General features: G+C 41.3%; 4 protein-coding genes and 1 non-coding gene across 27 annotated transcripts in view; 3 read left to right on the top strand and 2 right to left on the bottom strand.

Annotated features, from left to right (window-relative positions):
* The window catches only part of DNAAF4 (dynein axonemal assembly factor 4), a 79,734-nt gene extending 57,142 nt beyond the window's left edge, over positions 1–22,592 (top strand). Inside the window, exons 7-11 of the mRNA XM_036302205.1 lie at positions 8,904–9,049; positions 13,019–13,128; positions 18,611–18,764; positions 19,794–19,899; positions 22,170–22,592. Coding sequence (XP_036158098.1) covers positions 8,904–9,049; positions 13,019–13,128; positions 18,611–18,764; positions 19,794–19,899; positions 22,170–22,279 — 626 coding nt within the window. The 3' untranslated portion in view covers positions 22,280–22,592. The remainder of the gene's footprint in view (positions 1–8,903; positions 9,050–13,018; positions 13,129–18,610; positions 18,765–19,793; positions 19,900–22,169) is intronic.
* A 4,455-nt stretch (positions 22,593–27,047) lies between these two features.
* Positions 27,048–33,478, bottom strand: CUNH15orf65 (chromosome unknown C15orf65 homolog). Its single transcript, XM_036302190.1, has 3 exons — positions 33,340–33,478; positions 33,128–33,233; positions 27,048–27,540 (listed from the first exon to the last, which is right to left on the bottom strand). The coding sequence occupies exons 2-3, from the start codon at positions 33,140–33,142 to the stop codon at positions 27,193–27,195; spliced, it is 363 nt and encodes a 120-aa protein (XP_036158083.1). The 5' UTR covers positions 33,143–33,233; positions 33,340–33,478; the 3' UTR covers positions 27,048–27,192.
* A 43-nt stretch (positions 33,479–33,521) lies between these two features.
* CCPG1 (cell cycle progression 1) lies at positions 33,522–116,846 on the top strand. Of its 22 annotated transcripts, XR_004966559.1 has the most exons (12): positions 33,522–33,658; positions 49,610–49,678; positions 54,973–55,093; positions 57,882–57,958; positions 59,908–60,112; positions 62,290–62,385; positions 64,103–64,354; positions 69,994–70,115; positions 76,713–78,121; positions 80,483–80,580; positions 81,122–81,248; positions 116,477–116,598. XR_004966559.1 is itself a non-coding variant. In XM_036302170.1 (11 exons), exons 2-11 carry the CDS (start codon positions 49,619–49,621, stop codon positions 116,713–116,715), a joined length of 2,679 nt encoding a protein of 892 aa, XP_036158063.1. In that variant the 5' UTR covers positions 33,522–33,658; positions 49,610–49,618; the 3' UTR covers positions 116,716–116,846. The 22 variants fall into 22 exon arrangements, 21 of the variants coding, with proteins under 21 accessions (XP_036158063.1, XP_036158056.1, XP_036158066.1 ...); XM_036302170.1 differs by lacking the exon at positions 81,122–81,248 and having other exon boundaries at positions 116,477–116,846; XM_036302163.1 differs by lacking the exons at positions 81,122–81,248; positions 116,477–116,598 and adding an exon at positions 86,384–86,897.
* Positions 69,358–69,464, top strand: LOC118661225. The gene has a single exon (XR_004969214.1). It is a non-coding gene; the product is annotated as a U6 spliceosomal RNA (small nuclear RNA).
* On the bottom strand, positions 81,234–113,814 carry PIGB (phosphatidylinositol glycan anchor biosynthesis class B). Of its 2 annotated transcripts, none has more exons than XM_036302185.1 (12): positions 113,246–113,814; positions 111,418–111,553; positions 110,637–110,754; positions 105,673–105,777; positions 97,749–97,879; positions 94,773–94,913; positions 93,214–93,265; positions 91,700–91,911; positions 91,073–91,137; positions 83,693–83,909; positions 81,925–82,105; positions 81,234–81,608 (listed from the first exon to the last, which is right to left on the bottom strand). In XM_036302185.1, the coding sequence occupies exons 1-12, from the start codon at positions 113,787–113,789 to the stop codon at positions 81,471–81,473; spliced, it is 2,040 nt and encodes a 679-aa protein (XP_036158078.1). In that variant the 5' UTR covers positions 113,790–113,814; the 3' UTR covers positions 81,234–81,470. The 2 variants fall into 2 exon arrangements, with proteins under 2 accessions (XP_036158078.1, XP_036158079.1); XM_036302186.1 differs by having other exon boundaries at positions 91,700–91,866.
* Positions 116,847–127,465: the final 10,619 nt, after the last annotated feature.

Genomic DNA, 127,465 nt, shown 5'->3' with positions numbered 1-127,465 from the left:
TGGGGAGCTCCCCCCTGTCACTCACAGAGTAGGGCCGATAGGGGAGTTGGGGCACCGCCCCCAGTCACACACAGAGCAGGGCCCGTGGAGGGGGGGTTGGAGTGCCACCCTCTATCACCCACAGAGCAGGACCGATCAGGGGGTTAGGGCGCCGCCACTGTCACACTCAGGGCAGGGCCGATGGGGAGGTTATGGCTCTACCCCGTCACACACAGAGCAGGGCCCGTGGTGGGGGGTTGGGGTGCTGCACCCTGTCACACACAGAGCCGCAGGGCGATCAGGGGGTTGTGGACCTCCCCCCTATCAGGCACAGAGTAGGGCTGATCAGGGGGTTGGGGCGCCTTCCCCTGTCACAAACAGAGCAGGGTGGATAGGGAGGTTGTGGCCCCGCCCCCGTCACACACAGAGCCACAGGGCGATTAGGGGGTTTGGGCGCTGCACCCTGTCAGGCTGATCCCGGTGCTAGGAGGCATATTACCCTTTTACTATATAGGATAGAGGCCTGGTGCACGGGTGGGGGCTGGCTGGTTTGCCTTGAAGGGTGTCCTGGATCAGGGTGGGGGTCCCCACTGGGGTGCCTGGCCAGCCTGGGTGAGGGGCTGATGGCTGTTTGCAGCTGGTCACACACCTTCAGGGTGGGGGTCCCCACTGGGGTGCCTGGCCAGTCTGGGTGAGGGGCTCAGGGCTGTTTTCAGGCTGTCGGGTGACTGAAGCTCCCAACCTCTCCTTTTTTTCTTTTTTTTTCTTTTTTTATTCTGCGCCAGCTTTAGCTCTAAGGCTTGGCTCCAGCTATGAGACCTCCGCTGCTGAAAGCAGGTATCTGGTTTGTTTGGGTTCTATAATTGAAACACTGTTTCAACTCCAGCTCTGAGATCCGGGCTGTCTGAAAGCAGGTTTCTGGGGTTTTGTTTAGCTTTTATATTTGTAACAATGTTTCAAACTGCAAGCTCAGAGGCCGGCAAGGCAGGTGGGGAACGTTGCAAGCCTCCGTCACTGAAGCAAGCAGGCTTCATGTTCGCTTCAAGCTGCCTGGCTGCCGGCCGCCATCTTGGCTGGCAGTTAATTTGCATATCGCCCTGATTAGCCAATGGGAAGGGTAGCGGACGTATGGCTAATTACCATGTTTCTCTTTTATTAGATAGGATATATATATATATATTTAAAAGTATTGGAGTGGACTGTCAGTGCCAGAGACATTCATTTATTCCTTTAGAGATAATAAACTAGGAATTTTGTTAAAAGACTTTTTCCTCACATGACTCAGGAAGATGAATACTAGTAAGCAAACTTAATATCAAGCAAACAAGGGTTCTTCTGGACTTGGATCCTGATGTGTTCAAAAATAGTTAAAAGTACATATTTCTTTATTGAAAGCTAAGAGTTTGATTTTATCTCAGAATATTAAACTTTGTTTTGTGAATATTTAGCAAATGGAGAATTTTGTAGTAAAATTACTTATGTGATTATCCTATATAATAAAAGCCTAATATGCAAATTATCCCCTAGCGTGGTTGTTTGACTGGGAGACCGGGAGTTTGACCACTCGCTATGACGTGCACTGACCACCAGGGGGCGGCATGCTGCAACCTCTCATTGGCTACCTGGGGGCAGGGGTGATGGGGACGGAGGTGCAGTGAGAATGTGGGGTGTCCAACAAGCTCTCTCTCACTCCCCTTGCTATCCTCCCCCGGAACACCGGGGCTTATGTGCGGGGGAAACCCCTGTGTTCAGGTGCTGGGCACCCATGAGGAGCCTGCCCTGCACCCACATAGCCTCTTCTGGGTAAGCCGGGCTGCAGCTGCTGGAACCACAGGGGCCAGTCAGGCTCCCCGTGGGTTCGCGCAAGAGCCACTATGTGAGGCCGGCCGCGAGGGAGTGCGCTGCCCACCTGGCTTCCATGGGGTGCTGCTGGGCAACCCAGAGGCCCAAGCTGCGGTGTCTGGCTGCACTCATCGCATCTCTGTGTGGTGACTTGAGCACTGTGACTCAGGTGGAGGGGGGCATGCAAGGGCCTAGGGGCCCAGATGCTCCCCAGAGTCCAGACGTCAGCTGGGACCTGCCCATCCACACCAGATGCTTGTACTTTGATTGCTGGCCAGGCCTAGGGATCATACCTGAGCATGAATTTCTTGCACCGGGCCTCGAGTATTAATTAACATTCATTGGTGATCACACTATGCCACGTGTCTTTATTGGATGTATCACTCAGTCTTCACAACAATACTTTGTGATAAGTGCTGCTATTCTTATTTTAGAGGAAATGTTCAGAAAGGATAAACAAATACCCAATAAGTAAGCCTGTGGGATTTGAACCCAGATCTGTCTGCATCTGAAACCTGTGTTCTTTCTACTTAGTTACATGTCATTTCTACTTCAACAGTGAGGTCTAGCATATTGAAAAGTTGTTTGGAGTATTAAGCAATAATCATTATTGAATTTATATTTTACTAGAGGCCCGGTGCACAAAAATTTGTGCACTCATGGGGGTCCCTCAGCCCAGCCTGTGCCCTCTTGTAGTCTGGGGCCCCTTGGGGGATGTCCACCTGCTGGCTTAGACCCACTCCCCAGGGGATTGGGCCTAAGCTGGCAGTCAGACATCCCTTTGGCAGCCCGGGAGCCCTCGGGGGATGTCCACTTGCCAGTGGGGAGCAGGCCTAAGCTGCAGTTGGACATCCTTAGCGCTGCTGAGGAGGCAGAAGAGGCTCCCGCCACCACCGCTGTGCTGGCAGCCAATAGCCTGGCTTGTGGCTGAGCAGAGCTCCCCCTATGGGAGCGCACTGACCACCAGGGGGCAGCTCCTGCATTGAGCATCTGCCTCCTGGTGGTCAGTGTGTGTCATAGTGACCAGTCATTCCCGGTCTTTCTGCTGTTAGTGTCAATTTGCATATTACCCTTTTGTTATATGGGATACAGGCCTGGTGCACGGGTGTGGCCAGCCTGAATGAAGGGCTGAGGGCTGTTTTCAGGCTGGCCACACCCCTGGTGACCCAAGCTCCCAGCCTCTCCTTTTTTTCTTTTTCTTTTTTTTTCTGGGATTTATTTATCTTCTATAATTGAAACTTTGTAGTCTTGAGCAGAGCCGAGGGCTGGCCAGGGCAGGTAGGAAGCTTGGCTTTCTCCATCGCCAGGTGCAACCCAAGCCTCCTGCTCGCTCCAGCTCTGTGGCTGCTGCCATCTTAGTTGGGTTAATTTGCATACTCATCCCTGATTGGCTTGTGGGTGTGGCTTGTGGACATGGCTTGAGTGTAGCAGAGGGATGGTTAATTTACATGTTTCTCTTTTATTATATAGGATTGTGGTTTAATATTTACATGCAAGTTAACTTCTAAAATATCTCCTTCTTTAATAACATTTCAACAAACTATACCAACTAGAGTATATGAAAACATTTTCTTTCATATTTTAAATACTGCCAAACAAACTGGATGTTTTCAAGTATTATTGAAACCCACACCAGCCAATTTGGCTCATTGGATAGAGCGTTGGCCTGCAGACCGAAGGGTCCCAGGTTCGATTCTGGTCAAGGGCACATATCTTGGTTGCAGGCTCCTTCCCTGCTCGGCCCTGGTTGGGGCACATGCAGGAGGGAACCAATCGATGTGTTTCTCTCACATCTGATATTTCTCTCTGTCTTTCCCTCTCTAAAAATCAATGGAAAAATATCCTTGGATGAGTATTAAAAAAAAAAAAAGAAACTAATCAAGTACTATTGGAACCCAAACACACTTTTATAGATAAGAAGTATTTTCAACATTTGATCATGCTGATATTTATACAGTTTAATTCAATTTATGAATATTTTATAAATGATTTTATCTTTATCTTCATATTGAGATTCACTTACATTTTTTTATTTTTTTTAAATTAAATCTTTATTGTTCAGATTATTACAGTTGTTCCTCTTTTTCCCCCCATAACTCCCCTCCACCCGGTTCCCACCCCACCATCTGCCCTTACCCACCCCCCACTGTCCTTATCCATAGGTGTACAGTTTTTGTCCAGTCTCTTCCCACACCCCCCAAACCCCATTCCCCCCTGAGAATAGTCAGTCTACTCCCGTTCTATGCCCCTGATTCTATTATTATCACCAGTTTATTCTGTTCATCAGATTATTTATTCACTTGATTTTTAGATTCACTTGTTGATAGATATGTATTTGTTGTTCATAATTTTTTTTTTGTTCATAATTTTTATCTTTACCTTTTTCTTCTTCCTCTTCTTAAAGAATACCTTTCAGCATTTCATATAATACTGGTTTGGTGGTGATGAACTCCTTTAGCTTTTCCTTATCTGTGAAGCTCTTTATCTGACCTTCAATTCTGAATGATAGCTTTGCTGGGTAAAGTAATCTTGGTTGTAGGTTCTTGGCATTCATCACTTTGAATATTTCTTGCCACTCCCTTCTGGCCTGCATAGTTTCTGTTGAGAAATCAGCTGACAGTCGTATGGGTACTCCCTTGTAGGTAACTGACTGTTTTCCTCTTGCTGCTTTTAAGATTGTCCCCTTGTCTTTTGCTCTTGGCATTTTAATTATGATGTGTCTTGGTGTGGTCCTCTTTGGATTCCTTTTGTTTGGGGTTCTCTGTGCTTCCTGGACTTGTAAGTCTATTTCTTTCACCAGGTAGGGGAAGTTTTTTGTCATGATTTCTTCAAATAGGTTTTCAATATCTTGCTCTCTCTCTTCTTCTGGCACCCCTATAATTTGGATGTTGGTACGCTTGAAGTTGTCCCAGAGGCTCCTTACACTATCTTCATATTTTTGGATTCTTTTTTCTTTTTGTTTTTCCGGTTGGGTGTTTTTTGCTTCTTCATATTTCAAATCTTTGACTTGATTCTTGCGATCCTCTAGTCTGCTGTTGGAACTCTATATAATACTAGAGGCCTGGTGCACAAAAATTTGTGCACTGGCCACCTGCTGACTTAGGCCTGCTCCCCGGGGGATTGGGCCTAAGCTGGCAATCTGACATCCCTCTGGCAGCCCAGCAGCCCTCGGGGGATGTCCACTTGCCAGCGGGGCGCAGACCTAAGCTGCAGTCGGACATCCTTAGTGCTACTGAGGAGGCAGGAGAGGCTCCCACCAGCACTGCTGTACTGGCAGCCATCAGCCTGGCTTGTAGCTGAGCAGAGCTCCCCCTATGGGAGCGCACTGACCACCAGAGGGCAGCTCCTGCATTGAGCATCTGCCCCTGGTGGTCAGTGTGTGTCATAGTGACCAGTCATTCCCAGTCTTTCTGCTGTTAGGGTCAGTTTGCATATTACCCTTTTACTATATAGGATAGAGGCCTAGTGCACGGGTGGGGGCCGGCTGGTTTGCCCTGAAGGGTGTCCCAGATCAGGGTGGGGTTCCCACTTGAGTGCCAGGCAAGCCTGGATGAGGGGCTGATGGCTGTTTTCAGGCTGGCCACACTCCGTTTAGGGTGGGGGTCCTCACTGGGATGCCTGGCCAGTCCGGGTGAGGGGCTGAGGGCTGTTTTCAGGCTGGCTTGCGACTAAAGCTCCCAGCATCTTCTTTTTTTCTTTTTTTTAATTCTGGGATTTATTTACCCTCTATAATTGAAACTTTTTTGATGTCACTGGAGCTGAGAGCCGGTTCTTGCTCGCTCCAGCTCTGAGGCCACGGCCTGCTGAAAGCAGGTATATGGGGTTTGTTTAGCTTCTATAATTGAAACTTTGTTGCTTTTGGAGCTCAGAGCCGGGTCACGGCTGGCAGGGAACCTTGGCTTCCTCCATTACTGGACCAAGCAAGCCTCCTGCTCGCTTCAGCTGCATGGCTGCCGGCCGCCATCTTGGTTGGGTTAATTTGCATATCGTGCTGATTAGCCAGTGGGAGGCATAGTGAAGGTACAGTCAATTACCATGTTTGTCTATTATTAGATAGGATTCTTTATTTCAGTCAGTGTTTGCTTAATTTCTAGTTGGTCCTTTTTCATAACCTCGAGGGTCTCACTAGATTTCTTGAGGGTCTCACTAAATTTATCAGCAGTTTCTAGAAAATTCTTGAAAAACCTTATAAACGTGGCCTTGAACTCTATATCCAGTCGTTTGCTTTCCTCCATTTCTGTCATTTGTGACCTGTTTCTTTGTCTCCACATTTTTTATGCTTCCCTGTGTTGATAGAGTGGCTTTATGTGCTAGGTGTCCTATAGGGCCCAGTGACTCAGCCTCCCCAGTTACCTAAGCTGGACACTCTTTGTGCACCCCTTTGTGGGCTTTGTGCACAGTCTTGTTGTAGTTAAGCCTTGATTGTTGTAGGTATCACTAGGAGGAATTGACCTCCCGGCCAATTGGCTGTGAGGATCAGCTGTGTCTGCAGTGGGAGAACTTCTGTGCTGGAGACACCCTTCTGGGGCAAGACTTGTTTCAGTGGGGCTTTGGTGCTCACTGAGTCTGCCCCCTGAGTGTGTCCCTTATGGATCTGAGGAGTTGTAATCTGGATGGTCCCACTCTGACCACTGGGTACACTGGCTCTTGGATCTCTAAGGAGGTGCTAATTTAGCCTCTGCCTGAAGCTACCCAGCAGGAGCTATGGAGAGATCTACAGATTCCTCTTCTTTTTTGGGGGTGTTGGAGGTGCCCAGATGAGGCCCAGCTGTGAAGCAGTGCAAGCTGCTGTGGGTCCTTGGGGCTTCTTTTGGAAGTTCTGGGTCTCTCTGACCCAGCTGCAGTTTGTTAGGTAATTTTCAGATTGCAAAGGGCCAGGCCTTTCATATGCAAAAGCCTCTGTGCACAGCTTGGGTGGGGTGGGGTCTCAGGTGATCAACAGGGCAGAGCAAGCAGCTATGGCTGCTCCTCAGTCCTACCCTAAGAGGCCCCGCTTCTCAGTGTCCCAGTAATCACTGCAGGCGCCTCTGAGAGAAAGCCGCCCTCGAGTTCCGACTGATGCCAGACAGTCCAGTTTCTCCCCGTATGAGTCTGGGTCCCCAGAGACTCACCCGGAACTGGAGTTCAGAGCATTCGGGAGCTTGAGACCCCTTCCCGATTGGAAAAGACAACCGTGTCCTCAGTTGCCAGCCCTTTCCACGTGCGCCTCCGTACCTCTGCACTTTACTTCTGCATCTCCTCTGAGTCTCAGTGTGCTTTTCTCTTTCCTTCTAATTGTAGAATTTCCACTCAGCCAGCCTTCCTGTGGTTCTGGATGATGTCCATTTTGTCTTTTAGTTGTATTTTTGAAGTGGTTGTGCGAGGCAGCAATTTCTAGTGTTTACTTATGCTGCCATTTTGGTTTCTCAAGATTCACTTACATTTTAAAATTGTTTACTTATTGCCTGGTCAGCATGGCTCAGTATTTGAGCATCAACCTATGAACCAGGAAGTCATGATTCAATTCTCAGTCAAGGCACATGCCATGGTTGCAGGCTCTATCCCCGGTGGGGGGCATGCAGGAGGTGGCTGTTCAATGATTCTCTCTCATCATTAATGATTCTATTTCTTTCTCCTTCTCCCTTCTTTCTGAAATCAATAAAAACTCATTTTTTAAATGTTTACTTACTGATTTTTAGAGAGAAATAGGAATGGAGAAGGAGAGAGAGAAACAGGAATTTGTTGTTGCACTTACTTATGCATTCATTGGTTGCTTCTTATATGTGGCCTGACCAGGGATTGGACCCGCAACCTTGGTGTATCAGGATGATGCTCTACCAGTGCTTGGCAAACTGCGGCTCTCAAGCCACATGCGGCTCTTTGATCCCTTGAGTGTGGCTCTTCCACAAAATACCACGTGCGGGCGTGCACATACAGTGTGATTGAAACTTCGTGGCCCATGCTCAGAAGTTGGTATTTTGTGGAAGAGCCACACTCAAGGGGTCAAAGAGGAGCATGTGGCTTGCGAGCTGCAGTTTGCCGATGACTGCTAACCAATTGAAGTACCGCGCCAGGGCAGATTCACTTATATTTTTTTGTTTCTCATACTGTCTTTGTTCAGATTTGATAGCAAGTTACCCTCTAAATTATGGAACTTTTTTCTTTTTGTATTCCTTGAAACAATTTGGTTACATGTGAAATATATGTTGCTTGAAGGTTTAGTAAAACTATTTCTAACACTGTCTAGGTATGGATTATTTATGGAAGTACATTTAGTTTCTTTATAGTTACCAGTTATTTAGATTTTCTGTGTTGTTTTTTTTCAAGTCAATTTTGGTAATTTGTTTTTTAGGAAATTATGCATATTATGTTTTCAAATTTATTGGCATAAAGTTTCTCTTATTTGCTTATCTCTATTCTGTCTATACGGATATCATTTCTTTATTTCTAATACTATTTTTTTTCCTTGATCAACTATTGCAACATTTTGCAAATTTTTGTAGTCTGTTAAAAAAAATTGTAATTTTTGGTTTTGTTGATCCTTTCTGTTGTTTCTTTTTTTTTTTTTTATTTTATATTAATTCCTGTGTTTGTTTTTATTTTGTCTTTTTTTTTTTTTTTTGCTTTTATTTTGATTCTTCTTTTGGGGTTTTCTGTGTTCTTTGTCCAACTTGTTTTAATTATGTTTTTTAATCTTTTAATACATGCATTTGAAATTATTTTTTCTTTTTATTAAATATATTTTAATAACAGAAGGGAGAGGAAGAGAAAGAGAAAAACATCAGTGATGAAAGAGAATCATTGATAGGCTGCCACCTACATGAGCCCCACTGGGGATCAAGTCCGCAACCCGGGCATGTGCCCCGACCAGGAATTGAACTGTGACCTCCTGGTTCCTAGGTTGAAACAACCACAGACCTACGCTGGCCAGGCTAGCTGCCATACTTTCAATGGTGGATTTTACATTCCTTCTTGTAGGAAGTTTCTTTGGTTTATTTGTATAGGATTTTAGAAGTACCTTTGATGGGTAATTTATTTAAAAATCAGTTTGACTATTAACTAGAAAATGAGAACTAAATAACTAACTAATACTGTTTTTGAAGGGAGAAACTCAGAAAACATATTTTCTGAGAAGTTAAAGGAAGACCGTATTCCTGCTCCTCGCTCTGTAGGCAGTATTCAAGTTAACTTCACCCCTCGAGTATTCCCAACTGCTCTCCGGGAATCACGAGTAGCAGAAGAAGAGGAGGTAGGTGTACTTGCTTTTAGTACAATGACCACAGTGAAAATTCTTTATTTTTTATTTCATGTGTTCGAAACAACTAGTGTGTCTGAAATTCTTAAGTACTTATTAAACTGAAGACATTACTTCATGAATATATTTTAGTATTTCCTTATGAGAAAAATATATTTTACAGGATTATTTTTTGGCTCCAGAATGCTGATGAGAAAACACTGATTTAATATACAGCAGTCTTGCTTATTCCAGGAGATAAACTGTTGCATGTGCCATTTATTTTATCAAATACACCATTTTCTAGAATAGATTTGTAAAGTTTAGATCAGTATATGTTGTGGTAAGAATAGATTTGGAAATTTATTATTAATCCTATCTAATAATAGACAAACATGGTAATTAACCGTAGCTCCGACACGCTTCCATTGGCTAATCAGGGCAATATGCAAATTAACTGCCAACCAAGATGGCGGCCGGCAGCCAGGCAGCTGAAGCGAACAGGAGGCTTGCTTGCTCCAGTGAAGGAGGAAGCCAAGGTTCCCCACTGCTGGCCTCTGAGCTGCAACTCTAAGCAACTATGTTGCAATTATAGAACCTAAACAAACTCCAGAAACCTGCTTTCAGCCAGCCGGGCTTCAGCCAGCAGGATCGCAACAGTGTTACAATTATAGAACCCAAACAAACCCAGTACCTGCTTTCAGCAGCTTGAGGTCTCAGAGCTGCAGCCGGGTCTCAGAGCTAAAGCCGGTTCTCAGCTCCAGTGATAGCCATAAAAGGTAAATAAATCCCAGAATAAAAAAAAAAAGAAAAAAAGGAGAGGTTGGGAGCTTCAGTCGCCCGCCAGCCTGAAAACGGCCCTCAGCCCCTCACCCAGACTGGCCAGGCACCCCAGTGGGGACCCCCACCCTGAAGGGGGTGTGACCAGCTGCAAACAGCCATCATCCCCTCATCCAGGCTGGCCAGGCACCCCAGTGGGGACCCCTACCCTGAAGCAACAAGATGGCGGCTAATTTGCATATTGAAGGCGAGTGGCAGTGGGCAAGGCTGTCTGCGGTCCGGGACCCGATCTGTGACTCTGCCGGGCGGGGGGCAGTGCTTGAGGCTGTCCGTGGGACCAAGAGACGGATCTTTGACCCTGCTCGGCGGGGGGCAGTGCTTGAGGCTGTCCGCGGGACCAAGACACGGATCTGTGACCCTGCCAGGTGGGGGGCAGTGCTTGAGGCTGTCTGCAGTCCCGGGACCTGCATCCGTGACCCTTCCTGGTGGGGCGGCAGCTCACACAGGGGCGGATTGGCCGGGGTTGGGCAGGGCAGGAGCCTGGCTTCCACCCAGCCCCAGTCACTCTGGGCAGGTGAGCAGCACAGAGAGCCTCTGGACAGGGGAGGCAGGCCAGTGGAGGGCGGCCTGTACTCCCCACATGGCGGTGGTGACAGCTGTGAGTGCGCCAAATGGAGCCTGCAGGTTGAGCTGAAGTAGCGCCTGCAGGCCATCAGCGCCCAGGAGTGGCTGCGCAAGATCCGACTCCTGGCCCAGAAGGTGCAGGATCACAGGGACAGCCACTGTGGCAGGCCAGACTGACGTCCTCCTGGCCGCACCACGGGGGTTTTCGGATCTGCAAAGCCAGAGGCCTCCCGTGTGCACATCGCCCCCTGGTGTGCGAACATCCCCCAGCACACTGTCACCCTCCCGCGCCTGCAACAGTTGCAAACCAAGGCGTGCACAAGTCCCCCTCCCCCCCCCCCCCCCCCCGACTCTCCACCGCACTTCCATCAACCCAGCATGCCTAACACCCCCACAGGATGTGCACACATCCCCTCTGATGCGCTCACGTCCTTTGGAGAGTGTCTGGGTGTTCTGGGTGCTGAGGGTGGGCGCCTGTGAGATGACAGTGAGAGGGCGGAGTGGTGATGCCCTGTTCCCACGGAGGCCAGTGCAGCTACGAGATCACCTCTAGGGGGTTAATGCAGGTGCTGAGGCAGGAGCAGATGCAGACAGACACACCTGGTGGGCGAGGGCAGCCCTCGCTGAGGTGCCTTCAGTCAGCGTTCAAAATCAAGAACCCAGAGGTGGAGAGGAATTCCGTCCTCTCAGTGAAACAGTGGGATAGTCGGGGCGACTGTAGAGGAGGAATGTGCACTTTGGGTGCCAGCACCCATGAGCGAAGGCTGACCTGACGAGCCTCGCTTGCTTGGGGCCTAGCGCACTCCTGCCAGGCAGCGGGTGAGAGGACGTGCTTTTCCAAATTAATGAGAGAAAATGTTGATTCTCCTGCTGCCCATGAAGGTGGAAAGTGAAGTGGGGAGACATGGGGGGAATGAGCGAGGTTCCCTGTCTGGGGGTTCCAAATCTGCTGTTGGTTTCTTTCACCGCTGACTAGAGATATACAGGGTGTCGCCCCAAAATGTATACACACTTTGAATACCTACTAATTCCAATGGTTTTAAGCATAAGAAAGAAACAACAATGGAGCTGTTATCTGTTAAAAGTGTGGGCACAAACAGGTAGTTGGACATTCCCTGAGGGGTCTCAGATTGGAGAGGATGAAGGCCAGACTGAGGGGCCCTTCCCCCAACCCCGTCAACCCCAGTGCACGAATTTCGTGCACCGAGCTACTAGTATATTATATTACAATTAATTATTAATGTCAGGTATTCTAATGTTTGATGCTTTGGAGTTAATATCTTTCATCATTTATAAGTTCCTGAGCTTTAAGATTTTAAATATTGTATCTTTAGTTATATAAGCACTAACAACTGCATTTCTTTATGGTAAGGTGTGAACTGATACTTCTCTCAATTGAAAAGTTGTGGAAATAGTTCTGTCTAGGTGGCTCAGTTAGTTGGAGCATCATCCCGCACACCAAAAGTATGTGGTTTGATTTTGGTCAGGGCACATACCTAGGTTGTGTGTTTGATCCTTGGTGGAGCACATAAGGAAGGCAGCCGCTTGATGTTTCTCTCTCACATCAGTGTTTCCCTCTCTCCCTCTCTCTCTCTCTCTCTCTCTCTCTCTCTCTCTCTTCTAGAACTAAAATCAATAGACATGTCATCAGGTGAGGAGGAAGGGGAAAAAAAAGTTGTGCAAGTAATTGAAGATATTTAAGGCATAATAACAATTTATAAATATTAACATTTTTTATTAAACAATATTACTTTTATATTTGCTATTTTATTTTATGTTATTATAAAATATTATTATAATTATAAAGTTTTTTCAATATAGAAAAATAAGAACAAGAAGAGTGAAATAACACATAAACTCCCAGATTTGGATGAAATTTGGACTAGAAAATTTTATACATTTAATCTTAACCAGCTAGTTAACATTTTTTAATGCATAAAAATTAAAATCACCTTCAAGTACTCTATCAGTCTGCTCCGGCTGCTATAACAAAATACCATAGAATAGGTGTGGCTTAAACAACAGACATTCATTTCATAGTTCTGGAGGCTGGGAAGTCCAAGATCAAGGTGCAGGGGTTGGGTGGTGGAGAGGAAGAACATGAACTCTGGTCTCTTCCTCTTGTATAAGAACATTAATCCTATCATTTGGGCCCTACTCTCATTACTCCCCAATGGCTCCATCTCCAGATATCATCACATTGGTGATTATGACTTGAACATATGAGTTTGGGGGGCACACAAATATTCACTCCATAAAAGGTAGTATTTCTGTTTCTGCTTTTTCTTTCTTTTTTTAAATCCTCACCCGAGGATATTTTTTTTTCCATTGGTTTTTAGAGAGAGTGGAAGAGAGAGGGAAAGACAGAGAGAAATATCTATGTGAGAGAAATACATCCATTGGTTGTCTCCTGCACAAGCCCAGGCCGGCAAGAAGCCTGCAACTGAGGTACGTGCCCTTGACCGGAATTGAACATAGGACCCTTCGGACGCTCTATCCACTGAGCCAAACTGCCTAGGGCTACTATTTCTGTTTTATGTAGGAAGATGGAAAAGCTAAAAGATTTCATTCTCATTTCAGTGGCTACACAAACAAGCAGAGGCACAAAGAGCAATGAATACTGATATTCCTGAACTTAGTGATTTAAAAGAAGAAGAAAAGAACCCAGAATGGTTGAAGGATAAAGGAAAGTAAGTTTGGACTCTGGCCATGAGATTTAAAATAAATTTATGTAGCCATTCATTTTTCTCACATTTCCCAGCTATCTTGACATATATGCTTCTGTGTGTGGCTGTTGGGAAGAGATGACGCAAATAAACAAATTAGGTAGGCAGGGCCCTTCATATGAAAAGGTCAAATCAGCCTGGCTGGTTGAGCATTGACCTATGAAGCAGGAGGTCACGGTTAGATTTCTGGTCAGGACACATTCCTAGTCAGATTCCTGCCCAGGTTGTGGGCTCGATCAATGATTCTCTCTCATCATTGATGTTTCTATCTCTCTCCCTTCCTCTCTGAAATCAATATAAAAAGATATTTAAAAAAAAGTCAGATCATATAATAAGTAAGGCTCTTATTTTTATTTTTTAAATATTTAAATGTTATAGAAATGAAAAATATCACATCTTTTGGATGGCTTATTAAAATCTCTTTTTCATTCACTTACATTTTATATAAGTTCTACCTAATACCTCACTTAAAAACTTGAGCTTCTTTGATTATTCATATCCATATTTTAAAAGGTTAGCAAATTATCTTATAAATTATAATTTTATATTCAGGTAATTTTTCCCCATTTACATATATATGACTACATGTGAATATTTTTATACAATTATCAAAAACAGTGAGTTCTGGTACATTCTGAGTGGCAATTTGAATTCATATTTTAAAGTAATAATAGATATTGTTTAATATATCATATATACTTTCGTATTTCCTATTGCTGCCATAATAAACTTAGTGTCTGAAAACAATACTAATTTATTATCTTAACAGGTTTTTTTAAAGTTCCTTTTTAAAAAAATTTTTGTTGTTTATTGATTTGAGAGAGAGAGAGAGTGGGGGGGGGGGGAGAAACATTTCTTTGTCATTCCATTTATTTATTCACTCATTGGTTGATTCTTATATGTGCCCTGACTGAGGCAGCCATGACTGGTAGATTGTAATTACTTCAGTGTTTTTATGTTTTTGTACTATTTTGCCTTACAGTCTTCAATTATGTAGAACAAGAAAGAGATGCAAAATAAGAGGACAAGAAGAGAGTTAAAAATGAGGAGAGATGGAAGAAAACTTAGTAACTAATGACGTTCAGAGAAACAGAGCAAAGTACTATTAATCATAATGCCAAGTGCAAACAGATAAAAGGAAATGTAAGAATTGTTAGAAGTGTATCCTCTCCAGCAATGTAATGCAGTACAGAAGATAGAAACAGTCATAGTAGAACTGATTCAGAAGCAATGTGTTGAATTTAAGCCAAAGGATGAAATGCTTTCATCTCCAGAGGCTGTGTTTTATGGTAGCCTTCTATATTTACACGGGCAAAAATAGCCCAGCTGTCCTTACAGTGCTACCCTTTCAGAAAAGGGTACAGGTGGGCACGCCTTTCAAAAGAGCAATAGCTTGGGGAAGCTCTTTAGGACAGCGGTCGCCAACTGATGGTCTGTGGACCACCGGTTATCCGTGAGGTCCTAGAGGTTGGCGACCGCTGCTTTAGGGGATTATATGTACTCAAAAATAATCTTGTAGAGAAAGCCACAGAGTGTCTTCATTTTCTTTACCTAGCCTTCCGTTGCTGTGTCTTAGTTTTAAATGTCGAATCTACCTTTCAGGAAAATATATAATCTTAATTTTATTTGCTCATGTAAGCATTTTACCTCTTCCAATTAACAGTATGTGCAAGAAGCTTTTTACTTAGAACATCTCACATAAAACAGAGTCTAGGTGCTCCTATTTAGATATGATGCTGTTTAACAGCCTTACGTGACTTAGAGTCTAAATAACTTTAATTGCTACCCTTCCAGACACTTGTAATCATACAAGGTAGATGGACCATTGTTCTGTCCCACTGATATTACTCTGTGCGTGATTTTTATTGGAGGTGTTTTTTTGTTGTTGTTGTTGTTTTTTTAACTAACTCTGTCTTAATCTCAGACTTCAAGTCTCTTTTCCCCCACAGTAGAATCCCATCTGCATAACTCAGCAAATTCCAATGTTAGATAGGAGGGAATCAAGGATATAGAATCAATGAATACTTCTATAATTTAGCATCCAGCATCGTGGTACTATTGCTACATAAGGTCGCCTACTCTAGTTTTAGTGTCTGAATTTTCTTTGTATTCTCTTGGCCATGTGCCAGATTTTGTATCCTCGCTGATGCTTTTTAGAGTGAGGCTCTGCTTTGCTTTTGTTTTCTTTCTTGCCACTCAGGTTAATTCTGCTTCTGAACCCCAACTTTGTATGTAGCAGCCTGCTATTTCCTGACAGACTAAACTAGTACCAACTTGTCTGAATTTCTGTATGACTGCAGTTTCTGAATATGGATTTTTACCTTCCTGTCTTGATGTCCTTTTATTTTATGTTGGACTTTTAAGAAATTAAACTTATTGAGGTATCATTGGTTAATAATATTATATCATTTTCAGGTGCACAACATTATAATTTGACATCTGTATACTCTATTGTGTGCTCACCACCCAAAGTCTAGTTTCCCTCATGTTGAACTTTTTGATGCTGATTGTCTGCCACCTGTTACTATCTTCTCCCAACACAGCTTTCGGTTCTACTTGCCAAATTGAATTTCTTTGTAATACTTTGGTTTGGGTCCATGCCTTAGCAAGACAGTAACAAGTTAGCTACCACAGTTTAGTGGATGCTGGCGGAAGACAGGAGACTCGTGTGTCAAAGACAAAGACTTCATTATTCAAGGCATGGCAAGCAGTGTGAGCTTCATTGACGTTGGTTCCTTTTGTCCCTCAAGTCTCACAAGGCCAATGCAGAGGTGGGGCTGGGTGAATGCTATACACACAGTAGGTTAGCACCACAGCGGAGAAGGCTAAGCTTAGGGAGTACAGTTTTCTATAAGATTGTGAGCAAACCTGTCCAACCTTTGCCTTGCAGGGAGTTATTGTCTATATCTTACTGAGCAACAACAAATCTGCTCTTTGCCCCAGAAAGAGACACTATTTTTGTCTTTCAAGGTTGTCTGCTATACAGACATCTTTTGTATGTCCCATACAAAATCTGTCAGTGGATCTGACAAGACATGCGGGAGACTCACGGAGAACTGCCTCCCAACAGCTCCTCGTACCTGCCTACGTTTAGTACAGAGCGGCCAAATATGTCTTGCTTTGCTGCATTTTAAAGCTCTGTTTGTTTATGATAGTTATTTATGCTGCTACCTTTTGCCTGACTGAAAGATGTTTAGATTTCATATTCTAAGATGACTTCTTTGATGTAATTATAATTCTGTTCAGTTGCTTGTTTATATGAGTTTTACAGCCCATAATATTGTGTTGCAGTGCACCTATTATGGCCTGACTTGTCATTTTGTTTTTATGTCCTATCCTTTTCCTCCTTCTACCCTGAGTGCTAAATTGCAGTGGTTGACGTGCCTAAGGCACACATATCAATTTCAGAAGCTCTTGAGATGCCCACGTATATTTTAGACCCAGACAAGATGTTGAAGGAGACCAGGCCTGTCAAAGTCCTTTGGGGGACACGTGGGTACTATTGCCCACAAACAAAGCCATTCTGTCTTCCATTGGAACGTGTTGCTCCCTACCCCTATTCCAGTTTCTAAGCCCCACTACTTCTGATTTCTCTCTTTTTTCCTTTCATTACTTCCCTCCACTTTGCTTCTTTCTTAACACTCCTGCTTTTGTTGCTTCTCCCACACTCAGCTGTTGTACAGAATGTTTGACACTTTTGGCCATTGCCAGTTAAAATGTTTCTTTCTAAAAATTAGAGGAGTTTGCAATTGTCCGTGTCTCTTGAATACAATAAGCGTTCAATATGTATTAAATGAGTGCTTTTGCATAATTCTTTTCATTAGCATTGCCTTATTTGGGGCATCTGGGTAGACTTGATGGTTATTAGCTACTCTGTTTATGTATTTATTATTTTATTTTTTTAAATATATTTTTTATTGATTTTAGAAAGGAAGAGAGAGAGAGAGAAGGAGATAGAAACATCAATGATGAGAGAGAATCATTGATTGGCTGGCTCCTGCATGCCACCTACTGGGAATCAAGTCCACAACCTGGGTATGTGCCCTGATCGAGAATCGAACTGTGACCTCCTGGTTCATAGATTGACACTCAACCACTGAGCCATGCTGACTGGGCATTAGCTTCTCTGTTTAAATTTTGTGTTCAAAGATTATTTTTTAGACAGAGGTTTATTTTTTTTTCTCTTGAAACTTGACTATTTCTAAGTTCAGACTGTTTTTGGTTATTTAAAGTAGTATTGAACTTTAAAAAATGTAGCCCTGCCTGGCTTGTGTGCCTCAGTGGTTGAACATTGACCTATGAACCAGGAGGTCACAGTTCGATTCCTGGTCAGGGCACATGCCCTGGTTGCAGGTTCAATCTCCAGTAGGAGGTGTGCAGGAGGCAGCAGATCAATGATTCTCTCTCATCATTGATGTTTCTCTCTCTCCCTCTTCCTATCTGAAATAAATTTAAAAAATGCAAAAATAAATTAAAATAAAAATGAACAACAAAAAAAGAAATGTGTAAACATGCAAAAAAAAATGAACCAGTGTTTTGTTTTGTTTGTTTTGTTTTGTTTTTAATAAAAGAATGTAGCCCTGGCTGGTGTGGCTCAGTTAGTTGAAGGTCATCCTGTGCACCAAAAGGTTGCTGGTTTGATTCCGGATCAGAGAACATGCCCTGGTTTTAGGCTAGATTCCCATTCGGGTGTGTGCAGGAGGCAGCCAATTGATGTTTCTCTCTCATTGGTGTTTCTGTCTTTCTATCTCTCCCTTCCTCTCTCTAAAATCAATAAAAAATATATATTTTTAAAAAGCTCAGCCACGGTTTGGGCTGTGTGCTTTCTTCATTTGCACCCAGCAGGGGGAGTTTATCCAATTTTGCATGCTCTAACTTTGAAAACAAAGTCACAGGCTTCATTCTCTTTTCTTTTTTAAAAAAAATATATTTTTATTGATTTCAGAGAAGAAAAAAGAGGAAGAGAGAGAGAGAAACATCAATGATGAGAGGGAATCATTTATTGGATGCCTCCTGCATGCCCCACACTGGGGATTGAGCCCGCAACCCAGGCATGTGCCCTTGACCGGAATCAAATCTGGGACCCTTCTGTCTGTCTGCAGGCCGATGCTATCCACTGAGCCAAACCGGCTAGGGCGACAGGCTTCATTCTGAATAGACCAAGTTAGGTTATAACACCATCCCTGAGTCAATCATTGTAGCAAGGAGGATGGAAATGTGTGTATGAACTTAGACTACTTATGTCTACCCTTGGAGGTAGGGGTGAGGTCATGCTGATTACATCCTGATGTATGTGGAGTCAGTATAGCCTATAACCTCCATTATACAGGGAGGTTATAGAAAAGGAGGTAAGCCATTCCCTTTGCCAAATATCATTAGATATTATTTCTGTGTTTCTGTTTCAATATTAATATTGTTTATTTTTGTTTTGTTTTTGTCTCATTAGCAAATTGTTTGCAACAGAAAACTATTTGGCAGCTATTAATGCATACAACTTAGCCATAAGACTAAATACTAAGATTCCACTATTGTATCTGAATCGGGCTGCTTGCCACCTAAAATTAAAAAACTTACACAAGGCCATCGAAGATTCTTCTAAGGTATATATATTTATCTACATATGATACTTTAAAATTGTTATACTCCTATTTATTGGTGTAAATGATGACCTTACCTTTTATGTGTCAAACTTAAATAATTGAGAATTATTTAAATAATAAAGGATTTTAACAATCATCGTGTTTATTACATTTTTTTTCTGGAAAAAAAATTTATTTATTTATTTTTGCATGGACAAGTTTCTTGAGCCTTTAAGTTAGATTAGAAATCCCCTATCAATTGCTACTAAATTGCTTTGGTCTGTCAGTTGAAATTCACATGGAAATGAGCAAATTGCTGTCAGTTTGTGCTCACCCTTTTTCTTATTAAAATTTTGGACACATAATAAAAGGTGGAAGGAAAAATACTTGGTATCACTGCCGCTTGCACAGTAAAAGCCTATCTCAATAATTGTTTTCACATTTTCAGAGTAACTTAGTATATCCTAATTTTCATTATTGATATGTCATTATCTTACACTGCTAGTTTTTTTTTTCATATCAAAGTAACTTGTTTTAAGGGAAAATCAATGCAAAAATCTCTTATGTGGGTTCTTGAAATTGAGGATATGGAAGAAACGACTAAGTCTTCATACTCTGCTCTCATTAAGCTACTGACCATCTGACAATATTTTTTAATCTAGTTTTCCCTTTACCAGAACAATTTTGTACATAAACAAATACTTACTGAATAAACAAATAAACTGAATCATCTAATTTGAATATAAAGAGCCAAAAATGCTACTTAATCATTCTTGCTAGTAAAGATAAAGCTTTAGAGATTTCAGATGATGAACCAAATTAAAACTTTGGAGAAGAGGGGTATGAGTCTCATATAGGAACAACTGAACAATTCCTTAAATTGCTCAACATAAATATATGTATTTAATAAATTCCTATAGTAGCTAAGCCAAAAGTTTAGGTGGGTGAGAGCTTGAGGCTTGTTTTAAAGTTAAAGTTTTTACCATATTTTTGTTTAGATTTGAATTAGAAAGTTATGTTTTCCCCTTATTATTATTATTATTTTGTAAGGCACTAGAATTATTGACACCACCTGTTGCAGACAATGCTAATGCGAGAATGAAGGCATATGTACGACGTGGAACAGCATTCTGTCAACTAGAATTGTATGTAGAAGGTAAGAAAATGAAAGAGATGTTTCAAGTTTCAAATTATACTCTGGAAAAAAATGTTATTAGGCTTATTTAAGATCATGACTGTTTAGAACTCCATTATTTTATATTTTTATGACTTTATTTAATCTTTGTAACTTATCTGACAAAAATTTTTTGAAATATTTTAAAAATTGATTCTTATATAAGGGAGTTAGAACAAGATGTGAACAAGTGTAGATCTAGGAAATGCTGTGATATCAACTTTTCCATGAAAAGATGTGTGACATAGGATATAAATGACTCACTTATGATATAATGGAAATTTTAAAATGAGCTTCTTTGGTCACACACATGTATGTGCTCAGAAATAACTGATCTACCACAATGTATTATTATTACATATGTTTGTGTGTTTTTTTGTTTTTGTTTTTAAATATGGAACATGCTAATCTCTGTATGTTCCAGTTTTAGTATGTGTGCTGCCGAAGCAAGCACTTGTTATGTATATATGTGTAACACTGTACTAAGGTTTGTAACTAAGCCCTATGTGTATTGAAGCCATCTCACTTATTTAATTGTTATTATTTTACATTTTTAATGTATTTAGGGCGTATTTACAGTTAGCTACTCACGTTGTTCCAAAGGCAAAATATTGTAGTAGCGAGGTTTCATCTTCAGTTCTCCTTTTCCCATACCTCCTTCCCAGATGGTTTTTTAGCTTCCCTTCATTCAAGGCCTAATGGACTCTAGCCTTTAAAAGTTTTATTATTTCTGAGTTCATTTTTAAACTTATTACTGCCATTTTTAGAAGATTTTTCTAACCAAAGCATTTATATTATGTATATATGCTAATATAGTATCTTACCTAGCTTCATGAGGATAAAAAAATACCAACACAGGAATGAAACATTATAAAACTATCTTTTCAAATTATAGTAGCATCAGGCTTTTTTGAGCTAAAGATGAGAAAATGAAGGGTTGGAAAAGTTAAGTGATTTGTCTGAAGTAGCATGGCAAATCAATACAGCACTTAGAACTCAAGTTTCCTTCCTCCCAAAGAAATTCTTCCTACTGTTTTATTGGTAATGATTTACCAACCCATCCACAATGCTTTCTTTCTTAACCAATTTTCCTCAAAGGAATTCTGTAGCTATAACTACAGAAAAAAAACCACCATAAACTACAGTTTATGAATTATATAAAGTATGAATTGTCTACCAAAATTATTTTTAGAAATTTAGAATTTCTAAATATGATGCCATTTATTACTTTTTTTAAAAAAAATCTTCAACCTGTGGATATTTTTAAATTGATTTTAGAGAGAGGAAGGGAGAGAGAGAGAGAGAAGCATCAATGTGAGAGAATCATTGATCAGATGCCTCCTTACAAGCCCCAACCAGGAATCGAATCCATAACCTCTGGGTGCATGGGAGGAAGCTCCAACCAACTAAGCCAACCAGGCCAGGGCTCTTTTTTTTTTTTTTTTTTTCGTTTGTTTTAATTGATTTTTGAAATAGAGAGGAAGGGAGAGAAAGAGAAAGAAGGAAGAAAGGGAGGGAGGGAGGGGAGAGAAAGTGAGAGAGAGAGAGATTTGTTGTCCCACTTATTTATGCATTCATTGGTTAATTCTTTTATGTGCCCTGATGGGATCAAACCTGAAATCTTGGCTTATTGGGATGACACTCTAACCAACTGAGCTACCTGGCCAGGGCCCATTTATTACTTTTTCATTGAGGCGATAAAAATGTCCTTTCATTATATGACTTTTATTGATTGTGTTCATGCTTTAATGAATTTAAGCTTTTAGCTTATTTGTTCTTGAATTTGAAATAACTGCTTCTTACTGAATCCTGAATGAACTCATTATAATTATTCGCAAAATCACGGAAAAATTTCTGCAGTCTGTTAGAGCTACTGCCATGTGTGTGAAGATGTGACTCTGATTTAAAGCCTGGTACTGGTCCTGAGCCATATCCTTAGTGGTTATTTGTATTTTTAAAAAATATTGTCTAAGTCCTGGCCGGTGTGGCTCAGTTGGTTGAGCATCATCCCATGCACCAAGAGAGTTTGCCTATTGGATTCCTGATCAGGGCACATGGCCAGGCTTCAGGCATCAGCCCCACTAGGCAGTGGGTAGGAGACAGCCAATTGAGGTTTCTCTCTCATCCATGTTTCTCTCTCCCCCCTTCCTTCCTCTCTCTCTAAAAACATATTTAAAAATATATATTGTCTAGATAATACAAGTAAGTATTTATGAAATATTTTCTTGATCATTATTGCTATATAAATATAGGCCTACAGGATTATGAAGCTGCACTTAAGATTGATCCGTCCAACAAAATTGTACAAAATGATGCTGAGAAGATTCGGAACATAATTCAAGGAACAGAAGTAAAATCTTAATGACTCCTGGAAGCAACTAGGTATTGTAATGAGTTTTGTTTAGAGTTTTTTCAAAATAACTGGAGGCATTGGGAATCTTTGTACATGTTATGGGTAATTGTGCAGAATCACTTTATTTTAGTGTTCTAGTGCTGTTGGAAGGAAAAATATTACAAATTTATGTTTGAGATGCATGGTCCCTGATTAAGTAAATCAAAATAATCTATTTCAATTCTTTATCTCTTTATATTAATATATAATTTAGTTACATATTTTTGTTACTGAATTCAGCTTGCCCTTATAACCAATAAAATATTTGTTGGTGTGATGATTACCAAGACACTTACTGATTCATTTTTAATAAGGCAAAATTTTAAAATTAGAGATTGTGTTTAAAAAGTATTTTGTCTGTATTAAATATTCTATTTAATTGTCTGAATGGTTGACTTTGGTATAATCAGTACTGATGTTTTCACATAGTTTCCAAGTGCACAGGACCTGTTTTATTTATTTTTCTTATACTCACCTGAGGATATTTTTTCTATTTTAGAGAGTGGAAGGGAGAGGGAGAGACAGAGAGAAACATTGATGTGACAGACACACATTGATTAGTTGTCTCCCGCATGCCCCTGACCAGGGCCAGGAGCCTGCAATCAAGGTACGTGCCCTTGACCAGAACTGAACCAAGGACCATTTAGTCCGCAGTCTGACACGTTATCCACTGAGCCAGACCAGCTAGGGCTTTTTTTTTTTTTTTTTCCTTTAATGTCTCTACCACCTGTTGTTTGAGGTTGGATCAGTCCAACCTAGTAAAATAGCTATTTGGAATATCTTATTTTCACATTCAAACACTGTCTGGTAAAGATACATTTTCTAGTACTTTCAAGTACCCCAGGAAAAAAAAGAAGAAAAGGTAAAATGTTAAGTTAGAATGTTATGTTATTGGCAGATGTATGTGGCAAATCAAATCATAAAGTTGCTTGGCAAACATGGAATGGGAACAAAGGAGAATTAGTTTGATGAGTGGAATGTTTCATGGCATCATGCATCCAATTCTACGCAACAGGCTTCTTTCCAATAAAGGGCCTCCACCAACTTGAAATACTTAGGCTTATCACAATTGGATGCAAGAAAATAAAGATGGGCTTGGCACTTGTCTAAGACTTTGACAACTTCGGGAATTCCAAGTGCTAGGTGCTTATGTAGGGGCGGAGAAACTTTTCTCTAGCCTCATGGTTCTTTTGGCTGGTCTAAAAATCAAATAGACACGAGAAAAGGAGGCCTTGGGGACAGGTTCACGGAATTTGTCTGGGACGAATTGCTGCAGCCTATTGCCCTCCTGGTCCCTTCGAGTTTAGGAGAAAAGTAGGAGGGGAGGCATGGGTATGCTCCTGGGAGGGAGAGCATGCTGGACCTTCGTTTTGAAGGGTTTTAAAGGCTGAGCATTTAGGGGAGGTGTTATGGGAGGATCTCAATAAAAAATTCATCAGAATGACGTTTATTCTCGTAACTTCATTTGTCCTTGGGTGTGGTTGGCAAAATGACACTAATTGGATTTCAGCTGTCTTCCTGAGTGGGGTGATTTAAGCTATTCACCCTCTGGTTGGGGAGAAGTGCAAACCATTTACTCTTAAGTGTCCCTGGTTTAAGGACGATAGGATTTACTGGATGGCTACAAACTGCTTGGCATCGAGATTTTGTAGATGGCTGCAAACTGCTGTTTAACTATCTCAGTTTCCTTATTCTGCTTGTCCTGGCTTACTAGCCTGTTCCATCAGTTTGGTTTTTGTGGTGGCAGGCAGCTGAACCTTGGTTTTGGTTACAGCAACAGCTGATTTTCTTCACATAGTCCCTTCACTTCCTTCAGGGCTGTGATCAAACCTTATCAGAGACCTTCCTTGACTGACTACCTAAAATAACTTCTTGCCCGAGCACTCCCTCTCTCCTAACCCTATTTATTTTTTTCCATAACACTTATCACCTGGCATGTTTCATACATATAGTCATATATACAGATATTTACATGTAAAATATATGTATAAAATATATAAAATAAATGCATGCATTACACATAACTATATATATAAAAGGCTAAGCCACTGTCCACCCGGCCGATAGGTATGATGCACACTGACCACCAGGGGGCAGACGCTCAGCACAGGAGCTGCTGAGCTGCAGTGACTTGGCAGCTGTGGTTCTCGGGTGATGCACCCCAAAACCAGAGAAGAGGAAGCCCAATTCCTCCTGGGGCTGCGTGATTCCACCTTCAGCCGTGGGTTATGTTGGTTCTGGGCACTGTCAGCTCTGAATCTGGTTTACTGCTCACTTGTGTTTGCGTTCCACACCCTGTACGACAGCAACTTTGCAGAGTGCCCTCTTGCACTCCAGGACCCCTTGGGGGATGTCACAGAGCTGGTTTCGGCCCCATCCCCGCAGGCCAGGCTGAGGGACCCCACCTGCTGGAGGGACCCTGCTCCACAGACGCCCTTCCAGCCATGCTCCACCCCAGGTGTGGCCGGCCGGGGAGGGGCTACAGGAGGTTGGCTCCAGGGCGTGTCCGGCCCTTCTCGCCCAGTCCCACCCCATCGGCCACCTTCTAATTAATTTCCTTTCAATGTGCACGAATCTGTGCCCTGGGCCATTAGTATAGATATATTTACATGTAAATATACATGCATAATTTATAAAATATTTGTCTATATGTATGTAAATACATGTTTAACATGTATGTGTTACATATACAGGATGTCCACAAAAATGTATACACACTTTAACAGCTGATAGCTCAATTTTGAAAATGTTTTAATAAACATTGCCTTCATAATTATTCAAAGTGTGAGATACATTTTTGGGGACACCCCATATAAATAAATATTTTAAAATATTTACATTATATATGTATACATGTTTATACATGTTTTTAAATCTGTTTTCCCCTATTAGGACTTACTAGAATCTAAACTTCATGAGGGCAGGCTCTTAGTGCCTAGTAGTCCCTAGACTTTAATAGGCACTGAATGACTACATAATGGCATTCCAGATAATATGCTCGATTTGGAGATATTCATATGAGAATTTTAGCAATAACAACAAAACAAAAGGCCTAACCACCTGCCATAGTAAAGAACATTAGGCTAATAACTATATATTATATATTAAAAAGTTGACTCCACTTGTTACATCTACAGAGGAGAAAATGGTTTGTATAGTTTAAGTAGAGAAAAGACTAGTACATTCAAATTCTGTTGCATTATTTGTCTGAAAATCTTGTGCAGAGCCTCAATTTAGAGGAAGTGAACAGAACCAATTTCTCTTGCTTGTGCCATTACCGAATAACAAATTTGGGGGTATCTGAAAGAATTTCGTGAAGCTGCAGAGTGAATGGGCTCTTTCCTCACATCAAGCCATTTTTGTAAATAGGTGGCCAAGCTTTTCTGATCCCCTAGTGACTCACAAGATTATTCATCCTAATTGATGTTAATATCCTGAGCCTAAAACAAAGAGAAAAATAGAAACAGTGACAGGAACAGTTTTTGGTAAAAACAAAAATCCTCTTTGGATTTCTTTCAGTTGGCGAAAACGGGTACTAATGTAGGTCATCTGCAAAAATGAATTGGTATAACGCAAACTTTCAGAAAGTATTTTAAATAAACATTGCCTTATAATTATTCAAAGCGTGTTTATATATATTTTGGGATACCCCGTATAAACAAATATTTTAGAATATTTTATTCCCCAATGCCCCCTTTCTCTGACTTCCCAGTAAGCCAAAGCAGGCCAGTCTAGGTCAATTCCCCACCTAGTCCCTCTCCCGTTGCTTCTTCTATCCTAGGCCCTTCCTTGTTTCACTGACCCAGCTTTAATAAATGTCCTCTAAAAACCATCTGGACTCATACTATGAAATCTTTCCTGCATGAAGTCAAGAACCCACACACTACCAGTGGCCCTAGGTAGACCTGATCAAGGCCAGGCCCTTTTCTGGTAACAAAACAACAAAAGTAACATACATAAATGTCTTTTTTTTAATAGTATGTATATTTACATAGTATAGTGTCTACCATAAGTAGGGGTTCAATAACTACTTGCTGGCTTGGCCAGTGTGGCTCAGTGGTTGAGCACTGACCTATGAACCAGGAGGTCACAATTTGATTCCCAGTCAGGGCACTTGCCTGGGTTGCAGCTTGATCCCCAGTGCGGGGTGTAGGAGGCAGCCCATCAATGAGTCTCTCTCATCATTGATGTTTCTCTCTCTCCCTTCCAATCTAAAATCAATTTAAAAATAATTACTTGGTGAATGAATGAATGAATAACAAGTCCTCTCACCCTATCTGGGTAGCTCAGTTGGTTAGATTGTCATCCTGATCCACCAAGGTTGTGGGTTCAATCTCCAGTCAGGGCCCATACAAGAAGCAACCAATGAATATATAAATAAGTGAAACAACAAATTGATGTTTCTCTCTCTAATCAATTTTAAAAAATGGGGAAAAAATGTCCTCTCTTCCATGAGCCTAGCAGAGGGAATTAACATTTCCCCAGGTTCTAAGACATTACTTGAAATAACACACAAGTGGGAAATTACTGGTCAGAGTCTTCCTTAATGCAATCTTTTTCTTAGAGCTCCTATGTTCTTTTGTCTTGATAAATATATCCAGTAGACAAATGAGATCATGAAAGTTTTTTTTAAGATTGTGGAATACATGAACTAAATAAAGCTAGGATGTACAAAAATGCTTCTACCTTTTATTCTGCTATTCTAACACATTTTTAAGAAGTCAATGCCACTCAGTTATCAGTTGAAATACTTTATTTCTTTAAAATATTTTTTAAAATTAAAATCTTTCCATATTCCCAATTAGGTATTCTAGCCTTAGACTTAAAACTCATTTTTTTTTTCCTGAGTATATTTTCTGTTAAACATACAAAGGAATATATTTTCATAGAGGATGTTGAAAATTACGAAAATTATAGGTTCTGGTTTTGTCAGATGCAGTATTTAGAGTGTTATTTTGATAAAATCCCGTAGCTCTGAGATGCCTTGAAAATTCTTGCTCTTTTGGAGTATAAATGCAGGGAAAAAACTGTGGTGTAGGTAAACATTCACCATAAGTACTTGAATTGGTTTTATACATAATCATCTTAGGCTCTGATAGTGAGGTAGCTGTAAGGAGTGTTTTTGGATCCAACATACATGAAAACACAGGATTGCCAGGGTTCACACAAGTAGGCAGTTGTTGAGGTTTCATTTCTGTGTCTGAAGTTGAAGCTAAAGTACTTCTCTTATCCTAAAATATAAACACATCAAATCATTCTCAATTATAAAGTTGTTGGTGGGGGGAAACCCCAAAACTATTAAACTTAGCCCCAGCCCTAATTTTAATACCACTCACAAAAATTAACTCAAAGAAATTTACTCAAAATGAAGACTTAAATGTAAGGCCTGAAACTGCAAAACTCTAGGGAAAAAACACGAAAAAAACTCATTAGTCTTCACAACAGTTTTTTGGATGTGACACCAAAAGCACAAGTAACACATGCAGAAATAAACAAGTGGGACTATATCACACCAAAAAGTCTGTACACAGCATAGGAAACCATGAACAGAATGAGACAACAACTTAAAGAATGGGAGAAAATGTCTGCAAACTATATATCCGATAAGAGGTTATTAAAAAATGTATACAAGGAACTCATATAATTCAAAAGCAAAAAACCCACACCAAACAACGGTCCGATTAAAAAATGGACAGAGAGATCCAAAATGGCAGCAGAGTAAGTGGAAGCTACACTGACACTCTCCCAGGACCAAACTGGAAATACAACTAAAATACAGAAAAACCACCCCAAAAAATCAACTGAAGACTAGCTGGAGAGAACCTTGATAACCACGGAGGAAAAGTGGAGACTGCATAGAGACTGGTAGGAAGTGCGGAGGCATGAAAGGGCTGGCCGGGCTCCCAGGGACAGTAACTGAAGTGCAGGAAGGATATCTCAACTGGGGGGCGGGGGGTTCCCACTGAGAACTCTGGGGGTCTAAACCCCAAGCTTGGCTCCCCAGCCCAGAGCACCAGAACTGAGAAAGGTGCCCACATAATATCTGGCTGTGAAAAGCAGCAGCTTTGCTGCCTGCCAGGGAGAGATGGCTTGAAATTCACACACCCTCTTAAAGGGCCAATGCACAAAATTTTATGTGCAGCCACTCACCTTGGGCCCGGCAGGGAGAGGGCAGAGTGGACTGGAGGTGTGTGAGTAGAGTCCAGGGTTGGGGGCTCTGGGTTTGGAGCTTAGAGGGCAGCCAACTTGGTTTCCTGTGCTGAGTCATTCACTCATGCTGCTGAGGACATCTTTCTCTGGCAGTACTTTCCTGTCCAAGTGGTTTTTGCCTAGGGGAAGGCAGTTGCCCCACCCTGTTGGAAGACTTCTCACCCAACCCTGTGGTCAATAGCCTGAGGTTAATCAGTGTCAATCCCAGTGCAGGTAGAGGTGGATCTCTGGAGGCTTTGAGTCTTTGCCTGGTCTCCTTCTGGGCCTGGGGCTAGATAAAGACCCTGCTGCACATCTTGGACTTTCAAAAGGCACCTAGCCCCAGCAGAGGAAGACACAAGTTGTGGATTGCTGAGAGCTCCTAACAGGGTACTTAGGGCCAGTCACAAACAGCTTCTGACATTGTCCTGCACTAGAGATTTGGAGTTGTAGCAGATCTACCTAATACACAGACACAAACCCAAACAGGCAGCCAAAGTGGTGAGACAAAAAAAGCCCTAAATGCAAGAGAATTCTCCAGAAGAGCTAAATGAAATGGAAATAAGAAACTGATCAGATATAGAGTTCAGAATAATGATGGCAAGTATGCTCAACAGCATGAGAAAAGACATAGTAATTATGAAAAAAGACCAGTCTGAAATGAAGAATGACATAACGCTAATAAAGAACACATTGGAAGGAATACACAGCCGATTAGGGGAAGCCAAGGATTGAATCAGTGAATTAGAAGAGAACTCCATAAGAGAACCAAAAAGAAAAAACAATTAAAAAACAGGACAGCTTAAGGAAGCTGTGAGACAACATAAAACATAACAATATTCGCATCATAGGAGTGCCAGAAGGGGAATAAAGTGAGCAAAGGATAGAGAACTTGTTAGAAGTAATAATGGCAGAACTCTTCCCTAACCTGGTGAAGGAAAAAGTCATACAAGTTCAGGAGGCACAGAGAGTCTCAAGCAAGAAGAATTCAAACAGGCCCATGCCCAGACATATAATAAAAATGCCAAAAATTAAAGAAACCATCAACAAAATGAAAATGGAGCCAACTGTATGGGAGAACATACTTGGCAATGATACATCTGATAAAGGATCAATATCCAAAATATTTAAGGAACTCACTACAGCAGATTGTGATTCATGAAACTGAGACCCTTTAAGACTTCTAAATCCTTAAAATTAGCAAGCATATAATCTGCTTCTTCAACTCTAAAAGGAGATAAAAATGTTTATAGAGCTGTTCTGTCAAACTAATGTGAGGACAAAGCCTTTTCTGAGTTGCATACTTGGATCAGATTAGTTAGGTTCCTCTTAGTGTATCCCAACTTACCCTGAATTCCTGGGTTATCTATAATAATAAAAGTGTAATATGCTAATTAGACCGGATGTCCTTCTGGACGAAGCTGCGGCAGCAGGGGCCCCCAGTCACGGCGGTGGTGGGGGCCAAGCCCCTTGCACGAATTTTGTGCATTGGGCCTCTAGTTCTATATAATGTCTCAGCAAAGTTAAATTTACTAATGTTCAGAACCTATTAGTTGTAAAAGCTTGAGTTCAAATCTGCAAATGTGAAGTATTTAGTATACTTTCTCTTTCTTTTCCTTTGTTCAGATTTAAATGATCAACCTATGATCCAACCCTTCATCATTATCATTTCCCTTTTGTATATCATATGTAAAATTGGTTTTAAAAAGCTGCCTTAGTCTGTGTTTATGAAGATATATATACTGAAAGAAAATTGGATGTTGCCGAAACCGGTTTGGCTCAGTGGATAGAGCGTCGGCCTGTGGACTGAAAGGTCCCAGGTTCGATTCCGGTCAAGGGCATGTACCTGGGTTGCGGGCATATCCCCAGTGGGAGATGTGCAGAAGGCAGCTGATCGATGTTTCTCTCTCATCGATGTTTCTAACTCTCTGTCTCTCTCCCTTCCTCTCCGTAAAAAATAAATAAAATATATTTAAAAAAAGAAAAGAAAAAAGAAAATTGGATGTAAAGATAAATTGCTATGTAAAATGGAATCATTTTTTATCGTTTTCTTTTTTGCACGTTTACCTCAATGCTTTTGTATGCTCTTCCAGAATTCAGTTCTGAAATTTACAGGTTAACAACACTACATTAGTATACTACAATCTATATATATAAAAGGCTAATATGCAAAGTGTCCCCTTGGGAGTTTGGCCAGGAGACTGGGAGTTCGATCGATCGCTATGATGTGTGCTGACCACCAGAGGGTGGCGTAGAATGAAGGCAGGCACTGGCCAGCAGCCAGAAGCCGAGGAAGGGAGGCCCCAGCTGGCAGCCAGCAGGCCCCGATCGTCCCTGATCACCAGCCAGGCCTAGGGACCCTACCCATGCAAAAATTCATGCACCGGACCTCTAGTTTACTAATATTCAGTTAGTACTCATATATCTTATAGGAAGCTGGCAAAATTAGAAATAGAACTCATCAGATTTTGCTATTTATTCTTTTTGATGCTGCCTATTAATTTTTTAAAAATATCAAGAGCACAGACATTATATGATAATAAACTCCCAGCATCCTATGGTGTATCAACAGGACAGCTTTTCTCAAAATGTCTAGGTTACCTCTGCACAGGGAAAGCTTCTTAGGTGGAAGGTGACTGCCCTGTGATTTGTGGGGAAAAGTACCAACTCTAATTTATGGACACCCAGTCAGGTTGCCCAGGAGAACGTCTTTCACAGAGGACTCTCATCAAATCACCCTCTACTTCTGGTTCTAAATTCTGATCAGCTTTGGTGCAAAATGTAATACAGAAAACCAAATCTAGTTAAAATGGAGGATAAGTTAGCTGATAAACTTTGTTGGTATAATTTATATCACACAATCTGGAAATTAGTGTCTACCTAAATCTTTTAGACCTCCAGGATAATTCACAAATGTTTTATAGACTTAGAAACAAAATACACAATACTTTTACTTTTTTGTCATAGGCCCTCACTGCAGCTTTCTTATTTGGGTTCACCCTCCTCAAATCTCATATTCTTAAATGTGGAGTTCAAACTGTATACAGTTTAAAATAAAACTAAACAGCCGAAACCGGTTTGGCTCAGTGGATAGAGCGTTGGCCTGCGGACTGAAGGGTCCCAGGTTCGATTCCGGTCAAGGGCATGTACCTGGGTTGCGGGCACATCCCCAGTAGGAGATGTGCAGGAGGCAGCTGATCAATGTTTCTCTCTCATTGATGTTTCTAACTATCTCTCTCCCTTCCTCTCTGTAAAAAATCAATAAAATATAAAAATATATATATAACAAAATAAAACTAAACAAAATAGTCTAATACAGTGATGGCGAACCTGTGACACATTTTTTTTTGGTTGATTTTTCTTTGTTAAATGGCATTTAAATATATAAAATAAATATCAAAAATATAAGTCTTTGTTTTACTATGGTTGCAAATATCAAAAAATTTCTATATGTGACACGCCACCAGAGTTAAGTTAGGGTTTTTCAAAATGCTGACATGCCGAGCTCAAAAGGTTCGCCATCACTGGTCTAATACAAAGAATAATAAAATGATTATTTTAAGTTCTCTGTCAGTTATGCATGGGGTCAGCAACTGTTTTTTACTTAAGGATAAAAAGGTAAATTAAAATTGTAAATGATTATTTTAAAATTGACTATGTTGTAGAATTGGCTTGGGAAAGAATACAATCCTACAAATAGATGATAGTAGCTTTCTTACTAATTTAATTTGTAAGGCTTTCCTAGAATTAGAAAAAGGCTAGCCACTTTAATTTTTCAAAGTCCTTCAGTATAAACACATATTAAAAAATATAGAAGCCATTGAAATAATAAAAATATTTCTTAGCCCTAGCTGGTTTTGCTCAGTGGATAGAGCAATGTCAGGGTCCCGGTTTGATTAGGGTCAAGGACACATGCCCCGGCTGCAGGCCTATCCCCAGAAGGGGGCGTGCAGGAGGCGGCCTATCAATGATTCTCTCTCATCATTGATGTTTCTCCCTCTCCCTTCCTCTCTCTTAAATCAATAAAAGTATATTTTTAAAAAATATTTCTTAGAGAAGCTGTAATTATAAAATTGTGTTTTTTCTTTTTTGGTGTCACAGTTGATGTTAACTATAGTAACGTCCAAAGCAAAAAAACACACAAAAGTGTAAGTTTGAGACACCTTTTGTTTCTGTCGAGGCCCACCATCTTTCTTGTTAATGTTTTTGTTAACTTTTTTATTCCTTCCACAATTGGGGGACAGTTAAAGCTTAGCTTTCTAGTTTCCATCAACAGTATGAGTGCACCTACCTTTTGTAGCTCGTATTTGAGCAAGGTACAATGTAAATAAATGAAAAATGAACAAGGCACATTTTTTGTTGTTGTTCAAAGCCATCACCTCATGGTTCGCCATACGGTACGAGTTGCATACCATCCCCAATCATCTTTATACCTTTAGAGCAATTCTGGCTTAATTCAACATTGCACATTTGCTTCTGTGTAGCTCAGTGGCTGCCTAGAAAAGTATTGTTTGTTGTTATTGTTTTTTTTGTTTTTGTTTTTTTTTAGGGTGGATGCCCCAAATTTAAAGTAAAGTAGATGAACATTCAAAAACATCTAGCCCTCTGTCCAAACCCACTCAGCCATACCCGGTCATTCTCCATATCTTTCTTTTTTCGTCAAAGGCAGTCTTTTTCTTCAGCGGATGACGAGGCGGCCAAAGGATGCGGCTTTTTATGTACACCCAATTAAAGCCTGAAAGAGAAGGGAAAACATGGGCTGGATCAAAATCCCGGGCAGTCCTCAGGGTTGAAACCATGAATCCTTTGGAGCGATTGTAGCAGCCCGTCTCCATAGCAACCTTCCGCGGCGCCTCTCCGCCTTTAGAGCGCCCGGGCCCGGATGTTATGAGACTCGTGGCTTCCTGCCGTCTCCCGGCGGCGGGCTGCGCTGTTCTTCGGGAGTCGTAGTTCTTCCCTCCGCTGCCCCCCGACGCAAGGCGGGGGGCGAGACTACGAGTCCCAGCATGCGCTGCGGCGCTCCGCCGGCCGCCTCCTCTCGGGAGCGGACGCCTGCGAGCAGGTTGTTGTTTTTATTAGAGGCGTCACTGGGCTCGGAGCTGTGACCAACGCCACCGCAACAGCTGGCACTTTGGGGCGGAGGTGGCGCTGCCCCTTCAGGTAGGGCCCGGGGTGGGTTTGGGCCCCAGGAGAGGAGGCGCGGCCACCTGTCAGGGCCCTGGCTGGCACCCGCGGCTCATACGCCTGGCGGAGGCATTCGCGCGGTCTCCTCTGAGGCTGAGCTTGGAGTTCGACTCCTGCCGCCTGCTGCGTGTGGCCGCACCGGTGGCCTCGGAACCGGAGTCTGCAAAGAGCCGGTGTCGGTTCCTGGGGCGTCGGGTCTGGTGGTCCTGCAGCCTCCGACTGCCACGTGCAGACCCCAGCGCTGCGCTCGCTCAAGGTGCGGGGGAAGCGTGCGGCTCGGGGACCCTCCTTCCCTCGGCTGGCTCGGGTGAGAATCCATATGGTGAGATGTTACGTGCGTCACCCTGCCGGGTTTTCAGCCGGCCCATCTTTTTTTGGTGACGTTTGAGCCCCGTGATGCCAGGAATAGAAAAATTAAATATTAAATAGTGCAGGTGAGATTTCTGCTCGTACACCAGGCGCTCCATATCCGTGTCCTCCTCCAGCGGCCCCCGTTGCGTCGGCCTTCTACTCGAGAAATCTGCTGGATTAGCTCTCCATAGAGTGCCTTGCAAACCTTACATGTTTCCCTTGTTTGATGAATCCAACTCTGCCAGTGGGAGTGCCAGTTTTAACCAACTCAGTCCATTAAGGTACTTTGTTGCGGGGATGAAATTTACACTGCTTCACTCTAGCTTTATTGAAAAAACGGAACGGAGTTTTCTTGTAGCTAGAACGGGTATTACGAATTTTAGGAGACTTGCATTTTCCAGTAAGGTCGCATCCTTTGGATAGTGCTTGAAATGTCACTATTAGCCCATCATATCCTTTGGCTTAAGGTTTTAATATTATTAGGCCCCAAATTTTCGGTGATATTTATCACACCATCCTAGTGTGAATGGTTTATTATTATTTCCTGAGCTCTGAGCCTAAAAGGGAAGGGAAAGAGGAAGTATGTGTGTGTGTTGCAGGGGAGGGGGGGGGGAGTATTTTTTATTTTTAAATTAATTAACTAATTACCTATTATTACGAAGTTATCAGAATTCTAATTCTTTTTTAAAAAAAATAGGTTTTTATTGAAACATCAGTGATGAGAAAGAATCATTGATCCGCTATCTCCTGCACACCCCCTACTGGGGATCGAGCCTGCAACCCTGCCAGTGTGCACAGATTGGCATCTAACCATGACCTCCTGGTTCATGGGGCCATGCTCAACCAGTGAGCCACATTGGCCCGGAAGGGGAGGGGGGTATTCTTTTAAAACATAAATTTAACCCTTACCTAAGGATGGGATTCGAATTAAAGAAGCTGTTAAAATCATTTACAATGTTTAAAATCATTCTTAAATGTGCGAAATAGTAATTTTTAAGTAAAACAGGTTAGAGAATAGTGTGATTCTAATTTTGTAAACTACATAGAATGTAGAGCAATTGTATGCCTTTGAAATGTCAGTGTAAGAAACGTTTAAACCTGTAGAGTTTTTATGTGTTTGAGCCAAATTGAGACAGTTGCTGGGAAGCAAAATCTCAGCGGATTGAGAAAATGCTCCAGAGAATGGCAGCTTTGCACCTTACTTTATACATTCTAATCAAAGGAGGAGGAATAAGGATTACATGAAATCCATTGATAATAGAGTATTAGTAAAGTGGGAGAAAGCAAAGCAGGGAAATCTCTGGGATTGGATAAAGAGTAAAATAAATAGACACATACTTTTACATTTGTGGATATAGGATAATTAGCAGTTAACAACACGGTAACAATAACAATGGGGTTTTGTGGTCTCTGCTCTGATGCAGTGAGGGGTCTGGTAAAAGGAAATTAGCCAGAAATTGCAAAGGTATGTTATGACCAAAGACCTCCCCTGAACTTGTCAGGTTTAATATGTGGTCCCTTTTTGGTCCTCAGAAATAAGACTGAAAGGATAGTTTTAATTATAAAAGTGAAATTACAAATTTTTTATTTTTATTTTAAAATATATTTCTATTGATTTCAGAGAGGAAGGATTGATTTTATTGATTTCAGAGAGAGAGAGAAACATCAATGATGAGAGAGAATCATTGATCAGCTGCCTCCTGCACGCCCCACAATAGAGATCGAGACTGCAACCCCGGCATGTGCCCTGACCAGGAGGAATTAAACCATGACCCTGGTTCATAGATCAGTGCTCAACTACTGAGCCATGCTGGTCTGGCACAAATAATTTTTTCTTTATACTTTCTGGTATTTCCCAAATTTTCTATAGAAAAAAAACTTAATTTAAAAATGGAGATAGGTGCAGCAATTCTAATTATAAAGACTTTTTAAACATTACTTAAAAAAGCAAATAAGTAACAACAAAAAATGTAACTCTTGAAAGGGACAAGAGTTCATTAGTTGGACTGGAAAGGTAAAAAAAAACCAACCATGACAATAATTCTTAGTATTTGTACATCTCATCTGACTTTGCTCTGTTTTCTTTTCACTTAATACAGTAAAATCAAAGAAAAATGTGCTAAGCCTTTCTTCAATTAAGGCAGTAAAATCTTGATTATTTTAATAAATCCATCAGGTATGGACATATTAATCTGAAAATATATCCAGATCTGGATATAACAAATCTGTCATTTGTTATTTTGTAAGCACTTGACAGTGGAAATGTTAAGCAATTATTATAAAATGGGAATTTTAAATTTGTTTTCATTGAATCACTTTGAGTACTGTTTGATATTTTGAATTTATGTTAATTTTTGTTTCCTATTATGGGTATGTTAGATATGGTAGGTAAGTAGCATGTTATTAAGCCTACATTTTGTTGTGTGTTTTTTTTTACATACAGGAAGGGCCATATTGTTCTATAGGAACAGTTGATGTATTTTTGTTAATTATCAGCCTTGAAAAATTGGGGTTTACCTTTTTGCCATTTTACTGTGTTGGCTCAATATCTTAATAGATACATGGGTCCATTTACAGGACATAAGAAGCATGTATAGTTAACATGTTTGATTTATGAACTGTTTCACAAGTATTGTGGTTCAGGTTGTATATTGTATTCTTATCCAAGTTAAATAAGATTTCTAAAAATTAAGTGAACTGCTAAGATCATAGAAGTAGCAGTTTCTGAGCATGTTAAGAATGTGGACACAACAGCAAGGCCTGTATGCCCAGGGTGTTTTAAAACAGAAAATGCAGACTCATCTAACACTGCGGAACTACTAGAGGCTGGATTGTTTTTGTGTTGGTGTGTGGTTAAGGTGAGGAAGTTGCCAATTGTGATAATTTACATTTTCAAGAATTGTCTTCCTGGCAGTTAAGCAATTTTGACTAGATTAAAACAGCTAAAAAAATACAAGTCAGCTTCAAAGATCATGTCCAATAAACTTGAAAAAAATATCTCAAATTGAGTTCTAAAATGAAATTTAGCTCTGTAATATGGGGAGGATTACAGCTAACTGATGAATTTTGGGATTTTTATTTTAAGGGCATTTAATGTGTGGAAACCTGTTTAAAGGTCTGTAGAGTTTTCTGAAGGAAGTATTAGAAAATGAGTTAAGGAAGTAAAAGAATTTTCTCTGTCATCCTGGGAAGTCAAAATCTAATTTTTCATTAGTACTTGTCTATAAATTACTATCCTGAAACCTTACTTCTGGTTCATATTGCCAGTGCAATGGAATGTAAAAAAAAAAAAAAAAAATTTGGATTGGGAGTCAGATGTTTAATTATGTTTTGCAAGTACTACAATGTTATGGGTCCCTGTTGTTTCTATTTGTGTTGTAAATAACAGCCAATTGCTTTACTTCATGGGGTATTGGTGAAGATCAATCAGATATGAAAATGCTACCACTTTGTAAGAGGGACTCCTGCGAAGTATTATTGGCCTGCTAGCATTTACATAAAACATACGTATTTGAAGTGTAATGACTCAGTGTAATATATACTTTTTTGACTGGGAAGTTTGGAGAAAAGTCAAAGGTGATCTTCATTTGATATTTCTGGTAGAGCTGTTTGGCTTTTTTTTTTTTTTTTTTGGATTGAAGGAAACCTGGCTCCTCTCCTGATTGTGACTTTGCATTCTGCTGCCTTAAAGGTCTTGTAACTGAAGTGTGCTTTTATGGTTGTGCTTTTAATTTTGGTTTTGATTTGTTTTAATCGCACATCTAAAGTATAAGGAAGATAAGTCTAACTTAACAGTAGAAAGTAGATGTTGTTTTTAATATTTTAAAATAGCACTTTAAGTTGAACTGGTCCTCTGAGAGAGATAAATTGTATGTGTAAGCACTGGTCTTTCAGTGCAAGAAATAGTTTAGGCCCTAGCCGGTTTGGCCCAGTGGATAGAGGGTGGGCCCAGAGGACTAAAGGGTCTCAGGTCCCATTCTAGTCAAGGGCACATGTACCTTGGTTGCAGACTCTGGTGGAGGGCGCGTCTGGGAGGCAACCAGTTAACGTCTCTCTCTTACATCCATGTTTCTCCCTCTGTGTCTCTCCCCTTCCATTCCACTCTCTAAAACTCAATGGAAAAATATCTTTAGGTGAGGATTAAAAAATAAAATAAATAGTTTAGAACTTAGATGTCTCCTTCTGGGGAAGTCATCTTTGCCTCTTACAGCAAGGTTCACATATTGTATACAAGCATAAGGTCTTTTAGAAACTTGTCAATAAATTCTGAGGACTTATGAGAATAAATATAAGTAAATAGAGTAAAAGCAAAAAAATAGGTTGTTTATTATGGGTTGGTAAAACTGCTTGATTTGTTAATAATGCAAATAACATCTTTACTAACATTTTTATCTAACGTTACTACTAGAAAGTAACAATGAATATATATTTAATTATTCTGTAATAAGGTGTGCAAACTTTGAAGAAATTGAAACAATACAAATTTATAAAATTCCTTTGTTTTCCATCTTTTCATCTTTTTTCTCAAATGAAAAAGCTGAAGACAATTGTAAAAAAAAAATTAGGACAGGTAATCCTTTTGTGAAAAGTTTGTTTAAAATAAACAAAAATATAGCTTATGTGGCACTCTCCCTCTGGAGAGCAGGCCCGTGCCTTTCCCTTTCCCTTCCCCTTTCCCCTCCCCTTCTCTGCAAAAAATAAAAATAAAGAAAAAGATTAGGTGATGAATATATATATTTTAACAAGTGAAAACAGATTACTTTTTAAGAAATTGAGACTAGAAGAAAACAAAGAGCCAGGACCCAAAAGTCTTACTTATCCCTAATAGGGAAAAAGGGCCCCCACCAGGGGCTCTGGTGTCCAAATAAGGGCAGTATGGACCTGACTCAGTTTATATATTTGTTGGCTCTTTCAGGTTTGTCCAAAATTAAGATATAACAATCCCGGAAAGTCAGGATTTTTCTCAGAAAGAATACCTTGTGAAAGGAATATTTCCATACTAACAGGTATCTTAATTTTCCCATAGCCTTTTGGATTCGTATTGTTTATTCACTTTATTTCGAACTTTTTATCAAAGGTGTGGCTTCTTTTAGATTGAGGCAAAAGGGGATACTTTTATCTTCAAATATGGCAATATTTGCTTTTGTTTCCCAATTTGAGGGATGTTGCATCATAGAAGGAAACTTGTGAAGAAATTGTATTTTGACTCACTTCTTGCAGAGTTTATTTTCTAGATCAAAAGGTTTATCTGTTGTATGTAACAGTATCCTGGGCATGAATAAAATGAAATTACTGCTCCTGTTTTAAGATTTTTTTCCAGATGCCTATCTTTTGCGATAGATTTCAGTGTTTTAAATGGTATTCCACTCCATTAGAAGTAGGAGAGCCTGGTTACTACAGATAGGTTATCTTTGCACCCACTTACATGACGACTATAACCAGGAGGCAGGATAACCATAGGACCCACATTTTGATGCCATAAGTACTGAACTGTGGACTTATCTAAGCCCAAAGTCTTTTCTCTACTGTCAGGTCTCCATTGATACCTAAGATGATGGTAAATCCTATATAATAAAAGTCTAGGTGGCATCACGCGTGACGTCATTACAAGATGGCCCCCACAAGATGGCTGGCAGGAGAAGGCTGTTGGGGGCGACCAGGCCAGCAGGGGAGGGCAGTTGGGGGCAAGATCAGGCCGGCAGGGGAGGGCAGTTGGGGGCAACCTGGCAGGCAGGGGAAAGCAGTTGGGGGCGACCAGGCCTGTAGGGGAGGGCACTTGGGTGTGACCAGGCCTGCAGAGGAGGGCAGTTGGGGGTGATTGGGTTGGCAGGGGAGGGCAGTTGGTGGCGACTGGGCCAACGCGCGGGCAGTTGGGTGCGACCAGGCCTGCAGAGGAGGGCAGTTGGTGGCGATCAGGCTGGCAGGGGAGCCGTTAGGCATCAATCAGGCTGGCAGGGGAGTGGTTAGGGGGTGATCAGGCTGGCAGGCAGAAGTGGTTAGGGGCATTCAGGCAGGCAGGCAAGCGGTTAGGAGCCAACAGTCCTGGATTGTGAGAGGGATGTCCGACGTTGGTGTAGGCCTGATCCTACAGGCCTAAACCAGCAGTCGGACATCCCCCAAGGGGTCCCAGATTGGAGAGGGTGCAGGCTGGGCTGAGGGATGCCCCCCACTCCATGCACGAATTTCGTGTACCGGGCCTCTAGTGTTTTAATATGATTCTCTTGAAGAAACTGATCACCTGGAAGATGATTGGATTTGTATCATTCACTGTACTTAAAATTGGGTTTGTCTTTTCATTTTTAAAAATGTTTATAAAAAACTTATTTTTTAAAAAAGTTTATTTTTGCCCTGACAGTATAGTTCAGTTGGTTATGGCATCATCCGCATATGCCAAGGGGGTTTGATTCCCCTGTCAGGGCACATGAAAGACTCAACCAATGAATGCATAAATAAGTGGAACAACAAAGCGATGTTTCTCTCTCTAAAAAAATCAATAAATAGCCCTAGCTGGTTTGGCTCAGTGGATAGTGTGTCAGCCCTTGAACTAGAGGGTCTCGGGTTTGATTCTGGTCAAGGGCACCTACTGGCCAGGCAGAAAAGACATTTAAAGTTTTTCATTAGTTGGGATATTGAATCTTCTTCCTTTTCTCAAATGAAGTCCAGTTTAGAGTAGACATTTTCATATCCTTTTGGGGAGGTAAAAGTTTCAGAACCTTTGAAAACCATTATAGAAATAGGTTCTTGAAAGCTATCTAGACTGACTCTCATCTTTGATCACATTTATAGTGCACGGCACTTTTGGGACCTTTGCTGTCAGCCCATTGGTTGTTTTTCGTCGGAATTATAGACCTGTGGGGGAATAATGCCCCTATTATTCCTCATCATGTCTAATTCTAGAAGATAGAGTGGTGGAAACCTTACCTTTTCCATAGTAAAATGTAGCTACCCAGGAATGATGAAGGGCACCATCATGTCAGGTAACATTCACTTAGGTTATACTTTATAGGTAAAATTAATATTGTTGCTGTATTGTTAGTTTTGACAACTACCACCTAAATTGTTTTAAAATTACATCTTTGGCCCATCAATGTCTCCTAAATTCAGCCTACTTGTTGTTTCCACTTGGATGTGATAATAGCTGTCTCAAATTTAACATGGCCTAAACTGATTTACCAATTTTCCTTTTTTAACTTACTGCTTTTGAAGTCTTCCTGTCTCAATTCTTGTATTTGTTTAGGCCAAGAGTCGTTCCTCTTACCCATTTTTAAGTACATCAGAAAGCACTGTTGACTCTATACCTTTCAAAATATATGTATAATATGTCCATTGTCTTCACTGCTGCCACCCTGTTCCAAACTACCATCATCTCATCTAAATTATTGTAGTAGTTTTGCAGATGTCTTCCTGCCTCTGTCTTTGCCCTTCCATAGTATTGTCTCAGAAGGCAGCCAGAGTGAGCTTTCTATTCCTTTCCTCAAAATCTTCTGTGACTTTTGTTTCAGTAAAAAGCTAAGGTCTTGGGATCTGTAATTATTATTTGTAAAGCCCTTAAATGCAGAAGGGTTTATATATTTACTTATGGTCAAAATAATGGGAGAGAAACCTCAGAATTCCTCCAGAATTTTGAGTTCCTTGAGGAACAATTTAGGTCACATCACTCAAGAAATCTGTTTACCTTTATTGAGTGCCTAATATGTGTCAAGCACTGTGCTATTTGGGGGATATATAATAGGCAAGTAAATAAGCAATTACAGCCCAACATTCTATTTTTAGTAGATTAGGGAAACTGCTGGAGTCTTTGGGATTGAAATCAGGGGATGGTTCACAAAGAAGTGATGTATTAGCTGAGATAGGAAGCAATAGGCACAGTATTTGGGTTGAGATAAGGGGTGGGGAGTATGCAAAATCTCCAGAGTTAACTGAAAGCCAAATATTTTAGGGGAATTGAAAAGTCTGAGGGGGAAAAGGGATTTGCTGGAGAGAAGACAAGATGCTAGAGATAAAAACTAAAAGATACTCCAAGCCTTTGGGCATTTTCTTGAAGACTGTACTTGAAAGCTTAACTTTAAAATATCTTAAGTATCTATACTAATAAAAGGGTAATATGCTAATTAGACCAGACGTCTTCCCGACATCCTTCCTTACAAAGTCAGGCCCAGGCGAAGCCACCTGTGGTCCTGGGGGAAGCCAGCTCGGGTCTCAGGTGCCTGTAGCCAGCCAGAGGGAGGGAAGCCCGGGTCCCGGGTGCAGGGGCCAGGGCAGAGGTGGTTAGGGGTGATTTGGCTGGCTGGGGAGCAGTTGGGACAATCAGGCAGGCAGGGGAGCAGTTAGGGGCGATCAGGCTGGCAGGGGAGCAGTTAGGGGCGATCAGGCTGGCAGGGGAGCAGTTAGGGGCGATCAGGCTGGCAGGGGAGCAGTTAGGGGCGATCAGGCAGGCAGGCAGAGGCGTTAGGAGCAATCAGGCAGGCAGGCAGGCAAGCAGTTAGGAGCCAGCAGTCCCAAATTGTGAGAGGGATCCCCTGCAGGATTGGGCCTAAACCATCAGTCAGACATCCCCTGAGTGAGACCGGATTGGAGAGAGTGCAGGCCAGGCTGGGGGAACTGCCTCCCCCCCCCCCCCCCCGCCCAATGAATTTCATGCACCGGGCCTCTAGTATATATATAAAAGCCAAGCAACCAGAACGACCAGTTGCTATCGGGGGGCGGCCCCTCCCCCCAGCCAGCCCCGCCCTGATTGGCCCCCATGGGGGGGCCAGCTGGACCCCACCTGTGCACGAATTTGTATATACACTATTGTATTGCTTTTAGAGAGGGAGTGAGAGAGAGAGGGGAGATAGAAACATCAATACTGAGAGAAAATAATTGATTGGCTGCCTCCTGCAAGCCCCACACTGGGGATCGAACCCACAATCCAGGCATGTACCCTGACTGGGAATCGAACAGTGATCTCCTGGTTCATAAGTTAACCCTCAACCACTGAGCCTTGCTGGCTGGGCAAAAGCTTAACATTTTTAAAAAATATATTTTTTTTGATTTCAGAGAGGAAGGGAGAGGGAGAGAGAGATAGAAACAATGATGAGAGAGAATCATTGATCAGCTGCCTCCTTCATGCCCCCCACTGGGGTTTGAGCCCGCAACCCAGGCATGTGCCCTTGACCGGAATCAAACCCAGGACCTTTCAGTCCACAGTCTGACGCTCTATCCACTGAGCCAAAGCAGCTTGGGCTAAAAGCTTAACATTTTTAAGGAATGATGTGAGATTATCATTTTAGGAAGATCACTTAAATGGCAGTTTACAGAGTCAGTGCCTCTAGGGTGGGGCTCAGAAAGTTACTTTTTAAGTTTTGCTTTAATTGCAGCACATCCAACTTTTTGAGAGCAGCTGAATTAAATGGTTCTATAGTATGACAGAATTTTGTTTATCCAAACTGTTACTTTGGTGTTATGGCCTATAAGAATCTTTTTCTTATTTGGTCTAGATGTTAATCTTGTCCTTCCTCCAAGACTTTAAACAAAGAATCAGATTGGGGCTTGATTAAATTGGGCTCTTTGATTTGAGAAATTCAAATATGATAAAGCTGTCCCAATTTAGCAATTTGTATTTAACTTTCTTTTGAAATGTTATTTCATCTGAGCTATTATTTTGTTACAAAGCAAAAGTTAGGAACTACCTGTTTAAAAGAACTGTTTAAATGGAAATAGAGAAGGGCACGGGATATACCCATATTAAATCTTTCTGATTGGGCCTGGCAACTCAGAAGTTTTGGAAGGTTATTAAGAAAATAAAGCATCTAAGTCTTAGGGGTGAGTTATGGAGGAACAGTGAGAATATAAGCTACTAGAAGAGATTAGAAGATGGGGTATGCAAAGGGAAGGAGAGAAGCTTTCATATGGTGAAGAGTGCTGTAGGCTTCAGCCACTTTTATTTATGTCAAAGTCATATCTACTTTTTGTTCCATAGAGAAAGGTTTTTCCAGTTACCCACTCACTTTACCAGAAACCTGCACTTACTATAGTTGGTTATTTAATTCTCTTAAAAAAAAATCTTTCCCATCTTCTCAAATTTCTCCTAACTCTTCCCTTTCTCTTTTAACCCCTCCTTTGTCAATACTGGTTAAATTTACATGCTCACTTTTATCATGGAATATCGCACTGATGCCTTGCATCCCATAGGTCTGGGTGCCCTTTAGTTGCTGCCCCATCTTAATATGTGCCTTTTAAAAGATTCGTATCTGTTCTTAAAATACTCCATTCATACTCGAATAATTGACTTTCTTAAAACTTTTATATTCTTTAACTTTTTCTGCCTTTACTTTTTTTTAAGCCCGATGAGGGCTGAGACTTAGAGTAGTCTGTCTTGTTCTCTTATTTCCAGAGCCAAGAACAGAGCCTTGTATACACTTGGTGCTCAATAACTAAAGGGCTATGAGACTTCAGGAATTTTAACAGGCTAATTCTTTTTAAAAATCAGTTATAGATATATAATTTATACTTTATATATTACATATAATTTTACATAATTATAATATTTTATTCTTTCCTCACTGATACAACACAGTCAAAAATCCCATGATAAATGAATTTCTTTAGGTTTCCCTGGTCTTTTCAGCTAGTGTTGTTGTTTTTTGTTTTAATCATTTGTTCTATTTCTTCTTAAGAAGGTAGAAAAAGCAATGATGTGACTCACGTTGGTTTGTTGCTTTCAAGTGTTTCATATTAGTCTCATGGCTGTGTATGGTTTGGTTGTTAGAATAAGCATAGTTTAGGCAGGATCTGTAACAGTTCCCTGGAGCTATTGTGGAAGAGCTTATGTAATAAATACATAATTGTGAACTTGTTAGAAAGATACATTATTTACTTACTTGTCCAACATGACTCCTTTCAGCCTACCTAGTAAGTAAATATTTAGCCAGTCATTGATTTGCAACCTGTGTACAGTTTAATGCTCCTATAGAAATGAAATACACAGCCCTGGCTGGATAGCTCAGTTAGCTAGAATGTTGTCCCGCCTATAAGCCAAGGTTGCAGGTTTAGTCCATTGTCAGGGCACATACAAGAATCAATCAATGAATGCATACGTAAGTGGAACAACAAATCAATGTCTGTCTCTTTCTTCCTCTTTCCCTCTTTCCCTCCCTCCCTCTCTCCTTCCTTCCCTCCTTCCCTCTCTCCTCTCATCTCTCTAAAATCAAATATTTTAAAAAGAAATAAAATACACCATTAAAAATAATGTTAAAGTTACTAAGAGGTAATATTTTCAACTGATGATCCTCATCTATATATATAAAAAAGGCTAATATGTTAAGTGTCCAACTGTCCTACCAGTTGCTATGACGTGCACTGATCTGGCTCACCTGGAAGATGCTGTGCAGGTGCAGGGCGGGTTCCTCGCAGGCACCTGGCAACCTGAGCATGGTGGGTTCTCCAGAGCGTGAGCCCTGGTGTCCAAGGGGAGGGTAGCAGGGGGAATGAGTGTGAGCTCAGCGGACACCCCGCTTTCTCACTGCACCTTTGTCCCTGTCACCCCCAGGTAGCCAGCTAGAGGTGGCAGCCTCCCTGCCTGGGTGCCACAGGAGGTTGGTCACTGCCATCCACCCCCAGTTCCCAATCCCAGCCCTGGGGCCTGGCCCTGATTGGGCGATCAGGGCCTGCCAGCAACGCTGCTGGTTGCCATCTGCAGGACTATCAGTCGGGGATGCCCCCCCCCTCCACAGCCCCCCTCCGTTGTGGCCTGCTCACCTGCTCCACCATCCCACTGCAGTCTTGCTCTCTCGCCAAGACCCATTGGGGCCAGCAGCGCCTCCACTGCTGCCCACTGCTAGCGCTGTGTCGCCTATGCCCACCATGTTCTGCGCCGCCCCCTGGTGATCAGTGCACGTCATAGCGAGCATTCGAACTCCCTGTCGAACTTCTGGTCGACAATTTGCATATTAGACTTTTATTATCTTACCTAATAATAGACAAACATGTAAATTGACCATAACTTCACTACGCTAACCAGCCAATCAGGAGAGTATGCAAATTAACTTAACAAAGATGGAAGTTAATTTGCATGTGTAGGCTCCAAGTGGTGGAGCGAAGCTGGACAGCCCCGGGGCCGGAGCAGTGAAGCCGGACGGCCCCGGGGCCGGTTCCGGCCGGAGCCCTGTCAGAGTGAAGCCCTGGGTCCTGGATGCCAGAGGCAAACCGGTGCCAGCAGCCAAGGGAAGGGAAGACCTGTTGCACGAATCTCTTCGTGCAACAGGCCTCTAGTATAGGATATAAAGCTCTCACTAGTGCCAATCGCATGCGTGTGTTTCAATCTGTCATTGCTGATCGTGAATTTGGTAGACACTTGTAGTATAGAGAAAGGGTGAATAGCGATATTAAAACATTTCTTCTAATTAATTTCCTTTCAGTGTGCATGAATTCATGCACTGGGCACGAGTCATAAAATAATACTTAAAAACTTTTTTTAAAAAATTAAATCTTTATTGTTCAGATTATTACAGTTGTTCCTCTTTTTCCCCCCATAGCTCCCCTCCACCCGGTTCCCACCCCCCCCCCCCACTGTCATCCATAGGTGCATGATTTTTGTTCAGTCTCTTCCTGCATCCCCCACACCCTTCCCCCCCAAGAATAGTCAGTCCACTCCCTTTCTATGCCCCTGATTCTATTATAATCACCAGTTTATTCTGTTCATCAGATTAGTTATTCACTTGATTTTTAGATTTGTTGATAGATGTGTATTTGTTGTTCATATTTTGTATCTTTACCTTTTTCTTCTTCTTCCTCTTCTTAAAGGATACCTTTCAGCATTTCATATGATACTGGTTTGGTGGTGATGAACTCCTTTAGCTTTTCCTTATTTGTGAAGCTCTTTATCTGACCTTCAATTCTGAATGATAGCTTTGCTGGGTAAAGCCCAACCCCCTGATGGGCCCTGCTCTGTGCGTGACAGGGGGCAGCGCCCCAACCTCCTGATTGGCCCTGCTCTGTGCGTGATGGGGTGGCGCTGCAACCTCCCCATCAACCCTGCCTTGAGTGTGACGGGGCGGTGCCCCAACCCCCCAATCGGCCCTACCCTGAGCATGACTGAGGGTGGCATCACAACCTCCCAATCCGCCCTGCTCTGTGCATGACAGGGGGCTGTGCCCCAATTCCCCAATCGGCCCTGCTCTGAGCCCGATCAGGGGCTGCACCTAGGGATTGGGCCTGCCCTCTGCCACCTGGGAGCAGGCCTAAGCCAGCAGGTTGTTATCTCCCAAGGGGTCCCAGACTGCGAGAGGGCACAGGCCAGGCTGAAGGACCCTCCCTCCCCCCCGAGTGCACAAATTTTTGTGTACCGGGCCTCTAGTATATTTATAAAGAGCCAGGGACCATTGCAACTGAACAGATGAATGAACGGACAACCGAACAGGCTGAGTTGGGCGATAAGGCTGGCAGGAGGGTTAGTGAGGGATGACCAAATGACTGAGCAGCAGGCTGTGTGGGGTGACCAGGCCAGCAGGGGGGGCAGTGAAGGGTGACCAGGCTGGCAGGGGGGCAGTTGGGAGCGACCAAGCCGGTGGGGCGGGGGGCAGTTGAGGGCGACCAGGCCTGTAGGGGGTGCAGTAAGGGATTACCAGGCTGGTGGGAGGGGCAGTTGGGGGCAACCAGGTTGGCAGGGGGGGCAGTTGGGGGCAACCAGGCTGGCAGGCAGAGGCAGTTAGGGGTGATCAGGCTGGCAGGGGGGCCAGTAGGGGCGATCAGGCAGGCAGGCAGGTGAGCAGTGGCCCGGTGCACGAAATTCGTGCATGGGGGGGGGCTCCCTTAGCCCAGTCCATACCCTCTCCAATTGGGGAGCCCTTGGGGGATATCCCTCTCACAATCTGGGACCGCTGGCTCCTAACTGCATACCTCCTGCCTGCCTGATCACCCCTAACTGCCTCTGCCTGCCTGCCTGATTGCCCCTAACCCCTCCGCCTGCCTGCCACCACCATGGCTTTGTCCGGAAGGAATTCGGATGTCCGGAAGATGGCCGGTTGACCCGATCTAATTAGCATATTACCCTTTTATTAGTATAGATACATTATATAGGATAGGATTGCTTAAATGTGGGGGAAAGGCCTTTTTCAGCAGGAGGAGATGCTCTTGGCAGACAAAAATACATAATTCCTATATCTGGACTGATAGCCAGCCATATGCACTATGCTACCAAACCAGTCATTAAAAAATTGAACCACTTTCTTACACCTTACATCAAACAGCTGTTGCTCTTAAAACTCTTCCTCAGCCCCCACCTTAGGTTCTGCCTTCGCAGTTCACCCAGATTTGGTTCTGATTGGTTGGCTTCTATGCCAGTCAGCATCAAAAGCTCTACCTCCTAGGCAGCCATTGGCTCCTTGCAGTTCACCCAGATTTGGTTCTGATTGGTCAGTTTCTATGCCAGTCAGCATCTCCGGGCCTATCTGCGGCCTGATCAGAGAGGTGGGGTTGATCAGCCTCTGTGGCTGCTGGCGAGGCCCAGAGAGAGAGAGAGAGAGAGAGAGAGAGAGAGAGAGAGGCAGGCAAGGGCTGATCAGCAGCTGCCACAGAGGCTGCGGATCAGACCCTGCTTCTCTCTCCAGGCCTGATCTGCAGCCCCCTCAGCAGTCAGTGCTGGGTTGCCATGCCTGCAGCTGCTGACTTCCGGTGTTCGGTCGTCCATTCGGTCATTTTGGATGTTACAGACCCTGGCTCTTTATATATATAGAGAGAGATTTTATTTTTGAGGTGGAGAGTGACAGAGAGAGATAGAAACATCAATGATGCTAGAGACTCATCAATCAGCTGCCTCCTGGGGATGGAGCCCTCAAACTTGGGCATGTACCCTGACCGGGAATCGAACCATGATCTCCTGATTCATAGGTTGATGTTCAACCACTGAGCCACACCAGCTGGGCAGATTTGAAGTTTAAATAGGAGTGTCAGAAAGGAAGGGGAGAACAAACCAGGTAGAGACAAATGTATGTTGGTTTAGGACTAGGTCTAGCTTATTGCCAATGACAACAGTTTCTAACCAACTTCTGCTCCCCAACCCCTCCTCCACCCCATTTTAATTTCAATTGAAGTATTTGCTGTCTAGACTATTTACAGTTTGGGAGGATCTCCTTGTTTTAAAAGTTTGGTTGTATTTGTTTATTCAGTTAAGCAATCATATCTTGTATGGTAAATTCATGGGTAGGTTGTCTCAGTTTCAAATGAGAGAGAGCAAGTCACTTTTCATACTTGGGTCACATATAGTTCTTCTAATAGGATTTTAAAAAAATATGCCCGCCTTCTTGGTATGGTTCAGTGGTTGAGCTTCGAACTATGAACCAGGAGGTCATGGTTTGATTCCTGGTCAGGGCACATGCCTGGGTTGCGGGCTTGTTCCCCATCAGGGGGTATGCAGGGGGCAGCTGATTGGTGATGCTCTCTCATCATTGATGTTTCTGTCTCTCCCTCACCCTTCCTCACTGAAATCAATAAAAAAAATATTTAAAAATATTAAAAATTTAATATTAAATTATTTAATATTAAAAATATTAAAAAATAAAATATGTCTAACATGTCAGTGTATTTTTGTGTTTGTAGACCTGAAAAATGGCCGAAAACTCCAGTGACAGTGATTCATCTTGTGGTTGGACTGTCATCAATCATGAGGTATGCTATTCAATACTTTTTATAAGGCAGTCCTATATATATAAAAGGCTAATATGCCAATCGACCCAACAATGGAACGACCGGTCGCTATGACACGCACTGACCACCATGGGGCAGATGCTCAACACAGGAGCTGCCCCCTAGTGGTCAGTGAGCTCCCACGGGGGAGCGCTGCGCAGCCAGAAGCTGGGCTTAAGGCTGGCAGGCGCAGCATCAGTGGCGGGAGCCTCTCACCTCCATGGCAGCGCCATTGACCCCTTGGGGGCCTGCCGGGGTCCTGTACTGCAAGAGGATGCAGGCCGGGCTGAGGGACCTCCCCTCCCCCTAGTGCACAAATTACAAATTCTCTAGTTTGTAATATTACTGTGTTAGCAGTGATGTAAAAGTTGAGTTCTTTGAAAGTCAGTATTTTTTCTACATTTAAGCATACGGTTTCATTGTCTCTAGCTTGGACATTTTCCCAGCTGCATTAAACTTCATTACTGAAAACTCTATGAGCCAATACCATCTACATTATTGCACATTACTTTTCTCAGCTTTGAGACAGTAGGAAAATATTTATTGAGGGTTTATTATTGGTCAGGTTCTGTGCCTTACCTATGTTCTCATATAATTTTAAATATCTGGCATAGATTGTTTTCATTCTCATTTCATAGTTGAGAAAAGTAAAGCTTAGAGAGGTTAAGTAATTTTGCCAAAAGTGTGCAACTGGGAAATATCAGAGCATGCATTTAAAAACACCCAGAAAGGAACATGGAGAATATGTGTTCCACTTGTGATATATAGTAGTAGAACTTGCTAGGAAAAGCACTATGGCTAGAACTGTATCACAAAATGAATTTTATTATAGAAGTTTGATGTTTCATAATTAGTACATAATAAACATTTTCTCACACTGGTAATATATGTCCATTATAGAAAAATCATAAAATACTAAGAATAGAAGCAATATCATAAAAATCATCTATACCTACTCAAAGTTTAATGGATTTATCTCTCTCTCTCTTTGTTTTCAGGATCTTTTAAGCCTCACTTGTTTTTCTTCATTAATAAGGGTTTTAATGGCTGGTCTCAGTTGCGTAGAGCATCTTCCTGATATGCCAAAGTTGTGGGTTTGATCCCTGGTCAGGGTACCTACAAGAAACAATCAATGAATGCATAAATAAGTGGGACAAAAAATTGATATAACTCTCCCTCTCTCAAATAAATAAAAAATTAAAATGAACAGTATGTCAAACTTCAAAAATATTTTAGATGGTATTTTTTATAATTACTTTGATAATGTGAGGGTTAGACAGTTACTCATATCTTCTAGAAAACAACATTAACAAAAAATTATTGCTTTTCTGCAAGAAAGTTTCAAAATTTAATAGCAACTTTACCAATTGAGTTTGAGATGGTTTCTTTTCTTTCTTTTCTTTTTTTTTTTTTTTTATCCTCACCCGAGGATATTTTTCCATTGATTTTTTTTTTTTAAATCCTCACCCGAGGATGTTTTATTATTATTATTATTATTATTTAATATATTTTTTATTGATTAAGATATTACGTATATGTCCTTATCCCCACGTTACCCCCTAACCCCCCCCACCCGCTCATGCCCTCACCCCCCTGTTGTCTGTGTCCATTGGTTAGGCCTATATGCTTGCATATAAGTCCTTTGGTTGATCTTTCCCCCTTACCTCCACCCTCCCCTACCTTCCCTCTAAGGCCTGACAGTCCAATCAATGCCTCTCCGTCTCTGGATCAGTCCTTGTTCATCAGTTTATGTTGTTCATTATATTCCACAAATGAGTGAGATCATGTGGTATTTATCCGCTCTCCAGTTCCATCCATGCTGTGACAAATGGTAAGAGTTCCTTTTTCTTCTTCCTCTTCTTAAAGAATACCTTTCAGCATTTCATATAATGCTGGTTTGGTGGTGATGAACTCCTTTAGCTTTTTCTTATCTGTGAAGCTCTTTATCTGACCTTCTGTTCTGAATGATAGCTTTGCTGGATAAAGTAATCTTGGTTGTAGGTTCTTGCTGTTCATCACTTTGAATATTTCTTGCCACTCCCTTCTGGCCTGCATGGTTTCTGTTGAGAAATCAGCTGACAGTCGTATGGGTACTCCCTTGTAGGTAACTGACTGTCTTTCTCTTGCTGCTTTTAAGATTCTCTCTTTGTCTTTTGCTCTTGGCATTTTAAATATGATGTGTCTTGGTGTGGTCCTCTTTGGATTCCTTTTGTTTGGGGTTCTCTGCGCTTCCTGGACTTGTAAGTCTATTTCTTTCAGCAGGTAGGGGAAGTTTTCTGTCATGATTTCGTCAAATAGGTTTTCAATATCTTGCCTTCTCTCTTCTTCTGGTACCCCTATAATTCTGATGTTGGTATGCTTGAAGTTGTCCCAGAGGGTCCTTACACTATCTTCATATTTTTGGATTCTTTTTTCTTTTTTCTTTTTCGGTTGGGTATTTTTTGTTTCTTTGTATTTCAAATCTTTGACTTGATTCTTGGGATCCTCTTGTCTGCTGTTGGATCTCTGTACATTATTCTTTATTTCAGTCAGTGTATGCTTAATTTCTAGTTGGTCTTTTTTCATATCCTCCAGGGTCTCACTAAATTTATCGGCGGTTTCCATAAAATTCTTGAAAAACCTTATAAACGTGGCCTTGAACTCTATATCCAGTCGTTTGCTTTCCTCCATTTCTGTCATTTGTGACCTGTTTCTTTGTCTCCGCATTTTTTATGCTTCCCTGTGTTGATAGAGTGGCTTTGTGTGCTAGGTGTCCTGTAGGGCCCAGTGGCTCAGCCTCCCCAGTTACCTGAGGTGGACACTCTTGGTGCACCCCCTTGTGGGCTTTGTGCACAGTCTTGTTGTAGTTATGCCTTGATTGTTGTAGGATCACTGGGAGGAATTGACCTCCAGGCCAATTGGCAGTGAGAATCAGCTGTGTCTGAAGTGGGAGAACTTCCGTGCTGAAGACACCCTTCTGGGGCAAGACTTGCTTCAGTGGGGCTTTGGTGCTCACTGAGTCTGCCCCCTGAGTGTGTCCCTTATGGGTCTGAGGAGTTGTAATCTGTATGGTCCCACTCTGACCACTGGGTACACTGGCTCTTGGATCTAAGGCGGTGCTAATTTAGCCTCTGCCTGAGGTTACCCAGCAGGAGCTAAGAAGAGAACTGCAGATTCCCCTTCCTTTTTTTGAGTTTGGAGGTGCCCAGATGAGGCCCAGCTGTGAAGCAATGCAAGCTGATGTAGGGCCTTGGGCCTTCTCTTGGAAGTTCTGGGTCTGTCTGGCCCAGCTGCAATTTATTAGGTAATTTTCAGGTTGCAAAGGGTCAGGGCATTCATATGCAAAAGCCTCTGCCACAGCCTGGGTGGGGTGGGGTCTCAGGGAATCAAAGGGCAGAGCAAGGAACTATGGCGGATTCTCAGCCCTGCCCTAAGGGGCCGCGTGCATCTCAGTGTCCTGATAATTTAATTGCTGCCAGCACCTCTGAGGGAAAGCCGCCCTCAAGTTCCGAGTTCTGCCTGCTGCCAGACAGTCCAGTTTCTCTCCATATGAGTCCTGGGTCCCCAGAGACTTCCCGGAACCGGAGTTCAGAGCAGTCGGGAGCTTGTGACTCCCTCCCAATTCAAAAAGACAGCCACGTCCTCTGTTGCCCGCACCTTTCCGCGCGCACTCGAGCCTCCATACCTCTGCACTTTACTTCCGCACCTCCTCTGAGTCTATGTGTGCTTTTCTTTTTCCTTCTAGTTGTAGGATTTCCACTCAGCCAGCCTTCCTGTAGTTCTGGATGATGTCCATTTTGTCTTTTCGTTGTATTTTTGAAGTTGTTGTGGGAGCCAGCAATTTCCAGTTTTTACCTATGCCGCCATCTTGGGTTCTCCTTTCCATTGATTTTTGAGAGAGAATGGAAGAGAGAGGGAAAGGCAGAGAGAAACATCGATGTGAGAGAAACACATCGATAGTTTGCCTCCTGCACCAGCTCTGACTAGGGCCTGGGCCAGGGAGGAGCCTGCAACTGAGGTAAGTGCCCTTGAGGGGAATCGGAACTGGGAGCCTTTGGTCCACAGGCCGACACTCTATCCACTGTACCAACCAGCTGGGCAGTTTCTTTTCTTTATTTGGGTGAGGTAGTTTTTTTTTTTAAATCAGTGACTTTTCTGATTTTAACCTGTTTTCTACCAAGCTTAGCTCAACTCCCTTAGCAACAACTTCTCCTTCAAAGATAATTAACTAGGCAGCTGTGGGAGTCTTACTTGGGAGTGTAGTGTGAAGCAAGACAGCAAGTAAACCTCTCTGGCATGAGGGTATTCTGTCTTAGGGATAGCTTGTCACAGACTAGATCATATCTATACTCGTATCCCTCTTCCCATCATATCTAGTTATCAAGTCTTACATGTTTTTGTTTTTGTTTTCCTTTTCCTACTGTCCCCATTCTGATGTAGGCCACAACTGATCTCCCCTGAAACTACCAGTCCATCCCTAACCTTGCCTCTGTTTCTACTATTTCCTCCCACTTTAGGCAACCCCAAAAACTTACATTTAGGATTATTTAAAACCCAATCCTTTAATGAGTTCTTTTAATTTTTTGTTGTTGTATCTTTATCAGGAGAACTCAGACCTTTTGGTTTCATAGATTAGTAAATTAAGGGAAAATTGAGGGCACGGTTAGAGGCAGAATTAACTAGTGGTTAACTTTATTTCACTAATTAAGACACAAGGAAAAAACCCTCAAAATCCACTAACTATTAAGTAAAAGACAGTCTAACATCAAAGTAGGAAGGACAAGCTTGGAAGAATAAATAATACTCTAAAAAGGAACCCCATTAATCTAAATGGGTTCATTGTATGCCTTGCCCTTAAACTTTTTCATTTATACATTGCTGTAATAAGTAGTTATTTGCATGTGGCTGTTTCTCTGAATAGGCTGTAAATTTAAAATTCTAAGTTTTTATACCTATCTTACCTAACAAACTCTGTAATCTTGAGTAGAAGCAAATTAATAAAAATAGCTCACAAACATTTATCTGTTGGGATTCAAATTTATTGCTTGGGTTTGTGAAATAGAGCAGTTAGAGCATTCAACTTTTAGTCTGACTTCACTTTTAGAATCTAAACCTGTTCTCCATTTTGCTGTTTCCCTGCCATAGGCCTCTATGGAGTAAATTGAACAAAAGGTAGATTAGATACTGCTCTCCTTGGAGTATAGCAACATTGGGACTTTAAATAATGGATGCATCTACTTGTATTCAAAACTTTGATGACCTGATAGACAAATAACTGATTTTCAACTTTTTCCTAGGGGTCTGATATAGAGATGGTGGCTTCTGAACATGGGACAGCCAGTGACAGCTGTGAGCTCCTCCGAGAGTATTCATCTTTAGAGCAAGAGGAGCTACAAGTATTGCAGTTGGAACAAGGAGGTAAGATGTTAAAAAGTCAGATATATTTATTTTTTAAAATTGGACGTGTTTGGGACATTACAAATCTAGGTGGACAGCTAAGTGATTAGGCCATTGAAGGACTAATGTGTTAGTATGGACTAGGTGGGCAACCCTGCAGAGTCTGGTGGTACCAGCCTTCCCAGGGCCTTGTTTATTTGCAGCTGTAGTATATGTTTGAGCCTCCAGATAACTCTTTGATATTGCACATGTAATGTTGAGTCCTTCAGTGACTCAATATTATCAATCTTGATTAAGACTAGTGATATACAAAATTATTAAATTATCACAAGAGATTTACCAAACTTTTCTAGTTATTGTCACACTTCAGAGTACTTTGGTTAGAAGTGGTAAATGGCATTTAACAGCTGTGTTACATCTACATTGTGTATAATCCCACTTCTTATGGGATTTGATGTTCACATTAATCATATGAAGAAATATGATGCCCAAATAATGAATGTATATTCTAATCTTCGTATTTAAATTACTTCTAAACTTCTTTAAAAAATTACTAAAAATTTAAACAGTACATTTCCCCCCTGGAGGATCAAGTGGAGGTGTCCAGGCCAGAAATACAATAGATTATACCTGTTAATCTTGTTTTTACCCTACCTGTTGATTACTGATTTCCTTTGAACAGTGATTGTCAACTTTCATGGGTCAGAGATCTCTTTGAGAAACTGAAAGCTAGGGACAGTCCCTCCCCAAAAATGCATATACTCATGTATCTAAAAAAATTTCCGTACTTCCTTAGGAGTTCTTGGACCCAAGTCCACCTTTATTGAGGAGTCTTACCTCCAAATTAATATTCTGTTAGGGACTATAACATACAAAAGCAGTGTATGTTTTTTTTTCTTCTTTTGTATGGATTAAATTATATGGGAAATACATGTTAGAGAAAAAATGATGAGAAAAAAAAAAAAAAAAGAAATCAAACTACCCATAATTTTTTTTGGTCTGGAGATAATTGCTGTAAACATTTGGTATGCGGGAGGGCAGAAGTAGGTTTACAGTTATAAGTATGTGAAACAGAGTTATTCTTTCTTGTATTATCATTTATTATTGTACTAGAGGCTCAATGCAGCCCCTCACAGCCTTGGCTGGCCCTCGCAGCCCTGACTTCATCTGGAAGGTCGTCCAGATGGTCATTCCGCTGTTTGGTCTAATTAGCATATTATTAGCTCTTTATTATATAGGATTATTTTCCATATGAACAACTATAAACCTACTTTTGCCCCACCCTGTATGTTCTTTGCTATGCATAAATTTACACTTATTATTATATTATTTTACTACTTTCAAATTTTGTTAATATTGTATAGCCTTTCTAATATGAACTCTTGTACATTTTTCCAAGTCCTTTTTAAAATATGTTTTTATTGATTTTTCAGAGAGAGAGAGAAAGGGGGAGAAAGAGAGAAACATCAACGTGAGAGAGAAACAATCAATTGGTTGCCTCTAAAATAGCACCCTGACCATGGATTTCAACCAGCAACTTGGGCATGTGCCCTGACTGGGAATCAAACAGACGACCTTTTTGGTACAGGGATGATGCTCAACTAACTGAGCCACCCTGGCCAGGGCTCAAGTTCGTGTTTTTTTACAGTCTATTTTTTATTATAAACTAGAGACCTTGTACACGAAATTTGTGCGTGTGTGTGTGTGTGTGTGTGTGTGTGTGTGTGTGTCTGTCCTTCGGCCTAGCCTGCACCCTCTCCAATCTGGGACTCCTCGAGGGATGTCTGGCGGGCCCTTGCAGCCCCGGCTTTGTCCGGAAGGTCGTCTGGATGGTCGTTCCGCTGTTTGGTCTAATTAGCATATTAGCTCTTTATTATGTAGGATTATTTTCCATATGAACTAGTTGTCGGACATCCCTCTCACAATCCAGGACTGCTGGCTCCCAACTGCTCACCTGCCTGCCTGCCTGATTGCCCCTAACCTTTTCTGCCTGCCAGCCTGATCACCCCCTAACCTGCCAGCCTGATTGACACCTAACTGCTCCCCTGCCGGCCTGATTGCCCCCAACTGCCCTCCCTTGCCAGCCTGGTCACCCCCAACTGCCCTCCCCTGCTGGCCTGGTTGCTCCCAACTCCCCTCCCCTGCAGGCCTGATTGCCCACAACTGCCCTCCCCTACCAACCTGGTTGCCCCCAACTGCCCTCCCCTGCAGGCCTGGATCCCCCCCAACTGCCCTTCCCTGCTGGCCTGATTGCCCACAACTGCCCTCTCCTGCAGGCTGTCTTGTGTGTTGGAGTGATGGTCAATTTGCATATTACCTCTTTATTACATAGGATAGTTTATAATTCAGAGCCATAGTTTTGATTCTTGTGTTGCCAGACATTGATAGACGTTAGAGTAGTGGTACCTTTAGCTTGAATAAACTTTAACAATGCAGGATATGTTCCATCAGATATCTGAGAATTGGTTTTCCATGTTAACAGATTTTTATAAACACTTTGCTTTAAAGTAAGTACTTTGGTATTGTAAGGTAGAGACTGTTTACTTAGAGAGTATATTGCTTTAGTTGCTCTTAACTGAGTTCAGTTCAGTGTCTAAAATTATCCCCTGACTATTTCAAATATTGAAATAATTATATTTGAAATACAGATCTTTTTAGCAATAGAAGAATAACTTATGTCATTTGATTATGTCATTTGATTAAATCCACTTTAAAAATTTGAGAATACATTTTTTTGCACCCAGATCATTATATATGAAGATTGCCAAAGTGATAGAATGTAATTGAATTGATTTTTTCTTTATATCAGAGAGCAGCCAAACTGTCACAATGGTAGCAGGAGAAACTGCTTATCCAGCTTTGGAGGAAACACAGTTAGCACTTGTGGTAAGCTTGTGTTTTACTCTGTGAAAATATGGTAAACATAGAGAATGCTAATCAAAGCTTCCATTTCTAGTTGTGCATTCTGTTCCTATTTGAATTAGAAATAAATTTTATTAAAGATTTTGAGAGTCCCCAGATTGATCAGTTAAGGTTAAAGTTGTTAGCTTTTATTTAAACTCCTGATTCAGATGTGTTTTAATTTAGAAAAGTAATTCATTGGTGATGTGTTAAAGTCTTATTCATATAACCACTAATATAATTTTCTTTCAAAGTAGGTTGTGTGTATATGTGTGTGTGTGTATATATATATATATATATTTTTTTTTTTGGTATATAATTTTTTTAAGCGTTTGAGCCAAACCCCTGACTCAAATGCTGGGAACAAGATCTCAAATAAGTTTTGCATTTTCTTTTATGCATTTGAAATGAAGTAAAATTATGTGGGGGCCAGAAAAAGTAAGGTAATGATTGGATTACATGATAGTTAACAAGATTATGTACTATCTTGGGTGGTAACAGTTTATTTCATAGGTGCGTTGACCTAGATGTACAGATATAATGGACAGGGCTTGTTTATATGCCTGGGGCATGACTACCTACCATGACCCTCCCAGTTAGGAATTTATGATCAGATCATCCTGTGAGGTTACTTTCCATAGAATCCCCTTTTTTCATCCACATTTCCCCCTTTTGATCATAAATCTGAAGGTCGAATAGTGTGGTCTCTCAGTTCTAGGAAGGCTCATTCCTAGGAAGTCTCCGTATGGATGTCATCTTGATTGTTGGTGATGGGGCAACACTGTAAACCAGAGGGTCTGAGTTGAGGCTGCATTTTCCCAAACCAGGAAAGGCAGGTAAATGGAAGGCAGTCAGGTTTTATGGCCTTCATTTAAAAAAAAAACACTCTGGACTAGGGCTGGGCAAACTTTTTGACTCGAGGGCCACAATGGGTTCTTAAACTGGACCGGAGGGCCGGAACAAAAGCATGGATGGAGTGTTTGTGTGAACTACTATAAATTCAAAGTAAACATCATTACATAAAAGGGTACGGTCTTTTTTTTTTTTAGTTTTATTCATTTCAAATGGTCGGATCTGGCCCGCGGGCTGTAGTTTGCCCATGGCTGCTCTGGACCATTTCTATCCTGAGAACTATGATTTGAGTCCTGCCTTCTGTCTCTCATCTTTCTGTATTTGGCATCTAGTATAACACTTATGTAAGCCATGAAAAGAGTATTAACAGTTACACATGTTCAGCCATTATAAACAGTTGAACTATATAGAAAAACACAAAGAACAAGTACAGGTATTATGACTAATACCATTAGCAGACAGGAAAAGACAGCCAGACAAAATGGATTCAGAATTCAACATCAATCCATAGGTATACAGGCCTTGTCAATGTATTGGTATATAGTTTGTCTAATTAGGTTATATTCTTGAATTATATTGAGAAATTAAGCTAAAATCAAGGTCAGTTTTTAATGAGAACAAACTAAATCTTATCCTTTAGCATTTACCTGACTTCTAGATAAAACTAGACAGCTAGATGATCTTCACATGGCATAAATGTTAAAAGTTTATTACATACATAACCAGGAAAATTTCATCAGTCTTTTAATGGGCTCCCTGACTACTGGGTTACACATAAATAAACCCATGGAACCGGTAAGAAATCCTCTCCTTTCTGTGTTCATTTGGGTTGTAAAGGTAGGCTTCTTAGCTTTTGCAGCCTACAAGGATTTGTCAGTAGTTAGAGTCCCCAAGGAGTTTGAAGGGGTTTTCATACTAAAAGATGAAGCTACTATTGAGTAATCTTTTCCTATTAGACAGGATTCATATCTTTTATTTCAAGCCCAAATTACCATATACTTAAGTACACTTTGAACTGTGTAGAAAAATAAGGCCCTTAAATAATTGTTGAATTTACTCTCTCTCAAATTATGATTCCTCAGGGAGAGGAAGAAAAGTCACCTGAAGACAATGTTTCTTTTGGAACTGTCAGTGACGATTCTGATATTGTGACCCTTGAGCCACCTAAGTTAGAAGAAATTGGAAATCCAGAAGAAGCCATAAGTGTTAAAGAAGCACAGAGCCCAGAAGACTTTAACATGGGCTCTTCCTCTAGCAGCCAGTACACATTCTGTCCACCAGAAACTGGTAAGAACTATACAAAGAATACACTGATAACAGACCTACAGACTCCTGTGACCATATTTTATATAACGACTTGTTTTATAATCCTAAATCTCAAGTTTTGAACATTTGAGTTAAACTCAAACATTTTTATAAAATTTACTGTTATATTTAATGTTTTCCTAGACTCTAGGGCAGGGGTCCTCAAACTTTTTAAACAGGGGGCCAGTTCACTGTCCCTCAGCCCGTTGGAGGACCGGACTACAGTTTAAAAAAAACTATGAACAAATTCCTATGCACACAGCGGCAGCAAAAACACCCAGCGGGCCAAATAAATGTTTTCAGCGGGCCGCATGTGGCCCGCGGGCCGGGCCGTAGTTTGAGGACCCCTGCTCCTAGGGCCTAGAGCACACTCTTTTGCTATAACAATAAATGCCATCTCTTATTAAGTAAAAGACCAAAAAAAAAAAAGGCTTCAAGAAGGAGGAGGTTTGTTAATGTCTCAAACACTCCCTTTGACATGTTTTAGATCTTTAAGAGTGGAGATTGTGCCATTTTGCCTAAAAGCAAGAGAATGTTGAGATTTCTACCTACAATGATAAAAATTTTATATTGTAAAAATAGTGAAACTTCTTTCTCTTCAATTATTAGTCATTCAACAAACAGTTACTGAGTGCTACTGTGTGCCAAACAGGGCTCAAGCAGCTGGCAGTGCAGCGGCATCCCAAAACCCTGACCTTCGGATCATTCATTTTAGATTGAGTTATGAAAATGTGCCTATTGTAAGTCACGTTGTTAATGCAGTTAATGTCTATTGTTCAGACAGAATCATTTGGAGGTTAAAATGTGAGTTACTGAACTAATTCCCTTCTAAAATTTTTTGGCTCAATTTTAGGGACATATAACATCTTTCAATGTGGTATAACTATTTAGACACAAGTTACTAGAAAATATAAGAAACAAACCTATAGTTAACCAACAGTTATTAACCCACAATTATAACTTAAAAGTGAATTATGTGAGACACCTTGGAATACTGCCAGTGATTCCAGTAATTTCTTAATTTGATGCAGAAACAGGAACATGTAGTATCTATTTTAGATCATTTCTTTAGATTTTACCATTCTTTAATATTTACATTTGCCAAAATCAGACAATGGAATTTTTATTCAGTTTAAGTTAATAAAATGTTAAGTAGAGATTTTTTAGTTACCTCATTGAATGAGTTATTTTCAACTAGTGTTTCAGTAGTTTGACTATGAACAAGAGCTTGAAAATACTTTATTCAGAATATTTAAATAGTTATGAGATGATCTTAGTGATCAGAGAGAAACTTTGGTGTTGGCTAGAATAGGGCAAACGTAATTGATTTTAGAATCCATTTTGGTCATCGAATTTTATTTATTAAAATATAGGATTCATACTTTTATATATATTCAATTACTTTTTTTAAAGGCTGTGGTGGTTTAATCTGAGAATATTAGTAGGCCAGGAAAGGTAATTGAATGAAGTAAGAGTAGTGGAGAAGGGTCCAAGCAGACATTTAAGAAATTGATGCTATACATGCTGTTATTTTTTTTCAGATACTTGGACACTTCAGAGTACATTATTCTAGTTTTAATCTACTTTCTAAATTTGGACTTCTTGGGAATTTTATAGATTTAGTTAAGAGGTATATTTTATTAGGTGTTTTTATCAATTGCTATTCCTCCCAAAGGAATTACTTTAATAGAGAACATGTTAAAAATAATAAGTTACATTGGACTATGTTGAAAATACTACATATACTAGTTTATATCAGTTGCCCAGAGTTTTTGTTCTCTTTGCCTTATCCCATATTTTTCTCAGTTTAATTTCCTGCTACCCTATTGCTTATTTTGTTTTTTTCCTTTCTTCATCTGTGTTGGATTTCAACTTCAGTTTTTTCTTCTTGTAAATTAAATTCTTGTGACAGTAATCCCTTGTTGATGTAAGAACACTCCTCTCCCTCTCCATATGACTCTTTCCTCCCCTAAGAGAGCAAAGTTGGTAGTTGTAGAAAAGTTTGTATTGTATATGTTTTTTTAAAAGGCATAATTGTTAGATTTTGATGGAGCACGAATAATGTTAAATGATAATTTAAAGTATTTTCAATTCTTTTTTTTCCTTTTATTCTTTATAATAAAGCTTTATACATCTTTTTCCCTGTTTATTCACAAAAGAAAGGTGGTGGGAGAAGCTGTGGAAGATTCCTGAATGCATAAGGGCATGGGATGATCAGCTGAAACACCATGTTCCTAGCCAACTCCTTTTCCAAGGTGGTGTGACTAATCTATCAGCTTTTCTAGAGCTGAGTGTGCCTAGTCACATTTACTGCTTACTTAGTGCTTTAAAGATATCTCTTGTCAGCTATGATACTCTAAGCAGGTGTTCAAATTTATTTTGTGATAAAGCTGGCTAAGCTTATTGCATGCCTTTGCATTGCTTGCATCTTGGACTGTGGGCCAAATTAAGCTTTAAAAGACTTATAAAAATAAAAATATTTCAGCTATCATATGTATGGGTTAAAAAGATGGAAGCATTAGGTAAGGATGTAAATTTATTAATACCAGTTAGGCTGGTTTACTTGGAATATATAATGAAGTCCATATGTTAATGTAGAATTGAAAGTTTATTAAAGGAATTTTGGCTAAAGATTTGTTTTTACATTGACCCATCTTAATACTGTCAGAAAGTCTGACTTAAATACTCCATCCATGATCATGAAGGCCTTTGTATTATGTAATGCTTTATTTAAGTCTTCCTTTCTTTCTCTTTGTCCAAGAAATGTAACCTCACAGCTGAGGTGGTGGCATCTTGGAAAAACTATTGGTCAGGAATAACCAGATAAACATGATGGGCATAAGGGTCATGAACAAACGATCTCTCAGTAGCTTCTGTATCACTAAATATTAGGAATATTCATTAGTGCCTTCTGTCTTTGTATTTCGTTGTAAATGTGAAAGTTAATTGAACCCTCCATGATCCTTCTTTAAAAAGTATTGCCTAACCTAAGTCACCAGCTTTCCTTTGGCATGGATAACCTGCCTTCTGAAGAACTGTTTTGCTTTTTTAAAACAAGAATGTTTGTTGTTTTGGAGCTCTGTGTATCAAGTTCAAGCTCACATTTTATCCTTACTTTTAATGCTCTTTTTCTTTCTAACTGGTCAGAGGGAATTTCAGAGTCACTTAATTTTCTGAGTCAACATATAATTTTTTGATAATATAAAACCGTGTTAATAAATTATACATATGAAAAACAAGATAATTGTTCTGGTATATATGTTTTCAGGACTTGTGATTTCTTGTGAATTTTTTTAAGTTATGATTTACTATTCTTTTCATAAAGGAGCAGCACCAGATTAGTCCTAATATCGGAGATAGCTGTTGTGTCACTTCCTCATGCTGACATATTTACTAGAAGGGTGAAATTAATAGCCTTCTAGTAAGAGTGGCAGTTGAAGGGAAGGGCTCATCTGACTTCTGGAAATCTGTGTTTAACTAGAGTGCTCTGAACCTTGATTATGGACTCATAGAATGGAAGTGAAACTAGAAAAACACCAAGGAACTGCTTGTATATGTCCCTGTGTTCCTTAAACAGTTGAGCTTAAATTGAAATGGAAGAGATAGAGGGTGTTTTTTTCTTTTCTTCTAGAAATAGTATTTGTTTATAGCTCTACTATCAAATAAATTTAATAGACTATGAGAATCAATGTTCTGATGGTATAAACTGTAAGAAAGGTTTAACAATAAAACAGCTAGACCTTCAAAGGCACAGAATATGATTAACAGATTCTTGTGTATCACAGTTGAAATATTTTATGTTTTGGCATTGTATTCATAACCTTGAAAACTTGAGTTCATGTTGTGTTGTTTTGTTTTTGCTTGTCTTATGTAAAAAAAGCATGTAGGGATGGCATTGATTATTCTAAATCATATCTACTAGGGAAACTTGCATAAAAATTTTAAATATTTATCTACTTTTTTTTAAAATAGTATTTTCATCTCAGCCGAGTGATGACAAATCAAGTAGTGATGAAACCAGCCATCAGCCCAGTCCTGCCTTTAGACGCCGCCGTGCTAGGAAGAAAACTATTTCTAGTTCAGAATCTGAAGAACGACTGCTCGCTGACCAAGAAACGGAACCCTCTAAGGAGCTGGGTAAACGCCATTTCAGTAGTGGCCTCAATAAGTGTGTTATACTAGCTCTGGTGATTGCAATCAGCATGGGATTTGGACATTTCTATGGTAAGTAATTGAAAATTTGTTAAACAAACTGATGGCTTAGGGTAGAGACACTAAGAGTGAGGAAAGCTCATATATTTAATGACAAAGCTATTTTTACTTAAAGTAAGCAGTATTTATTTAAGAAATGTAAGGATTATTGGCATGTATTTTTTTTATAAGGAAAAGATTAGAAGATTAAAAATCTGAAATGCTTACAATGAGGTAAATTGTTTATTTTAGAACCACAATTAAAGTAGTTTGAACTCTGACTTTATTAGGAGGATTATCTAAATCCCAGTTGAAATAGTTACAATTGAAATGTCAATAATTGGTGCTCATTATTTCTGCCTTCAGGTTTTTTGTTTTTGTTTTTTGTTCTTGCCTTCAGGTTTCACTCAAGCCATATATTTATATATGTGTGTGTGTGTATATATATATGTGTGTGTGTGTGTGTGTGTGTGTGTATATATATATAATATATATATATATTTTTTTTCTTTATTGATTAAAGTATTATGTGTCCTTAGACCCCCATTGCCCCCCACCCCCCACTCATGCCCTCACCCCCCTGGTGTCTGAATCCATTGGTTAGGTTTATATACATGCATACAAGTCCTTCAATTGATCTCTCCTCCTTACCCCCACCCTCCCCTACCTTGTTAACATTTGTAGTTTTGTAGTTTAGCATTACAGTATACTCTGCTCACTGTTAATCTTGTTAGTGTTTCTGTACATTGATTATCTTAATGAAAAGCCTGTGAAAGTCTCTTGGGTAAAAAGAGGAAGGACTTCCATGTGGTGTTATTTTTCATTTGGGAGCCCAACCATTGAATCTTTTTTCCCCTCAATATTTTAATATGTAATTTATTGATTTCAGAGAGAGGAAGGGAGGAGAGATAGAAACATCAGTAATGAGAGAAAATCACTGATCGGCTGCCTCCTGCATGCCCCCTATTGGGGATCCAGCCCACAACCCAGGCATGAGCCCTGACCTGGAATACAATCGTGACCTCTTGGTTCATGGGTCAGTGCTCAACCACTGAGTCACATTGGTTAGGCCAAATATGAAATCCTATTTAAGGTACTAGAGGCCCAGTGCATGAATTCCTGCATGGGTGGGGTCTGGCTGGGCTGGCCCCAATTGGGGCCCTATCAGGGCTGGGCCGACTAGGGGGAAGGGCCATGGGCAATTGGCCAGTGGGGGGTGATTGTGGACGGGACCAGCCGGGGGGAGGGGCTGCGGGTGGTTGGCCAGCCAGCCCTGCCCCTGATCAGAGTCGGGGGGACTGAGGGAGGTGGATCTGGCTGGGGGGAGGGAAAGGCTGTGGGCTGATTGGGGTGGTGAGGGCCCATCGGGGGCGGGGCTGGCTGGGGGGAGGCGCTGCAGGAGGTTGGCCAGCCGGCCCCGCCCCCAATCGGGCAGGCTCACTGGCCACTCTGGGCATCATAGCAACTGGTTGTTCCAGTCGTTACTGCATTCTGGTCACTGGCTTTTATATGTATAGATATACGAATTTGCACAAAGCTGAGAGTGAGAACTGAACAGTCACACTGCTATATTAGAATCAAAACAAATGTCTTAGATCTTGTCAACAAATTTTAGTTTGCCTTGTATTAACTACTTTTAGGATTTTTTTTTTAGTACATAATCCACAGTTTAACTTTCTGAAGTATCCCTGTTTTGTTAGTTCCTTCTACCAATGTGTTTCTTATATAAAGATTGAAGAAATACTCCATGTTGATTTGTGGAAAAAATACATTATTCAATGTAGTAGAATGTGAGGTAACTTACTGAAGACAGTCAATACTTGTTTTCAGTCAGAGTCAGTAAAATGTGTTTCTTCTTGTATTTAACTTTATATTAATAAAAATAAGTAATTACACTCCTGCTTGAATTTATTACTGAAAACTGTAATTTGTGTCCTTCCTTGAAATTTGTTGTCATGAGATTTGACTTAACTTTTTTATTATCTAGCTGGAGCAAATGTGTGAATATGAATATATTTTATTTTTTGAGCATGATTTTTCCCCCCACAGGTAAACCTGGAGGTAACAAAGGAGAAGGTCTTATCTTAATCTTTTTTCCTACTAAAAATAAAATTAGTAATTTAATGTTAATCCAGATTCCATTAAAACCGCACCAATTGCATGAACTTTTAAGTATTTTGTAGTAAGACCAAGTTAGAGAGGAGTGCTTTCAAAATTCAGAAATTATTACCATTATTTAGGATTTGGGTCATTTGTAAAATTTACTTTGATAATTATATTTACTAAAACATTATCCTGCACTTCTTGAAATTAAGTTTTCAGAATATGAAAAGACTGAGTAACATAATATGAAGAAGGTTTATATAGTAATAGACTGGCTCAATGAACATACAAAAACTTACCTGAATAATTATTACTTTTTCAAGATCACTATTTAAACTACATCACATTTTTTAAAAATTCTGTCACTGATCTCAACACTTTACGAGCTCTTTAGAGTTGACTTCAGAGCCAGTTTGAATTTCTCATGCACCATGAAGTCAGTCATTGTACACCATAATCATTTTCTTTATAATCATTTTTAAAAAAATACATATTTATTGATATCCAAGAGAGAGAGAGAGAGAGAGAGAGAGAGAGAGAGAGAGAGAGAGAAAGAAACATCAATAATGAGAATCATTAATCGACTCCTCCTGCACGCCCCCTACTGGGGATCGAGCACACAACCTAGGCATGTTCCCTGACTGGAAGGAACCATGGCCTCCTGGTTCATAGATTGACACTCAGCCACTGAGCCACACCAGCTGGCTTGTTTGATAATCATTTAACAAAAACATGCTACTAAGAGAGCCACTCAAAACATTTACCAACTTTGGCTCTATATAATTTTGGAGTTTCAGACCTATCCTAGAAGGAAGAGAAAAATAGTTTGACTGAGGATAGTAAAATAATGTACTTACAGGTATTTGCGACTGCTTAAGGTTCTGAAACTGCTTATAGAGGTTTAAAGAAAAATCATATATGATGCACCTATCTTCCTTATTTTCTTTGTTCATAAGCTATCCATATTCTAAATCAGTAGTGAAAGTCAGTTGATTCAGTTTTCTCAGGAAGTTGCTTTAAGTATTGGTAGGCTGCCCAGCTCTTGAACAACAACATAATAGAATATAAGTAGGTACCACATTATGCAGAACAGACAAATTATAGCTCGAAAGCTACACTTACTGAGTCATCCTGGAGATGGTAGGATTTGAGGTGTGTTTGGTCTTAATTATGCTTATGCGAAGTGGAAGGAAAGTGGAACATTCCTGCAATGGAGAGTCTGATAACTTGAAAGTAAACTTGCCGGGTTTGGAAGCAGTCTGCCTGGACTAGAGCAGAATTGATATTTAGAAATAACGGAGTGTAAGGTTGGACTCTGTGGGATGCTGTTATATTGTAAAACATCTTGGAACTTGGTAGGAGAGTGTGATTTATAGAGTGAACTGATTGCAATAATTTTAGAGAAAAAGTGTAGGAAAGAAAAATGGTATGGGGAAAATTAAAACAGTCATTCGGAAAGTTTTGTAATTTAGATATTCAGTGACCAGGGCCTTAATTATAATGATAGTGCATATGGAGAAAAGGTTGGTGAAATAAGGGACATTGAACTAGTAATGGAAAAGACAACTTTGAGCTAGGAAATGGAGATATTGGTGGTTTGTTTTTTAAATTGCAGTAAGTATGCTACTGCTTTACTTTTGGAGGTGGGGGTGTTAATGGGGAACAGTTTTATTAGGTAATAAATAAATAGATGGTGAGCCACTTTGGTTTGTTTTTACCCAACTTTAGAATGGTTTAGGGCAACAGTTAAAGTTTTAATTTATTTTATTTTTATGAAGTTGTCCCCAAAATTGTGCCCAACAGGCGGCTGGGAGCTCTGTTGAGATTGGTAGAGAAGTCTTAACAGCAGTGACAGCAAAAACTGACTGTGGGTTAATAAGATTAAGATAAATAGTCTTGTACCAGAAGGCCAAAGATTATACTTTGAGCAATAACACTTTATAGTTAGGCAGCTGAAGATGTGTATGTATGGGGGGAGGACCAAAACTTCAGGGAGTGGCTTCCACCTCACTTTTGGAAAAAAACCAAAAACCTAATAGGTTGAAAAAGTCCACATAAAGACAGTCATCAAATCTATGCTATGTAATAGTATTGCCAAATCAGATATCAATACATAGTTTTAGGTTATTTTCCAATGAGCGAAGGAATTCATCCTATTAGAAGTTTGAAAAGAAAGATTTTCAGTCACTGGGAATTACAGATGTATTTATTTCAACCATTTTAAAAATCTGAGATTCTTTTGAGTAATACTGAAACAAATTTGCCATGCTTTTATAAATTAGAAAATTTAAAGAAAGGATGTGAATCCTAACAGAGTATCAGCTGTTAATTGGTAACAGTTGTCTAATTTGGCAAAAGTTTTTAGTGTTTTTCAAGATATATTGAAGAAACTAAAAATTAATTTGTGAAAGAGAAGAAATACTAAACTGTCATTACATCCTTTCATTACAAAGCTGTGATATCTTTACACAATGCTATGCCACTCAGTAGATATAATATTGTCAAACGCGTTTTGCCTTATTTTTTATTTCGTGGTGTTTTTTTCTCATGCATGAAGCATGTATCAGCATGTGAAAATGCATGTCTTTGCAAATTAACATTTTATATTTTTAAGGTAAAAATAGATAGCATCCTAGTTGGTTTAAGATCCCTTTATCACTGCTGGGATAGGGATAGTGATACTTCAGTACAGACCTAACCAATGCAGTCTTAAAAGATTTGGGCTTTGAGAATGGTGGATAATCACAGCCAGTTATTTTCCTTGTTATACCTTTTGGGTTTGTTTTATATAACTTAGGTAAAATATAGTAAGAAAAAATATAAAATTTTGTTTTTCCTTATAACCTGTCAATAGACTTCCTGCTTTCTTTCTCTTTATGGGGGAGTGCAGTAATTGATGTACTTCGGAGAGCCCTCATAACCGACAGGCCTGAGTGCTCGCTTTGGCAGTACATATACTAAAATTGGAACAATACAGAGGAGATTAGCATGGCCCCTGTGCAAGGATGGCACTCAGATTTGTGAAACGTTCCATATTTTGTGCAGTACCCCAGTGGGCATCTTCACACACTTTCATTAGCTTGGAAGAAATATGAGTCAAAGTACAACGTGTGGCACTTAGTAGCAAAATTGTGACTTTTAATTACAAAATAAAAACAAACCCCAAAACCAGACCTGAGTGCCTTTATAGAGTAAGATAAAAACATTACATAAATTGTTTTCTTTGGTAGGGTAATGTGGGCTGCTTGTTTTAATCAAAAGGATTGTGAACCACCTAAATGTCCCTGGTATATGAGAAATAAAACAAAAAATATATTAACCTATTTGGCTTGGTCTATTATATTAACATTCATCTATCACGATTCGATGAATGACAGCATGAGATTTTACTTATTCATTCTTTGTTTATTATATATTGAGAATGTTTATAGAACTGAAGTGCTGTTACTTTAAAGGAAATGATCCTATCTTGATTAGTTAAATATATGGAGATTAAATGTTTTCTTATGTTTCAAAATATTGGTAATCATAATATGTTATATATCTCTAATAAAAATGTTCATTTTTAGGCACATTTCAGATTCAGAAACGTCAACAGTTAATCAGAAAGATACATGAAGATGAATTGATTGACATGAAGGACTATCTTTCCCAATGTGACCAGAAACAAGTCTCTGTTACAGATTATAAGGTGTGTACTACTAATCCTATATAATAAAAGGGTAATATGCAAATTGACCAAACAGTTGACCTACCAGAACACCCTCGGCCCCTTTCCCCAGCCAGCCCCGCCCCCCAGCGGGCAACCCTAGCACTGCCCCTGATCGGCCTCCCACCCCAGCCATCCTGCTGGCTGAACCCGACCAGTGCATTTGTGCACTGGGCCTCTAGTACATTTTATAAAAACTGTTAGCCTGTAATTAATATGCTATGCAGATATAGTTATAGTATAGGTTGGTAAATCAATAATCCTATCTAATAAAAGAGAAACATGGTAATTAGCATAAGTCTGCTACCCTTCCCATTGGCTAATCAGGGCGATATGCAAATTAACTGCCAGCCAAGATGGCGGCCGGCAGCCAGGCAGCTTGAAACTAACATAGGCTTGCTTGCTTCAGTGACGGAGGACTCCAACGTTCCCCGCCTGCCTCTGCAGGCCTCTGAGCTGCAAGCAACTATGTAACAAACATAGAAACTAAACACAAACCCAGAAACCTGCCGGGCTTCAGCCAGCAGGATCGCAACATTGTAAGCAAAGGCCAGAAACCTACTTTCAGCAGCGGAGGCCTAAGAGCTGGAGCCAAGCCTCAAAGCTAAAGCTGGCCCAGAATAAAAAGAAAAAAAGGAGCGGTTGGGAGCTTCAGTCACCCGCCAGCCTGAAAACAGCCCTCAGCTCCTCACCCAGACTGGCCAGGCACGCCAGTGGGGACCCCCACCTGAAGGGTGTGTGACCAGCTGCAAACAGCCATCATCCCCTCACCCAGGCTGGCCAGGCAGCCCAGTGGGGACCCCCACCCTGATCCAGGACACCCTTCAGGGCAAACCAGCCGGCACCCACCCATGCACCAGGCCTCTAACCTATATAGTAAAAGGGTAATATGCCTCCCAGCACCGGGATCAGCGTGACATGGGGCAGCGCCCAAACCCCCTGATTGCCCTGCGGCTCTGTGTGTGACAGGGGGCGGGGCCCCAACCCCCTGATCGGCCCTGCTCTGTGTGTGACGGTGCGGCGCCCCAACGCCCCCCCCCCACCCCCTATGGGCCTTGCTCTGTGTGTGACGGGGTAGAGCCATAACCTCCCCATAGGCCCTGCCCTGAGTGTGAGAGTGGCGGCACGCCAACCCCCTGATCGGCCCTGCTCTGTGGGTGATAGAGGGCGGCGCCCCAACCCCCTGATGGGCCCTGCTCTGTGCGTGACAGGGTACAGAGCCCCAACCCCCCTGATGGGCCCTGCTCTGCGAGTGACAGGGGGAAATGCCCCAACCCCCTGATTGGCCCTGCTCTCTGCATGACGGGGTGACGCCACAACCTCCCCATCGACCCTGCCTTGAGTGTGACAGGGGATGGTGCCCCAACCCCCCAATCGGCCCTACCCTGAGCGTGACTGAGGGTGGAATCACAACCTCCCTATTGCCCCGCTCTGTGTATGACAGGGGGTGGCGCCCCAACTCCCCAATCGGCCCTGCTCTGAGACCGACCAGGGGCTGCACCTAGGGATTGGGCCTGCCCTCTGCCACCCGGGAGCAGGCCTAAGCCAGCAGGTTGTTATCACCCGAGGGGTCCCAGACTGCGAAAGGGCATAGGCCGGGCTGAGGGACCCCCCTCCCCCCCGAGTGCACAAATTTTTGTGCACCGGGCCTCTAGTCCTATCTAATAAAAGAGAAACATGGTAATTAGCATAAGTCTGCTACCCTTCCCATTGGCTAATCAGGGTGATATGCAAATTAACTGCCAGCCAAGATGGCGGCCGGCAGCCAGGCAGCTTGAAGCTAACATGAGGCTTGCTTGCTTCAGTGACGGAGGACTCCAACGTTCCCCGCCTGCCTTGCTGGCCTCTGAGCTTGCAGTTTGAAACATTGTTACAAATATAGAAGCTAAACAAAACCCCAGAAACCTGCTTTCAGCCCACCGGGATCTCAGAGCTGGAGTTGATACAGTGTTTCGATTATAGAATACAAACAAACCAGATACCTGCTTTCAGCAGCAGAGGCCTCAGAGCTGGAGCCAGAGCTGGAGCCAGAGCTAAAGCTGGCCCAGAATAAAAAAAAAAAAAAAAAAAAAAGGAGCGGTTGGGAGCTTCCATCACCCGCCAGCCTGAAAACAGCCCTCCGCCCCTCACCCAGACTGGCCAGGCACCCCAGTGGCGACCCCCACCCTGAAGGGTGTGTGACCAGCTGCAAACAGCCATCATCCCCTCACCCAGGCTGGCCAGGCACCCCAGTGGGGACCACCACCCTGATCCAGGACACCCTTCAGGGCAAACCAGCCAGCCCCACCCATGCTCCAGGCCTCTATCCTATAAAGTAAAAGGGTAATATGCCTCCCAGCACCGGGATCAGCGGAGCCGCGAGGCCTCCTGGCACTGGGATCAGCGTGACAGGGGGCAGCGCCCAAACCCCCTGATCGCCCTGCGGCTCTGTGTGTGACGGGGTGGGGCCACAACCTCCCTATCCGCCCTGCTCTGTTCGTGACAGGGGAAGGTGCCCCAACCCCCTGATCAGCCCTGCTCTGTGCCTGATACGGGGGAGCTCCCCAACGCCCTGATCGCCCTGCGGCTCCGTGTGTGACAGGGTGCGGCGCCCCAACCCCCTGATTGGCCCTGCTCTGTGTGACACGGGGTAGAGCCATAACCTTCCCATCGGCCCTGCCCTGAGTGTGACAGTGGCGGCGCCCCAACCCCCTGATCCGCCCTGCGCTGTGTGTGACAGGGGGCAGTGCCCCAACTTCCCTATCGGCCCTACTCTGTGAGTGACGGGGGGAGCTCCTCAACCCCCTGATCGGCCCTGCTCTGTGCATGACACGGCGGAGCTCCCCAACCCCCTGATGGGCCCTGCTCTGTGCGTGACAGGGGGCAGCGCCCCAACCCCCTGATCAGCCTTGCTCTGTGCCTGATAGTGGGGAGCTCCCCAACCCCCTGATTGGCCCTGCTCTGTGCGTGACAGGGGTTGGCGCCACAACCTCCCCATCGACCCTGCCTTGAGTGTGACAGGGGGCGGTGCCCCAACCCCCCAATCGGCCCTACCCTGAGCGTGACTGAGGGTGGCATCACAACCTCCCAATCTGCCCTGCTCTGAGCCCGACCAGGGGCTGCACCTAGGGATTGGGCCTGCCCTCTGCCACCCGGGAGCGGGCCTAAGTCAGCAGGTCCCGAGGGGTCCCTGACTGTGAGAGGGCACAGGCTGGGCTGAGGGACCCCTCCTACCTCCCAAGTGCACAAATTTTTGTGCACCAGGCCTCTAGTCTACATTAATAAAAGAGAAACATGGTAATTGGCATACGACCGCTACCCTTTTCATTGGCTAATCAGCGAGATATGCAAATTAACTGTCAGCCAAGATGGCGGCCGGCAGCCAGGCAGCTTGAAACTAACATGAGGCTTGCTTGCCTCAGTGACTGAGGACCGTTGGAGGAAACCAACGTTCCCCGCCTGCAGCTGCAGGCCTCTGAGCGGGCAGTTTAAGAAACATTGTAACAAATACCGCCGGACTTCAGCCAGCAGATTCGCAACATTGTAAGCAAAGGCCAGAAACCTACTTTCAGCCGCGGAGGCCTAAGAGCTGGAGCCAAGCCTCAAGGTAAAGCTGGCCCAGAATAAAAAAAAGAAAAAAGAAAAAAAGGAGCAGTTGGGAACTTCAGTCACTCCCAGCCTGAAAACAGCCCTCAGCCCCTCACCCAGACTGTCCAGGCACCCCAGTGGGGACCCCCACCCTGATCCAGGACACCCTTCAGGGCAAACCAGCCGGCCCCACCCATGCACCAGGCCTCTACCCTATATAGCAAAAGGGTAATATGCCTCCCGGCACTGGGATCAGCATGACAGGGGGCAGCGCCCAAACCCCCTGATTGCCCTGCGGCTCTGTGTGTGACAGGGGGCGGGGCCCCCAACCCCCTGGGCAGCCCTGCTCTGTGCCTGATAGGGGGGAGCTCCCCAACCCCCTCCCCCCCCCCCCCCACGGGCCCTGCTCTGTGTGTGATGGCGTAGAGCCATAACCTCCCCATCGGCCCTGCCCTGAGTGTGAGAGTGGCGGCGCCCCAACCCCCTGATCGGCCCTGCTTTGTGGGTGATAGAGGGCTGTGCCCCAACCCCCTGATGGGCCCTGCTCTGTGTGTGACGGGGGTAGCACCCCAACCCCCTGATTGGCCCTGCTCTGTGCGTGACGGGGTGGCGCCGCAACCTCCCCATTGACCCTGCCTTGAGTGTGACAGGGGATGGTGCCCCAACCCCCCAATCGGCCCTACCCTGAGCGTGACTGAGGGTGGCATCACAACCTCCCAATCTGCCCTGCTCTGTGCATGACGGGGCGGCGCCCCAACTCCCCAATCGGCCCTGCTCTGAGCCCGACCAGGGGCTGCACCTAGGGATTGGGCCTGCCCTCTGCCACCCGGGAGCAGGCCTAAGCCAGCAGGTCGTTATCTCCCGAGGGGTCCCAGACTGCGAGAGGGCACATACCTGGCTGAGGGACCCCCCTCCCCACCGAGTGCACAAATTTTTGTGCACCTGGCCTCTAGTAATATTAATAATTGTTGACTGAATACGTTTTGTGTCTTTGTCACATTTGTGAGTACCTCACATACAATATTTCTCATTTCTCATCACTACCATTTGAATTAAGCAAGTGTTAGCTTCACTTCAAAGACTGGAAAGAGATTCAAAAAAGCTAAGTAACTTTCCCAAGGCTAGCAACTGGCAGAGCTTAATTCTGACTTCGAAGATGTTAGTCCTAATCACTTATATTACCATTAACCTATCTCAAATTGATATTATATATATAACATTATTATTAACTTTATTTTTACAGAGCTGAGCAAAACATTTTCATTCAGTAAGAAAGAGGAGTGTTTATATCTTAAATCCTTCCCTTGATCAAAGAAAATAATCAGGCAGTTTTTTTCCTTTAAGGTTTCTTGTTAGTTCTGATGGAAGAAATAGCATGTTATATTTTCCTAAAACTCACCTAACTCCAGCAGGACTGTGCTGTTCATTTTGTCCAATTACCTAACACATTTGTGGGTTAATGAGGACCAGCAGAATAACTGGTCTCCTGTTTAGTTCTTTCCTGGGAAGGGTGTAGGGATTATAGATAAAATCAGGTTAGGAAAATAAACGGTTCCATTTTTTTTTTCAATTTCCCCAAATTTCCTTTATACTTAATTTATGTATGTATCCCACAAAGGGTTCTGATTATATTTCTTCTGAAGACAGAATCCCACTTAACATTTGAATTATATATTTCAGGGAAGGACTACTAAAGTTAATTGTAAATAGTGTAGTTTTCCCTACCTTGGTCAGAGGATATTTTTAAGTGTAGCCATTTTCTTTCACCATTATGGTTTTTGGTTCCCTAGGCCACTGGCTTTTAGGAGACCTGCCCTGCATACATCTTTACTGAGTTAGTTCTTGTAGAGCTTTTGTCTCCAGTTGTTAAATGTGGTTTGAATTTTGAAGATCTTCATGGAGGACCTGCTAAGGATCTACTTACCAGTCACTTAATTCAAGAATATACAGTTTACTGGATAAGGAATGTTGTGCCTTCTAGTCATTCTTTGGCTGCCTCTGCCTATGCATTTAAAGATATGATTCTAATGAAACTTTAAATTTTAATTTGTTCTCTGAAGATTCATAAGCCAGACAGTGAAATATCCATTTCAGGTAGTTATTTTTCAAGTGGAAAATACTGTCATTCTCTTAAAAGACTTAAATAAATAAATATATATATTTCTTTTTTTCTTTTTTTTAAATTTATTTCAGAGAGGAAGGGAGAAGAGGAGAGAGATAGAAACATCAATGATGAGAGATAACCATTGATTGGCTGCCTCCTGCACGCCCCACACTGGGGATTGAGCTCGCAACTAGGAATCGAACCGTGCCTCCTGGTTCCCAGGTTGATGCTGAACCACTGAGCCATGCTGGCCCGGTGAATATGAGTTTTTTTTAAATCAAGGGTGCTGACCTTGGAATTTTATAGCTAATCTGATCAGTTTTTCAGATTATTTGAATTTGGGAGAATTAGTTATAAATGTTAGCAAGATTCATTCTGTACTTTTAAGGGCAAGAGAAATTACATGATTTATCAGAACTTAGAGATGTTAATTTGCATAGGACTAGGGTGTTTCAAATAGGATAAAGATTATTGAATGTTTTTTCCTTCTGAGAGTGCAGTATATATAAAGAGAATATTTTGAAGGGTGAAGTCATCTCTCACTTTAACTTTTTTATAAAAAATAATCTCCCTCACACAAGGATCACAGAAGCCTTTAGTCCTGCCTACATTCTCTCTAGCAGCCTTCTCATGAGAGATTAGAATCCTGTAGTCAACAGATAGGAGGCCTATTTCCTTTTCTCCAGTAAGGATTTCAGGTGACTATGGGAAACACATGGACACAGACAATAGGGTGGTGAAGGCCTGGGGTGGGGCGGGATCCAGGTGGAGGGAGGCAAACGGGGGAAGAAAGGGGCATCTGTAATACTCTCAACAATAAAGATGTTAAAGATTATATGTCTTAAAGATTTAAATTCAGCTTTTAAAGCACTTGCCATTTTTCTTTCTTCTCTTTCACAAAAATTTAGTCATTGAAGGAAAACCTTGCGAAGTGTTGGACCCTTACTGAAGCAGAGAAGATGTCCTTTGAAACTCAAAAAAAGAGCCTTGATACAGAAAATCAGTATTTAAGAATATCTCTGGAGAAGGAAGAAAAAGCATTGTCTTCATTACAAGAAGAGTTAAGGAAACTAAGAGAACAGATTAGAATATTGGAAGATAAAGGGACAAGTACTGAATTAGGTACTGAAAACCAGAAACTTAAGCAGTATTTGAAAGAAGAAAAGCAGAAAACACGCAGCATCCTTAATCAAAGGGAGACTTTATTGGCAGAAGCAAAGATGCTAAGGAGGGAACTGGAGAGAGAACGACTAAAAACCATGGCTTTAAGGGTGGAACTTCAGCAGTTAAGCTCTAGGCAGTCAGATGGCAACCCAGATTCTCCCAATGTTTTGTCAGAAAAAAAGGAAGTAGAAATCTTACGGGAAAGACTCACTGAGCTGGAACGGAAGCTAACCTTTGAACAGCAGCGTTCTGATTTGTGGGAAAGACTGTATATTGAGGCAAAAGATCAAAATGGAAAACAAGAAACTGATGGAAAAAAGAAAGGGAGCAGAGGAAACTACAGGGCCAAAAATAAGTCAAAAGAAACATTTTTGGGTTCAGTTAAGGAAACATTTGATGCCATGAAGAATTCTACCAAAGAATTTGTGAGGCACCATAAAGAAAAAATTAAGCAGGCTAAAGAAGCTGTAAAAGAAAATCTGAAAAAATTCTCAGATTCAGTTAAATCCACTTTCCGACATTTCAAAGATACCACCAAGAATATCTTTGATGAAAAGGGCAATAAAAGATTTGGTGGTACAAAAGAAGGAGCAGCTAAAAAACCAACAGTTTTTAGTGAATACTTACATCCACAGTATAAGGCTCGTACACAAAACCAGAATAACAGAGGCCCTGCCATGCAAAGAGAGGGAAGGAAAGAAAAGCCAATTCACTTTGAAGAATTTGGGAAAAGTACAAATTCACAGAAATGCAGTGCTGAACATGGCTGTAGTGAAAATTATAATTCTTTCAGAAAGTCTTGTTCTGGTGTATTTGAATGTGCTCAACAGGAATCCATTAACCTTTTTAATATGAAAGTGTCCAATCCTGTAAGGATAGATGAGTTTAGACAGTTAATTGAAAGGTACTTATTAGAGAAACTGGATAGTTTTCATCATTGGAAAGAACTTGATCAATTCATCAATAAGTTTTTCATACATGGTATCTTTATACATGATCAGAAGCTCTTCACTGACTTTGTTAATGATGTTAAAGATTATCTTAAAGACATGAAGGAATATCAAGTAGATAATGATGGAGTGTTTGAGAAGTTGGATGGATATATATATAGACACTTCTTTGGTCACACTTTTTCCCCTCCATATGGACCCAGGTCGGTTTACATAGCACCATGTTATTATAATAGTTTTTAACATTTATAGATTGGATAGCATTTTATTATTTGATAAGTTTTTTGGATGTTACTATTTGTAAAGTACTTCAACAAAAAAATAGTGCTATTTGTAAAAGTACTTTATTGCCAGAGAATTTAGAATAAATTAAATTGAAAGATATAATTTCAAGTTAATAGCTATTACAAACTGAAAATTTCATATAATCAGTTTGACTTAAGCAAATAGTTTCATTAGCTTATTTTGTTTCTTTTCATTTTAGTCTATATGAAAGGGTAATCACCTTAAGTGAAATTTTCCTTTAATATTTTATTTACTTCTTGGAAGCTAGGAGTGAACAATTCAAATTAAATTCTGAAGTCAGAAGGGCTCACATGTAATGATTTGGATGTCCCACTTATTTTCATTTGTCTATTCCATTTGCCAACTAAATTACAATATTTAATACACTTATTACAGAATTATTGTAGTGATATGATTAAAGAGGCAAACTTGACAAGCCACAAGTTCTAATGTGTGTGCTTTGTACATAACTTCAAAAAAAACTACCTTTTGCTTATCACCTTTATATTCAATAATATAAAACTTGACTAATCTTCAAATGTTAGCTTTATTTTTTATATTTGAGATAGTTATACAGTGTCCCAAAAAACATGTATACATACTTTAATAGCTGATAGCTCAGTTGATGTTTCTTTCTTTTTAGCCAGACTAAGCTTTGAACAAATAAAATTTATCCAGTAGGCTTTTTTATGAGGATACATAAAAGATAAAGTTTATGGCACAAAACAACTGAATTGAGGGCACACAAATAGCGAACAAAATGATTCTTGATGTTTGATTTTCCATTGCTTCGAGTTACCAGCAGTGCCCGGACCAGAATGGTCATCAGTTTGAAAACAGGCATTGACAAAAACCATTCATTTCTGTAGATTCTTTTAAATTTTTAAAATGAACTGTATATTAATAAACACCATCTTTATAATCATTCAAAGTGTGTATACATTTTTGGGGGACACCCTATATATCTCAATAAAAGTAATGTGTCTGTAAAATAATGAGACTGGTGTCATTAGTCATTCAGTGAATAGTGCTTATAATGAGTAAAGCGCTGTGAGGCTGCACTGAGGAAACAAATGAACAATTCTTGCTGTGAAGGAGCTTACAAGCTTTTGAGAGAGTCAGTAACTAAACTTTTTAAAACTGACTTTTGAAGGAGAAATGAATTTGCCAAGAAGATAGGTATTTGGAGATGTGACGACATGCCACTTTAGGGAGGCAAGATAGTGCTGGGGTATGAACAGAAGACAATGTTTAGCTCACATGAAGAGCCACATTTTATGCTCCAGGATGTGCTTTATGGCATTTTGGATCACTGGCAGTAGCCTGTGAGATTTATTGGAAAGGATGAAGCCAAGTTGGTTTTTAAAACAACACAGACATGAACGGAAAGGGGGAGATATTTGAGTAATACATAGTAAAATTAGTGGTGTTTCTTGTGAAAGAAGTAGAAAGCAACAATTTCCAGATTTCTGGGTTACGGTTTTGAGAAAGGGGAGTTGGAAATGAGTTGTGCTTGGAGGAACCTATTGCCATCCAAAGGACAGGATTAGTTGGCCATTAGTCTAGCCCAGACTGTGTGTGTAGTCTAGGCTGGAGTATTTATCAGACTCCTGGGGAACACCAACATAGGAGGGGTTGTAGGAAAAGAAAGCTGAGAATGACAAGACCAGAGAGTGGCATCATGAACATCCAAAGATGATCTCAAGTAAAAAGAATGTGTGTTAATGCTTTAAAAAAAAAAAGGATTAGATTTCTTGGATGGGGAATTGGGTGGCCATGGATGGCATTATGGACTGTTTCAAGGGAAGTAGTGACAGAAGCCTGGTGACATTATGGACTGGTTGAGTAACACTGTGACAGAGCCTGATTATAGAGAGAGGAAACCAGTAAATGTAAACGGGGGTTAACTTGAGCTGTAAGAGGGAAAAGAGATTTTGTTTTGTAAGTGATACTAGTATATACACATAATTCTGCTGAGGGTTGAAGCCAATGGGGAGGGCTTGATTTTTTTCAGGAAAGTAAGAAAAATAGTGGAAACATCTCATTATTTTATTGTCACATTTCTGAGGTGGTTTTTTTTTTGTTTTTTGTCTTTTTTCTATAGGGTAAAAGTAGACTGAATCTTTTCTGGCATGGTTATATATGAAAATACTTCAGATTAATTTAACACCCTTTCTCAGTGTTCAGATAATAGATTAGTGGAGAAAAACATTGAAATTTTTCTTTGTTTAAATAAGTTTAACTCTAACATAGATGAAAAATGTGTTTACTGCTTTCAGTCGGCCAGATAAAAAGAAACGTACGGTAAATATTGAAAACTCCAGACATCGAAAACAAGAGCAGAAGCATCCTCAGCCACAACCTTATAAGAGGGAAGGTAAATGGCATAAATATGATCGCACTAATGGAAGACACATGGCAAATGTCGAAATAGAATTGGGGCAATTACCTTTTGATCCTAAATATTGACCATCAGGATTAAGTTAAATTAGAAAACTAGCAAATACGGATGCTTTCTACAATGTTTGTGTTGAAACTAGGATGAAATGATCAAGATAATGTCTTTTTATCATTTCTAAGTATCTGTTTGATGACTTTATATTACTCAGAAGCATCAAGCAAAAGCTTACTAACCTGCATTTTCCTGTGTAGCTTTGCTGAATACTTTTTGGCACTGGAAATGTTCAACTATAGTTCTGTTAAGGAAGCCAGGCATGCAACAGGTTCTGTGCATGAAATGAGACTTCCTTTCAGTGTATGAGCTTAAAGCAAGCTCAAGTCATACATGACAAAGTGTAATTAACACTGATATTTGTGTGAAATTTGCAGTTGAGCTTGAAAAAAGTACATTGTGATGAAATTTCTTCTTTAACATTTTATAATTTTATTCTTGCTTCTTGTCTTTTTGTGGGTTCAAGAGCCCGTAGACTTGTGAAGAATTTGCTGCCTTCTTATGAGCTTGCTGACTTGTTCTCTTGTGAAATTTCTTGCACATCTGAATATTGTGGAAGAAACAATAAAACTACAACATGAGGAAAACTAAAGGTCTTTATTTAAAATCTGGGCATTGTATTAATATACAATTTTATATTTTGTGATAATTTTCGTACATTTCCTCAGTAGTCATATTTGGTAGAGCAGTTCAGAGGTGTTTTGCTAGTTCCATGAATCTTACCCAGAGTTTACTAGTGTATTTAAGCAGCATCTGAATATTTTTACCGAGCAGTGTCTTTTTCTCTGGGAAAGATCTAAAAACAGTTCAGAATTTCATCTTCTATAGAGTTTCCCTTTTAACTTCCGTTCATAGATGTATATGTGACTTCCGGTTCGACCCTCTGGCAAGTGAGTGTGGAAGAAAGTAGCAGTTCTCTCATAGTTTCTTGAAATTAGGAAAGCACTGATTTCCTAGAAATAAAAGTTTAAGTAAATAAAGGCTACATTTTGCTCAGTACTGTTTCAAGAATTTTAGAATGACTTATTCTGATTTGCGCCTGCACTACTTTTCTTAATAAAACAATGCAGTTTCTTAAATCATGGTAAGTAATGTATATACCTTGATATACATAGAACTGGAGCTGATTTTGTCTAGGGAAAAGGCCAATTATAAAATTATAGGGGTTAAAAAGGACCATAAAAAATTATGTTGTCTAATTCCGTGAGCGTTTACTAAACTTCAGGTGAAATAAAAGTACTGTTTTTCCCCTTTTTCATGTTTTCTTACCTCTTCCAAAACGTTGAAAATGATCAAGTAAGTAGGCAATGTTGAATTGTTGTGAAACTCTTTATACAACCAGCTTAACGGATTCTGATAAAATACATCTGCTTCATCAAGATACTGACTTTTTCCAGTTAGGTCTGGGGGACATTGGAGAAATCTCATCGGAAGTGGGTGGTGGACATGGCTATGAAAAGAAAGTTATTGTGGAAGTTTTCAAATTGCTCTTAAGATATATCGTGTTTACGTAACAAAATGTGAAATCTGAATCTATATTGGGTTCCAATTTAGGTGGAGAAGCAAGCCTTTAATGCAGTTTTCTCAAAGTTGGAGAATATGATTTTCATACCATGACCTGTGCAGTAGCACCTTTATAAGAGTTAGTATTAGAGAGTAATGTATGTTCACTGATTAACATCCAAATAAGTAATGGTTTTACTATGGCCTAGAAAGACTAGAGAATGTATAAAAAAGATGGACTGATGAATTATGACAAGTTAATGCCGATTACTTGAACCATGAAAAAGCATGTTTATAACTTTGCCTTCGGAAAAATTAATAAAAATAAATATATGATAGAGGTTTATTTTATCTATGAAATGCATACAAAGTAAATTCACACAAGACCTAATACTTCATGAGTCTTATAATTTTGGAGAAGATGGGCAAAGCAGAAACAGCTGGCAGCCTTATATTCCAAAGTAGACATCAGAGTTTTTTTTACTGCATTGTGTACTTTGAAAAAGCCTCTGATGAGAACTTGATGACATCAAACACCGCAACCATGTATGGAAAGCAACTTGGTATCTCTAGAATGCGTGTTCTCTGCAGTGTTGCCACTAATGTGAGCAGGGAGGGCGGTGAATGTCCCTCTTTCACCTGTAGTCTTCCTTATATAGTAGGGGAAGCTGAAGTTGAAGGGATATTTGGGTCTTACATCTAACCTGTGCACTTTTGCTAGGTAATCCTAATTTTCCAAATTGTGTATAAATGATTGATATAAGTAGAGTATTAAAAAATGATAAATTACCTTAAAAAGATAACATTGATAAGTTGACTGTGCACATGGAAAATTAACTTAAGATTGTTTAAAGCCAGATTAAGTTAAATAGGTGTAGAATTTCCTGCAGAAAAGCTGTTTGCCTTTGTACAATTAGGCAATTAGTAACTAGTACACCTTCCTGAAATAACACGCATTGGGCTAAACGTATGTCTTTAAATGTCCGGCAGAGTTAAGACAATGTTATTGTTATATTCCCAGAAACACTAATTTAAGAATTAGGATATCATCTAATCGAATTCGCTAACTTTTACAAGTGAGACAACTGATATCCAGAGTTTAAAAAGACTGGTTTAAGACCAGAACAGTCGTCCAGCAGTAAATCTGGACTAGAAGCCAGTGTTTTGAGATTAAAATTGTATATATATATATATATAAGATATATGTATCACAAAGATTTGTGATAAAGTCAGTGATGACTAGTAAGAATATCAGCAAATAATCTATATAAAATTTATATTATATTTGAATCTGATTACTTAAATCTAAATTGTTTAAAATTTTTAAAAAGGATATTGAAGTTAAAAGTGATATATGATTTTAATTGACATAAATGCTTTTTAAAATTCAGTGAATAAATATGGAGTTTCAAATTTTTTATAATCATTTAATCAGTGATCAATTAATTTAAGTTCCTAATTCCAGAACCAGAAAGGAATTTTAAAGTAGTTTCATTTTCTTAATGATTGTATGTAGTGGAGTAACTTTTATTACCTATAAAAAGGAGTAGAGTGGCAAGGCATCATTACAAATACTGAAGCTGCAGATTTATTGAGATTGTTGTTGTATCCGAGTTCTTGAATATGAGTCATGACATCAAGAGTACCTCTTTGATGAACTAAACCAGTATAGAGGGCAAGGAGCATATTTGATAAAAACAGGACACTTAGAGCTGGTTTCTTCCACATTTTCAGGTGGTTTAGTGAATACCCTGTATGAAGATAGACATGACATGTTTTATAATCTTTTGTGGAAGTAGCACAGCTGTAATGCTGTCATGGACATACAAGTTATATATAACCAGTAGGTCACCTTTATAATTGACAATTCTCTATCATTGTCCGTTGTAATCTCGGTCTTAACCTTTTTATAGAAAAAGGAATTGAAATATAATTGAAAAATTATGGCCAGAGTGTCCAACAGACCCAGATTTGAATTCTTACTCTGGCACAAATTGCTTTACTTTGCTGAGCATTAGTTTCTCCATCTGCAAATGGGATAATGGTACCTTTTTCAAGTATTAGTAAAACAGGTATGTCTGGTGCCTGTCCTGGTACATAGTAGTTGCTAAGTAAATAGAATCATTGATCAGCTGCCTTCTGCATGCCCCCTACTGGGGACTGAGCCCACAACCTGGGCACGTGCCTTGACCGGAACCACAGCCTTCTGGTTCCTAGGTCTACACTAAACCACTGAACCACGCTGGGTGGGCCAATTTCCCTTTTTTTTATGTGACAAAAAAACCTGGTAGAACAAACAAGGATAAATTAAAAGTCCCTGTCTCCCTCCCACAGTCCTCTCTAGCAGCAGCCACTGATAATGAGCACATTCGAATCTGTTGAAAATACCATCAAAGAACAGGCCATTACACTAGAAAAGAATAATCTTTTTTTTTTGTAATATATTTTTATTGATTTCAGAGAGGAGGGGAGAGGGAGAGAGAGATAGAAACATCAGTAATTAGAGAGAATCATTGATCGGTTGCCTCCTACATGCCCCCTACTGGGTGTGCCCTTGACCGGAATCGAACCTGGGACCCTTCAGTCCGCAGGCCGATGCTCTATCCACTAAGCCAAACCGGCTAGGGCAAAAAGAATAATCTTATTAGTAAAGTTCCTTGACATTAGGTTTCATACTCCACATACATTGTCTTCACAGAATAGATAATAGTTCTTAAGTGCTCAATTTTGTTCTGTGAATATTTTAGATAACATTACTTCTGGTTCATTTCATTCAGTAGTTGGACTATCACATCCATTTCACCTAGTACTGTTTGAAATAACTCTGCGATTATCCAAAGAACATTACGAAGAATGGCGATAAAAAACATAGCCAGATGAAGAACCCCCAAACCTTCATTTAAAACTCAAATTTGTAAGATGTTTGAAATGGTAAAATGAGGAACCTACTAAAGAGGATGAGAACTAGAACTATCTTTGTTACAATGGAAATAGGGTTCCAAAAGTTCTGCCATCTGTAATAATTCCAGCCACAGATAGAGCAGACTATTGAATACAACTTAAAAGTGACGTGCTTTCTACTTAGTGGGCTCAAATTTCACAGCCTTACTTGCTCTCAGGAACATTCAAATAAGTGTACTATGGGCCTCTAAAGTGGTTGACTCATTAACAGTTTGTTCACTATGATCATTAAAAGTGTTATCAAAAACTATGGCATTAGGGATACAGTAGCTTGGGCAACTGGTACAAAGTAGAATACAAGGTGGTGAATACAAGGTGGTAAAAATGGCATTCTGCAGTGAATGCAGGAAGATAATGTGCTTGTATTCCCAGCTTCTTAAGTATTGAAGAGAGTCTCCTAAGTTAGGTCATGCTTACATTACTTGGTGGCGATTTTCACTTTCTGAGGCTAGCTCACGTTAGAATGATGGATCCTTTCAGTGAGAAATGAATTTCCATATTTGGAGAAATAATAAAGCTTTAGGAAGAGAAAGAATAGTCTAATATGACTGAGGGTCTTCAAACCATCCCCATGTTGCTAAAGGGAGAGTAGGAAAGATAACCAGCTTGAATGCTAAACTGAGTCACAAGAGAAGCTCAGAATCCATGGTTTTCTTATAGGGACATAGTATGGCTTCTTTAATATTTAAAAGAGTAATTAACAAGATCTTAATAGCTACCATCAGTAAGTCTACTTAATTGTACATACATGTAAGGAGGAGATGCAGTTGTCACTAAAATGAGCTAGCTTTACAAAGTTCGTCATCACTCTGTAATGTAAGCATTACCTAAATTGAAATATAAGTCTCTGCTTCCAATAACTGAAGATTCTGGGAACACACGTTTTCTTTCTGTCCTATAAAGCCACTTACAGAAATCTTCCAGCCTCGTAATTTCCAGTAGAACAAAGACATAGTATGAACCATGTGAATTACCTGTCAAAATACAGGCCTCTTCAATTCACATAGTGGCTAACTCAATGCTAAATAGCATCCCAGAATACTTAATTTTCTCCTGTTATCTGAGCCTACCAAAATATTTAAAAGTAGGTATGTAGAACATTTTTGGAAGAATTTATAAGAAATTGATAGTTATCTCTGGGGGATGGGGCCAGATGATTAGATGATGACCCTGATGGTTTATCATTTTTTGTACCATGAGTATTTTTATAATTAAAAATACACTGGAGCTTTTCACCCTCTTTTCTGCTCTCCGGCGGCCGCAGCCATGAATGTCGAGCTCTGCAGCTTCAGTGGGTACAAGATCTACCCTGGACACGGGCGGCGCTATGCCAGGACCAACAGGAAGGTTTTCCAGTTTCTTAATGCAAAATGCGGGTCGGCATTCCTTTCCAAGAGGAACCCTCGGCAGATAAACTGGACTGTCCTCTACAGAAGAAAGTACAAAAAGGGACAGTCGGAAGAAATTCAAAAGAAAAGAACCCGCCATGCAGTCAAATTCCAGAGGGCAATCACTGGTGCATCTCTTGCTGATAGAATGGCCAAGAGGAACCAGAAGCCTAAAGTTAGGAAAGCTCAGCGAGAACAAGCTATCAGGGCTGCCAAGGAAGCAAAAAAGGCTAAGCAAGCATCTAAAAAGACAGCAATGGCTGCTGCTAAGGCTCCCACAAAGGCAGCACCTAAGCAAAAGATTGTGAAGCCTGTGAAGGTTTCTGCTCCCCGTGTTGGTGGAAAACGCTAAGTTGGCAGATGAGATTCTTAAATAAAGACCTGACTATACATTTTATACACACACACACACACACACACACACACACACACACAGACTGGGTTCTTACCAAATCACTCTCATCAGACTACTATTTAAAAAGTGTTCTAAATCGTTTATGTTCCAGTTGATTGCTCTCTAAGGTAAAAAATCTAAAGTCAAATCTATGAGAAGGTGCCTCATTAATTGGTTTCTTCTTAATTCAGCCATATTTCCTAATCACCAAATATAATGTATCTTGATATACACAATCACATTTTAAGTTTTGGATATTTAGTGTGTTAATCTGCATTCTTCAGTAATGACTGAGGAGGTTCATTGTAATGAAGAGGATGGGAAAGTTTGGGGCTGTACGTTACTGATCTCATCAAACACTGAGGGGGTAGCAAGGATGCATCCTCATTTTGGCAAGAATTACTAGAAAACTCAATGTTTAGAAAAATAACTCTACCAAGTTCTACCAGTTACAGATATTTCTGAGTTGATGTTTTCGTTTTTAAATACTCCTTGGGAAAGCTGTAAGTCAACTTGATTTCAGTGTTCAGATGAGAAAAAGGGTGGTTTAATCTGAAAAGGGATGTACAAGAGAATGGGCCTGAAACCATCAAGAACCATAGTGGAGTGCTGGACACGGAGGCATACAACATTTTATGTTATACTTTGCTAAGGAAAGAAGCTATATTTTCACCCATAGTGAGAAGTCAAGAGGTAAAGTCAAAACCAAAGATCTTTAGGGTGTTACTAGCATTTTATTTAGAGATAAATGACAAAATAACCACCTAAAAGCAACTGCCTCGGGTGAGGGGAAATGGGAGAGGGCAGTAGAAGCATTTTTAAAAAATGCTTTGTTATGGCTTTGAAACAATGCACTTAATAATTTTGATAAAAAGAATTAGTATATGGAAAAAAAGTGGCCTAATAAGAGACAAGCAAGTCTGCACTGGCTACTCTGGTGGAAACGTTAAACAGACACCCAGCCCAGCATGGATAGCAGGTGCTGGAAACACCAGCACAAAGGACAGGTTCAGTCTAAGAATTTCAGTGCTGTTAGACTAGGGGCAACTTTATTTTAAGGAAAGGAAACAGGCACAAGGTTATACAGGTCAGTAAGGATCAGAGGCAATTACAGAAGATATATTTTCCAGGCTTGAGTCATTTTTGGATAGGACTGAGGGAAACTCAAACTAGAGAAGAAAAGTTATTGCAGATTGGGAAAAAAAATGGCTCCAATTATTCCTCTTCATGTGTCCAGTCCCTACACAAGCCTGGAATTTATTTCTCATCTTGAGAATCTGCCTGGGCTTTGGGACTGTGGTGGAAGCAGCAGTTCCATGCTTGCACCTCAAGTGCCTTGTACACTTTTGTTCCTTCCCTTGGAGCCCTGCCTACCCCAAGTGAACAAGCCCTAGGTAGCCTGCTGGAGAGTGAGCGCACACAGAAGAGCTGAGGTGCCTTAGCTTACAGTCTGCTAAACCCCAAACGTGAGAGCCCACCTAGGTCAATAGAGCTGTGTGTACCCCATCTGCAGCTGATTACATTTGTATATGTGAACTCAGTGGAGATGAGAACTGCCCAGCTGAACTACTAGTATAATAAGTAAAAATAAATGGAGCTTTAAGCCACTATTTCCGCCCCCCCCCCCCCCCCAGATATTTTTAGAGAGAGAGGGAGGGAGAGAAACCATATGATGTGAGAGTGAAACATCGATCAGCTGCCTCCTGCACGCCCTCTACTGGGGATCAAGCCTGCAACCCAGGCATGTGCCCTGACCAGGAATCAACTGACAACCTTTTGGTGATGAGAGAATCATTGATCAGCTGCCTTTTGCACTCACCTTACTGAGGATCAAGCCCACAACCCAGGCATGTGTCCTGACCGGGAATTGAACTGTGACCTCCTGGTTCATGGATTGACCCTCAACCACTGAGCCACACCAGTCGGGCTAAGCCACTAAATTTTAAGGTGGCTTGTTATACAGCAATTGCCAACAGAGGTGTCATGTTTATATAAATCAGGTTAAAGTAGATAGCACAGGCTCTAGCCAGTTTGGCTCAGTGGATGAGCGTTAGACTGAGGACTGAAGGGGCCTACGTTCGACCTGGTCAAGGGCATGTACCTTGGTTGCAGGCTCAATCCTTGGCCATGGTCACAAAGATGTTTCTCTGTCTCTCCCCCTCCCACTCTCTCTAAAAAATCTGAAAAAATATCTTAAGGTAAGGATTAACAAAAAAACCCCCACAAAATAGGTCACAAGAGAATAGAATAAAACTGATATCTGAAGTACAGTATAACTCAAGATTTCAGGTAGTTTCAAAAGACTCAAAATATCAAGAACTCCAAAGAGAACTGTTGTCTGACAGCGTTCCAAAAACTCCTGTCAAGGTGAGTTCACTGGTCCTATTGTTGGGACCTGTTGGCATTTAAGAGTTTTAACTCTTAATGGAAGTATGAGTCTTCGAAGAATCAGTCTTTGGCTCACTCAAAAGCCTTAGGTAGGTGTCTGCAGGGAAAGATCATTCCTGTGAGGAGGTCAGGGGTTTTGGTGTGTCTCAGTCCTTCAGGGATCCTTCTGGGTGGATAGTATGGAAGAAAGTCTAATTCTTGTCCATTACAAGAAAAGCTCAGTCCTCACCAGTATTTTATCGAAGTCTTTGGGCCTGAGAACAAGAATTTACTGGGATCCTAACACTTTAAAGATGACATCTTTTGGTCCAAAACTCAGTCCTTCCCTAAAGATACACAAGTGAAATGCTGGAAAGACTCAGATTATAAAAAGAAAACTAAAACAACTTCCTAAATTAACCAGACTAAACAACAAACACATTTGTCTTCCAATAGTCTGACAATACCCAGGCAGAAACCATGATTAACTATAACTGAAACTTTAAAAAAAGAAAATATGAATAGTGATTCATGAACAAATTTGCTATGGTAAATGGGCCCACTATTCTTAAAAGACTTGGCATATAGTTAGGTAACTATATTTTTATATGTGCCTGCATTGTATATAAAGCAAGACCATAAAGTAATGATATAGCCCTAGCTGGGTGGCTTGGTTGGAACATCATCCCATACACTGAAAAGTCGGAGGTTTGACTCCCAGTAAGGACACATACCTAGGTTGGGGGTACCATCACAGCCCCAGGTCAGGGTGTGTGCAGGAGGGAACAGATTAATGTCACTTTTTCATATCCATGCCTCCCCCCCTCCCCATCTCTAAAAAATCAATGAACATGTCCTCAGGTTAGAATTAAAAAAAAAAAAATAATGACAAAAATTAACTTTGGTTTCAGTACTCCAGATATATAAATAGAGTGTTTTTTAATACTTAAATTGAAGAGAGTGCATCTGAGGTCTGTAGGAGATGTTTACTTGGTCAAAGAAGGCTGTTCAAGTCTATGGAGTTCTTTTTTTAAGTAAAAAGATTGACAGTATTAACTCCTCTAGACAGTATTTGCCCTGTCTCTAGTCCCTGGTGATTATTCATCTCATCCTTCCCCAGTCCAGTGATTTTTGGTAATTAATATTTGAAGAAAGTCAACAGTCATTTATTCTGAATTAAATGTAAAGTTAGCAAAATTTCAATTCATAATTTTTCCAAGCCTACTAATATGAAAATTCTTGTTTTCCAGAGCTGAATGATACAAACAAAACTTTAGAAGTCACATGTAAAAAAATATTGCAAATAACCTACTGGAAAAAATGGAGAAAGGGCCAAAAAAATTAGGTGGGAACCACTTTTAAAATTACATATGCATTAGATGAGTGTTAAAGCATCAAAAGCATTAAAAACTAGTTTCACAGCTATAAATATATTTTAATTTATGAAACAAAGAACTTAGTAGTTTTAACTATAAACTTAAAGTAGCTATTCTAAAATAGACATATTATTCCATCACTTTTTTAGTGAAAGATTTCAAACAGCCAGGAATATCACCACCAGAAGGATATTGGATCTTTATGACTTGGATATTGAGTCCTTAAGATTTTATCTCACTTTACAGGACACAGGAAAAGGGATATTTAGGCTGCAGAAAGAATACTGCAGAAATATAATTATTTAGTAAGCAATTCTCTTAGCCTCGTTGAAAATATTTTACAGTTTAATGAGCTTTAATGAGAGCTTATTGTCTTTTACCTACTTCTATATAAGTAATTTTTTTCTATATTGAACAAAAATACTTACCACAGAACACCATACAGAATGGTAAAACTGGATAGATAAACCTGAATTCTTTGTGGCTCAACATGCTATAATAAAAAAAAATTAAAATATTTTCTCATATTACACAATACTTTGAGAAACTTATTTAAAATGAAATATAATTAACATGACCTGTTCTAAGTACTGAGACTGAATTTCATGCTTCAGGAATCTTGTTTTTTTTACTTATAAGGTGATGATGTGTTAAAAGTAATCCTAACGTTTGATGTCAATGTCTAAAGTACAATTACATTCTAAGAAAGGGATTTCTATTACCAATCCAAGTCATTACTCAAATTTGGAAGAAAGATGCATACATTTTCATTTTAAAATATTATTTTTCTGGTCCTTTAATATTTAAAATTTTAGTATTTCTAAGAGCAAATGAAATTTGTCCAGGTTCTTAAAAGTTGAACATAATTCTTAAGTAAACTATACATATCAGAAGTATTCATTCTGAGTCCAACATAATTACTACCTTTTCTGCTAAATAATCCCAATTACCAAACCCTAATAGTTAATACATCTCTAAAAGATAACAGTTTACTTCTTGAAGAATTTAATTCCTTGGTAACATCATCAAAATTAACTAAATAAATAAAATCTTACCTATAAACCAGAAGTGTCCACAGTACAGTCACCAAAAGTATCCGGTACCTCTTTGGGGCTAGAAAGCAGCCATGAATAAAGAAGGGTAGGTGAGTACCCAAAACAGCTGGAAATCCTTGACTGAAGTACCAATGCCATGGATGAGAACCATAAAATGTCCCCAAATTCTGCAGCACGTTAAATTTCAAAAAATTATATTGAACCAGAGTCCACTGGCATAGTTGAAGGAAAGAGAAACAGAAATGTGTTAGTGCCAAGTTTGAATCTTTGGCATTAGGGTATCTGGAAGAATCTTGACATTAAATCAGGAATGATCTAAAAACCAAACAATAGTTTACACTAATAATTTTATTAATGACCATATGAAAGCATTTTTTATGTTATTAGTGTGTTCTTTGTTCATTTGTAAAATACTAGGTTTCTGAGATTCAAGAAAGTATGAAATATTCCAATTTTGACAGTGTAAGTTTTACATAGAATTAAAGCTAAAGAGAACACTTAAAAATAATTTTTATCACCCTAAGCCAGTTTGGCCAGTGGACAGAGTGTTGGCCCATGGACTGAAGAGCCGTGCCTGGGTTGCAGGTTCAATCTCAGGCCCAGGGCAGGCGAGTGCAGAAGGCAACCAATCTATATGTCTCTCTCACATCAATGTTTCTCTCTGTGTCTCTCTCCCCCTCCCTTCCACTCTAATAATCAATGGAAAAATATCCTTGGGTGAGGATTAACAACAAAAATACTTTATAAAATTTATTGTTTATCAGAGTGTATATGTGGGGCACCCACATTAAAAATTTTATTCTAGTACCTTACATCACATATTACCTAGGAAGATAAAGCTTTGAAAATATTACAAGTGGAATTACGGCACAAAGCAGAAAATAAACAGCAACAACAGCCAACATTCGGTGCTCACTTGTGCCAGGCCCCATTATAAACATCATACGTGCAGTATCTCATTTAATCTTCTAATGTTATGAGACAGGTACCACAATTATTTCCAGATAAAGAAACTAGTAAGCAAGGTGGTTTGCTTCCAAGCTCGCTCACACTGCTTGTCCAAGTTCACAAGGCTAATGAGGGCACTAGGCTTCAAACTGGCAATCTAATTCCAGAGTCCATAAGTGACTTAAAAACAGGGAACTTAGAAAAAACCTACAGTCGTGAGATTAAAATGTCAAACCAAATGCTTGAAGAATATTCTGGTTAATTTGAATTTTGAATGATTACCTTGAAGACAACTAAAATAATTTTAATAAATCAAACTTTTATTGCTACAAACCTGACAAAAATACCTTGGACTCTCTTGAACTTCAATTAGGAATACACAATTCTGTTATATAGAAAGCATAACAAATTGAACCAAAGGTATATGGTAGCAGTCTTTTTTTTTTTTTTTTTAATGTAACCCATATCATTTAAATGTTCCCAAATATTCATGAATTAAAAATTCAGGTTGAACTTTTAGTGTAACAAATGGTTAGAATGAAAATAGTTTAATATATTTGACTTACTTCACCAAAAAATATACGATCAATTATCAGAGACCAACTCAAAGTGACAAATCTGAAAAACAAAAGGGATGATTAATATTCTGAACTCACTGAAAATCCATATTGGCATATGGCTTTGCAAATGCCATATATCAAGGCCATTTCCAAAAAACCACTTTAAAAATGCTTTAGTTTCACATACTGAATATGGATTTACACATTTTCAAAGATCTTTCATTACATAAGCTGCATTTAAACAAAGTTTTAAAAAGTAATAAACACTGCATGATCTACTGCTGAATAACAAGTTACCCCAAAATGTGGCAACTTAAAACTATGAACATTTATTATCTCACAGTTTCTTTGAGTCAAGAATCCAGCCAGGTACAGCTTAGCTGGGTGCTTCTGGCTCAAGGGCTCTCAAGGTGTTGGCTAGGGGTATAATTTCCTCTAAAGGCTTGATGGGGGTAATGGAGAGATTTGCTTTAAGCTCACTCACATGGTTGCTGGCAGAGCTCAGGCTCCCACATGTAAACCCTCCTTAAGACTGCCTCAGGCGGCTTTCCCCAGCATGAGCCAGCCGAGAGAGACAGGTACCCAAGATGGAAGCCACAGTCAATATTTATAACCCAATCGTGGAAGGGACACCCTTCTGCCATTTCTGTTTGTTAGAATCAAGTCAAAATGTCTACCTCCTGCTCAAGACAAGAGTGTTATACAAGAGCATTAATATCAGAGGATGGGACTAGTGGGGGCAATCTCAGAGGCTGCCTACTTACAAACATATATACAGAAAAGTACACTATGAGAATAAGGCTTTGTGAGCCATCTCTATATGAACACAACTGTGTAACTGTCATAGAGAGCAAAATACAGAGCATCAGTAGGCCCCCTCATCCCTCCAACCAGTCAATCTCCACTCCCATCCCAAAGGCTGACTACTATCCTTTTTGTTGTTAATTATCACCTGAGAATATTTTTTCCATTGAGTTTTAGAGAGAGTGGAAGGGGAATGAGAGAGAAACATCGCTTGGGTGCCTCCCTCTCGCGCCCAACCAGGGCTGGGGATTGAGCCTTGACTGGAATTGAACCCAGGACTCCAGTCCGCAGGCCGATGCTCTATCCACTAAGCCAAACCAGCTAGGGCTGGTTAATGCATTTTTAATTTGCCAACCCCGTGTTTCTTCCACAAAACAAAAACACCTACACTTGCCTAGATCTAAGAATTTTGAAAATCATGAGGTAATATGAGAATGCCATTATAAATCACACAGCCCTGTACAAATGTAAAAGAATCAAGTATCTCCTAAAATGTGTCAGAAATATTTAGGAAATAAAGTACAGGAAAGTTCTAAGAAAAATTGCAAAGATTCTTATTCATTTAAGTAAATTAAAATACTTATAGTTAATCAGAATCATAAGTATTACAATATAAATTTGGAAATAATTCTGTTTCCTTGGTCTGACAATTCTCATTGACATTAGAAGATATCATAATTGACTCAAAGATATAAAATCTTATTTGCAATATATAATTTGCAGGTTGTTAAAATTAATAGATGGATTGTAGCAATACTTACCCAACAGGTAAAAACTGATGTAGAATAAGATCAAGCTTTCTCTGTGCTTGCCAGAAATGTCTGAAGAGCAAAGGTATCCATGGAATGACTGCTGTGGGGCGAATTATGAAGGCAAGTGCCACCAGGGATGAGTACTTGACACTGTAAACAAGGAAAATGTATTGTCAAGACAACTAGAAGTGAGTTTAGAAGTTCTGTGATATCACCTTTTTTCTTTAAATGAGAGCATTTTCCTTTTGGTATAAACAGCTATATGAACTTAGGAAAGTTACGTATACTTTCTGGCTCTTAATTTTTCTCATCCATAAAAAAAGGTTAAAATCTACGCCTTTTCCAGCTCTAATATCCCAATTCTAGTATTTTGAAATAAGCAATTATTTTATGTTTTAATGTTGGTTGTGTTGCTGACAGGTGTACTAGCTTTTAGCCATACAACTCTGCCAGTTGCTTTCCTGATGAAAAAATGATCAAATCTCTCATAAGGATATAAAAGTCACACAAAACCATTTTCTAAGAAAGAAATCAAATGCATTTAAAGAAACATTAGGATTATTTAGGCTATGATGGGCTTCTTTTTTTGTTAATCCTCACCCGAGGGTATTTTCCCATTGATTTCTAGAGAGAGTGGAAGGGAAGAGAGAGAGAGACATAGAGAAAGAAATATCAATTTGAGAGAGACACATTGATTGGTTGCCTCCCACACAACCCCAACCAGGCGGGGGACTGAGCCTGCAACTGAGGTACACGCCTTGACTGGAATTGAACCTGGGTCCCTTCAGTCCTCAGGCTGATGCTTTATCCACTGAGCCAAACCAGCCAAGGCATGAGGGGTTTCTGAGTCCATATGATTTTGTTTTGAAAGTAAGCTGCTAATTTTATCCAACTGAAAAATATATAACTGATAAAAGCCTGCTATAAAACCTATATGATCGTGGGTAGAAACGTGGATTTTTACTATTAGGACTTCTTTCAATGAGTAGCGAAAGGAGATTATGGATAATTTAATCTAGTCCTAACCTTACTCCTTTCTGAATATTTCTACACAGATAGCTTAGTGGCCTTCAAAATCAAAGTGTCTCAAATAAGCCTCATAACCTTCCCTAAAACAGGTCAGTATCTAGTATGTAAATTAATAGTATCACTCAATTTCTCAGTCTCCTTAAATAGCTACTTCTCATCTTTACATCCACTTTGTTTCTCTCCCATTCTCACTGCCATCATTTCACATCAAGTCCTGTCATTTGCCTGGAATCTTTTCATAGTCATCATCGTCTTGTGTTTTTTTTTTTTTTTTTTTTTTATTGCCCAGAAATATTCCTTTACTTAATAACAACATCATTGTTATCATTAATACTTATTGAGCACTTATTTTGCAATAGGTCCTATGCTATACACTTTAATAGAAATCAATGCTGAAATATTCTCATACCACCCTTAAATCTTTCATTTATAATACTTGCATTTTTAAAGGAGTTTGAAAAATTTTATTTAATGTCAAGCCAGGAATAGTACCTGTCATGGAACGAATGCTTATATAGTGGTCGTTTATACACCATGACTCTCCTGACTGAATCAGGCAGCCAATCTAAGGCTGGCCAGTGTGAAAGCTATGTCCAAATAGGGACAATGACATTTAACAAACCTAATCAGAGTCTCTCAAAGTGAACGTGAGATTCACAGGAAATGGGGCAGTTGGTAATGAGAATAGAAGCAGAGAGAATGGCTAAGCCTCAAAATGATGGATCCCTAAAACAGGGATTCATAGGCTGGGCTATAAGGGCATAAGAAAACAGCCCATTCCTCAAAACTACCTTGCATTCTGCATAACCTTCTAATTCATTTGTGTGGCTAAGATATTCTGTAATTTTCTTCTAGGCCTGGCCACAAGCCTAAGATGCCTATTTTCCTTATTTTCACTTTTTGCCTTGTGATAAAGTTCTCATCATATAGATAATTTAACTGAACGCCTATTCTTTCAGTCAAGAGTCTAATGCAGAAATGATCTTGCTTAATGTCATCCTTGCAACCACCTTTTAATATGCAAAGGGACACTGGCTTCTTAACCAGACTCAATTTCTGGCTTTCTCCCTTTCATTATATCCTCAATATAATTTAGCTACTACAAGAGAATTCTTTCTAAATCAGATATGATTATGCCATGCTTCTCAAAAGCCTCCAAGGGCTTCTACAACCTATAGAATAGAGTTCCAATTCTGGAGAAGGGCAAAGTCCCTTTTTAGCTTCACCCCTTACTCTGCTCTTCTCCCATGCATCCTACCACACATTAGCTCCTCTGGACAAGCTGCCCAGACTACAATGACGCCCCTTTATGGCTTTATGCTTTTGGTCACGTTGTTCCCTTGGCTGGCGTTTGCTTCCCTAGTTTCTATGCATATACCCAAATTAGGTCCATATATTTTCTAGTTGCCCTCCTAGACCTGTTTTCCTCCACGCTTCACCTACTCCATTTGCAGGGAGGCTGACCTGTATGGACTCTATCAATGGGCTATTTTGCTTTTTAATTGGCTTTGGCTAATTGGAGGACAGAAGAGTTAAGTCATGGTATTTTATTCTCCCAGCTCTCTCCTTGCAATGGCTAATGGCTAGCTGTGCCTGTCTCCTGTTGGGGCCCTCTCAAAGTTTCAGTTACGTAACATTTCCTCTCCTTGCTCCTTGGGGTCAGGGGGTAATAGAAACTTCCTGCAGAGACTAGTTCTGGTGCACTATGGTATCCCCTTATTGACTTTTCCAAACATTGTCTACACCTTTGTAAACGGTCTTTTTATTAACCTCCTCTTAATTACCAGTTTCCGTATATCTGTTTCCTGCTATAATAAATGTTATCAATTGAAAATCTGTGGGTCTAATAACCTTCATAAACATTAGGGGTCCACTGGACATTACAATGTGTTGATACTTAAGATTTTTTCAAAAGCATGCTTTAGAATCTTGTATATTAACAGCAATATATCTCACCTGTTCATAGACTTTGAACCTTCCAAAGGGTAGTAGAAAAGAGCAATTACAGTGAGAACAGTTTCCATGGTGTTTGTAAGAGTTCTGGTACAGCAATACCATGTGAACCAAGAGCATAACTGGCAAAAAAACTAAGAACAATTATGAGCAAACATACATGCAGGGGGAAATAAAAAAGCTTAGTTAGTGTTATCTTCTATGGAAAATAGCAAGCAAGTCTAAATGCTGCAAAAAACCACATCAAAAGGGAAGTAATGTTAAAAGTAGGCCTGACCAAACATTGTTTCTAAGAATTTATATCAAATACACATCTGTGATATTAGATCTATATTTGTTAAAGTTAAGTTTATACTTTCAAATACATTTTTATGGCATTGCATTTTATTTAAATCTCACTTCCCACTAATAAAAGACAAAAATACAGATTCTTTGATGGTATAGTTTATAGAGAATTGAGATTCATAATTATATTGTCCTAATCAGTAGTCCTCAAATTGTCTTATAATACTGACAAGTAAATTGACTGTTTTTATTGATCTTGGTTTGGAATGTTGCCCTATTTCTTGATGAAAAATTAAGAAAACATAGATGAGAAAAAACCTGTCAGGAGATATCATTAACTTTTAACTTGAAAATTGATTAAATTAGTAAACCAGTTTTTGAAAGAATATGCAAACAGAAGCAACATTAAATCTACAAAACAACCATCTTAAAAGAAGCTTGTTAGTTGATGCAAGGGTGTTAAAAGGTGTACTAACTTTCTATCTTTTCAAATAAAGCCTTTTAAAATTGTTTCCAATTTTTGTGGAGTTAAAGGCCTTTCCTAAACTAGATGAAACTAGTGCTGCTACTTTGGAGGAAGGATATCAAAGGCCTGATGCCTCTGCCATTTTAGGTTGAACCTTTGGTAGTGTATAAAGGCACAAAATAGAGACTGTCTTTATCCTGGAATCAGTTAGCAAGGGCTCATTTGCTAAACCAATCTGTCTTTTTAATGCAAATCAACATGCTACCTGAAGAAATATGTCCTGTTAATATTTAATACATTCTTAATATTTATTAATACTTATAATAAACTAGTGGCCCGGGGTACAGATTCGTGCACACTGAAAGGAAATTAATTAGAAGAAATATTTTAATATAGCCATTCGCCCTTTCTCTATAATAGAAGTGTCAACCAAATTCACAATCGACAATGACAGATGGAAACACATGCGTGCGATTGGCGCCAGCTAGAGCTTTATATGTATCACGCATGCGTGAGTCAACTTAGCCTTTTATTTATATACTAGTGGCCCGGCGCACGAAATTCGTGCATGGGAGGAGAGTGTCCCTCAGCCCAGCCTGCACCCTCTCCAATCTCATACCCTTTGGGAGATGTCGACTACTGGTTTAGGCCTGATCCCAGGATGTCTGACTGCCGGGATCGGGTCTAAACCGGCAGTTGGACATCCCTTTCACAATCCTGGACCGCTGTCTCCTAACCACTCACCTGCGTGCCTGCCTGATTGCCCCTAATTCGTGCATGGGAGCGGGGAGCTCCTCAGCCTGGCCTGCATCCTCTCCAATCTGGGACCCCTCAGGGCTGCTGGCACCTAACTGCTCATCTGCCTGCTGACCTGATTCCCCCTAACTGCTCTCCCCTGCTGACCTGATTCCCCCTAACTGCTCTCCCCTGCTGGCCTGATCCCTCTAACTGCTCTCCCCTGATGGTCTGATACCCTTAACTGGTCTCCCCTGCCATCCTGATCCTCCTAACTGCTCTCCCCTGCCTGCCTGATCACCTCTAACCGCCTCTGCCTCAGCCCTGCCACCATGGCTTTGTCTGGAAGGACGTCCAGAACCTCGTCTGGAAGATGTTCAGTCTAATTAGCATATTACCTTTTTATTAGTATAGATGCCACCTTGCCTAAAAATGCAGGTTGTTAGCAGGTTTTCCCATCATGGAAGGAGAGCCTGCAGTAGCATCCTGGGTTCTGACCAGGGCTTATGCACTCGTGCTTTATCTCAGCAGATGAGATTCCTAGAAGACTCTTGGATGTACCTTGAACATTTCTATCGATTTTGCCAAATCATCCTCCAAAAATGTTGAATCACTTTAAACTCCTACCAGCAACCATGCATGTGCCCTCTGTCCTACTTTGATGCCAGTATCATTGATTTCCCCCTAGAAGCTTCCCTCCCCTCAGCCGGGACTGCTTGGCACTTGAGCCAAACTCACTGTTCAGCCCAGGACTTGATTTTCCGAGATAGAATTATGGAAGAGGAAAAATAGTTTTCCTCTACCCTTCTGAGTTCTTAGCGGAGGCCCTTGTAATGAAAGACAGATTACCAAGAGAAAAACAAAAGTTCATTAACATCTGTACCTCGTGTATATGTGGGAGATCCCAGGGAAAAATGAATAACTTCCCAAAGTGGCTTAGAATCCAGATTTAAATACCTTCTTTCTAGGGAAAGGGGACCGGATAGGTAGGCCTCTTAGAGGAGAGTACATGATTTTTAGGAAAGATGAATGGGGGTGGGGGAGATAGTTTGTAACAAAGTTTGGATGTGATGTCAACTTCTAGTCTCCTGTCCTGTGACAGGAGTCAGTCTTCACTGGCTGATGGCACTTTTCCCATCAAGGGAACCTTTTGGGGGGTCCGATTTTAGGCAGAGAAGGAGACTTCAGTGAAAACCTCTCCTTGCATTTGCTGTTTTTCAAGCATCTGCAGGTCAAGATCGTCAATATAACAACATGGCATATGTTGGGGTGGTCTGTTCTCTGACCTTCAGAATAAACCCAACAAAAGCTTGTTTCCTCTCTTAGATAATTTGCCACAGTAGCGTTATTCCCTGGAAACAGTATTCTGACCAGTATTCTGATCACTTCCTGGGAATGATCATAACATACCCTGTGCTTGTAGAAAGGTGTGGGCCATATCACTAAATAATCAGGGTCAGTTTTCTCATCTTGTGGAAAGGGAGACAAAGTTATGATAGTTTATCTCCCTTTCCACAGGTTCCCTGCCGGTTTGTGTCTCTGCTACAGCCCCAGTGGCCCCAGCGCCTCTGCGGCCTTGGGGTTAGGGACTGCTGGGTGCCGGCCCCCCCCCCCCCCCCCTTGCAGGCTGTGTCTGTGCTCCTCTGACCCCAGCACCGAGGTGGGGCTTGAGGCTGCTGGGTGCAGGTCACCCTGAGGGCTGTGTCTCTGCTCCTCCAACCCCAGCGCCAAGGCGGGGCTTGGGGTTGCTGGGTGCTGGGCCCGCTGCAGGCTTGTGTCTCTGCTCTTCTGGCCCCAGCATCCCCAGAGCCTCCTCCGCCAGGGGGCTTGGGGCTGCTGGGTGCTGTACCCCCCCCCCACCCCCCCCTGCAGGATGTGTCTCTGCTCCTCTGACCCCAGCGGCGAGGTGGGGCTTGAGACTGCTGGGTGCCTGCCCCCCTTGCGGCCTGTGTCTCTGCTCCCCCAACCCCAGCGCTGAGGCGGGGCTTCAGGAGGCTGGGTGCCCGCCCCCCTGCGGCCTGTGTCTCTGCTCCCCAACCCCAGCGCGAGGCGGGGCTTGGGGCTGCTGGGTGCCGGCCCCCCTGCGGCCTGTGTCTCAGCTCCCCCAAACGCAGCACTGAGGCGGGGCTTGGGGCTGCTGGGTGCGGGCCCCCCTGCGGGCTGTGTCTCTGCTCCCCCAACCCCAGCGCCGAGGTGGGGCTTGGGGCTGCTGGGTGCCCGCCCCCCTGCGGGCTGTGTCTCTGCTCCCCCAACCGCAGCACCGAGGCGGGGCTTGGGGCTGCTGGGTGCCGGCCCCCCTGTGGGCTGTGTCTCTGTTCCCCAACCCCACTGCCCAGGCGGGGCTTGGGGTTTCTGGCTGCCAAGACCCCTGTGGGTTGTGTCTCTGCTCCCCCAACCCCACCACGGAGGCTGGGCTTGGGGCTGCTAGGTGCCAGCCCCACTGTGGGCTGTGTCTCTGCTACTCTGACCCCACTGCCCAGGCGGGGCTTGGGGCTTCTGGGTGCTGGCCCCCCTGTGGGCTGTGTCTCTGCTCCTCCATCCCCCCCAGCAGCGCTGACCAAGTAGGCCCAGAGGCTCTCCACCAGCGGGTTGAGGCAGAATGCCTGGTCCTCACCAGGCTTCGCTCTGCCACTTGAAGCCTACGTATGCAAATTAGCCACCATCTTGGCTGGCAGTTAATTTGCATATCATGCTAATTAGCCAATGGGAAGGCTAGCGGTAGTACGCTAATTACCATGTTTCTCTTTTATTAGATAGGAGATATATATATAGAATAAACTTGCTTAATTAGACCTGCTTTCTGATTTAGCTAAACTTTCTCCAGCCCAGTGAAGCACCTCAACTTCCCTTTCAGGTAATTGTCAGCAACATAGCAGTAAATATCAACAAGAAGCATATTACTGTAGATTATGCAGAGAGAACAAAGGGTAAAATATTTTTTTTAAATTAAATCTTTATTGTTCAGATTATTACATTTGTTCCTCTTTTTTCCCCCCCATAACTCCCCTCCTCCCAGTTCCTGCCCCACCCTCCGCCCTCACTCCCCACCCACTGTCCTCATCCATAGGTGCACGATTTTTGTCCAGTCTCTTCCCGAATCTCCCACACCCCTTTCCCCCCCCCCCAAGAATAGTCAGTCCATTCCCTTTCTATGTCCCTGATTCTATTATAATCACCAGTTCATTCTGTTCATCAGATTATTTATTCATGTGATTCTTAGATTCACTTGTTGATAGATGCATATTTGTTGTTCATAATTTGTATCTTTACCTTTTTCTTTCTCTTCCTCTTCTTAAAGGATACCTTTCAGCATTTCATATAATCCTGGTTTGGTGGTGATGAACTCCTTTAGCTTTTCCTTATCTGTGAAGCTCTTTATCTGACCTTCAATTCTGAATGATAGCTTTGCTGGATAAAGTAATCTTGGTTGTAGGTTCTTGGTATTCATCACTTTGAATATTTCTTGCCACTCCCTTCTGGCCTGCAAAGTTTCTGTTGAGAAATCAGCTGACAGTCGTATGGGTATTCCCTTGTAGGTAACTGAGTTTCTTTCTCTTGCTGTTTTTAAGATTCTCTCTTTATCTTTTGCTCTTGGCATTTTAATTATGATGTGTCTTGGTGTGGTCCTCTTTGGATTCCTTTTGTTTGGGGTTCTCCGCGCTTCTTGGACCTGTAAGTCCATTTCTTTCACCAGGTGGGGGAAGTTTTCTGTCATTATTTCTTCAAATAGGTTTTCAATATCTTGCTCTCTCTCATCTTCTGGCACCCCTATAATTCTGATGTTGGTACGCTTGAAGCTGTCCCAGAGGCTCCTTACACTATGCTCGCATTTTTGGATTCTTTTTTCATTTTGCTTTTCCGGTTGGGTGTTTTTAGCTTCCTCGCATTTCAAATCATTGACTTGATTCTTGCGCTCCTCTGATCTGCTGTCGGGAGTCTGTATAATATTCGTTATTTCAGTCCGTGTATGCTTAATTTCTAGTTGGTTCCCCAATATAACATCGAGGGTCTCATTAGTTTTCTTGTAGATGTCATTAAGTTTATCGGTGGCTTCTAAACAGTTCTTAAGAGACCTTAAAAGTGTGGTTCTGAACTCTATATCTTCCATTGACAATTTTGTCCTGTTTCTTCGTCTCCGCATTTTGTTATGCTTCCTTGGTGCACCCCCTAGTGGTGTTTGTGCGCAGTCTTATAGTTAAACCTTATAGTTAAACCTGTGTCTGCAGTGAGAGAACTTCTGTCCTCTAGGGAGGTGCTAATCTAGCCTTTGCCTGAGGCTATCCGGCAAATGCCTGTGTGCAGGGCTTGGGCGGGGCAGGTCGCAGAGGATCAACAGGGTGGGCCGGAGAGAGCAGTTATGGCGGCTCTCAGTCCTGTCCCCAGGGGCTCTGCCTTTCTGAGTGCCAGCACCCGCTGCAAACCTCGGAGAGAAAGCTGCACTCGCTCTGACCGAAGCCAGACAGTCCCGCTTCTCCCGTTTGAGTCTGGGTCCCTAAAGACTCACCCGGATCTGGAGCTCAGAGTCTGCGACTCCCTCCCGATTGAAAACGCCAACCGCGCCCTCCGCCGCCAGCCCGCTCCACGCACTCCGCACCTCAGAATTTGACTTCAGCACTGCGCCGCCTCTGAGTGTCCGTATGCGTTTCTCTTTCCTCCTAGTTGTAGGACTTCCACTCAGCCAGCATTCCTGTGGTTCTGGGTGATGTCCGTTCCGTTTTTTAGTTTCACTTTTGAAGTAGTTGTTCAAGGCAGCAAACTCTGGCGTTAACCTATGCCGCCATCTTGGTTCTCCGAGAACAAAGGGTAAAATATTTAACTGCAGCAGTGTTTGACTATATTCTGCGCAGTGAGAAAACCTGAAGTCATTTTCAAGGTCCACCATTTCTTTCTTCTTTTCAGTTGGGTCAAGTTTCTAAACTTTCTAAATCTCTGTTTTCTGGCTAATGAGAAGAAAATAGGATTCCACCGAGTCTCCTATCTACCTACTCCAGGACTTCTGTGAGGACCAAAGGAGGTGAGGCATGGGAAAACGCTTCACAGACATTTGGTTAAAGTGTAAAAAGTTTGCACCAGGCTATAAAGCAAGTCGTGTTCCTGGGCTGAAGAAACTCCACGGAGACTAGTCATCGCTAGGGAGAGGAAGCCAGGCGTTGCTATGTGACATCATTACCCAGTGCCCACTGTGACCGTTTCTGGGCTGGGTTGGGCTGTGGGCCGCATTTTGCACCATGGGGTCTTGGCAGCACTGGCTGTGATTTGGTGGGCTGTCGCTCTAGGATGGGGGCAGGGCCTGTGTGCCACTTGGGGGAAACCAAGTGTTGCTTTGTGGGCGCCAGGTCCTCGGTGCCAGTGCACATCACAGCAGCTCCTGTGTTGAGCGTCTGCCCCCTGGTGGTCAGTGCACATCATAGCACCAGTTGGACAGTCAGACACTTAGCATATTAGCCTTTTATATATTTAGATTATATTCTAGAATTGTGTTGATTAATTGGTACCTTGGAATTTGGAACAAACTTGCCAATAAAAACAATGCAAAAAAAGGTAGTAAGATTTCTAGGTGGCTCAAATAAGCTTATTAATTTAGGAAAGAGCCAAAGTGAAATAATACTACAGCATCCGATCACTCTTCAGGATATGGCTTAAATGGGAAAATCCATTCAAGGTTTGAATGGGAGATCAGGAATCTATCTCCCCACTGTGAAATAAGCTAAATGACAAGACAGCCTTCTACTCCACATCCTCTCCCTTACAGAGTCCAGCTGTTTTTATTAAACACTAACCAAAGCTGGACCAGTGCTTTAATGAAAAGGCATTTCCCAGGCTGAGTCTCAGGTAGCTGGAGGAATAGTGGACAGGGTTGTAAAAGGCTGAGGCAACGTGTGAGGTAGGCAGTGATTTAGAACTATTCCTACTGGTGAGGCAAAAACTCTGACAGTTGGGAGGAATGAAGGTGCTTCCAGAGGAGACATCCTAGGTCAGTGATGGTGAACCTATGACATGCGTGTCAGAGGTGACACGCGAACTCATTTTTTTGGTTGATTTTTCTTTGTTAAATGGCATTTAAATATATAAAATAAATATCAAAAATATAAGTCTTTGTTTTACTATGGTTGCAAATATCAAAAAATTTCTATATGTGACATGGCACCAGAGTTAAGTTAGGGTTTTTCAAAATGCTGACATGCCGAGCTCAAAAGGTTCGCCATCACTGTCCTAGGTTCACCCCCTCACAGGGTTTGAGGGCATCAGTGACTTCCACCACCTCGAGTCCCATCAGAAGAGAGATGGTGTGCGCCATTCGCATTTTACTGTTCTTAATTATGGAAGTACTCTATAAAATTGTATGAATTATCTTCTGAAACTGGTTTTGGAATCGATATTGTTTATGCTCATAGGAATGAAAATAACTGGCATATACTTTCTAAAGTGTTGAGGACTTACCACCCATCTTGCTATTTGCTGATTTTCTAGTTGCTTCATTAATGAGTAAAGCCTCAAGTCGGCTATAGCAGACAGAAGTGCTTGGGCAAGTCTAGGAATCCAAATCTTCATTAATTAAAAAAAAAAAAGAAAAGAAAAACATCTGTTGGTTCACACTGAATTATCATAAGAAATCAACAAGCTAATCCAACTATCACTACACACACACACACACACACACAAATTTTAATTTAAATAGCCAACAAACCATTTCGTGTTAAGGTTCTATTTTAGAAGCATATCTAGTTATTTTCATTAGCATAACAATACATAATTTTTAATAAAACTTATACAGTACTGTATGCTAGGTATCATATTAAGTATATATTTAATTTAATTTTTAAATTTTTAAAATTTTTACTTTTGTTAATCCTCACCTGAGGATATTTTTCCATTGATTTTTAAGGAGAGTGGAAGAAAGAGGGAAAGACAGAAGAAACATCAATGTGAGAGAGACATACTGATTGGTTGCCTCCTGCACAAGCCCTGACCAGGACCCGGGCTGCGGAGGAGCCTACAACCGAGGTACGTACGTGCCCTTGACCGGGATCGAATCAGGGACCCTTTGGTCCACAGGCCCACACTCTATCCACTGAACTAAACTGGCTAGGGCTTAAGTATATATTTTATATGTAACAGCTCATTCAGTCTTCCTAACAATCCTATGAAATTGATACTGTTTTATAAATGACAAAACTGAGACACAGAGAGGTTAGGTAATTTTCTTTTTTTTTTTTTTTTTTTTTTTTTTTTTTTTTTTAATATATTTTATTGATTTTTTACAGAGAGGAAGGGAGAGAGATAGAGAGTTAGAAACATCGATGAGAGAGAAACATCGATCAGCTGCCTCCTGCACATCTCCCACTGGGGATATGCCCGCAACCCAGGTACATGCCCTTGACCGGAATCGAACCTGGGACCTTTCAGTCCGCAGGCCGACGCTCTATCCACTGAGCCAAACCGGTTTCGGCAAGTTAGGTAATTTTCTTAAGGCTGTACAGCTAGTTAGTGTGAAAGCCAGGATTCAAACCCAGTCTCCCTGACTCCAAAGCCTGTGCTCTTAACTATTAAGTTACACTGTTTCCCCATCTTGCAATATAAATAATAAAATAATATTCAGATAACATTAAAGAGCAAATTTAAACTAAAAAGTAAATATATTGTATAGGGGTTGGCAAAGTAGGTTTACAGTTGTGAGTACGTGAAACCCAAAGTTAATTCTTTAATTATTACTAGAGGCCCAACACATGAAATTCGTGCGGGGGAGGGGGTGTCCCCTCAGCCCGGCCTGCACCCTCTAGCAGTCTGGGAGCCCTCACTCCTTACTCCTGCCTGCTCGCTGCTCCTTACCACTCAGCTGGCTGCTCCTTAGCGCTGCAGCAGAGGCAGGAGAAGCTCCAGCCACTGCTGCTGTGCTCGCCAGCCGTGAGCCAGCTTCTGGCTGAGCGGTGCTCCCCCTGTGGGAGTGCACTGACCACCAGGGGGCAGCTCCTGCATTGAACGTCTGCCCCCTGGTGGTCAGTGCGCATCATAGCAACCAGTAATTCCACTGTTTAGTTAATTTGCATATTAGGCTTTTATTATATAGGATTTTCCATACGAACAACTGTAAACCTACTTTTGCCACCCCTGTAGTATAACTTAATTAAAGATAGTAATTCTAATGCTATACATTAGCATCTTAAGAGTTTTTTTAAATGTGTCATAGTTATCATTATCAAAATAACACTGCTGTAAAGCATAATTTAATGATTTGTTAAAAAATGTTTTTAAAAACATGTAGATTTGTATTTTTGTTGGCTCAAACTTCATTAACTTTACATTATAATTAGAGTTGCTTAACTTTCAGTTGTCAGTGGCATCTAACACTTTAGCTTTGTATTCCTTTTCTTTGCCAATAACCTATAAATGAACGTGTAAATCTTAGAGTTACAAGTATGCTGTACTTCATAATTTCACTTAAACTGTGCCCTATAAAATACAGTAAAGGGCACTTATTACATACCTTCTATTTACTCTGCATAGAGATCTATAAGCTTCATTCTCACCTCCTGGGCCTGAAAGTAGTTCATCTGAAAACTCAATTTGGCTACAAACTTAATGAGGCAACAGTGTGAGGTAGCCACTAAAAAACTATAAGAATCTTTGTGCCCTGAGAGAAGAAGAATATTTATGAAGTAATGGTCTCACTATACTATTTTGAACTAGTTACCCTAGCTTTCAATATTGGGCTCAGTTTGGAGATCCACATTTTCAGATGGATATTAATTAGAAGATGTTTAGAGGACATTATTTGATTATGAGGTTCAGAACTAGAGTTGTTTATCCTGGATAAATAAAACTTTTTGAAGGGTTGTCATATAGAAATCTTAAATTTAAAAGAAGGTAGATTTTGCCCTGGCCAATGTGGCTCAGTTGGTTGTCGGGGTACATGGCCTAGGATGCAGGCTTGATCGTTGGTGAGGTTGTGCAGGAGGCAGCCAATCTCACACCCATGTTTCTCTCTCTCCCTCTCTCTCTCTAAAAATCAATCAAATCTTTAAAAATGAAAAATAAAAGGTAGATTTTAGCTCAATACAAAAATAAGTGGAGATGTAAATTTCTGTTATTAGCAGTATTTCCAGACAGTTAAGATACCATCATTTTCCAGGTTATGCTAAGGACCGGAAAAGAATTAAGTAATACTTTCATATGGTTTCTGGAAAATACAAAGTAGCAGTGTGGGGCAAAGAGGAGAAAACATGACAGGGGTAAATCTTGAGGACGAGGCCAGGGTTGGCAGCTTACCATTCTATATTCCTGTTCTTTAAGCTCCTAATTCCTCCCTTAAGCTCCAGGAGCCAAATGCCCTTCACCATCTTCTGACTACTCAAAGCCCTGCTGTGGTACCCATCAGGTCTCCTTTCTTATCCCTCTTCTCACATGTTCTAAGCCAGCACTAACTGTCCAGCAGAAATAGAATGTGAACCACACAAAGTAAAATATCACAAGCAAGTAAAATGAATTTTAGTTATTTTATTTAACCCAATTTATCTAAAATATTATCATTTCAACATTTTAATCAATATAAAATATTATAAGTATTTTATATTATTTTATACTAGGTCTTGGACATCCAGTATGTACTTTATACTTATAGCACTCCTCAGTTTGGACTAGTCACAAATATTTAATAACTGCATGTGATTAGTGGCTACCATATCAGACAGTGCAGTGCTAAGTCATCCCTCATTTTGTGCATACACCTCATGCAGTTTAAAGAGAGTGATCTGTAAAGAGCATTAGGCTGTGAATAAGTAGACCTTGGACCTAGTTTTAGCTCTGCTTTAAACATGCTGTGACCTTGATCTATGTACTTCACTTCTCTGACCCCTTCTAGTTCAAAATTATATCACCTTTATTTAGAATAATCAATATGAGAGTATGAATGACTGATGATCGCATCCTAATTTTCTCTACCTGGAATTTCACCAGGTACTTTTTTGGCAGAGGTGGTAGGTAGTGTGGGGTGGGGATGGAGGCCTGGGGAGGTTTCCTCTTAATCACAAAATGGCCAAGTGGGCCAGCTACAGTGAACAGGGCTTGGAGGAAGAGGAAGTTTTCTTGAAGACCCCTTCACTGATAATAAAACCTATTCCTGAGATATAAGATTTCCTTGATGACATCATGTATATCCAGACTTAATGGATACCCTGCATGATCAGTTGTCATGGGTTGTCATATAGAAATCTTAAATTTAAAAGAAGGTACATTTTGCCCGGGCCAGTGTGGCTCAGTTGGTTGTTGGGGTACTTGCCTGGGTTGCAGGCTTGATCCTTGGTGGGTTGTGCAGGAGGCAGCCAATCTCACACCCATGTTTCTCTCTCCCTCTCTCTCTCTAAAAATCAATCAAATCTTTAAAAATGAAAAATTGGTTGGCCCTGAGAGAAGAAAAGAGAATTCACAGCTCCTAAGTTCTACCCGTGTCGGTGAAACTCTGCTACCGTTCAGGATAGTTCCATGAGAAACATAGGTCTGATCCTTGTTTCTTAATAATGGGGAATCAAATAGCATTGCAAAGGGAAGGGTATAATCCTGCCTTTAATTTTTTTAAATCCAAGAACCTCAATGTCTTTCAGGCTTTAAAAAAAACCCTCAGGATTTGGACTGCCTTTGGAATTCTGGGGTACTTCCCTAACAGAAAATGGGAAGACCCCAAGTGCTGAGGCCAACTTGATGATAGCTTAAAGGATCTTGACAATGAGGTCAGAGAAACTTGTGTTCTCTTAGTTCTTCCTTTGTATCCTCTCCTGGCAAATAACTCCAGAAATTCATGTTCCAGGAATTACAACTCTACTTACTATTGAGGCCTAATTACAATGTAGCACAATGATTGTGCATATCATTAAATTTTTGTCAAATTGATTTTGTCTAAGTTTTAATTACAACACAATTCTTAGTGTGTTTATATGTAATCTTCATAAGCTCATATAACATGGTCTTCAGCTCACAAGTTAAAAAAAACAAGATACAACCTGCTCTCAAGTGACTCTTTATGAAGGATCCAAATAATTAATATATAATGTAATCATTCTGAAAATCTTAACAGGATTGCTCCCAGCAGGACACTTTCATGCTCAGTCTTGTATTTTAGCGCATATTGAAGAGCTACATCAGACACAGCATGTCTTTGGAACCCTGTGCTTCCCAGAAATGGTCAGAGTAGCCTTTTAAAAATGAACTTCATGATACCAATAATACCATTTAGTTAATATAGACTAACCTTTAAAAAAGAATGGAATGGGAGGGTAGGGGCAGGGTGGAGGCAGTAAATGGGGGGAAAAAGGAAACAACTGTAATACTTTCAACAAGATACATTAAAAAAATAAAAAGGATGGAATAATCTACATTTGAGAACTATTTTGATTACTTTTATTTAAACTTACCAGCAACTGAACACTATCATTCCCCAAAAGATGCAGAATCTTGTACATGCTTGCAAAGATTAAGGGGTAAGTGTAACCCCTCAATCTTTCTGTCCATTCCCAGGTCAAATAACCATAATTAGTAATATTAAGGACTAATTTTAAATAGCACTGAAACAAAACCAATTTTCACTTCCATATATAAAACTGTTTTATTTTTTAACACAGCAGCTTTAAAACACAGCATTTTATACTAGATATTTAAATTAAAAATGCAATTGGCCAACAAAACTCTTAACTTCTTCAAGGCAGGAATGTGTTTTTTTAGTTCATATATTTTCTCCACAGTTCTGAGCACTGTGAAATATATGCTAAAGGTGAAGTCATGTACATTAACATCAAGTAAATATACAGATGAAATACTAGCATAAAATAATGGCATACTGCCAAACCGGTTTGGCTCAGTGGATAGAGCTTTGGCCTGCGGACTCAAGGGTCCCGGGTTCGATTCCGGTCAAGGGCATGTACCTTGGTTGCAGGCGCGTCCCCACTGGGGGGCATGCAGGAGGCAGCTGATCGATCTCTCTCATCGATGTTTCTGACTTTCTGTCCCTCTCCCTTCTTCTCTGTAAAAAATCAATAAAATATATTAAAAAAAAAAATAATGGCATACTTTGATAAATTAAAATTATTTGGAGAAAATATAGAGGATTGACTGAAAATGTATTAACAGAAAGTAACACAATTCCCAAGATGAACTGAATACACATTTCCAATCTGGACAAGAAAATACAAAGGATATTTGAAAACCATATGATGTGCAACTTCAAGAGACTGCCAGTACTCATCTGGAACAAAACTTGTCTGGACTAAAAAGCAGTTACATATTCGTAATGCTATGGTAAACAAGACCAGATAAATGTTCTCACCAAGAAGACCTGAAAAACAAAACAGGTAATTGTGGCGCAAAAGTCAGGCAAGTTCCGCTTGCAGAACTAAGACCTGCTGCTCTGGCGGCCCCTCGCGCAGGCTGGTGAGGCACAGCGGTGAACCCTGACGCCTCCACACTACTCTCCCACACCACGGGGTGATTCACCACTCCTGTCATTTAACCAACGGTCCTCGCAACTTATTGTACAGGGAGAAAATATGGAAAAGGAGATTGGGTTAACTAAGGCCTTAGGTAGATTACTTTATCCTATATATGTATGTAAAGGAAGAAACCAACAAATTACTAACTTAGGAAACAACTCTGTAATAGGTGCCGAGCAGTAGCTTATAAAATGATCTGTACATTTAAAAATATATATATATTTTATTGATTTCAGAGAGGGAGGGAAGGAGGGAGGGAGAAATAGAAACATCAATAATGAGAGAGAATCGCTGATCACGGCCCCCACTGGGGGTGGAGCCCAGACCTGACCTCATGGTTCACAGATCCAGGCTCAACCACTGAGCATGGCCGCTGCGCGGTCTGTGCATTTTTAAAGAGCACTAGTGGCGCTTACAAATGCCAGGCACCGAGCTATCCCTTCTCACGCACTGTCTCATGTAATCCTCAAAACAATGCCACGGGGTAGATATTAGCCCATTTCACAAATGAGGAAACTGAGGCTCGGAAATAAATTGCCTTGTCTAAAGTCAAAAAAGTTGCAAATGACTAAACAGGATTGATTCCAAAGCAGGTCTGTCTGCTGACTCCAACACCCTGCTCTTAGCCATAGATGGAGCCGATAGGCTGAATAGAGGGTTTAAAATGGTTTTAAAAAATCCTCACCAGAGGATGTGTTCATAGATTTTAGAGAGGGAGGGAGGAGGGGTGTGTGTAGAAATATCAATGCGAGAGAAACCTCGATTGGTTGCTTCCCTTACAGCGCCCCTGCTTCCCCCCCTTCCCGCCCCCCCCCCCCCCAAGGCAATGGAACCCGCGCCCTGACGGGGAATCAATCCCACCGCCTTTCAGTGTACGGGCGGGCGCTCCAACCAACTGAGCCACACGGGCCAGGGCCAGCGCATTTTTTTTTTTTTTAATTTGAATTTAGTGCCCCGAATGAATGGGAAGTCCATCTTTATATTACCCCCCCCCCCCCCAAGGCAATGGAACCCGCAACCAGAGCAAGCGCCCTGACGGGGAATCAATCCCACCGCCTTTCAGTGTACGGGCGGGCGCTCCAACCAACTGAGCCACACGGGCCAGGGCCAGCGCATTTTTTTTTTTTTTAATTTGAATTTAGTGCCCCGAATGAATGGGAAGTCCATCTTTATATTACCCCCCCCCCCCCCAACTTGCTGGGGTGATTTTTCCTGCCATGTCATCCTGACCCGAGAAGGCAGAGAAGGCAAAGGCGGTAAATGAACTAAGGCGGGCGGGACCTGGTCGCACTCCGGGAGCCAGCCCCTCGAGGCTGCGGGGGCCGGTGCCCTCTCTAACAGGCTGGCCTCGCCATGCCCACGCACTTCCCCGGCGGGGCGGGCGGCCTTCCATCCCGCAGGACCGGGGTCCAGGATCCCGCAGCGAGCGCACTAGGTCAGGACTTCTGCCCCCGCCCCAGCAGGCGGAGCCCTCGCTCCGAGGCCGGGTTCCGCCCCCGCCCCCTTCCCCGCGCCGGCCGGCCTCTCCCCGCACTCACCGCGGCGCCGGGCGCTCTCCTGGGGGCTGAGGTACAAGGCCGACTTTCTCTTCCGCAGCTTCACCTTCTCGCGGGAGCGGTTCTGGAGGCCGCGGAAGAAGAGGCTGCCGTCGCCGGGCTCCCGCTCCATTCCGCAGGTGCTGCAGGTCCCGGGCCTCCTTCCGGCGCGAGGTAGGGGAGCGCGCGCCGCTTCGGGGCGCACTAAGTTTGGCCTCGGCGAGCTGCCGTCCGGGCGGGCGCAGAGGGAGCCGGGAAAGGGCGACTTTCGCCAACTCCGCCGGGCAGTGGCTTCGCCGCCGGGTGCTGCAGGTTTGGGCCCGGCGGCTAAACTTGGCCGAGGGCTGCCCACACTTTCCCGGAGGCACTTCCTTCCGCCCGGGCTGCTGCCGCCCGGGGTTTGGTGACCTGTGCGCCGGGGACCGAGAACCCGCTGGAATAATGGTCGGATCTCGCCTCTGCGCGGACAGGCGGGAGGCGGGGTCAGTGGCTGGGAGAGGAGCGAGCGGGGGAGACATCTGAAGGGTAATGAGAGGCACACAGGCATACTTCGTGTCGTTGCGCTCTGCTTTATTGCGCCTCCTAGATATTGCGGGCTTTTTTGCTCTTTTGGGTTTTTTACGACTTGAAGGTTTCTGGCAACCCCGTGAAGTCTACCAGCGCCATTTTTCTAACAGCATTTGCTCACTTTGTGTCTGTGTGTCACGTTTTGGTAACTCGAAATAGTCTAAACTTTTTCATTGTTGTTATATTTGTTACGGGGATCTGTGATCAGTGATCTTCAATGTTACAATTGTAATTATTTCGGGGCGCTGAGAACTAAACTCACAGAAGACCACGAACTTCGAGCTTAGTAGATACATGTTTGTGTTCTGGCTGCTCCACAGCCAGGCTTTGCACCCGCGGGCTCCCTCTCCTCCCGCCCGACTTCCTACTCCCTGACTTACAGCGACATCGGAACTGGGCCAGCGGGTAAGCCGGCAATGGCCCCTAAGTGTCCAGGCGAAAGGAAGAGTCGCACGTCTCTCACCTTAAATCAGAAGCTGGAAATGATCAAGCTGAGCGAGGAGGGCCTGTCGAAGGCCGAGATTGGCCGGAAGCTGGGGCTCCTGCGCCAAACCGTGAGCCAGGTGGTGAACGCCAAGGAGAAGTTCCTGAAGGAGCGGGAGAGCGCCACGCCGCTGAACACGCGCATGATCCGGAAGCGCAACAGCCTGATCGCCGACATGGAGAAGGTCCTCGTGGTCTGGATGGAGGACCAGGCCAGCCACAACATCCCCTTGAGCCAGAGCCTGATCCAGAGCAAGGCCCTCACGCTCTTCAACTCCATGAAGGCCGCCAGGGGGGCCGGGGCCTCGGAAGAGAAGTTCGAAGCCAGCAGAGGCTGGTTCAAGAGGTTCAAGGAGAGAAGCCGGTTCCCGAACCTACACGCTCAAGGTGGGGCCGCGGGTGTCTTAGCCGACGAGGCGCTGCTTCTCGTGGATGAGCAGAGGAAGTGGCTCCTTGAGATGGAGCCTACTCCCGGGGAAGACGCGGTGAAGATTGTGGAAATGACAACGAAGGATTTAGAGTATTACATCAACTTAGTGGACAAGGCCGCGGCAGGATTTGAGAGCATTGACTCCAATTTTGCAAGAAGTTCTGCTGCGGGTAGAATGCTGTCCAACAGCATCGCGTGCTACAGGGAAATCCTTCGCGAAAGGAAGAGGCAGTCCCAGCAGCAGACCTCCCTGCTCACGCATTTTAAGAAATGGCTCCGACCGCCCCAGACCCTAGCAGCTACCGCCCTGCGCGGTCAGCAGCCATCAACTTCCAAGCAGGACCCTCCACCAGCAAAAAGGTTACGACTCGCTGCAGGGTCAGATGACGGTTAGCATTTTTTTTTTTTTAGCAATAAAGTATTTTTTAATTAAGGTATGTATCTTCTTTTTTTTTTTTTTTTTTAACATAATGCTGTTGCACACTTACTGGACTTCAGTATAGTGTATACAACTTTTACACGCACTGGGACACCAAAAGCTTTGTGTGACTTGCTTTATTGTGATAGTCCCTTTATTGCGGTGGCCTGGAACCACATCTGCAATATCTCCGAGGTATGCCTGTAATGGTAATTATAAACGTGTTTATGCAGCATTTCACTGTCTGGGCGATCACACAGTAACTATTTGTTGAACGGAATAGGCAAGGTAAAGATGACTTAGCGTGTTGCATGGATATGGAAAATGAGGTTCAAAAAGGTAAAATGACTTGGTCAGGGTCAGTTAGCCAGCTGGTGGCAGAAGGGTCATTATCGATTTTCCAAAGAGCAAATGGCGGCGGCTGCTGCTGCTGCTGCTGCTGCTGCTTCTTCTTCTTCTTCTTCTTTTTTCACACTTAGCAGACATTGATCCAAAGTATGATTGGTGACGTTGTCATTTATCTAGTTAATGGTAGAGTCCAGGAGAAAACAGGTTTTTCTTTCCCAGGTTAGTTTATATTACATTTTAGTGATATTAAGGGCAAGCTAGTTTTTCGTATCATTTCTGCCATTAATGATTTTTGTGACCTTCAGGGTTGGTCTAGGAGGCTATGAAATATTGTTATAATAATGGGAATATGTAAAACTTTTACTCTGCTTTCCTCATTCATAAACATCTACCTAGTTTCTCCCGAGACTAAGATGTCAGCAAGGAATATAACTTTCCCAAGAGGTGCTAGAGTCTTACCTCCTCTGTTGTTAGAAGTAAAACCATCCAATCTCTGTTATATTTTTGTCAAAAATGGATGGCAAATGATTTAGATTTGATGTCTGCTTCTACTTAATAAAGCATCAAAGAAAATTCATACAATTTTTAGCCTGTTTTAAAAGACCATTGTATTTAATAATACATATTGCCAAAAATACGATAGTAAAGATGGGCTAATAATGAAAAGTAACATTACTCTGTCTCCTACTTCCAGATCGGACTGGTATGCCTTATAAAGGCATAAAGAATATGGCTCAACCTTGTCTCACTTCTGCCCTTTTAAATTAACCATTGAGAACATTCTGTAATAGGATTTAGCTTTTACACCATCCCCTAATGCTCATTTTCCATACTCCCTAAATATATGTATTCCTATTTTAGTTAAATCAGTAAGTAGTATTTACATATTATGAGCAAACACTCTTCACTCTGGAACAAACTAGTGACTTGAAATCTTTAAAAAGTATCTTGTACTAATTGCTTTGTTTTCCATTTTCTTTGTACACAGATCTGAAGAGATTTCCTGAGTGGAGTGGAGTTTTTCAAAACCATCTTTGTACCGTGTGGCATTTGTTAAAAAACATGTTTGGGAGAGTGACTCTTCCACAAGCGCTTTTTGCTGGCATCCTTGGAATTGCTGGAGGGATATATATTTTTCAACCAGTATTTGAACAGTATTCCAGAGATCAGAAGGAATTAAAAGAAAAGTTGAAATTGGCAGAGGAATCAGAAAAGAAGAAAAGTTAGTACTACAGCAAGTTGAACTGTAATTGCTTAAAGTTCCATTGAAATGATATGTTGACTATAAATAGTCTCATAAAAACTTCTGAAGTACATTTTAAACATAAATAAATCATAGATGATAATTTTTAAAACTAGTACTGTCAATCTTAATGTTTACTGTACTTTTATTTGCCATCTTATTTCTTTTCATTGGGACAGGTAAATAATTTCCTTTTTAAGTAAAAATGAATATTGGAAGGGATATTTTATTTCCTAGAAATATTTTATTTTATAAAATAGCTGGGAGTGGTATTTACAGTAGTGTTTGTAGATGAAGTGAATCAAGTTATCCACCGTAGGCAGAATGTCTTTTTAAAAAAAAAAAAATGTTTTTATTGATTTCAGAGAAGAAGAGAGAGGGAGAGATAGAAACATTAATAATGAGAGAGAATCATTGATCTATGAGCTGTCTCCTGCAGGCTCCCTACTGGAGACCAAGCCCACAACCCCTGCATGGGATCGGGCCTAAACCGTCAGTTGGCCATCCCTCTCGCAATCTGGGACCACTGGCTCCTAACTGCTTGCCTGCCTGCCTGATCGCCCCTAACCACTCTGCCTACTTGCCTGATCGCCCCTAACTGCTTGCCTGCCTGCCTGATCACCACTAATCACCTCTGCCTCAGTCCCCACCACCGTGGTTTCATCCGGAAAGACATCCAGAATGATGTCTGAAGGTCGGTCGGCTGTGCAGTCTAATTAGCATATTACGCTTTTATTATTATGTATGCTCCAAGTCACTGATCATCAGAGAGATGCAAATTAAAATGACAATGAGGCACCATCTCACACCTGTCCAAATGGCTACCATGAACAAATCAACAAATGACAAGTGCTGGCAAGGATGTGGAAAAAAGGGAACCCTAGTGCATTGCTGGTAGGAATGCAGACTGGTGCAGCCATTATGGAAAACAGTATAGAGTTTCCTCAAAAAATTAAATACAGAACTGTCATTTGACCCAGTGATCCCACTTTTAGGAATATATCCTAAGAAACCCGAAACACCAATCAGAAAGAATATATGCAGCCGTATGTTTATAGCAGCACAATTTACAATAACTAAGATCTGGAAACAGCCCAAGTGTCCATCAGTAGATGAGTGGATAAAAAAGCTGTGGTACATTTACACTATGGATTACTATGCAGTAGTAAAAAAGAAGGATCTTTTAGCCTTTGAGACAGCATGGAGGGACCCAGAGAGTATTATGCTAAGTGAAATAAGCCAGTCAGAGAAAGACAAGTATCACATATCTCACTCATATGTGGAATCTAATTTAACAAAATAGACTGATGAACAAAATAGATCCAGTGACACAGAAGTATGGAACAGACTGTCGAATCTCAGAGGGAAGGGTGGGTGGGTGGGAAGAGAGAAATCAAAGAACTTGTATGCATATATAGACAATATATATGCATGACATAGACAATAGGGTGGTGAAGGCTTGGGGTGGGGTAGGGGGCTCTAGCAGAGGTCAGTGGGGGGAGAAAGGGGACATATGTAATACTTTCAACTATCAGATTTTTTAAAAGCACTTTGTACATGTGTGATCACATTTGTAGTTCTCACTGAATATACAAGTTTAAGAATATTAACTTAAAAGTAGTAGCCAGCCTGGTCAGCATGGCTCAGTGGTTGAACATTGACCTATGAACCAGGAGGTCACAGGTTCGATTCCTAATCAAGGGCACATGCCCGGGTTGTGGGTTTGATCCCCAGTAGGGGGAGTGCAGGAGGCAATCAATGTATGATTCTCTCTCATTGATATCTTTCTCTCTTTCTCTCTCTCTTTTCCTCTCTAAAAATCAATAAAAATATATTTAAAAAGTAGTATCCAAAAAAAAGAATACAAGAAAACATAAACAAAAAACAAAAAAAAATCGTATCCGTTCTTAGCAATCTCAAAACGCCCTTTAGCTATATGAATAATAGCTTCATAACAAATTAATTCTTCCCTAGCCACCAAGGTTAATGCAAATTTGCTTAGCAGGTTAAATAGATGTCATATTTGCCACCCTATATAAAACCATATATAGGGATATGGCCTAAACCATCAGTCGGACATCCCCTGAGGGGTCCCGGATTGCAGGCCAGGCTGAGGGACACCCTCCCCCATCCCATGCATGAATTTTGTGCATGGGGCCTCTAGTTTTTTTTATATGTCCCTTGGCCATCTGTATGTTCCCTTTGGAGAAGTGTCTCTTTAGGTCCTTTGCCCATTTTTTAATTGGGTTGTTTGTCTTCCTTTTGTTAAGTTGTATGAGTTCCTTAAATATTTTGGATATTAACCCTTTATCAGATATATCATTGCCAAATATGTTTCTCATACAGTTGGCTCCCTTTTTGTTTTGTAGGTGGTTTCTTTTGCTGTGCAGAAGCTTTTTAGTTTGATGATGTCCCATTTGTTTGTTTGTTTGTTTGTTTGTTTGTTTATTTATTTATTTATTTTTTCCCTCAGGCCCAAGCGCCTCGGGATATTCTTTTTTTTTTTAATTAAATCTTTATTGTTCAGATTATTACATTAGTTACTCTTTTTTCCCACCATAACTCCCCTCCACCCAGTTCCCACCTCACCCTCCGCCCTCACTCCCCACCCACTGTCCTTATCCATAGGTGCACGATTATTGTCCGATCTCTTCCCTCACCCCACACCCCTCCCCCCCCCCCCCCGCCCAAGAATAGTCCATTCCCTTTCTATGTCCCTGATTCTATTACAATCGCCAGTTCATACTGCTCATCAGATTATTTATTCCCTTGATTTTTAGATTCACTTGTTGATAGATGTGTATTTGTTGTTCATAATTTGTATTTTACCTTTTTCTTCTTCTTCCTCTTCTTAAAGGATACCTTTCAGCATTTCATATAATACTGGTTTGGTGGTGATGAACTCCTTTAGCTTTTTCTTATCTGTGAAGCTCTTTATCTGGCCTTCATTTCTGAATGATAGTTTTGCTGGATAAAGTAGACTTGGTTGTAGGTTCTTGGTATTCATCACTTTGAATATGTCTTGCCACTCCCTTCTGGCCTGCAAAGTTTCTGTTGAGAAATCAGCTGACAATCGTATGGGTACTCCCTTGTAGGTAACTGATTTTCTTTCTCTTGCTGCTTTTAGGATTCTCTCTTTGTCTTTTGCTCTTGGCATTTTAATTATGATGTGTCTTGGTGTGGTCCTCTTTGGATTCCTTTTGTTTGGGGTTCTCTGTGCTTCCTGGACTTGTAAGTCTATTTCTTTCACCAGCTAGGGGAAGTTTTCTGTCATTATTTCTTCAAATAGGTTTTCAGTATCTTGCTCTCTCTCTTCTTCTGGCACCCCTATAATTTGGATGTTGGTACGCTTGAAGTTGTCCCAGAGGCTCCTTACACTATCTTCGTATTTTTGGATTCTTTTTTCATTTTGCTTTTCCGGTTGGGTGTTTTTTGTTTCTTTGTATTTCAAATCTTTGACTTGATTCTTGCGATCCTCTGGTCTGTTGTTGGAGTCTGTATAATGTTCTTTATTTCAGTCAGTGTATGCTTAATTTCTAATTGGTCCTTTATCACAACATCGAGGGTCTCATTAGATTTCTTGAGGATCTCACTACATTTATCGGCGGTCTCACCAGTCTTCTTGAAGATCTCACTACATTTATCGGCGGTCTCACCAGTCTTTTCGAGGGCCTTATTAAGTTTATCGGCGGCTTCTAGACAGTTCTTTAAAGGCCTTAAAAGTGTGGTTTTGAACTCTATATCCAGCAGTTTGCTTTCCTCCGATTCTGTCGTTTGTGTCCTGTTTCTTTGTCTCGGCATTTTTTATGCTTCGCTGTGTCGATAGAGTTCCTTTCTGTGCTAAGTGTCCCAATTACCTGAGGTAGACACTCTTGGTGCACCCCCTTGTGGGCTTTGTGCACAGTCTTGTTGTAATTAAGCCTTGATTGTTGTAGTTATCACTGTGAGGAATTGACCTCCAGGCCAATTGTCTGTGGGAATCAGCTGTGTCTGAAGTGGGAGAACTTCTGTGCTGGAGACACCCCTCTGGGGCTAGACTTGCTTCAATGGGGCTTTGGTGCTCACTGAGTTTGTCCCCCTGAGTGTGTCTTTTACGGTTCCACAGAGCTGCAAACTGGATGGTCCCACTCTGACCTCTGGGCTTCCTGGCTCCTGGATCTCTAGGGAGGTGCTAATCTAGCCTTTGCCTGAAGCTATCCAGCAAAAGTCTCCCTGCAGGGCTTGGGTGGGGTGGGTCCCATGGGATCAACAGGGCGGGGTTAGCAATTATGGCTGCTCTCAGTCTTGCCCTCAGAGGCTCTGCTTCTCAGTGTCCCAGTAATTGCTGCAAGCCCCACGGAGAGAAAGCTGCCCTAGGGTTCTGAGCGATGCCAGACAGTCCTGCTTCTCCCATATGAGTCTGGGTCGCTAGAGACTCGCCCAGAACTGGAGCTCAGAGTCTGAGACTCCCTCCCGATTGAAAACGACAACCATGCCCTCAGCCGCCAGCCCGCTCTGCATGCACTCTGCACCTTAGTATTTTACTTCAGCACTGCGCCTCCTCTGAGTCTCGGTATGTTTTTCTCTTTCCTCCTAGTTGTAGAACTTCCACTCAGCCAGCCCTCCTGCGGTTCTGGATGATGTCCGTTCCGTCTTTTAGTTGAATTTTTGAGGTGGTTGTTCGAGGCAGCAAACTCCGGTGTTTACCTATGCCGCCATCTTGGTTTCTCCCGGGATATTCTTGATATCTTCTTTTCTCTCTTCCCTTGTGTATTAGTTTCCTATGGTTGCTTCCTCCTTTGGGCCACGGGGCTTCCTCTTCATAGCAGCCTGCCATTCATCCTCCAAGCATCCCAGGAAGTGGAAACCACCTATCAGGAGGATCAGATTCCTGGGAGGTGACAGGGTCACCTCTGCCTCACTGCCCATCAGCCCTCAGCCCTCACCTTGGCAGGGAGAGCTGACTTCCTCTCCCATTTGTTTATTTTCTCCTTAGTTTCCTTTGCCCTAGGGATGTATCCACAAACATATTGCTATGAGATGTCTGAGATTTTGCTGCCTATAATTTCTTCTAGGATTTTTATGGTTTCATGACTTACATTTAAGACTTTTATCCATTTTGAGTTTATTCTTGTGTATGGTGTAAATTGGTAATCTAGTGTTTTTTTTTGTTTTTTTTTTGCATGTATCTGTCCAGTTTTTCCAACACCATTTATTAAAGAGACTATCTTGGACTCCATGGTATGCTCTTGCCTCCTTTGTGAAATATTAATGGAGCATAATGGCTTGGGTCCATTTCTGGGGTCTCTGTTCTGTTCCATTGAACAGGTACTAGCCTGTTCCAGGCTGTTTTGATCACGGTGGCTTTGTAGTGTAATTTGATATCTGGTATTGTGATTCCTCCAACGTTGTTTTTCTTTCTCAAGATTTCTGCAGTTATTCGTGGTCTTTTTTGTTTCCATGTAATGTTTTGGAGTATTTGTTCTAGATCTATGAAATATGCTGTTGGTATTTTAATAGAGATTGCATTGAATCTATAGATTGCTTGGGGTAGTATGGATATTTTAATGATGTTAATTCTAACAATCCATGAACACAGTATATTCTTCCACTTATATCTTCTTCTGTCACTTTTTGAACATCCTGTAGTTTTCTGAATACAGGTCTTTTACCTCCTTGGTTAAGTTTATTCCTAAAAATCTTAATTTTTCTTTTTTGCAATAGTAAATGGGATTGGTTTTTTAGTTTCTCTTTCTGAGAATTCATTATTGGTGTATAAAAATGCCATCAATTTTTGGGTGTTAATTTTTTTTTTTTTTGACTGATTGCCTGGGGAAGGGGAAGTGGATGGTTGAGGAATAAAAGGTTGAAAAAACATCAAATTTTTTTCTATTTTAAACTACATGACTTTGTCACCTGTTCAAAAATTAAAGCAACTGTTTTATTTTTTTATTTTATTTTATTTTATTTTTTTTATTGCTTAAAGAATTACAAAGAGTATTACATATATCTCCTTTTTTTTTCCCCCCGCCCTTGACAATCCCCTGGCCTCCCCTACCCCCCCGTGTCTTATGTCCATTGGTTATGCTTATATGCATGCATACAAGTCCTTTGGTTGATCTCTTACCCACCCCCCTCCTGCCCTCCCATCCTCCCCGGCCTTCCTGCTGTAGTTTGACAGTCTGTCCGTGGCAGCTCTGCCTCTGTATCTATTTTTGTTCATAAGTTTATAATGGTCTTTTTTGTTTGTTTGTTTATTGATTTCAGAGAGGAAGGGGGAGAGAGAGAGAGAGAGGAAAGAGAAACATCCATGATGAGAGAATCATTGATCGGTTGCCTCCTGCACGCCCCACATTGGGGATCGAGCCCACAACCCAGGCATGTGCCCTTGACAGGAATCGAACCTGGGACCCTTCAGTCTGCAGGTTGACGCTCTAGCCACTGAGCCAAACTGGCTAGGGCATATAATGGTCTTTATTATCCAGAAATGAGTGACATCATGTGGTATTTTTCCTTCATTGACTGGCTTATTTCACTTAGCATAATGCTCTCCAGTTCCATCCATGCTGTTGCAAATGGTAAGAGTTCCTTCTTTTTTATAGCAGCATGGTATTCCATCGTGTAGATGTACCACAGTTTTCTAATCCATTCATCTACAGATGGGCACTTAGGCTGTTTCCAGATCTTAGCTATGGTGAATTGTGCTGTTGGGTGTTAATTTTGTATCCTGCTACATAGCTGAATTAATTTATTAAATTTAGTAGGGGTTTTTTTTTTTTTGGTGTGGAGTCTTTAGGGTTTTACAAAGTGTTTTAAAACTGAATTCATTTTTAAAAAATAAACTCATTTTTATTATTGATTTCTTTTTCTTAAAAAGTAAATTCACTATAGCTTAATCTAAGTTGAATAGATAGTATGAGTAATTTAAAAAAACAGTAAGTGAAGAAAGAATTATAAAAGTTGTAAGTTCATTAAAGACTCCAAGTGCCGGGGTTCTTGTTCCAGCATTAAGAAGGGTTCAGCAATCTGGAGAAGGCTGTGCGTAGATTAAATAGGAGTTCAGAGACGAAGCATAATTTTGAAAGGCATTTGGGGGTCAGAGGAGCCAAATTTAAAGGAAACTAAGATCTAAGTTCTAAGGTCTCCTCGTCTCAGGACCCCATGCTTTTTATTAACACAACTTGTCCTGAGGTGAGGCAGGGATATACACTTCAAAGGGTCAGGTTTTCCTATACAGAGGCATTGTCAGAATGGAAACATTAGCCTATGGCCCTTCAGGTGTTCGGCCAGTAGGAGGCAATAACGTGTAGATTAAGATGACCTGAGCTGTCTGGCAGCCAACAATCAATTTAATGTATCCTATTCAGGTTTGGGGAAATGCCATTGCCACTCCAGATGATTCAGCCCTGCTGAACATGCTGGAATTGGTTTCTGGCATCCAAACAATACAAAAATGTACAAAATGAAAATTATCCATGCATACATTGATTTAATCAACACAATAGTTTAGTGGGCTTTTGAGACTTTTTCTTTAATGCATATAAAAATACATATAAATTTAAATTAATGTACTGGTATCAATTATCTGACAGGCTTGGTTTTGCTTGGCTACAGGTAGACAGGCTCTGCTATATATGTCTAAGATTGTGGGACGTAGGCTCAATGAGCAGAACTCTGGGATATTACAGAATATAGGATTGAGAGAAACTGAGAGGAAACATGGAATTGTAAACTTCTGCTCAATTGTGGCAAATAGCATGTCTTCTCACATTCTGTTGGTTTAGAGCATGCCATGTGGTCAAGCCCAAAGTCAAGGGCAGGTACATAGACTTCCCACAGGATTCACAGTCAAGTCACATGACAATGGGTAGGAATACATAATCCTATTATAGCCAACTAATATAATCCTCTATCTACTGGTAACAACAAGTTAAATTGAATTTGATCCTCCTTTTGAAAAGGATGCATTAATCAGTTTAGTTGTCATATATCTAGTGCCAGAGAATGGATTTTTTTTTTTTAGTAAAGATACTGTAGCCATTCAAATCAAAGCCACAATGAGATATCACTTCACATACATTAGGATGATTACAATCAAAAGACAAAGTGAGTGGTGGCGAGGATGTGGGGAAATGAAAACCCTCATTCATACACTGCTGGTGGGAATGTAAAACTGTAGCTGCTAGGAAACAGTTTGGTGGTTCCTCAAAAAGTTAAACGTAATGTTCCCATGTGACCTAGCACTTCTACTTCCAGGTATATACCTGAGATAAACAAAAACATGCCCACACAAAAATTTGTATATGAATGTGCATAGCATCATCATTAGTCGGCAAAAGTAGACATAATCTAAATGTCTATCAGCTGATGAATGGATAAACAAATTGTGGTACAGCCATACAATGGAATATTTTTTTAAATCTTTATTGTTCAGATTATTACAGTTGTTCCTCTTTTTTCCCCTCATAGCTCCCCTCCACCCAGTTCCCATCCCACCCCATACCCTTACCCCCCCCCCCCGCCCCACACTGTCCTTGTCCATAGGTGTACAATTTTTGTCCAATCTCTTCCCACACCCTCCACACCCCCTTCACCCCACAATTGTCAGTCTACTCCCTTTCTATGCCCCTGATTCTGTTCACCAGTTTATTCTGTTCATCAGATTTTTTATTCACTTGATTTTTAGATTCACTTGTTGATAGATATGTATTTGTTGTCACTTTGTTGTTCATAATTTTCATCTTTACCTTTTTATTCTTCTTCCTCTTCTTAAAGAATACCCTTCAGCATTTCATATTATACTGGTTTGGTGGTGATGAACTCCTTTAGCTTTTTCTTATCTGTGAAGCTCTTTATCTGACCTTCAATTCTGAATGATAGCTTTGCTGGGTAGAGTAATCTTGGTTGTAGGTTCTTGCTCTTCATCACTTTGAATATTTCTTGCCACTCCCTTCTGGCCTGCCTAGTTTCTGTTGAGTAATCAGCTGACAGTCGTATGGGTATTCCCTTGTAGGTAACTGACTTTTTCTCTTGCTGCTTTTAAGATTCTCTCTTTGTCTTTTGCCCTTGGCATTTTAATTATGGTGTATCTTGGTGTGGTCTTCTTTGGATTCCTCTTGTTTGGGGTTCTCTGCGCTTCCTGGACTTGTAAGTCTATTTCTTTCATCAGGTAGGGGAAGTTTTCTGTCATTATTTCTTCAAATAGGTTTTCAATATCTTGCTCTTTCTCTCCTTCTGGCACCACCATAATTTGGATGTTGGTATGCTTGAAGTTGTCCCAGAGGCTCCTTACACTATCTTCGTATTTTTGGATTCTTTTTTCTTTTTGCTTTTCCAGTTAGGTGTTTTTTTGCTTCTTCATATTTCAAATCTTTGACTTGATTCTTGGGATCTTCTAGTCTGCTGTTGGATCTTTGTATATTATTCTTTAATTCAGTCAGTGTATACTTAATTTCTGATTGGTCCTTTTTCATATCCTTGAGGGTCTTACTAAATTTCTCGGAGGTTTTGAAGATTCTTGAGTAACCTTATAACCGTGGTTTTGAACTCTATATCCAGTAGTTTGCTTTCCTCCATTTCATTTGTGACATGTTTCTTTGTCTCTGAATTTTGGCTGCTTCTCTGTATTGATAGAGTGGTCTTGTGTGCTAGGTGTCCTATAGGGCCCAGTGGCTCAGCCTCCCCAATTAGCTGAGGTGGACACTCTTGGTGCACCCCTTTGTGGGCTGTGTGCACAGTCTTGTTGTAGTTAAGCCTTGATTGCTGTTGGTATCACTGGGAGGAATTGACCTCCAGGGCAATTGGCTGTTAAGACCAACTCTGTCTACAATGGGAGAACTGTTGTGCTGGAGACACCCTTATGGGGCAGGAGTTGCTTCAGTGGGGCTTTGGTGCTCACTGAGTCTGCCCCTTGAGTGTGTCGCTTGTGGATGTGAAGAGTTGTAATCTGGTATGGTCTCACATTGAACCACTGGGTACACTGGCTCTTGGATCTCCAAGCAGGTGCAAAGTCAGCCACTGACTGAAGCCACCCAGCAGGAGCTACAGAAAGATCTGCAGATTTCTCCTCTTTGTTTGGGGTTTGGAAGTGCCAAGATGGGGCCCATCTGTGAAGCAATGCAGGCTGCTGCTGCTGGGCCTTAGGCCTTCTTTAGGACGCTTTGGAGCTCTCTGACCCAGCTGCAGTTTGTTAGGTTTTAGGTTACAAAAGGACAGGCCATTCATATGCAAAAGCTGCTGTGCACAGCTTGGGTGGGGTTGTAAATTGGGTGGGGTGGGGTCTCAGGGAATCACCAGGGCGGAGCAAACAGCAATGGCTGCCAGTCAGCCCTGCCCTGGAGAGGTCTCTGTGTCCCGCAGCCCTGTGCAGGAACAATGATTGCTGTGAGCACCTCTGAGAGAAAGCTGCCTTCGTGTTCCGGTCCAATGCCAGACAGTCTAGATCAGCCGTGGGCAAACTACGGCCCGTGGGCAAACTACGGCCCGCGGGCCAGATCCGGCCCGTTTGAAATGAATAAAACTAAAAAAAAAAAAAGACCGTACCCTTTTATGTAATGATGTTTACTTTGAATTTATATTAGTTCACACAAACACTCCATCCATGCTTTTGTTCCGGCCCTCCGGTCCAGTTTAAGAGCCCATTGTGGCCCTCGAGTCAAAAAGTTTGCCCACCCCTGGTCTAGATTCTCCCCATATGAGTCTCGGTCCCCAGAGTCTCACCCAGAACTGGAGTTCAGAGCAATCGGTAGCTTATAT

The sequence above is a fragment of the Myotis myotis genome, unplaced genomic scaffold, assembly GCF_014108235.1.
Source record: "Myotis myotis isolate mMyoMyo1 unplaced genomic scaffold, mMyoMyo1.p scaffold_m19_p_1, whole genome shotgun sequence".
NCBI classification, from domain to species: domain Eukaryota; kingdom Metazoa; phylum Chordata; class Mammalia; order Chiroptera; family Vespertilionidae; genus Myotis; species Myotis myotis.
This window is presented reverse-complemented; position numbering and strand designations above follow the sequence as displayed.

What these genes read in the sequence shown, in the direction of transcription:
- PIGB (XM_036302185.1), bottom strand. Translation starts at nt 113,789, where the DNA reads ATGCCTGTGTGCCTCTCATTACCCTTCAGATGTCTCCCCCGCTCGCTC. An exon ending in GGTTCAAAGTCTATGAACAG is followed by an intron (nt 94,914 to 97,748) that starts GTGAGATATATT and finishes CCTTGTTTACAG; the next exon opens with TGTCAAGTACTCATCCCTGG. An exon ending in ATCGTATATTTTTTGGTGAA is followed by an intron (nt 91,912 to 93,213) that starts GTAAGTCAAATA and finishes CAACTATGCCAG; the next exon opens with TGGACTCTGGTTCAATATAA.
- CCPG1 (XM_036302163.1), top strand. Translation starts at nt 49,619, where the DNA reads ATGGCCGAAAACTCCAGTGACAGTGATTCATCTTGTGGTTGGACTGTC. An exon ending in GGGATTTGGACATTTCTATG is followed by an intron (nt 64,355 to 69,993) that starts GTAAGTAATTGA and finishes GTTCATTTTTAG; the next exon opens with GCACATTTCAGATTCAGAAA. An exon ending in ACAACCTTATAAGAGGGAAG is followed by an intron (nt 80,581 to 86,383) that starts GTAAATGGCATA and finishes CGGCGGCCGCAG; the next exon opens with CCATGAATGTCGAGCTCTGC.